The sequence below is a fragment of the Loxodonta africana genome, chromosome 2 (genome assembly GCF_030014295.1).
Source record: "Loxodonta africana isolate mLoxAfr1 chromosome 2, mLoxAfr1.hap2, whole genome shotgun sequence".
Classification (NCBI taxonomy): domain Eukaryota; kingdom Metazoa; phylum Chordata; class Mammalia; order Proboscidea; family Elephantidae; genus Loxodonta; species Loxodonta africana.
In genome coordinates, this window is record NC_087343.1 from 37,110,309 (window position 1) to 37,254,487 (window position 144,179).

The 144,179-nt window shown below is 40.2% G+C and overlaps 2 protein-coding genes and 1 pseudogene across 3 annotated transcripts; 2 read left to right on the forward strand and 1 right to left on the reverse strand.

Moving 5' to 3' along the window:
* Window positions 1-2,773: 2,773 nt before the first annotated feature.
* On the forward strand, window positions 2,774-16,563 carry LOC111749951 (PDZ domain-containing protein 2-like). Its single transcript, XM_064271022.1, has 6 exons — window positions 2,774-2,850; window positions 3,853-3,970; window positions 9,893-9,994; window positions 10,707-10,977; window positions 12,242-12,376; window positions 15,941-16,563. Exons 3-6 carry the CDS (start codon window positions 9,992-9,994, stop codon window positions 16,105-16,107), a joined length of 576 nt encoding a protein of 191 aa, XP_064127092.1. The 5' UTR covers window positions 2,774-2,850; window positions 3,853-3,970; window positions 9,893-9,991; the 3' UTR covers window positions 16,108-16,563.
* A 20,476-nt stretch (window positions 16,564-37,039) lies between these two features.
* Window positions 37,040-114,249, reverse strand: GOLPH3 (golgi phosphoprotein 3). Of its 2 annotated transcripts, none has more exons than XM_003407908.3 (4): window positions 113,768-114,249; window positions 52,502-52,633; window positions 46,656-46,770; window positions 37,040-38,993 (listed from the first exon to the last, which is right to left on the reverse strand). In XM_003407908.3, the coding sequence occupies exons 1-4, from the start codon at window positions 113,990-113,992 to the stop codon at window positions 38,569-38,571; spliced, it is 897 nt and encodes a 298-aa protein (XP_003407956.1). In that variant the 5' UTR covers window positions 113,993-114,249; the 3' UTR covers window positions 37,040-38,568. The 2 variants fall into 2 exon arrangements, with proteins under 2 accessions (XP_003407956.1, XP_064127069.1); XM_064270999.1 differs by lacking the exon at window positions 113,768-114,249 and adding an exon at window positions 51,654-51,879 and having other exon boundaries at window positions 52,502-52,615.
* Window positions 114,250-116,146: 1,897 nt separating this feature from the next.
* LOC111749991 (protein lin-52 homolog) lies at window positions 116,147-119,316 on the forward strand (annotated as a pseudogene).
* Window positions 119,317-144,179: the final 24,863 nt, after the last annotated feature.

Sequence of the window (144,179 nt, forward strand, 5' to 3'; positions counted from 1 at the left end):
TGCTCTGAGTGAATTGGTAGAAAATCCACGTGAGAGAGCTTCCTTCGTGCCCGGAGTATCACGCATTTCAGTACTAAAACCTTCCCACTCATTTTCAGTCTCAGATATAAGCTCTCAGGAGCATGAAACTCATGGGGATATGAGCACATCTCAGGGCCACAGGCCCTCGCGTACAGAAGAGACTGTAGAAGTCACCGGCGTTGGCTCAGCCGTGGAAAGCAGCCAGTCTTCTAAAGTTGTCAGTCATTTTCAGGACCCCCCAGTCACTCTCTGCTTTCCTAGCATGGTGAATGGCTTAGCCTATGACTTGTTAGATGATGAGACCCCAAATAAAGAACAAACAAATATTAATGCAGTGGAAGACCCGTCCTCCTTCAGTGCAGAAGTCCCCAATAATGGAGACTCTGTCTTGGCAGACCTACACATCTCCGAAAGCCAGGATCTGGGTGACCTGCTACAGAAACCAAAAGTGACCTCCAGGAGGCCTATCATGGCCTGGTTTAAAGAAATAAATAAAAATAACCAAGGTGCCCATTTGCAGAGCAAAACTGAAAAAGAACCATCGACGGTGCTAACCAGAAGTCCCGACTCCAAAATTCAAACAATGAGCTCGAGCCACAAGAAAGGAGTTTCTGTACCTAATAGCCCTCCTCAGCTAAAACTCAATTTTGAAAACAAAGACCTACCGAAAAAAGGTTCAGTAGAAACACTTTTAAGTAACTGTCAGAAACCCAAATCTGGTCCGAAGCTGAAGAGGCTGAGCATCAAAAGTAAAAGCAGAGTCAGTGCTGAGGCCCCTGCTGCTAACACAGCCAAGGCTGGTGGGATAGACCACCGGAAGTCCTTGACTTCCCCCCAGACCTCCCAGAAAACGCTTTCTAAGGTAGCTGCACAGCGGTTGCATGCAGGTGTCCGTGAAGAACCTGACAAGAATGGTGCAGCCACCCCCAAGTCTCCCAAATGTATGCTGGAGAGCAAGCCACCCCTCGCTACTCCTGGGTCACTAAACTCCTCGGCGTCAGACACAGGCGTCAGAACATTCATCTCGCCCCTCAGCTCCCCCAAAGCTCTTCCGGAGCCAGGTGCCTGCAGTAGGCTCTACACGGCCATTCACTCAGAACCAGACAGAAGTTGCCCAGCCACCCCCAAATCCCCCAGGTGTGGAGCAGAGAGTACGGTGACCCCTGTAAGCTCTGGGCCAGCAAGTCCTATAGCATCAAACGGGAACGTCTCCACCTCAGGGAACAAGCATGAGATTCAACCTCCCGGACAGAAAGAGCCGCGCACGTCCAGTCAAACAGATTCAGCATCAGAAGCAGCCCAGCCCAGGGTGGCTGGCGAAAAGGGAAGCAGAATAATTGCTAGTGGTGCCCTGGAAAGAACCAAGCAGCTGAAAATTGTTGAAATTTCTCCTGAGAGAATGCCTAAGGGCGCATGTGATGACAAGCCAGCTGAAAGTGACAGGCGGGGAGGTATCTCAGTCCAGAGCAACTGTCAAGAGAAGGGCAGGGCCAGACTCTGTCCCCAGTCAGTGGAATCCTTCCCCAGTTACCCATCCTTGCCCACATCTCAGGCCTCCCAGGTTGAGCAGGAAATGCCACGCTCTTTCAGTATGGCCAGGCTGGCTTCCTCCTCCTCCCCTCAGCTGCCTGCTAAAAAGACAGATTCCTCCCAGGGAAAAACAAGCCAAATGGTGGAACCCCAAGGCGTGTCCAAGAACGTCATACCAATGGGTACTGCAGTGAATGACCATCCCTACTTCATGCCACGGCCAGCCACCAGGACCTACTCCATGCCAGCCCAGTTCTCCAGCCACTTTGGACGGGAGGGTCCTTCCCTCCACAGTCCAGGTCGCTCTCATCTGGACAGCCAGAACCCTGTGACAGGTGGTGGTTTCCTGGAGGCAAAGCCATCCAAAGGCAATGTCCTCAGTCTTGTTAATGGGCAGAGTGTCTATAGTGTCAAGCCCCTGCTGGAGACATCGAGGAACCTTCCAACAACCGACGAAGGAGATACCCTTCCCATCCAGGAGACGAGCTGCCTCGTCACAGACAAGATCAGAGTCACCAGGAGGCATTACTACTACGAGCAGAACTGGCCCCACGAATCTACCTCATTTTTCTCTGTGAAGCAGAGGATCAAGTCTTTCGAGAACCTGGCCAATTCTGACCGGCCTGCCGCCAAGTCCGGTGCTTTCCCTTTGTCTGTGAGCTCTAAGCCCCCCATTGGGAGACGCTCATCTGGCAGCATCCCTTTGGGGAGCGTCAGCCATGCTGGGGAGGCCGCGAGGTCACTGAGGCGGAGCCTGAGTTCCTGCAGTGAAAGCCAAAGTGAAGCCAGCACCCTCATCCCCCCGATGACCAAGTCCCCCTCCAGCATGATGCTGACGGTCTCCCGGCAGATCCCAGTGGAGACCAGTAGCAAGGGCCCCGACTCAGACGAAAAGAAATCACCGGGTTCTTCCGGAATCCCCACCCCAACAGTGACCCCGGCCTCTCCCATCAAGAGGCCCAAGCCCTCGGTGCGCCACGCCCAGCCCTGCTCGCCCTTGTCCCGCTCGAAGCTGCAGGAGCTGCGAGCCCTGAGCATGCCTGACCTGGACAAGCTCTGCAGCGAGGACTACCTGGCAGAACCCACGGCTGTGCTCTTCAAAACGGAGCTAGAGATCATCCCCCGGAGGTCGCTCGGCACCCCTGGTGGAAGCCTTCCTGGCCTCAACGGATCAGCTGGGAACGGGGCCTGTCCAGGGGGAAGCAGCCCTAAAGCCAGTGAACCAGGGACACCAGATTCAGCCAAGGATGCAGGCAAAACAACTCAGGATTTGCCCTCCAGAAAAAGCTGGTCAATTAAGTAAGTGTCTGCCCCCTCCCCTTTTTGTTTAAGTAAACTTAATTTGGGAGTACGTTTAGATTTATAGAAAAGTTGCACAGATAGTACAAAGAGGTCTCAGATGCCCCTCACCCAGCTTCCCCTAGTGTTAACATCTTACATCACTGCCGCCTATTTGTCAAAAGTAAGAAAGGAACATTGGGACAGTACTATTAGCTAAACTGCAGTCGTGTTCAGATTTTACGCGTTTTCCCACTAATGCCCTTTCTCTGTTTCAGGAACCAGTTCAGGATCCCACATTGCATTTAGCCTGCTTTGTTTTAAGATCATTGCTGAAAAAATTAAAGACCTACAGGGAAGCATGTACTCCAGAATGCTGCTGGGAGAGAGAGGCTTATACAGGATATGGCACTTAAGCCAAAGCAAGACGCAAGGGAGCTGGGAGGAAAGGGAGGCCGCACCTCAGGCAGACCCTGGGCCTTTGAAGGGGACTGTAGTCCAACAGGAAATTCCTGATGTAAAGTATTTCACTTGAGTCTATACTATATGGTGACTATTTTTAAATACATCAGGAACGTTCTGTTTAGCTCCCTAACATCTTGGCTCCCTAGCATCTTGGAGTAATCCCTGAATCCACGGCAATTCCCATTGCTGTTGGCAGTGAATTAAATTCCTGTTTTGTGTGCAGTGTCCTTCAAGTCACTTGGAGTGGGAGTTTGGACCAAAATAAAGCATGAAAATCAGAAAATACTGGCAATATAGTAGAAAGGAGAGAATTTTAAATGCATCTTTATAAACAGAGAAATTGTTTTTTCCTTGAACGTTCTTCAAATTTTTCCATCACGGGGCTCCAGTGGTGTGGTGGGTAAGAGCTCGGCTGCTAACCAAAAAGTCGGCAGCTCAAATCCATCAGCCACTCCTTGGAAACCTTTAGGACAGTTCTCCTCTGTCCTGTAAGGTGGCTTTGAGTCAGAATCGGGTCAACGGTAACAGGTTTGTTTTTTTTGTTCATTTGTTTTTTAGTTTGAATCAACTTCTCATCTCAGTGGGGGACCAGCAAAGATTACAGTCCATTTTGTCATCGGTGGGGTCAACATCTACCATCCTCACTCTCATTCAGGAAGCGAAGACACAATCAGAGGTAAGCGAAATACCAGAAACATGGGCACATCCAACATCTTAAGACAGGCCTGCTGCTCGGGGGGCTGGGGCATGACGCTTATTCCCTTACATACAAAGACTTGTTTCTTCTTACTCCAACCATTCTGAGAGAAGCTATTCCTAAAAGGCATCCCATATTTCCTTCACTTGCATCCACCAGCGGGATGTGGCCTGTTCTTGATGATTCAGGAAGGCCTTAAAGAACATCAGTGGTTGCCTTGAGCTGGGACCCAGGGCGATTCTTAGGGCCTGTCCCAAGCAACCCCCAGCTGCTGGCTAGCTGGGTCATTGGTCAGTTGGTAAGTAGATGCGTGGACTTGAGAACTTGTCTACTTCAAGTATTACTTAAGTATTTGGCATGTATCAGGGTAGCAAGTCCACAGTTTATTGAGACTGTGTCTAGAATAAAGTATAACTGAGGTCCTGAGGGATTTTTCCTTTGAGTAAAGTCTGGCCTTTCCTTCCTCCCTCCCTCCCTCTCTCAGCCCTTCTTTAACAAGTTGTAAGATCCACAGATGAGATCTATTTTGAGAATCTAAGGTAACCAAGGTGGTCAAAGATGGATCAGAGAAAAGGGAGACTTGATTTTTAAAACAGCAGCAGCTATTGCAGTTGTCTGTATAAGATTAAAGAGAGTTGAGTTGAGTGGACTCAGAGACAATGAAGGACGGGGCCCAGTTTAGAGACAGTTTGTAGACATGACAGAGATGCTAACGACTGGACACAGAGGTGAAGAAACGCGCCCCATGGTGACTGCAGTGTGTCCACCCCGAGCCACCGGCTCATTCGAGGCACCAGGACCCAGGTCAGGGAGTGCAGGGAAGAAACCTGTTTACAGGGAAAGCAGGGAGCGGGGCTCCAGACCTGCTGAGATTGAGTTGGAAACGGGGGATGAATCCAAAGAGCTGAGAAGTGAAGAAATGAATCCTTTGTGGCCTGGGTCAGAACAGCGATATTTAGGAGAACTGTGGTGGCGTAGTGGTTAAGTGCTACAACTGCTAACCAAAGGGTCGGCAGTTCGAATCTACCAGGGGCTCCTTGGAAACTCTATGGGGCAGTTCTAGTCTGTCCCATAGGGCCGCTATGAGTCAGAATCAACTCAACGGCAACAGGTGAGCATATTCGTTTAGTTTTATCCCAAAAGAAATTTGCAGCCATTTACAAAAATAACATTCTATGAAATTTAAAAAATTAAAAATGAAAGTGTTAAAAAGTTAAGATGTCACTTTGAGGACTAAGGTGCACCTGGCCCAAGCCATGGCATTTTTAGTCACTTCCTGTGCATGTGAAAACTGGACAATGAATAAGGAGGACCAAAGAATTGATGCCTTTGAATTATGATGTTGGTGAAGAATATTGAATATACCAAGGACTGCCAGAAGAACCAACAAATCTGCCTTGGAAAAAGTACAGCCAGGATGTTCCTTAGAAACGAGGATGATGAGACTTTGTCTCACTTACTTTGGACTTGTTATCAGGAGGGACCAGTCCCTGGAGAAGGACATCACGCTTGGTAAAGTAGAGGGTCAGTGAAAGAGAGGAAGACCCTCAGTGAGATGGACTGACACAGTGGCCACAACAATGGGCTGAGACATAGCAACGATTGTGAGGTGGCACAGGACCGGGCCGTGTTTCGTTCTGTTGTGCGTAGGGTCACTGTGAATCGATACTGACTCCACAGCCCTAACAGCAGAGTTCTAATTGATATCGCTAAGTTATATACCTGAAAATAATTGAATTGGCAAAGGCGTTATTTATATTTTTACAGCAATTAAAAAAGAAAGGTAAAAAAAAAGTTCAAAATAAGGAAAATTCTAGAGACAGCAACAAAGCCGGGGAAAAGCTGTCCCATGGAAACGCGTGCCAGCACACCAGGCTCTGCTCCTGAAATGGTGTTGCTGGCTTGGCTCTGATTTCCCTCGCAGCTGTGGAAAGAGAAACATGTCCTAGGACAGTGGTTCTCAACCAGGGACGCTGCTAAACATCCAGCAACGCACAGGACAGTCCTTCACAACACGAGTTATCCAGCTCAAGATGTTAAAAGAGCCAAGGTGGAGAAACTCTGGTCTAGGAGAATGGTGATTGAAGGAAAAAGGAAGTAACTTGCTGGGTAATGAGTGGCGTGGATTCATGGGCTTCCAGTGAAACGATGCCTTCCTTTCTGTGGGTTTCCCATTTTGAAGATGAAACTGTGTGACACCCAGGCACGGGCATTAGCACAGAGAGCCACTGAGAGCCTGTGCCCGAGTCCTGGAGGACTGCGTGGTGCTGTGCATTCTGTTTAAGTGCCCGATTGGTTTAGCTGCTGTCTTAATTCTGCAGAAGCATTTAGTTACCACCTCCCATGCCTGCATTTGGAGTTTATCTGCAGAAGGTCCTCAGAGCAGAACTAGGAATGTCGGGAGATGATCCCTGTTGGCTTAAGTATGAACATAAATTATGTGGTCAAGGGAGCCACCTGCTGGTGAAATAAGAAAGTTACATCTGCGACTCCCTATTCTTGCCCTGAAGTATTTAATTAGTAATTAGTAGCTAATTAGTAACTTCAAATAAAGTCTTTAAATAGGTTGGCTGTGACAATAAAAATAACCAAAGAAACCATCTGTTCATATCTAGGAACCTTTTCTGAACAATGTTTATTTCTCAGGACTATCCATAGAGATTTGAATGCAAACAAATACGTATTTTCTGTTTAGAGAAAAAAGCAAATTTGAACAATTTTTCTTTAGCAGTAACGTGTCTGGGTCACTAAAGTATTCCGAGAACACTATTCCACAAATACCAGTGTTTCCCTGAGGGACTGTGACATCTCTCTGCTAAGGAGCAGCCATGGCATGTAATGAGGAGGAGTTGGTCAGGAAGGAGAGAGGGGGCGGGATGGGGGAGACCCTACTCCCTTCTGATTCCCAGCCCACTGCTGTGGGTCTGTGCAGTGGAGAAGCACACCCTGAGACGTCGAGCATTTTTCACGTTCAGCAAAAGGAAACGTTTCTTCATCTCCGCCCCTTCAACTGCTGTTGTCACGATAAGCAAACATTTCATGCATGGAAGACGTACTGCAGGATTTTCAGTCAAGGCAGCATGGTGGGATCACACGCTGATGGGCCCCCTTTGCTCCAAACTCTTAATAATGTTAGAGAAAACATGGAAAGAGAAAACTAAAAAGTCTCCACCAACTTCAGAAGCCAGATGAACACCCCAGGGACCATACAGAAAGCATAAGCATTTTTCCAGGACAGCATCTTCCCAGGGCCTCGCACACCCTCCCTTACCCCTATTTGGTGTTCAGCACACCAGGCGAGCCTTGGGGTTTGGTCTGTTTTTCACTGGAACATTGCTATCTTCTCCCGTTTTTTATTTCACTATTGTCTCCAGTTGATCTCACAGGGAGCAGTGAGCAGAGATGTTACTGTTCTCCCAGAAGTTCCCTGCCGTGCTCTGTCCAGAGTATGAATTGTAGGTGCTGAAAATGGAACTGCACAAAAACGTATTTCCCAGAAGTTCCCTGCCGTGCTCTGTCCAGAGTATGAATTGTAGGTGCTGAAAATGGAACTGCACAAAAACGTATTTCCTGAGGCCTCTAGGAAAACCCTGGTGGCACAATGGTTAAGCACTACAGCTGCTAACCTAGAGGTCAGCAGTTTGAATCCACCAGGCGCTCCTTGGAAACTCTACAAGGCAGTTCTAGTCTATTCTGTAGGGTTACTGTGAGTCGGAACCGACTCGACAGTGACAGGTTTTGTTTGGTTGGTCTAGGCGTCCTTAAAGGGGGAGATCAGGGAGAGGCAGAAAACAAGCCCTGCTGGTCTGACTTCAGCACGCCCAGACCTGGTACAGGACTCCTTGAAGAAGAACTGATAGCCCATCTGGTTTCCCTAATGCTGTTAAGCTTCCCAGAGCAGCAAAATTTAGCCCAACAGTCAGCTTGTATGGTACTTACATTCACAAACACAACCGGAGAAAAAAGATTTTTTTGAATACAGTTTTAGTGATAACGTATCCAGGGAGCCAGGAGAGTCCTGTTTTCAAACATTCTGTCTTTGCTCCAAGATAGCCAAGTTTCCGTGTATTCATGTTTTAGCTTCAGATGTATCACAAAGCTACACAAAGAGCATTTATCAAACATGTTCCCATTTTCGTCTAGGAAGCCTAGCCCTCTCTCTTCTCTCCATTGAGAAGTGTCTATGAAATCTGATTAAAGTTGCCTATGAAGAAACGATTCCCACCTCAAAAAGATTGCTAGGGCCTTCTAACATAAGCAAAATGGACTCCATCAGCATGTAGAGGCTTTGATTTGAATAAACTTCTTTAAAGAGGTAAAACTGCTGTTATGGATTGAATTGTGTCCCCCAAAAAGGCATACTTGAAGTTCTAACCCCTGATGTATGTGACCTGTTTGGAAATAGGGTCTTTGAAGATGTTATAAGTCCAGTCAACATGAGGTCATACAGGAGCAGGTGGGTCCTAACCCAGTCTGAGTGCTGTTCTTGTAAAAGAGAAGGAGACAGAGAGGAAAGACTTGAGGGAGTTACATTGCAGCTACCAGCCAGCATAACCTGGGGCTTCCAAAAGCAGAGAGAAACTACAAAGGATCTTCCCCTAAACCTTTGGAGAGCACCTGGCTCCACTAACACACTGAATTTTCACTAGTAGCCTCCAGAGCTGTGGACAATAAAGTTCTGTTCTTATAAGCCACCCAAAACCAAGCAAACCCATTGCTGTCAAGCCGATTCCAACTCATAGCGACCCTATAGGACAGAGTACAACTGCTTCATAGGGTTTCCAAGGAGCAGCTGGTGAATTTCAACTGCCAACCTTTTGGTTAGCAGCTGAGCTCTTAACCACTATATCATCAGGGCTCCTGTGAGCCACCCAGTCTGTGGTGTTTTGTTGTGGCGGTCCTGGGAAGCTGAGACCATTGCTTCGATTTACCTCCTGCCTTTTTTACTGATAGGACTGAACACTTACTTTCAAATGCTTGAGTGCCCTCCTCAGCACACAGATGGGATGTTCAGCTTCCATTACAGAGCTGGTTCTCTCAACATCTTTACTTTCTCTCATCAAATCAATCTTTAAGGGCTATTATTAGATTCTTTTTCTATTTCCGTGTCTGAGAACATATCCAACTGACGGATTATAAATCACTTCAGATGAAACCTAGCAATTCTGGTCTTTAAAATATTGCTGAATCGCCTCTAGTGTGTGGGTGGAGGGCAGCAAAATCCAGAATAATGAACACCGCTAATGGCTAATGTTTTATTTTAAAATAATTTATTCCAAGGTATCTTTTGATTAACGCTTGAAACATAGAACAGTCTTTTGTTATGTAATCCTCTGACACTACTAAGAATGTTTTAGTCTCATTATGAGTTGAGAACTATTAGTTTTAATATCTGTGTGCTTTATATTTTACAATTACCAGTTCATTAATTGCACCTGAAATCCAGTGAGCTAAACAACTGGCTTCCAGGTGCTCTCATCTTGTCTCTTAGCTCTTACCTCTTTGCTGCTGTTGAAACTAGCTTTGCTAAATTGTAGAATTAAAGGATAACCCCCTTCATGGTCTTCTGCGCTATGACCAGATTCGCAAAGACATAATCTGGTACCTGGAATGGCTTGAAGATTTGGGAATTCCAAATTGTCCCCTGACCCTAGTCCCAGTTCATGTCTGCTTGCTCTCATAGATACAGGACGGACCCTCCAAATCTGTCATTTAAACAGCACCCAGAAGGGACATGAGATGGTTGGGACGGGGCTCCTCCAACGTCCCTGTGAAAGCTTATGAGGAAACATGGAGGCGAGTGGTGAAAAGCACCACAGCACAACAGGAGGGCTTACTTCAGAATTGCCTTACTCTTGGCACAAGGAATATAATTTTTTTTTTTCTGTTTCTTTTCACTAGAGTAAAGAAGACATTTGCTTTATAGTTTTGAATAAAAAAGAAGGCTCAGGTCTGGGATTCAGTGTGGCAGGAGGGACTGATGTGGAGCCAAAAGCAATCATGGTAAGTGACGATGTCACAACGCTCACAGGAAAGTGACTCCTTCAGCAGCCTCAGGATTTGATCAGGACAGCGATAGTCACAACATGCCTTTCAAAGACTACTAGTTTTTGTTCCCTACTACCAAAATAAAAATGAGACGTGGGAAGAGTAGTATGTAATATTTTCATTGATAAAGATAAGCATCTTGAACACACAGCTGACATGATCTGTAGGCTCAGTGCCCTAGATGGCAATACGTACAAATACAATTGTCTACATCTTTTTGCCTATATATTTTATTCGTTCAAGCACTGCCAAAAACCTTAGAGTTGACCAAGCTTGTGTTTGCTCATAAAATTGTCTCAAGAACAATAACTGAAAATTTTACATCACTCAAAGGCCTTTGAAATCATTTGGGAGGCCACCTTCATGGGACTCCAGAGATCAGGTCCTGTTCACCTTCAGATTCCTATTGCCTCAGGGAGTACCAGGCATGTATTAGACACTAGCAATAAGTTGTTGAGTAAAAAACGTCCATATGCTGGCAGTGACATTTGTAATTCCATTCCCCACTGTTGAGTATATATGCTTTTCATAAACCAAGTGTTTGTATGATTTGGGAATTTTAACATTAGAAAGTTCTTCTTTAATACAAATTTGCAGGTACTCTCTTGCTTTTAGTGGAGGACATAAATGGATTTGGCTCTTGTTCCCTTTCTTCTCTTTGTCCCAGGTGCACAGGGTGTTATCTCAGGGGGCGGCTTCTCAGGAAGGGACCATGAACCGAGGGGATTTCCTTCTGGCAGTCAATGGCACCTCATTGGCTGGCCTTGCCCACAGGGATATCGTGAAGGTTCTCCATCAGGCACAGTTGCACAAAGATGCCCTCGTGGTTATCAAGAAGGGGAATGATCAACCCAGAACCTCTACGAGGCTGGAGCCTCCTATAGCTAACAGGAAGGGTACGCTGTCCAGAAAGAACATCTCCCTGGAGCCTGGAATTGGTAAGATATTAGTTCCACACCAACAGGATGTGAGCAGCTGACAGATAAAAGTAGATTCAGGTGGAACATGAAGGGAAATAACTGCTAATTTCTGGGTCAGAGAAAGTAAATGTAGTGAATGCTACTGCTTGTGGATGCTTCTTGCAAAGGCAGTGTTACAAGTTATAAACATCTACCAGTGGTTAAAGCCACACGATTGAAGTTTTAAAATGGCTGCTGTTACCTTCTCAAAACATCTTAAGAAGGAAGCGCCTTTTATACTTTACATTGCCTTGTTAGGAGATAAGTGGCTGGTGAATAAAGCAAGAAACTCTTGTGATGGGGGGAATCAGTGTTGAAGGAGAAATTCCATAACAGAGATTTATCCTTGGAAAACATCAAGGTTGGTACTCTTTCCTGTTTTAGAAAGATATAAAGAAACGAGAGGCAAAAGTGTTTCTGTGTTTAAAAACCAAGGCTGCAGCCTTGACCAACTTCACCAAGAAGAGCTTACAAGAAGAGGTTTGAAACATAACCTATACGCCCTCCAGACTCAGAGCCCCAAAGCTAAGCACTGCTTCTATTTCTAAAGCACAGGCTGATCGCTGCTTTCAGATAAGTACTTCAGACTTGCATGGTGTCCGCTCTACTCAGTGCAATAGTGTCCTCTCTCTCTAGTCCAGAGAGTGGGGTACACAAAAGCTGAGGGTGGGAGAGCCTGTGGGCTCTTCTTAGCATCTCTCCCTGATAAAGTGGAGAGTAAAAGAAACCCCTTCTGCTCCACGTGGCTTCCTTGTGGCCTGAGCTCTTTAATGGCTTCAGTGAAAATGGCACCGAATCCATTGAACAAATGGGAAACACTTTTTGTCTAGTGCCTTCGCATTGTCGAGGTGTCCGCGGTCGCCCTTCTGCTCTGTTGTCACTCTTCTGGACAGCTGAAGCACTTCCCACTATTGGGAAACACCTTAGTGGTCAGGCATTGTCATGCTCGCCTTTGCCCCGGCACCATCTGAACTGGTTGGTCATAAAGTCATTGTCCACGCTAGCAGAGAGTACGTGGAAGAGAAACAGATGTGTGTACAGCAGGAACACAGCTGGGGACCAGTACTGTTGGGAGACCAACAGTAATGCTGATCTCAAATACTCTTACAAGCATTTCAAGGTAGATGGGACTTGACGGAGCCAGGGAGCACAAAGTACATGAGATAATACATTTAGGGGAAATTGGGCAGGCGTCTGATGAGGAAACTGGTCATTTTCACCTTTAAAAATGCCATTGCTGCAGGCAGAAGCGTAGCTGCCCATGAGGCGCTGTGTGTGGAAGTGCTGAAGACCTCTGCTGGGTTGGGATTAAGTCTGGATGGAGGAAAATCTTCTGTGTCTGGAGATGGGCCTCTGTTCATTAAAAGAGTATACAAAGGTAATGTTCTAGAACATTCAATCAGTTTTCTGTCACCTGTTTTCTTTCCATGTATGCCTCAATGAAATATCAGTGCCTTACATTTGGAAACCAAATTTGTTTTAAAAAACGTTTAAAAATTTTTTTAGTGCTTTGTGATATATTGAGTTTACCGTGTCAGCCCTGTTCGGAGTGTTTTACGGGTGTTAACTTACGTTGTCCACATGACAACTCTATCAGGTAGGTACTATCATTATCCCTATTATACAAAAGGAGAAACTGCGTCACAGAGAAGTTAAATAAGCATGTAAAGAAACACAGCTATTAGTGGCAGAGCCCATTGCCGTGAGAGATAGCCGCAGACCCAATAAACAGGAGAACCAGCTAGAAAATAAAGGCAGGAGTGTTACCTGTGAAATAAGACCAAGAGAGCATTCAAAAGGAGCAGATTTTTTCAAATTAAAAGGCGAATTAAAAAACAGACTAAACCCATATGAAAAGAGAATTTTTAAAAATTGAGATGGGAAGGAACTATGCAAATTCCAGTACAGAGATACAAAGAGAATACAAGGATGCATTGAGGAGCTCCAGAAAGAAAAACCAAAATGAGAGAAAGGAAATGTTTGGAGACATCATGACTAAAAAGTTTCCTGAAATGAAAAAAGATAGGAGTACTCAGATTGAAAAAATGCATCAGACGGCAAAACAGGATGAAATTTATAAACCTTAATGTAGCATAATAAAATTTCAGAATATAAATAAGAAAATCTGACAAGCTAACAGAAAATTCATGTTGCTCACAAAGGCACTGACAATCAAATTAGAAGCAGCAATCCTCATCCACCATGAATGCCAGAAAATAACACCTTCAGAAGATGGAGGAAAAATACTTGTCAGCCTAAAATACTGTACCCAGCTCAACTGTCATTCAGGAGTAACAGTAAAATGGAGTTACTATAAGACACAGTGAAAAGAGATGGCCTTCACCTTGGCTAGTGACAGGGCATCCAGCAGCCTCTGCAGGCCAAGAAACACACAGCCAAAGGTGTCCTGAGCCTGCAAGTGAATGGATCAGAAGCTGAAGCTGGCTAAAGCAGTGGCCAGATTGGCTGAGAGAGTCGGCTTGCGGATCCCACCGTAGTTGCAGCACTAAGGTGGAAAGGGAGCCTCAGGAGAGATGAGCGTCCTCCATATCTACCTGGAGCAGAGCAGGGATGGTGTCCTGGATACTACTCGGCCTCTATCTGTGGCATCTGGCCAGAAATCTATGAAAACTACTGTATAAATTTAGATAGAAGGAGAAAGAAGTATCTATGCCATGGACTAGCATTTTAGATGCTCTTGTGTGCGAACCCGCAGTTTTAATTTTTATGAAAAGGAATTCAAGAATTTCTGGATTTAAGAGTATGCCCTTCCCTTCACTCTTTTTAGAGACTAATGAATCTAGTTGCTTTGCACAGGATTTCATGTTCTTATCTCATACCGATTTCATGGGTAAAAGTCACGTTTATCATGTTTTCCTGTGCCTTTTAGCTTAAGCAGCAGAGAGAAATATAGCAATACTGATGTCTTGCACAGGTTTAAAACAAAAAAAAATTTTTTTCTTTGAATAATATCATAACTTTCTTAAGCTTTCTTGAAGGTCAAAGGTTTTATCTATAAAAAAAAGTAGTAAATACTTATTTGTAACCTCCTGTGTGAAGCAGCAGCCACCCAGCTAAGAATTTGAACACTTCAATAATACAGTAATCTGTTAAAAGTTTCACTACTATCATTTTACTAAAACAAACCAAAAAATATATATATAATAAGCTAAGAAAAAGATAAGCATAAAATTAGAAATCTAGGGACAAAATTATTCATTATTGGCAGATTATCTGTTTTTCCTGATTGAAAAATAATCCAAGAGACCCAAACCTCAAGCCTATATAAATAGTTCACCAAGGTTGTTGGATTTATAATCAACATACAGAAATCAATAGCATTTCCCATATATCAGCAATAACCACTATTAAAAAAATACAATAAGCAGTTTTCTTAGTACACAAAAAGCATATATTACAAAAGAAAAAAAGTGTTCAACTTCTGTATGGCAAAAAATTCAAAAGTAAAGATAAACATAAGTGCCTGACTAGAAGATATATGCAATGTATTTAGTCAACAAAGGGATAATTCCAAAATATATTTAAAAAAAAAAAAAACTGTAATTAAGTAGGAAATACATAAAGAGAAAAACTGGATAAAGGAAATGAATAGACTGTTGACAAAAGTTGAAATCACTTCAGCCAAGAAACACAGGAAAAAATACTTACGTTTATATTAGTTATTTCCCCCCAATAACATATCAGTTAGAGGTGAAAATTATGGTAACTTTTCGACTTTTTGAGATCTAACTAAGATTTCTGAATTTCTCTTCAAAACTATCATCTACACAAAGTTATAATGTAGAAATATATCAAGTTTTTTGTGTGTAAATAATCAGTTACATAATATCCACAATCATCGATAACCATGTAATAACTGCTTATCAGAACTTGGCGGATCAGCAAATATCTGTTAACAGTAAAAGTTGAGCCTGTTTTTCTGCATTTATTGGCCATTGGTATTTTAGCTATTGACTTCCTTTGCCCAGTTTTCTCTTTATTTTGTACTATTCTCATTGATATGTACAGGTAGTCCCCGACTTAAGACGGGGTTCCGTTCCAACAACTCTGTCGTAAGTCAGTTCTGACGTTAAGTGCAATACCTTTTTTTCTATTATCAACATCTTTATAAATCTGATCTTTGTCTTTAGGGTTGTCTTTAGGGGTTGGAAACGTTACATATAAACTTACAGATATATTTTAAGACATACATACATATTACTAACGATAAGATATACCACCCAAAAAAGACAGACAGTGGTAAATCGCGGACTACCTGTAGTTCCTTATCCAATCTGGGTATTAATCCTGTGTTGATTAAATATATTAAAAACCTCTTTCCCTAGTTGGTTGCTTATTTTATCTTGCTTACATTACTTGGGGGCCGGGTGCTACAGAGTTTTGTTTCTTTAATGTTGTTCAATTTATTTTTATTGATGTATGTTTTTTGTATCTTGTTTAGGAAATATTCCATATCTTGAGAATATAGAGTTCAGAGATTTTTCTCTAAGTTTTTAATTTACTTGAAATCTATTTGAAACACCATGTAAGTGAGTACACTCATGTTTGTTAGTTGCTGTCGAGTCAGCTCCCCCTCGTGGCGACTTACATATAACAAAACAAAAGTTGCCTAGTCCTGCATCATCTTCATGGTCCTTGGTATGCTTGAGTCCATTGTTGTGGCTGTTGTGACAATCCATCTCACTGAGGGTTTCCCTAGTTTTCTCTACTTTACCAAACATGATGTCCTTTTCTAGTGAGTGGTCTTTCCTGACGATGTGTCCAAAATAAGCAAGCTAAAGTCTTACCATCGTTGCTTCTAAGAAGCATTCTGGTTGTATTTCTTCTAAGACTGATTGATTCATTCCCTGGCAGTCCACGGTATATTCAATAGTCTCCACCAATTCCATTAATTCTACTTACAATGAATTTATTCTTACAGGTGGTGCAGCTGAACAAGCTGGAATAATAGAAGCTGGAGATGAAATTCTTGCCATTAACGGAAAACCCCTGGTTGGCCTCATGCACTTTGACGCCTGGAATATTATGAAGTCTGTCCCAGAGGGGCCTGTGCAGTTAGTCATTAGAAAGCACAGAAATGCTTCGTGAAACAAGCGTGTACCACTAGTGCTTGTTACATTTTTTTTTAAGAATCTTCTTTTCTCAGTTTCTTTCTTACTTTAGCAAATTAATCTCTTTAAACAATGAGATCCTGAAATAACAAAGAGAAACATTTGTGTCAGCAAGGACTGTAAAAATCTCCAAGTTTTGACTTGTACGTGAAGCCTGCCACGTTGTGTGTACTGCAGCAATGAAGTTGAACTCTGGAAGCTTCCACCTGGATAGCTAGGCCTGGAAGGTTCATTTTCGTTTCTGTTCCAGTGCCTGCCCCCAGCCTTTTTGTTTGCTGATGCGGGTGCAAGACGTGACTTGCCCTTCTTCATCTGAAACATTTAACTAGACTTTTGCGCCCTCTCCCTAAATACCCAATCCTGACGATTAGGGAGCACCTGAAATCTGAGGGCAGGCACCACAAATGTCACAGCTGAAAGGACTATAGTTTCATATAATTTATAAGTAAATAGTGCTTTTAGGCACATTTAATGCAAGGAGAAGGTATAGATTTGTATACATTACCCTGAAAAGTAAATGAGACTTAAGAAAATGAATTATGACCTAATCGTGGGGAATTTGGGGATTATCTGAAGAAAAAAAAAAAAGCCAAATAGAGAAAGTGATATTTTTTAGGGAGCATAATGTGCAATGTATAGGTACAGAGTTCAGCTCAGTGGGGTCACTGGTCCCCCTGACATGTCGACTATTTTCTGTCTCTAGAAGTATAAGCCGGGAGGCTGTCTTTCAGGGTAGCAGCTCCACTGCTGTGCACTAAGCAGCCATGAATGTTCCTGCTCAGAAAGAGCAGAGTCCCAGATCTGAAAGCACCTTGCCTCTCATTTGCCAACTTGTCCTCAGTAAGTGCCGGTCAACACAGGAGTTGGCAGAAACATCAGTCATTGGGTTTCCATTTCTATACTTTATGCACTAATCACTACAAATTTTAGAAGTAACCTTTTAGTAACCTTGGATTTATGAACATAGGCATTATATTAGTAATCTAAACAAAAGACCTTAAAATAATCCTGTTAGAGGACTTTTTTTTCTTTGGTTGAGTTTTCCCCTCTTTCCTAACATACTTAAGAAATGGATCTCTTTCCCTGCCCTGGGTATGACACAGCTCTGCAGTGACTGACATTTTTGCTGTTTTTATTTGCTTACCTGTTTTCTCAAATTTCTCCTTTTGCCAAAAAATGTTCCCCTGCAGAAGACATTGTGACTCATGCTGCTTGTGACTCGTCCTGGCTGTGCCTCCTTTCAAAGCACAAGCTTCATGATAGCCGTTCCTATTTGATGTGCCAGTCACTGTCACAAATTTTCTTCCCTGGTACTGCTTTCATTGACCAAAATGTAATACCACGAAGGAGGAAAATGGAGAAACAGGGTCAGTCATCCTTTCAAGGTAAAGGAGCAGAACTATATACTTACACCCCCAGTCCTTGGTGGCACAGGCTAACTGGGGACATGGGCGGAGGGTGCATTCATTGTACCTACACACATGATGACACTAAGTTTTACGCTGGTGATTTCTTTAAATAACCTACAGCTTACAGAACTCAGAGGTCATGACACCCCCGGTCATGGAGGTGCTTGAGCCGTCACCTTTTGTACACCATTTTTCTGAATGACCAATCCAGAGGATTGACTCCGAAGGTCTGTGGAGTCGGCCCCAAGAGGTTCTTCAGATGGAAGCGAAATAATCTGGCTTCTTTAAGCCAGATTTCACTTTTTTATTACAGGTTATACAAAGGAGAATGCACTACAGGCCTTAGCTAGGAAGACCTGATTAATGTAGCTAGCTTCTACTTTTCACTAAAATTACAGATAGGATTCTATAGGAAGTCAATGCAAGGTGCATGCTAGAGTTTTCTTTTTAAGTCTCTGGGGTCAGTTTCTTGGTTTCTGCTTTCTTGCCTAAAGGACAAGAGACTATTTGAAGTCAACACTGAAAACTATTCTTCACCTCCATGCTTACACAGCTGTGCCTACTATTAAGAAATGCACGCTCAGGCGAACAGACAGAAACTTCTAGAGCGCTGTGGAGCAACGGCATGGTCTCTAAAAGTCCCTAGTTCTCACTTCTGCAAAGTACAAGGGTAGATAGACCTCTTGCTTCCTGAACTTAAAACTATCAGCCATTCCTACTAGATCTTGCCAGGAGACCCTGGCTAACAATTGGAATTTAAGGGAAGAAGCAAAAGCTTTAACTGTCTTTGACCCTAAAATAGAAAGCTGGTTTTTTTTTTTTTTTGGTCTTCAGTGTTCAAGGCATGACTAGTATACTTATCAGTCTAATAAACTCCCACATGAAGTGAACACTAATGGTATTGTCCCACTAAAACGTTTGTTGTTCTGGTTTTTTAACTGGTCATTCACAATAAGCTATGAGGGTAAATATGTGTTATAACATGTAAACCGTAGTTGCAAGAATACACCGTGAAGGTTGAAATAGGTTGGGTTTCATTTCCATCCTCCCATCCACATCTCATTTAATTTTATGGTCGACTTAATTGGCACCACAATTGTTGTATATTATACATTATCCTTTATTTATGTAAAATGAAATGCTTTATATCTTATTAAAGAGTAAGTGCAATAATATGAAATAGCCTGTACATTTTTTAAATGTTGTCGCCAAGTTATGTAAATCCACATCTCTGTAAACAGCCTTTTTTAAGTAATTTTAAAGAAAATAAACACTCTGCTTAGTACTTGCTTTTTGTTTCATTGTGTTTACATCTCTAGAGTAACCTTTTAAAATATCACTATAACGTTATTACCTATGTATTACTTAAACTATTGCCTAAAATAAGGAGTACAAAGGAAGTAGAAGTCAAGTCAGTTACTGTTGTTTGATGGCCATGCTCAGGATCTGGACACCATCCAAAACCTTAAAATCAAACATCCCATTCTTTGACCACAACTTCCTGACCTCCTAAATCTTACTGTGATCTTGAAGGTTGTGTGTCAGCTTGGCTGGGTCATGATTCTCAGTGGTTTGGCAGTTACGATGTAGTCTGGCAGTCATATGATGATGGGATCTGCTGTGAGTAGCTGATCAGCTGAAAGGGAGTTTTCTTGAGGATGTGGCCTGCATCAAGTATAAGTGGACAACAGCAGGACTATAGCCCCTTTCTGGGACCTCCCTGAAAGACAGTGAAGGGAAATCTCAACGGGCAGAACTTCGAGCACTGCACCTGCTTGTTCACTTGGAAGGAGAAATGGCCAGATGTGCAACTGCGTACTGATTCATGGCCTGTGGCCAATGGTTTGGCCGGATGGTCAGGGACTTGGAAGGAACATGATTGGAAAATTGGAGACAAGGAGGTATGGAAAGTATGTGGATACGCCTCTCTGAATAGGCCAAGGAAGTGAAGGTATTTGTGTCCCGTGTGAATACTCACCAAAAGGTGACTTCAGCAGAGAAGAAAAAGCAGTTTGTAGAGAATATCTTGCATAAAAGTTCTGTGGATGGAAAGAAAATGGTTGTAGTGGAGGGCTAGGGATAATGCCTATAGGGCTCTGGTTATGGCCACAGAAGAGATTTAAACAGGCAAATAACATGATTAGAATTGCATTTTGAGAAGATCACTTTGGTTACACTGTGGAGACAGATGGAATAAGGGGACCTCATACCACCAAGAAACAAGAGCCAGGAGAATAGTGCATCCCTTGGGCCCAGGGTCCCTGCAATGAGAAGCTCCTTCACCAGGGGAAGATTGATGACAAGGACCTTCCCTCAGAGCCAGCAGAGAAAGAAAGTCTTCCCCTGGAGCTGGCATTCTGAATTTGGATTTCTAGCCTCCCAAACTGTGAGAATAAATTTCTCTTTGTTAAAGCCATCCACTTACAGTATTTCTGTTACAGCAGCAGTGGATAACTAAGACACACCCCTTCCTCCACCTCCCTTGTCTTAGCAGCCAATCCTTCCAACCAGCCATCTTCTTGATTCCTCTACCTGTATTCCTAGAGAAAATCCCACAACCACAGCCTGAAACTACTTAAAGATTAAAGATGACCTAAATAAATGGAAAGATACTCCATGTTAATGAATTGGAAGACAATATTATTAAGATGCCAATACTACCCTAAGAGATCTATAGATTCAACACAATCCCAGTCAAAATTCCAACAGCCTTCATGGCAGAAATGGAAAAAGCAATCTTCAATTTTGTACGGAATGCAAAGAAGCCCCAAACAGCCAAAGCAATTCTGGGGGGAAAAAAAAGGTGTCACACTTCCTGATTTCAAAACATAGTATACAGCTACAGTAATCCAAATAGTCTTAGTCTTGTACTAGTATAATAATAGACACATAGTCCAATGAAATTGGGAGTCTAGAAATCATATACATCTATGCTTAACTCATTTTCAATAAGGGTGCTCTTCAATAAATAGTGCTAGAAACGTTGGATTTCAACATGCAGAATAATAAATTAGGATCTATGCCTCACACCATACACAAATTCAAAATGGATCAAGAACCTAAATGTGAAAACTAAAACCATAAAATGCTTAGCAGAAAATGTAGGGGCATAGCTGCAGGGCCTCACTTTTAACAATGGATTACCACATATGATAAAAGCACAAGAAGCAAAGGGCAAAATAGAGCCTTATAAAAAAATACTTTTGTTCATCAAAGGATTTTATCAAAAAAGTGAAAAGATAACCTGCAGATTAGGAGAAAAATTTTTAGGAACCATATATCCAATAAAGGTCTAATATCCAAAATATATATAAAACTTCTATAACTTAACAAGAAAAAAATAATCCAATCAAAAATGGCAAAGGGGAATGGACATTTCACCAAAGAGACTATTCTTATGGCCAACAAGCACATGAAAAGTTGGCCATCAGAGAGATGCAAATCAGAACTACTTCACTCTCACTAGGATGGCTAGCATTTTTTTTTTAAACTGGAAAATGACAAATGTTGGCCAGGATGTGGAGAAACTGGAACCCTTATACACTGCAAATACAAAATGGTACAGCCACTGTGGGAAACAGTTCAGTGGTAACTCAAAAAGTTATACTACCGTTGTTGTTAGGTGCTGTCGAGTCAATAGCAACCCCATGTAAAATAGAATGAAACACTGCCTGGTCCTGCGCCACCCTCACAATCTTTGTTGGCGGCCCTTTGTTGGCAGCCACCGTGTCAGTCTATCTTGTTGAGGGTCTTCCTCTTTTTTGATGACTCTCTACACCAAGCATGACGTCCTTTCCCAGAGACCGGTCCCTCCTGATAACACATCCAAAGTATGTGAAACAAAGCTTCGCCATCCTCACATCTAAGGAGCATTCTGGCTGTACTTCCTCCAAGACAGACCTGTTCGTTCTTCTAAAAGTCTGCAGTATATTCAGTATTCTTTGCCAACACTATAAATCAAAGGCATCAATTCTTCGGTCTTCCTCATTCACTGCCCAGCTTTCAGATGCACAGGAGGCGACTGAAAATACCGTGGCTTGGAACAGGCACACTTTTAGTCCTCAAGGTGACATCTTCGCTTTTTAACATTTTTAAGAGATCTTTTGCAGCAGATTTGCCCAGTGCAATGTGCTGTTTGATTTCTTGACAGCTGTTTCTATGGGCATTGATTGTGGACCCAAGTAAAATGAAAACCTTGACAACTTCAATCTTTCCTCCATTTATCATGATGTTGCTGATTGGTCCACTTGTGAGGATTTTTGTTTTCTTGATGTTGAGGTGCAATCCATACCGAAGGCTGTGGTCTTTGATCTTCATTAGTAAGTGCTTCAAGTCCTCTTCACTTTCAGCAAGCAAGGTTATGTCATCTGCATATCTCAGGTTGTTAATGAGTCTTCCTCCAATCCTGATGCCAAGTTCTTCTTTATACACTCCAGCTTCTCAGATTATTTGCTCAGCATACAGATTAAGTATGGTGAAAGGATACAACCCTGACACACATCTCTGCTGATTTTAAACCACACAGTATCCCCTTATTCTGTTTGAATGACTGTCTCTTGGTCTAAGTACAGGTTCCTCATGAGTACAATTAAGTGTTCTGGAATTCCCATTCTTTGCAATGTTATCCACAATTTGTTACGATTCACACAGCCAAATGCCTTCGCATAGTCAATAAAACACAGGTAAACATCTTTCTGATATTCTCTGCTTTCAGCCAAGAGCCATCTGACAGAAACAATGATATCACTTGTTCCACATCCTATACTACAATGAAAAAAAAAAAAAAGAACCTGTTGCCGTCAAGTAGATTTTGACTCATAGTGACCCCATAGGACAGAGTAGAACTGCCTCATACAGTTTTCAAGGAGCAGCTAGTAGATTCGAACTGCTAACCTTTTAGTTACCAGCCAAGCTCTTAACCACTGCACCACCAGGGCTTCATACTACCTTTATGACCCAGCAATTCCACTCCTAGGTATATCTTCAGGAGACCTGAAAAAGGCAATGTAAACAGATACATGTACGCCAGTGTTCACTGCAGCATTAATCACTAGACAGAAAGTGGAAACAATCCACATGTCCATCAACAGATGAATAGATATACAAAATATACATATATACAATGGAATACTACTCAGCCATAAAGAGAAATAAAGTTCTGATACATGGTACAGCACGGATGAACCTTTAAAACATGGTAAGTGAAATAAGTCAGTCACAAAAGGACAATATTGTATGATCTCACTTATCTGAAATGAGAATAAGCAAATGTATAGAAACCAGTGTTTGTTAGTGGTTACCAGGGGCAGGAGCGGGGGGAAAGGGAGAGTCATTTTTTAGAAAGCAGTGAGTTTCTGTTCATGGTGATAGAAAATTTGCAAAAGATTATGGGTGATGGTTGCATAACATGATTAATGTAATTGTGGCAAATATTACATATATTTTCACAATAAAAAGGAAGTTAAAAAAAAGAACGTTTCCCAACCTGGACCCTTGATGCTGCTTGGCAATTGTTTCCCTTCTTCATAGTGACCGCATTCTTTATTTTCCTCAAAACCCCTACCTGAACATTCCCTTTGAACTTGGATGATCTGGGTTCCTGTTTCACAGAATGAAATAAAAACATCTACTTGACTTAGGCTGTTTTGGTTTGAGGAGGCAGACACTAGCCTAGGGTAGCCTAAGTAGGAAGCCAAGTTGGAATCTCACAGATTGGAATCCAGCATATGACCAGGCCATGAACTCTGAGATTTATGATTTTCACCTACTGTACCTCCACTGGAAACCCTGGTGGTAGTGGTTAAGTGCTACGGCTGTGAACCAAAGGGTTGGCAGTTCGAATCTGCCAGGCGCTCCTTGGAAACTCTACGGGGCAGTTCTAATCTGTCCTTTAGGGTCACTATGAGTCAGAATCGACTCGACGGCACGGGGTTTGGTTTTTGGTTTTGGTACCTCCACTGATAAGTCTCCCTACTGTCTGTGGGTCTGTCTCCTGGCACTCTTCACCTTTTCTTTACCTAGAAATTTCTGCCTCCTAAGGATGCTGCTTTGTCATAATTTTGGCCCCACTCTACATCACAGAATTTGTTGCCTGCCTGATTTTCCATATACAGCCCCATAGTACAATTCTGATGAGCTCAACCCACTCCTATTTGAGTAGTGCTTTTTCCTGAGTGCTTGTTTACATAACTCTCTCCCCAAAGCCCATTAAAATAAACAAATAGAAAGAGAAAAAAACTATTTTTAATATGGAAAAAGCCACAAACCCATTGTATGACGACTTTTGAAGACTACTTACCATGTACAATAAAACTGAGCCCAAACTGAAGGAGAACACTGAGATTGGATACAATTCTCTCTGAATAGGAGGTAAAGCACAGGTAGTATAAAATGTGAGGTCACCAAACCCTGAACTTGCAGAAGGGACTGCAGGAGACGGTGTGTCCCAGAAAAAAACAGGAAGCACCCAGAGGGAAAGTGAGGTTGGACAAGGGGCTTATTTTCATTTTCTCAGGTGCCTGGTGGTTAGGCTAGGCAGACCAGAGAGAAATTGGCAAGGAATGGTCTGATCTGAGGAGAACCCCGTAAAGGCTCAAAGGATTCAGTGGGACACCTACCCAACTCAACTCCCCAAAACCCCCATAAAGGCCACAACAACTGGCGCAAGAGGTTAAACACTAGACTACTCCCCAAAAGTTGGTGGTTCCAAACGACCCAGAGGCACCTTGGAAGACAGGCCTGGCAATCTACTTTCCAAAGGTCAGAGCCTTGAAAATTCTATGGAGAAGTTCTACTCAGCACACATGGGGTTGCCATGAGTCAGAATTGATTTGACGGCAACTAACGACCACCACTCCACAGACCACCATTGCTATCCAAGTCCCCCAAAGCGGAGTATCTGAATAGAGATTAAAATTAGCTAGTATACAACCTGCCCTGTCTACTAAGGGAGGAACTGAACAATGCTTAACAGAGAGCTATTAAGGATTTTTAAAAAAACCATTGCTAGTGAGTCAATTCCAACTCATAGCGACCCTATAGGACAGAGTAGAACTGTCCCATAGAGTTTCCAAGGAGCGCCTGGTGGATTCAAACTGCTGACCCTTTGGTTAGCAGCTGTAGGACTTAACCACTTCGCAACCAGGGTTTCCTATAAAGGATAATGCATCCATTATTGACTAATCTTAAACAAATGGCAGGTCACTGGTAAACAACCTCCTACTTCCCCCCATTAAATGGATTCAATAAGGATCCTACTCAGGAATGCAGAACTGGGAAAGGGAGGGGAGGAGACTAGGGAGAAGGGGAGAAGAAACATATAAAAGACAGATAAAAAATATAATTTGGAAGACTACCATGGGAATCAAAACAATTTTAAACACAAATGTTTTGTATTCTCAATGTATTAAAGAGAATGTGGCTTCTAAGAAGCACAGGAGCAAAGAAAAGAAAACCAAATGAGATTAATATGGATCTGGCAGAAGAAAAGAAACTGAAGAGAGACCAACTTTACCAGCATCAAGTTAAATTGTAGAAATCCAAGTCAGTCACATGAAGGTGAACTTGGAAAATGATTAGACTACAATGAAAATGGGCTAAACAAATTTTATAAATAAGAAACTTAAAATTCTAATTAAATGTTTGCCAACAGAATCCAGCAGTACACTGAAGAAAACGTATGATAAACTGATGCTAACTCCAGGAATGCATGGATAGTTTGAAATTAATAAATCTATAAATGTAGTTCATTAATAAGACAAAAAAGAAAAAGATTATTATTGTGAAAGACATCAACAGACACTTTCTAACCCTGCATTAGCATTGTAACTCTAATACAGGAACTCTGGAAACGCCCAGAGTAAAGTCAGGAATACAAACAACACATACAAAAAAATGTTCACTATTATGTTTTTAAATAACTATGTTCTAGAAATACAAGCCAATGCAATTACACACATAAAAAAAGAGATATTAATAGTAGAAACAAAAGTACCATGATTTCTACAGCAAAGAGTTGAGTACAGGTAAACACAAAAGAATTAATTTAAAACTATTAAAATATTAGAATTCAGTAAGGTAGCTATCAAAAGTTAACATTCTCTGAAACAAGAGCTTCCTTATAATATAAATAATAACTAGTTAAATATATTGTAAGAGGGAACATCATATTCACAATACAAAAACAAAAAAAAACAAACCCAGTGCCGTTGAGTCAATTTTCCGACTCATAGCGACCCTATACGGCAGAGCAGAACTGCCCCACAGAGTTTCCAAGGAGCTCCTGGTAGATTCCAACTGCCGACCCTTTGGTTAGCAGCTGTAGCACTTAACCACTATGCCACCAGGGTTTCCGTATTCACAATAGCAACTGAAAATATAAATTTAACCTTAGCAAAGGCTGGCAACACCTAAAAAAATTATAAAACTCTATAAACAACATAAAAGATAATTCCAATAAATGGGGAGATATATTCTTGGACAGGATGATTCAAATGTTATAAAGATCTAAATTATCCCCAAACTACACTTTAAGTGTAATGTAAATCCAATAACAATGGCAAAAGAATTTTTTTAACCTAAGAAAATGATTCCAAAGTCTATCTGGTAAGATAAACATGTAAAAACAACAGAAGAATTCTGAAAAAGAAGTATAATAAGACAGGAACTGGTCCTATTAAAATATTACAAAACTACTACAATTAAAATAGTGACTCCTCTGCCATAGAATTAACACAGATAAGCCACTAGAATAAAGACTAACTGTTCTTGTTAGGTGCCGTTGAGTTGGTTCAACTCATAGCAACCCTATGTACAACAGAACGAAGAACTGCCTGGACCTGCGCCATCCTCCAAATCCTTACTATGCTTGAGCTCCTCATTGCAGCCACTGTCTCAGTCCATCTCATTGAGGGTCTTCCTCTTTCTCACTGACACTCTACCAAGTATGATGTCCTCCAGGGACCGGTTGCTCCTGATAATATGTCCAAAGTATGTGAGGTGAAGTTTCACCATTCTTGCCTCTAAGAAGCAATCTGGATGCACCTCCTCCAAGACAAACCTGTTCGTTCTTCTAAAGTCTGCAGTATATTCACTATTCTTTGCCAACACTATAAGTCAAAGGCATCAATTCTTCGGTCTTCCTCATTCACTGCCCAGCTTTCACATGCACAGGAGGTGACTGAAAATACCGTGGCTTGGAACAGGCACACTTTTAGTCCTCAAAGTGACATCTTTGCTTTTTAACACATTAAAGAGGTCTTTTGCAGATTTGCCCAAGGTGATGCCTCATTTGATTTCTTGACTGCTGCTTCCATGGGCGTTGGTTGTGGATCCATGTAAGATGAAATCCATGACAATATTTTCTCCATTTATCATTATTTTGCTTATTGGTCCGGTTGTGAGGATTTTTCTTTATGTTGAGGTGTAACCCATATTTAAGGCTGTGGTCTTTGATCTTCATCAGCAAGTGCTTGAGGTCCTCTTCACTTCCAGCAAGCAAGGTTGTGTCATCTGTACATTGCAAGTTGTTAATGAGTCTTCCTCCAATCCTGATGCTGAGTTCTTCATATGCTCCAGCTTCTCGGATTATTTGCTCAACATGCAGATTGAGTAAGTACGGTGACAGGATACAACCCTGAGGCACACCTTTCCTGATTTTAATCATGCAGTATCCCCTTCCTCTGTTTGAATGACTGCCTCTTGGTCTATGTACAGGTTTTTCATGAGCACAATTAACTCTTCTGGAATTCCCATTTCTTCGCAATGGTATCCATAACTTGTTATGATCCACACAGTCACATGCCTTTGCATAGTCAATAAACACGGGTAAACATCTTTCTGGTATACTCTGCTTTCAGCCAAGACTCATCTGACATCAGCAGTGATATCCCTTGTTCCATGTCCTCTTAATCTGTCTGGAATTTCTAGCAGTTCCCTGCCAATGTGCTGCAGCAACCACTTTTTAATTATTTTCAGCAAAATTTTACTTGCATGGTGATACTAATATTGTTTGATAATTTTCAGATTCTGATGGATCACCCTTCTTTGTAAATGGGGACAAATATGGATCTCTTTAGCTGGTTGGCCAACTCTTCCAAATTTCTTGGCATAGGTGAGTGACCACTTTCAGCATTGCATTTATTTGTTGAAACATCTCAATTGGTATTCCATCAATTCCTGGAGTCTTCTTTTGGGATTTTCATTTGCTGATGTGGCTTGACTCAAAATGAGAAGAAAACCTGCAAACAACTATTAATAATCAGACCGTGGAATGTACAAAGTATGACTGTAGGAAAATTGGAAGTCATCACAGATTAAATGGAACACATAAAGATCAATATCCTAGGCATTAGTGAGCTGAAATGGACTGGTATTGGCCATTTTGAATCAGATAATCATATGGTCTACAATGCAGGGGAGGATAAATTGAAGAGGAATGGCATCACATTCATCATCAAAAAGAACATTTCAACATCCATCCGAAGTACAGCACTGTCAGTGACAGGATAACATCCATATGCCTATAAGTAAGAGCACTTAATGCAACTATTACTCAAATTTACATGCCAACTACTAATGCCAAAGACAAATTGAAGATTTTTACCAACTTCTGTAGTCTGAAATGGATCAAACATGCAATCAAAATGTATTGAAAATTCCTGGTGATTGAAATGCAAAAGTTGGAAACAGAAGGAACGGTAGTTGGAAACAAAGAAGAAACAGTCGTTGGAAAATATGGCCTTTGTGATAGAAATGACACTGGAGATTACATAACAGAATTTTGCAAGACCAACAGCTTCATTGCAAATAGCTTTTTTCAACAACATAAATGGCGACTACCCATATGGACCTCACCAGATGGAACACACAGGAATCAAATCAACTACATCTATGGAAGGAGACAATGGAGAAGCTTAATATCATCAGTCAGAACAAGGCCAGGGGCCAACTACGAAACAGACCATCAATTACTCAATACAAGTTCAAGTTGAAGCTGAAGAAAACTAGAAGTCCACGAAAACCAAAATACAACCTTGAGGATATCTGACCTCAACTTAGAGACCGTCTCAAGAACAGATTTGACTCGCTGAACACTAATGATAAAAGACCATATGAGTTATGGAATGACAGAAAGAACGTCATACATGAAGAAAGCAAACAGTCATTAAAAAGACAGGAGAGAAACAAAAGACAAAATGGATGTCAGAAGACTCTGAAACTTGCTCTTGAACATACAGCAGCTAAAGCGAATGGGAGAAATGATGAAGCAAAAGAGCTGAACAGAAGATTCCAAAGGGAGGCTCGAGAAGACAATATAAGGCATTATAATGAAATGTGTAAAGATTTGGAGTTAGAAAGCCTAAAGGGAAGAATACACTCAGGATTTCTCAAACTGAAAGAACTAAAGAAAAAAACTCAAGCCTCAAGTTGCAATATTGAAGGATTCTATAGGCAAAATATTGAACAATGCAGGAAGCATCAGAAGAAGATGGAAGGAATACAGAGTCACTGGACCACAAAGAATTGGTCAACGTTCAACCATTTCAGGAGGCAGCATACGATCAAGAACCGATGGTACTGAAAGAAGTCCCAGCTGCACTGAAGATACTGACGAAAAACAAGGCTCCAGGAATGGATGGAATACCAATTGAAATAAAGACTAAATACATAATAATTCTGAACTCAAAGCATCAATTAATAAATGGTGTTGAAAAAATTGGCTAGGTATTTTGGAAAAAAAGGAGCTGGATCCCTTCCAACAAAGTCTCTGACAACAAAATAAAATTCTAGAGGGGTCAAAGATTTAAAAGCAAGAAAAAAAAAGTAAAATTAAAAAAAAAAAAGCTAAACATTTTTTTAATCATAAAATGAATAAGCATGACCCTCGATGGCAATCGGTCTTACTGGGATAAAAGTGGCACTAAATTAAAAAGCTATAAAGCAGTAAAGTCACCATTCAACCATACTATAATTAAAAAACTATTGAGGCTCTCCCAGGGGAATCAGGCAATATGGAAGGACCAGTGGCAGGGTTTTTTAATATCTTCATATCCTGCTTTCCTGATGAAACACTACATGCACAGAGCAACTAGTATAGAAAAACCATGGTAAACATCTACAATTAACCTAGGTAACAAGATATCCCCACAAACCCCAAAATATACAAGTGGGTAGGAACAAACCGTAACAGGAATAAGACCAATTAGGTAGCGGCATCTGTGTATGGGAAGCAGAAAGAAGCCGCAGGGCATCTGATGGTCCTGATACCCCAGTAGGATAAACAAACTGAACAGGAAAGCTCGGGGGGCCAACCGGATAGCAGGAGCCGAGAACTAGCAGAGTTTTTTCACCTCACCTAGTAGTCAAGTGTGTGAGTCCATGATGAAGGCTGAAAGGGCTGATGTATGCTATGAGCTCTCAAAAATGACCGGCTAGCCAATAACCTGTACTGAGGAGAAACTACTGGGAATAGAATCAAAATTGAGCAACATCAGAACAATGGAGATCAAGTCCAGATAAAAGCTGGGGAGGCGAGCAGAGCCAGGAGATCTCAGGAAGTAAACTTCCATATTTCTTAACACATCACCAAAATAGAAGAGGGAGGTCTAGAGAATGAAGTGAGGAAACCTACCTGACCACATCTCCCGTCTAAAAGAACAGGAAAATTAATGTCATATAAAAATAAGCAACAGAAGATAATCTAGGAGAAACTGCATACACTGTTACTGTAAGAAGAAAGAACATTTGGAGCAAATACAACTCCTACAGACAACAAAAGCACACCAAAAAGGCATGCCCAGAAAACACTTGACAACTGTGACTTAAAAACTCAAAGTGAGCTAAAATAAAGAATACGAAATAGAGAATCAATAATATAAACTATATAATAAAAAAAAAATTTTTTTTTTAATATAAGATAAACAGGAATCAGATTCACTACATCTGTGGAAAATGATGATGGAGAAATTCGGTATCATCAGTCACAACAAGGCCAGGGGCCAATTATAGAACAGACTATCAACTGCTTCAAAGGCCAGCATAGCAGGGGTGGGGGTTTGGGGACCATGGTTTCAGGGGACATCTAAGTCAATTGGCATAATAAAATCTATTAAGAAAACACTCTGCATCCCACTTCGGAGAGTGGCATCTGGGGTCTTAAACGCTAGCAAGCAGCCATCTAAGATGCATCAATTGGTCTCAACCCACCTGGAGCAAAGGAGAATGAAGAATACCAAAGACACAAGGTAATTATGAGCCCAAGAGGCAGAAAGGGCCACATAAAGCAGAGACTACATTAGCCTGAGACCAGAAGAACTAGATGGTGCCTGGCTACAACCGATGACTGTCCTGACAGGGAACACAACAGAGAACCCTTGAGGGAGCAGGAGAGCAGTGGGACACAGACCACAAATTCTCGTAAAAAGATCAGACTTAATGGTCTCAGACTAGAAGGACCCCAGAGGTCATGGTCCCCAGATCTTCTGTTAGCCCAAGACAGGAACCATTTCCAGAGCCAACTCTTCAGACAGGGATTGGACTGGACTATGGGACAGACAATGATACTGGTGAAGAATGAGTTTTGGATCAAGTAGACGCATGAGACTATGGTGGCATCTCCTGTCTGAAGGGGAGATGAGAGGGTAGAGGGGGTCAGAAGCTGGCCGAATGGACACGAAAAAGAAGAAAGTGGAGGGAAGGAGTATGCTGTCTCCATTAGGGGGAGAGCAATTACAAATATATAGCAAGGTGTTCATAAATTTTTGTATGAGAGTCCGACTTGATTTGTAAACTTTCACTTAGAGCACAATAAAATTAAAAAAAAAAAAAACCTAATGAGTCACCTTGGCAGAAGCTAAGGAACTCCTTTTTGAAAAACTGGTAAATAAACTGTAAGAACTTGTCCTATCTTTTCTCTACAGACTGTACTAAAAGGTAACATGGATAAGATGAAGTTTTTCTTTATAAACATATTCTAGCAAATAAATGAGGACAAAATGGTAAGAAAGTATCACCAAAAATCACAGAATCTAATGAACAGCCAGGCTCCTAACATCGTAACAGGAGAGACAACCAGACATCACATGCTGCCTGACAGAAAAACACACCACCACCTATGAAGTGGTGGTACCTACACAAACCTGAATCCAAGCAGACCTCTAGATCCAATCACTAGTTATGGAAACTAGAGGTCAGAGAAACACTTTAAATATGCCATGTGGATTTAAGCACCAAAATCCAAACGGTGGAAAACTCGTAAGACAAATGATTCCATTTCATCAACAAATATTTTACAAGAGAAAAACAAGAAACTACAGATTAAAAGAAAAAAGTTATCATGTCAAAAAGAAACAAAACAGAACAAAATGATTAGAGATGTACACTCGGACAGGACAGTGATTATTCTCAGAGGAGGAGGCTGTAATTGGGAGGATTCCCTGAGCAGCTTTTAGGTGGCTGGCAAGGTTCTATCTCCGGCCCTGGTGGTGGTTAAAATGATTAACCAAGGCATTTTATAGGTGATTCTCCATTTGTATTTTAATCATAAATTTTTTTTAATGTTTATATATATATTCAGAAGTTACACACTTGTTTGTAAGTTTTCCATTTTTTGTATTTATCATACAAAAAAACTTTTTAGTAAAATGTATATGCATATCACAAATCTAATCACCAGGCACAGCTCTTTCATAGGGCAATTAAGGTCTCTAAGGACTCCATGCTTTTCCAATTTTTAAGTACAACAAAAAAAAAACAACTTACCCTATACCAACTCCAAAGACTGGGAAAACCTGCTGCATCACAGATATGGGGTTAATATCCATAATACATGTAAAGTTCTGACTACTCAATTAAAAAAAAGAGATATACGGCCATTAGAAAAAGGAGAAAGGACATAAACAGGCAATTCACAGGAAAATACAAATTACCAATGAAGATAGTAAATGATAACTCATAATAATTTGGTAATTCACCCCATTAGCTTGGCAAAGACCAGAGGGACTGATGATACCCTCTACACTACTGGCTGGGGTATAGGGAAACCAGCACTCATACATTCTGGGTGGACGTCTTAGTCAACAGAAATCTTAGAAATCAATTTGCCTTTATCTTTTACATTTTCAAAGGATACTCTTCTAATACTTCTTAATTCCTCCTAGAGAAATAACAAATGTATAAAGATATACGTACAGAAATTACCATTACAATACTGTTTCTGATAATGAACATGAGAACAATCTAAACATCCATTAATGGGAGATTTAACCAAGCTATTTTTATACAATGAAGCTGAAACCCTGGTGGTGTAGTGGTTAAGTGCTACAGCTGTTAATCAAGAGGTCGGCAGTTCGAATCCACCAGGTGCTCCATGGAAACTCTACGAGGCAGTCCTACTCTGTCCTACAGGGTTGCTATGAGTCAGAATCGACTCGACGGCAGTGGGTTTTGGTTTTGGTATACAATGAAGCCATTAAAAAGAATGATATATGCTTATTCTGAAAGCTGTCCACAGTATTTTAAATGCAAAAGGTAAATTTCACAGGAGTATATTGTGATCCTAGTAGGTGTCATATTAGACCACTTTTCAATCAGGTGTAAATGCCTATTAAATTCTAATGTTGGGCAGAAAAAGTGTGATTATCAATTTAATTCAACTAAGCTACCACCTGTACTCTTTGAAGGATAGCCTGCAAGCACCACCTTACTGGTGCTACTAAAGAATATATGACATTTGTGTCAGAATTTACAAGAGCCAAGGATATCATCCTTGGACCCAATTGTCTGAGATGGAACTGGAAGCTCCCTGTTTGTCAATCATCTTTATCTGGATAAAAGTGAAACAAAGCAATATTATCTGACAATATACAATAAGTTAACACAAGATGGAGAGGCCAGAGAGTTGGAAATCAAACTTCATACTCAAATAAACACAGGACTGGTGGTGTCCAAGCTGCTGGGGCAGGAATAGCCATGCCTGGCAGTCCTGGGCCCGTGTTATCATCAGGCTAGGTATCATTACTCACCGGTCCTGTGCTTTCACTGAGTCAGGCACTAACCCCCTTTCACTCTGCTTTGAGTGATGACCAAATGCAAGGTTTGCTGTGCTTTAAAGAGTATTATACCCACCTGTTCACAAACACTGGGAAGAAACGAGTTGTGAAATGTGTCAGAGACCACAGGTCCATCTTGCCTTAGCAGGCCGGGGTCTTTGGGGTTCATGTGACATTTGACAATGCTTCTTCTGAGAACATATAGGATTGGTCAACTTTTTCATCCCCAAAAGATAATACATGTAAGTAAGAGATATTTTAATCTATTTTGCACCAACATTAAAATTTTGTTTATGTCTGGTATTCTGATCTGTCCCTGTTAAAGAAAAGAACTCCCCTCCTAGTCACCCAAATAAGAATGGGAAAATTGTACTTGAATGTCATTGCTACTGCTCAGTCGCTCAAAGAAGAGTCAGTTAACAGCACTTGTCTGAGGCAGGGAAGTCGAACATCTGCTCAGATATTGGAGACAGTTTAGCACTTTGAAGACATCAGTATGAGTAGTGCCTATTTTATTTCTTAATGAAATCTTGAGTAGAAAATGAAGGTTTTAGGTTTTTAAATTTGTACTGCTATCTAGTTTTGAATCTTTCACTCACTATTTGGGGAATCTCTCCAAACCTTTAGCAAAAATTGCCCTAGAATGCTCTCCAAGATACAGTGGATGAAAAGAGAAAACTGTGTTTAATAGTATGATTCTAAATTACAGGAATTCTGCACTACCTGAACTCTCGCTATACCAACTCAAGGGGGGGGCGGGGATGAATTCCTTAGTATCCAAACTCACTGTTCAAACTCAAAAAGTTAATAGGTTTATACAGAGAGGGATACCTTACAAACACATAAATCTCTATACATATGAATATATATGTACATGCAAGAATATGTCAATCACCAATTAGATAAGCAGAGAAAGAAGAAAGATCACAGGGTACTTTCACTTCCTGAGATATATTTTTATCTGAATGTATGAAACTATATTACTTCTGTAAGCAGATAAAGCTGCTCTTTTAAACATCTGCATCAAGGGAAACCCCGGTCCAACAGTAACATTTCTGTATTTTAGTTTCTGAAGGAGGACAATCTCTCCTTCATGCCCTAGACTCACATCAAAAGAAAGGTTCTGCTTTCGTTGAAAAAAGGATCTGATCTTATTGCCAGAGGTTAAAGAAGAAAATCAAAGTCTGCATAACTGCATAACTGATTTGGGACAAAAAACAGAAAATAAATTTTAAATGTTTGCATCTTATCAAGGTATTGCTTATGCCTGGACCTCATAAAACTAAGTAAAGAATAGATACAAAGTCAAGGGTAACAGCAAGGTCTAGGACTAACCTTAGAAACAGGTTGTATTTGAACAGCTTCTCAAAACTGTATTCACTGAGATACTGGAATTCAGACCCGAGTGACTTCCAGCTCAAACACTAGATGTGATATTGGGCAAGTCGTCATCTCTAAGCCTGTTTCTTCATTAAATGAAGATAATAATTAGGGTTTTAGGAGACCAAAATAAGGCATAAAATAACTAAGTAGCACAGAGTAGAGGAGCCCTGGTGGTGTAATGGTTAAATGCTTAGATGCTAAACAAACACTGGTGGTTCAAACCCTCCCAGTGGCTCCACGGGAGAAAGACCTGGCAATCTGAGCCCATGAAGATGACAGCCTAGAAAATCCTATGGGGCAGTTCTACTCTGTCACATGGGGTTGCTGTGAGTTAAAAATCAACTGGACAGCACCCACCAGCAAAGTATGCATTTAGTAAATTTCCTTTCTCCTTTCTGTTAAGAGAATTATTTTAAGGAACATTCATCAATTAAACATCATAAAAAGAAACCACTTCTAATTCTCTGCATAACAGGTTTTTAGGTAGTTATTATAATACTAAAATTCACTGCCTGATTCTCAGATCTGAAAGATTTTAACCGAGGTGACATAAACCAGTAGAAATACTGCTCCTACCACAGAGAATAATTTCCATGGAGTTATACCATTCCTGCTTTTAAGAGGACTGTACGCAGCAGCATTTTATAGGAGAGAGTTCTAGATAACACCCCTTCACACGCAGGATTTTACTACTTTCCTCTCCTCCGGATATAGAAACATATTGAAATTGGGGCCACACACAGGTAGGGCTGAGTGTACTCTCTGAAGGTCAGACAAGGTCCTTCCAGTCCTTTGCTTGGGAATATAGATGCTGTGAGAAAGTGAAAACTTAGAAACATCCATTACATCATTTCTAAAATCTTTTCCAAGGGAAAACAGTAAATCTTCACCTGGTAAGAAATTCCAGGACACTAGTGTCAATTTCCAGTATCTGTTTTAAGGAAAGAAACTTCAAATTAATACACTTCATTCCACCAGTAGCATCACTGTTGGAGACAAAGGTTTATCTCAAAAGATAGGAAATCTTTTCCTTCCATTAGAACAGGGGTTGGCAACCTATGGCCCATAGCCAGCTGTCTATGTAAATAAAGGTTTACAGGCACACAGCCATACCCATTAATTGGTATCATCCATGGCAACTTGAGTAGTCTGCAACATTGACAGTATCTGTTCTTTAAACCAAAAATATTTACTATTTGACCCTTTACGAAAAAGTTTGCCAGCCCCTGAATTAAAAGATCATGATGCCATAATAAAATCTATTAAGAAAACATTCTGCATCCCACTTTGAAGAGTGGCGTCTGGGGTCTTAAACGCTAGCAAGCAGCCATCTAACATGCATCAATTGGTCTCAACCCACCTGGATCAAAGGAGAATGAAGAACACCGAGGACACAAGGCGATTACGAGCCCAAGAGACAGAAAGGGCCACATGAACCAGCAACTATATCAACCTGAGACCAGAAGAACTAGATGGTGCCTGGCTACAACCGATGACTGTCCTGACAGGGAACACAACAGAGAACCCCTGAGGGAGCAGGAGAGCAGTGGGATGCAGACCCTGAATTCTCATAAGACCAGACTTAATGGTCTGAGACTAGAAGGACCCCAGTGGTCATGGCCCCCAGACCTTCTGTTGCCCCAGGGCAGGAACCATTTCCAAAGCTAACTCTTCAGACAGGGATTGGACTGGACAATGGGTTGGAGAGGGATGCTGGTGAGGACTGAGCTTCTTGGATCAGGTGGATACTTGAGACTATGCTGGCATCTCCTGCCTGGAGGGGAAGTGAGAGGGTGGAGGGGGTTAAAAGCTAGCAAAATGGACACAAAAAGATAGAGTGGAGAGCGAGAACGGGCTGTCTCATTAGGGGGAGAGTAATTGGGACTGTGTAGCAAGGTGTATATGGGTTTTTGTGTGAAAGACTGACTTGATTTGTAAACTTTCACTTAAAGCACAATAAAAATTATTTTAAAAAAATCAAAAGATCATGATGCCATCCATACTAAATCTAAGTAAAACTGCATTTGAAAAGAAACTAAGAACACAAAAACACAAATGACATGCTTGCTCTGATTCAGGCACTTTCAAGATCATAGTTTATTTATTACTTCAGATAAAAAGATAGTATACATATTAGGGAATCCCTTAAAAGTCAACTCTAGAGTTATACACCATCTAGTACTTCTGCATTGAGGGTTAACCAAAAAATCTCTAAACACCTGAAAGTCCCACTATTAACATCAACTATGGTCATAAAAAATCTGACATTTCATTTGTTCAATGTATAGTATTTACATTATGAAAGCAATGGTGGTATGATAAACAGTGATAAAGAAACAGTAAAAATAAACTTTAAAAAGCAAAGGCTTATATTCTTACAATGTGCTAATTATCATAATTGTATATAAAAATTAAAACATAGCAGAGCTTTCTGTTACAAAAATCTTAATCATCTGAGTTGTAGTCATTACTTGCTAACAATGTACATGCAACATCTTCTAGGACTGACATTTGATTTTTTTTTTTTCTCCAAGAATGTGTGAGTAGATAAATGACACTGAACAGCAAACATTAATTTACCTGTGGACAGAAAAAGAAAAAACTGTACTCAAGATTAGTACTGGTCACAAGCCTCTTCCCTACAGAAATGATTTTTTTTTTTTTTTTTAAGTATGAAAAACAAAACAAAAAAATCAAAAAAGGAGACACATAGGCAAAGAGTACCAGGAATGGCACGGCTCAAGAAGTCCAGGACCAAGCACACACACACCTTTCCTCTCTCCTTCGATAATGAGAGGTCCATTTTGCTATCAGATGACAATGGAACAAGTGAGGGGCACCAGGTGTACAACTAATTGAACCTTGCAAAATACTAAGATGGGGGCAGGAGTGGCCAGAAGAAGGGGCAATTTATATATAATTCCAACTATATACAGCATAACTGGAATGCAGCCCATCCCAAACTGGCTTTCTGAAACAATTGGACCTTTATGATTTAATAGTTAAAATTATAACAAGTGTAATAATAATACAATAGATTTACATGGAAAGCAGAATCCAAGGGGCATTTTATATTAAGTATTTTCTGTGCTGTTCAATTTAAAAATAATTTTGCTAAGTATACATCTCAACTGAGGTCTATGTATAAAATGTCCTAATAGATACAGATATTTACCTTTGGTGAGTTAAAGGCCTTTTTGTGACTTCTGTCTGAATTGTACGCAGAATGCTAGACATACACGCACATGTGGGAAAACTCAAGCTGAGGTAATCCAAAGACGTGCATGTGCGGAGGCTGGAGGTACTTTGTAAGTCAAAGCATACCAGAAAGCCAAAGCAGGTGAACAGTGAGAATGTCAAGAGGGAATGGAATGCCAATATGGCAGGAATTTTTTTTTTTTTTTTAACTGAAATAGAAGGCCTCTCGTACCAGCAGAATCCTGCATACATACAAAAAAGAAAAAACCACCCACCATTTTCATAAAACAAAAGCCAATTATAGTGTGAGAACGTACAAACTGCAGAAAACCAGAAGTCGATAGAAGAAAAACAACTGGTTTACATGAGAGACAGGAGAAGGCTTTCTTCCTAGCAGAGTTACTTGGTGAACGCTGCCACCACCGCCCACAGAACCTCGTTGGTGTTGGCCTTCAGACATTCTACTTCAGGGTCTAAATCGAGAAGCTGCCGCACTCTCTTGGTGGCTAAATCATACTGCTCGTCCAGAAGAGGAGCAAAAGCGTTCTCCAGGACATCCGAGGCATGGGCTAGGTAAATGAGGGCCAGCAAGCGCTTGTCCATGCGGTGAGGGTCATTGACCCATTTGTCAAGAACGGCTTCTTGTACCTTCTTGATGAGGCGCTGCTTGATGTTGTTGTTGGTGAGGGGATGTGTTGTCATGTCAAAAAGTAGGAAGTTCTGTTTCTCTGTTGTCAATACACCCTTTTCCACCAGGTTTTTAGCTAATCGTTCCCGCACATTTCTTAACTGATAATGCAATTTTAATGGATTCCATGTCTCACCTAAACAAAAGATTTCAAAAGTTAGAAAAGAATGATAGGTATTGTCTACCAACTTTGTAAAATTTTTGTACTATTAAAATGAATGGTAAAATTTGGTTGCTCCCCCCCTCAAAAGAAGAAGAAAATCTAACTGTTTTTCTCCTTGGCTAGACCATGCACCCTTTTAAACCCACTAAACTGAAAGCAGTCTTCAAACCACCATCAACCTTAGTCTAATGTGGAAATAAGCCAAATATTCAATTACGTTTGGCCTCTTTCCAACTGCTGTCAAAAAGCAGCCAACTGCAAAATAACAAGTTTCTTTTCTGTTAAACACCAATCTGCAATAAATAGACAGAAGGAGGGGGAAAAAAAGTTTCCATACGAATATGCTATTCCTGAAACTGCTACATACACATGGCCTCTAAAGCTAGGAGAGGCACTGGTGGTGGGTTCAGTGGCTAAATTCTCACCTTCTACACAGGAGAGCGGCCAGTGCACCCCATACACAGCCACCACCCATCAGTCAATGGAGGCTTGTGTGTTGCTAGGATGCTGAACAGGTTTCAGAGAACTTCCGAGCTAAGACAGCCTAGGGAAGAATGGCTTGGTGATGTACTTCTGAAAATGAGCCAATGAAAACCATATGGATTACAATGGTCTGATCTACAACCAATCATGGGGATGGTGCAAGACCAGGAGGCATTTGGCTCCATTGTGCACGAGGCCACCAGTGAGCTGGAAATGAATTCAACAGCAACTAACAACAATAAAGCTAAGAAAGCCTGTTTAGGCAATGCCATTCTTTGATGACAAATATAAAGTTAGTTCTAGAAGAGCAAAAAATGTTTCACCATCTTAATCTTCTATCTATACACATTTCCTTTTTTAAAATGAACATTTCCTTTTGAGACAGACTATTTAAAAAACCAAATGATTTTTACTAAAATATTTTTTGATAGAGGACTAGAAGGAAATAGATTAAAATATTTAAGGATTATCTTTGGGATTATGCATGACAATTTTTTTTTTTACTTTCTATATTTTCCAAATGATCTATAATATACATGTACTGTTGCTTTTAATTTGAAGGAAAAAAAAATACTATACTAATTTACTAAATTAGAACATGTTAGAGATCAACCACAGGCACTTTTATTAAATGCCAAAGTTATAAGGCTGAAATTTTATATTCTGTGCTATACACTGCAGGAGCCATTAACCACATGGGGCTATTAAATTTAAATTAATAAGAAATTTATTTCCTCAGTTTCACTAACCACATTTCAAGTGCTCAATGTGGCTAGTGGTTACTGATTGGACAGCACAAGAACAGAATATTTCTATCATAGAAAGTTCTAGTGGATGGTGCTGCCTTAAAATATATTACTATTCAACTGACTATAGATAAAATTATTTTACCATATGACTTAATACTAAAGCATACAGGGGTATGATGGAGGTATCAGTGCTGTACTTGCCTTCTCGCCATAAGTAACTGGAAATCTAGATAAAATCTATGAAACAACTATTTTCAGGTGCTGATCAATAGGCAGCTCAGAACTGTGACCCTTGAAAAAGAGAAATAAACTAAGTGAGACCCAGGACTGCCCAACCTTACTGCACATTCCAGGCAGCGGAGCAGGAGGGAAGACCCCAAGGAGAGCACCACAGTCATATTCCGTGTGCAAAAGCAGAGATCAACATTCAGAGAGACTAATGCAGCTGGAATGAGCAAAGCCGAGTATGGACTAGAGAAAACTATGCAGAGAAAGAGGTCTAGAATCTGCATGGTATCCCCTTGAGCCTTTGGCTAAAAACTAAGGCACATGTGTTACAGTGAGAAACTCTATGAGGCTAGCGAAAGAACTACCACCAGGAAGTTGTAAACTGAACAATTCCAAGAGTTCACATGGGGCTGGGAAACATATGCATGCCAACTATACTGTATGGAAAGGACTCACTGAATACTCAAGGGCATTCAGAAGGGGCCCCAGAAGGATCATGCCTAAATACTAACTTGCACTAGCCCTAGAGTAAAGGCTACTCTAGATCGACCCTAACAAATTTTAAGATCAAGCTATTCGCAAATATTGTAACAGCTTTCTAAAACAAAATTCAACACTCTTTAAAGACAGACAACAAATTCAGCACTCAACAGCACCATATTCACAACATCCACCAACCAATAAAAACAGACAAGACTTGTGAAGAAGCAGGAAAATGTGACCCAGAACCCCAGAAAAAACATCAATAGAGACAGTCAAAACACACCCAAAAATGGTAGAGATGATGGAATTAGCAGGCAAGGACTTTAAAAAAGTTATTATATCTAAATGATTTAAAGAAAAACATGAACACAATAAAAAACAGAAGCTATTTTTTAAAATAGAATGAACTGGAATGTCACTTTGAATTTCCTGATTCATTCTCTAAAACTAGGGACTTGAAAAAATCGGTAATAGTTAAACAATTAAGGGTTGAGGATTTGTATTATCCGATATCATGAATTATTAATAATTCAAGTCACTTCCTGCATTTAAGGAAAACAAATTTTCAAAAAAAAAGGCCTGGCAAACCAACTTACACAAAAGAAAAAATCATCACATTCAATTTTTTGTATAACTTCAAAAAAGAAAACTGTTAAAATATATTTGGGGTCATATACATTGAGGGTCTAAAATATATTAGATTTAAAAACCTAATAGTATGAAAGAAAAACATAATTGAATAATAAATATAATTCTGCTTATTTCATTTAATAGACAAGCCCACACCTACATTTTAATGTTAAGAAATCAGTACAAGTTACTCGCTGAGGAGTAGAGAAATACAAACAGGCTCTGGAGGCACACTGTGTAGGTTTCAATCCCAACGTGCTATTCCCTAGCCATGCAACTTATGTAAGGTTCCTTAACCTCTCTACTCTTCTATGTTCTTGTCTGTAAAATGAGGATAATAACTGTATCAAGCTCATACGGCTATGAGAAGGATTAAGATATATCAAGATCTTAGAGCTGGTACATGGAGGGTGCTCAATAAATGTCAGCTCTTATTATTTATCCATGTGCAGAAGTATCACTTTGGCAGGAAGAATTTATAGTATTTACAATGCTCAAGGAATCATATTAAGCACCAAGAATAAAAACAGAAGATATAAAAGATATGTTTCTAACTCTGTAGGAACTTAAGATCAAGTGAAGGTAACATACTCATGTAACATAACTATACTGAAAGAATAAAATAATAATAGGGCCCTAAGAAAAATATGAATCAAGTGTCCAGAGGGATAAAAATTACTTGGGTCTGATGTAAAGGAATATTTCTAGGGAAGTTACAGAAGAAGGAACTTTCAAGTTAAATCTTGAAACCCAGCAGGATTGAACACCCTGTGAAAAGACAAGCAGCTACATTTCCAGGCAGAACAAACAAGAACGTGCACAGGCGCTGATTATATGCAGAATAAAATGAGCTCGAGGATGGAGGTACACCTCTTCTTTCAAAGCTGTAGAGCTTCTCTTTCTTCAGTATCATGCAAAGCCACAGTTTCCCTAATAAATGCCTGCTTGCTGTACCTTTCTCCAGGAAGTTTATATTTTTTTTCCTTTCTAATGTTATCGGCAGGTATTAGGCAGCCTAAGACACTAGGCTAGAATTGGGCAGACAGTGTTTTCTGATATTCTTTATTGACTTTGGAAATTTAAAATAACACAACATAAAATACTGCATAGCCAAATTTATTTAAAAGCCTCTAAAAAAAACTACGGTTCAACTCTAAAATAAATTAACTAACTATACATATAATAATTAATTACATAAAACTATGCATTTTGGACCATGGGACTAAAGAACATTTATATTATCAGTTACTTTAGATAAACATATATTAAACATAATACATAGTTGGTAAGTTTTAACGGTAAGCCATAAAACACAGTAATCGTTGGTAAGCCAGTGATGAAGTCACCTAAATAAGGGGACAATCATCTTATGTCTAAGAATCAGGGGTTTAGGAAAGAGAATCAAGGGAATCAAAACTAGAAATACGATAATATTAATTGTTTTAGTGACCAAAAAATGTTCTTCTCATAAAAATGTTAAATAGTTGAGCATCTAAATGCATCATGACCATTCAATCCTGAAAAACCTGTTAACTCAAGAGTTGTGTATACTGGAAAAGGGCAATAAAGGACAAACCTGACCTGGGGTGGAAGAAATTATGGGAATCCTCCAACAATGTTGTGGTTATGGTTTACAATACTCAAGTCAGTCAAAGACTGGTTGTATGCAGTCAGCCCTTCATAAAGTTTTCACTGGCCAATTTTTTTTTAGACGTAGATCACCTGGTCCTTCCTCCTAGTCTGTCTTAGTCTGAAACCTGTCTACCATGGGTGATCCTGCTGATAAATACCAGTGGCACAGCTTCCAGCATCACAGTAACACGTAAGCCACCAGAGCACAACAAACTGACAACGAATAGTGATCCAACAGGATGTGGAAATTATCAAACGATACCATTAATACCACACACAAGTAAAATTTTGCTGAAGATATCAAAAACAGTTGCAGCAAAACATCAAGAGGGAACTGCCAAAAATTCAAGCTGGATTCAGAAAATGACTGCTGATGTCAAACGGATCTTGGCTGAATACAGCAAATACCAGAAAGAGGTTTACCTGTGTTTTACTGACTACGCAGAGTCACTCGACTATGTGAATCGTAACAGATTATGGATAACACTACCAAGAATGGGAATTCCAGAACACTTCATCATGCTCATGCAGAACCCGTGCACAGACCAACAGGCAGTTGTTCAAACAGAACAAGGGCATATTGAGTGGTTTAAAATCAGAAAAGGTGTGTGTCAGGGCTGGATCCTTTCACCATACTTATGCAATCTACGTGTTGAGCAAATAATCTGAGAAGCTGGACTATATGAAGAATGTGGCATCAGGATTGGAGGAAGACTCATTAACAACCTGCAATATGACACAACCTTGCTTGCTCAAAGTGAAGAGGACTTGAAGCACTTACTGATGAAGATCAAAGACTACTACAGCCTTTAGTATGGATCACACCTCACGTTTAAAAAAAGAAAAAAAAAACCCTCACAACTGGACCAGTAAGCAACATAATAAACAGATAAAGAGAAAATACTGAGATTGTCAAGGATCTCATTTCACTTGGATTCACCATCAACACCCATGGGAGCAGCAGTCAGGAAATCAAAGAACATGCTGCATTGGGCAAATCTGCTGCAAAAGGCCTCTTTAGAGGGTTAAAAAGCAAAGATGTCACTTTGAGGCCTAAGGTGCGCCTGACGCAAACCATGGTATTTTCAATTGCCTCATGGCATGTAAAAAGCTGGATAATGAATAAGGAAGACCAAAGAAGAATTGATGCCTTTGAAGTATGGTTTGGCAAAGAATACTGAATATGCCATGGACTAGTAGAAAAACAAACAAATCTGTCTTGAAAGAAGTACAGCCAGAATTCCTTAGAAGCAAGGATGGCGAAACTTTGTCTCATGTACTTTGGGCATGTTATCAGGAGTGGCCAGTCCGTAGAGAATGACATCATGCTTGGTAAAGTAGAGGGTCAGTGACAAACAGGAAGACCCTCAGTAAGGTAAACTGAGACAGTGGCTGCAACAATGGGCTCAAGCATAATGACTGTTAGGATGGCACAGGACCTGGCAGCACTTCATTCTGTTGCACGTAGGGTTGCTATGGATTGGAACCAACTCAACAGACCTAACAACAGTAAGTCAGTGCTGTCAATGAAGCATTTCAGATTCTGCTCCCTAAGGTTGCACTTTCCAATCTCCTTAAAGCTTGGGGAGCCCATGTGAATAGATCTGACAAATGAAATGTGAACCACATGACATTCCTGAGCAAAAACTTTTAAGAGTCTGAGTGATTTGCTATGCTCTTCTTCCTGTTAAGACAGTGACAGGCAAGACTCGAGACAGTGACAGCTCCATCTGCCTGGCAGTCACAGTGAGGATGACATGACTTATGACTGACTTTAACATGACTGAGAAATAAACCATTGTCTTTAACCACTCAGGTTTGGGAGTTGTTTGCTACCACAGCTTAATCTACGCTACCCTGACTGACAAAATAAGGTAGGATATAAGGTCATTTTGATGGGAGAATGATGGGAACCTTAAGGAAGAATATTACATCTTATTCAGTATATACTCAGTCTTGTTAAAGGAAATGATTTTTTAATTATTTTATTGTGGTAAAATATATATAACAAAAATTTGTCACTTCAACCATTTTTAAGTGACATTAATTATACCTGCAATGTTGTACAACTGTTCTCTATGTCTCTATAATATTCTCAAATCCCATATGTCACTGTTATGCTTTCAAAGTATGTATATATAATCACTCATAACATGAATTTAGGAAGAGAAATATGTCTACCTTTGTGAGACTCTCAAACATTAACTGTAAATCATTAGAAAACTGTAAGTCATACGAAAGCTATTCTAAAAATTTCCAAACTTAGACACAGAAACATAAAAGCATGTGAAGTATGTAAAGAACATAACCTTTAAGTTCGCTTTGACCTGGCATGCTATGACACAAGAAATCATCATATAAATCTAAACAACCTCCCTAATCTCTAACCTTGAAGAGAAGATGTGTCACTCAGCTACTCTCCAACCCTGCAGAAAAGCCATAGCATAATTAGTCTTTGAAGTCACATTGATCCTTGTTGTGCGGAACCGAGGTAACAAATTCACATATAAACCCTAAATTTCTGCTCACTCGCTGAAGAGATGGAACTGAGATTCTGTCCACCGCCACTGACTTTGGACCCTTATCTGTTAGAGATCTCTGCAGAGTTTGAGCCATGGTTAAGCCTTCCTCCTAAGACCTCTCGTTAAAGGTAGAAGCCTGAAGTCTAAAGATCTGGACTCTGACCACTGAACTAACATTGTAATTGTTAATTCTGATTCTCTAGTTCTAAATGAATGGTATGAGATCTTATTTGTGTGCCTTACCGTGACTACCTTGCAATAAACTAAACAAATTCATGCATGTCAAACCTGAGTTTCTTTCTACTCATTTTCTACGATAAAATCCTACACACCAGCAACCATTACTATTACCTATTTCAAAACGTTTTCATCATCCCAAACAGAAACTCAGTACTTATTAAGCAATAACTCTGTTCTCCCCTTCCCCCAGCCCCTGTAATTACTAATCTACTTTTGTCTCTGCACATTTGCCAATTCTAGATATTTCATATACATGGGATCATACAGTATTTATTATTTTGTGTCTGACTTATTTCAGTTGGCATAATGTTTTCAAGGTTCATCCATGTCATAGCACATATGAGAACTTCATTTCTCTTTATGAATGAATAACTGTCTATTGTATGTATATCCCACATTTTGTTTATCTACTCATCTGCTGATGGCCAATCAGGTTAATTCTACCCTTCAGCTATTGTGAATAATGCCACAAAGAACACTGCTGTAAAGAGGGAATGAAATGTTAAAAAACCATTATTTTCCCCACTCAGTGATTGGTAACTTTAAAGTCTGCAAAAATAACCAAACAAGCTTCTGGCTATTTTGTATAGGCTCCTTCCAAAAGGATTTTAAGGTTTTATAAAACTTTTGAATAGAATTCAGTTTTTGGTTGCTACATAGAAGCTCACCACTAAGTAATTCAATCCAGTTCTGAACCGTTTCTGGAGGCTGGGTCTCTTTAACATGCTTCAGAGCTTCGTCGAGAAGAACATCCCCTGTGGGAGCATCTGACTTACAGATCACCTAGAATGTAAGCAGTGAAAATGAAATCGTTCACTCACATTTAGTTTTCTGTCTTGATCTCACTAAATTTAAAAAGCAAAACAATTTTGCAAATTATTCATTAGACTTAAAGCTCCAAGCATTAATGCAGTATCAAAGTTCACATTCAAAATGAATTCAATGTAGAGGAAATCAACATTTAACCTAATGTGATTAACTATAATTATGAATAAAAAATAAAGTTACTATGCAATAATTAGTAAAGTAAAATGCTGAGACAGCTCATACCACTGTGATTCTTATCACTGCTAAACCTTGAGGAACCTGATGCATAAATTCATGTTTTAAATAGTATTTATTATATCCAGAAACTCAACTATATGTAAGAATTCAGTATGTGATAAAGGTGGCATTTCACATCGGTGGGGAAACACTTTTTTTTTTTTTTTTCATTAAAACAATTAGCTAATAAATTGGGAGTAAAAATAAAGGAAGACTTGGTTCCTCTTGGATCGTACCACAATAAAAGGTAAAGACTTAAATATGAAATATAATTTTGAGGGCGAGAAAGACTTCTTTAAAACTGCCACCACTAGCAGAAACCTTAAGAAAATACTAATGGATTTGACTTCATAAAACTTTAAAATACCAAGAATTTTTTAAAAAAAAAAACTATTATCGGGATATAGAACACATCTTAAGAATGGAAAATCAAGAGGTGAAAATGGAAGAGGCAACTACAATACTGCACTTTAGCCGAGTATTAGAACTCTACAGCCTTCATTAGGACTGTGGGCTAAGTAACAAATTTCTACTTGAAATTCTATAATACCAAATTTGAATCTGTTATATTACCTTATAATATCAGCTACTAAAATGTTATTAAATTTAACAGTATCTTTCTAAAAAGCAACAGTCCTTCAAAAGTAGCCAAGAGGTCCACATCTAACTTTCAGAGTACTAGAAAATGGAGGCCAGAAGATACAGGAAATATAAGAAAAATTTCCAGACCCAAAAGACAGAATTTTCCAATTGAAAGAGCCCATGCATAACAAATTGAAAATAACCCATATCAAAGCATATCATAAAATTTCAGAAGGCCAGGGATAAACAGATGATCCCAAAAGCTTCCAGAGAGGAAAAAGCAGATCTTATACAGAAAATGAAAATCAAAAGGTAACGAGACTTTAACAGCAACTATGCATACTAGAAAACAATGAAGTGCCTTCAAAATTCTGTAGGAAATAATTCTAAATCTAACGTTTTACTCCCAAAGTATCAACTAAAAGTGAAGGACAAGAAAGGCATTTTTAGGCATGCAAAGTATCAATATATTCTCCTCCCACAGGGTGGAAAAAAGATGAGATATAGGAAATACAGACTTGAAAGCAATAAAAATGTTAACAGGAAGTCTTTGTATGACTAGAGCACAACTAGTCCAGATTGGATCATAAAGGAAATTTTAATGGAGTTATCTGGTATCTTTAAACATTTAAAAATAATAATTTTTCTCTGATGGAACAGTTAAAAAACTAACGTATAAAGCTTTAAAAAAAGGAAAATAACTCCAGAAAAAAATATATACAAGAAATTAAAGTACCATAGGATATAACTCCACACAAAACAATAGCAACATAGTTGTAAAATTGTAACTGTTACTTTTTGCCAAAAATTATGACATAATTCTATTAGGAAAATGGGAGTTGTATGTAAAGAAGGCTAAATACTAATCTATTCTAATAGAAAACTGTGTCTCAAACTGATATATCAAGAGATAGCAGTACGAACTTATTTAGAAATGTTGTTAGGTGCCTTCAAGTTTCAACTCATAGATACTCCACTTACTATAGAACGAAACACTGCCTGCCCTGCGCCATCCTCACCATCATTACTATGTTTAAACCCACTGTTTCAGCCACTACGTCAATTCACCTCGTCTAGGGTCTTCCTCTTTTTCACTGACCCTCTACTTTACCAAGTATGATATCCTTCTCCAGGGACTAGTCCCTCCTGATAACATGTCCAAAGTATGTGAGACAAAGTCTCACCATCCTTGCTTCTAAGGAACACTCTGGCTGTATTTCTTCCAAGACAGGCTTGTTCATTCTTCTGGCAGTCCATGGTATATTCAACATTCTTCACCAAGACCATAATTCAAAGGCATCAATTCTTCTCTGGTCTTCCTTATTCACTGACCAGCTTTCGCATGCCCATGAGGCAACTGAAAATACCATGGCTTGGGTCAGGCGCACCTTAGTCTTCAAAGTGACACCTTTGCTTTTTAACACTTTATTTAAAGAGGTCTTCTGCAGCAGATTTGCCCAATACAATGTAAGTCATTTGATTTCCTGACTACTGCTTCCATGGATGGTGACTGTGGATCCAAGTAAAATGAAATCCTCGACAACATCAATATTTTCTCCATTTATCATGATGCTGCTTATTGGTCCAGTTGTGAGGATTTCTGTTTTCTTTATGTTAAGATGTATCTATACTAAAGGCTGTAGTCTCTGATCTTCATCAGTAAACGCTTCAAGTCCTCTTCACTTTTGGCAAGCAAGGTTGTGTCATCTGCATATCACAGGTTGTTAATAAGTCTTCCACTAATCCTGACCACACTCTTCTTCATATAGTCCAGCTTCTCAGATTCTGCTCAGCATACAGACTGAATCAGTATGGTAAAAGGATACAACCCTGACACACATCTTTCTTGATTTTAAACTATGCCGTATCCCCTTGCTCTGTTCAAAAGGACTGCCTCTTGATCTATGTACGGGTTCCGCATGAGCACAATTAAGTGTCCTGGGATTTCCACCCTTTGCAGTGTTATCCATGATTTGTTACGATCCACATGGCTGAATGCCTTTGCATAGTCAATAAAACACAGGTAAACATCCTTCTGGTATTTTCTACTTTCAGTCAAGATCTACCTGACATCAGCAATGAAATCCCTCATTCCACGTCCTCTTTTGAATTCAGCTTGAATTTCTGGCAGTTCCCTGTTGATGTACTGCTGCAATGGCTTTTGAATGATCCTCAGCAAAACTTTACTTGTGTATGACATTAATGATATTGTTCGATAATTTCCACAGTCTGTTGGATCATCTTTGGAATGGGCACCAAATATGGATCTCTTCCAGCTGGTTGGCCAGGTAGCTGTCTTCCAAATTTCTTGGCACAGATGAGTGAGCACCTCCAGTACTGCATCCATTTATTGAAACATCTTAACTGTTATTCCATCAATTCCTGGAGCCTTGTTTTTCTCCAGTGCCTTCAGTGCAGCCTGGACTTCTTCATATTACAAACATGGAGGTAAATGCCAAAGAAATTAACTGAGAACTGTAGTGAGCTGAACAAGTAGCCCCCAAAAAAGATATGTTCACATCTTATCCCTGCAACGTGTAAATATAACCTTATTTAAGTAAAAAGGTCTTTGTAGATGTAATTAAGGATCTTGATATGAGATCATCTTGGATTAACTCAGTGGGCTCTAAATCCTATTAAGTGTCTTTATGAAAGACACACAGATTTGAAGGCTACGTAAAGAAGGAGCAGGGAGAGATGCAGCCACAACCCAAGAAAACCAAGACCACCTGGAACCACTAGAAGTTGGAAGAGGCAAGAACAGATCCTTCAGAGGGAGTACAGCCCTGCTAACACCTTAATTTTGGATTTCTGGCTTCCAGAACTGTGAGAGAACAGGTTTCTGTCATTTTAAACCACCAAGTTCATGGTAATTTGTACGGCAGCCCAAGGAAACTGATACAAAAACTGAAAACGATTGCCTCCCAGGAACAGGGCTAAGGAGTGAGGAACGGTGGGTAAGACGCGGTTTTTTTTTTTTTTTTAATGGTTACAAATCTTTTAGTATGACTTGATTTTATAACTACTATATGTGCTACTTAATAAAATCAACACTTATTTTTTAAATAAGTAAATTAAATCATGTTGGAATATTTTTCCAGAAGACATATGTTAAGTTCACACAAACTCAGACTAAAATAATATGCCTATACAGGCAGGGAACATGTCTCTTTTGGCCACCAGGGCCTAGCACAGTACATGGTATATGTGAGCAGCAAATAAATATGAATGAATAAATGAACAAAAGAATGAACAATTCACTGGTTGATATTGTGGATAAGCGAAACAAAATTGGTTTTTATAAGTTCCCACAAAAAGAACCAGTAGAATCAGTATGAAAACCTTTTCATTTTAGGTCTGGGCTTCATAACATTAATACAAATTACCTCCTGTAGTTGGTAAAAATCTATGTACATATTTCATTAATAACTATAATGGCAGCTTCTTGAGGTTTTTCTACCCATAAATCATTATTGTTACTCAGTAAAATGAAATAAACATTATACTTTGCTTTATAACATAGTTATCTAAAACATTTTTTAACCAATCTCATGCCAGTTTGTGGTTTTATTTTTAAATAATGAAACCAGGTTTAATTTTTAAATCCCATGCAGAATACCTTCTAATATGCCATGTTTACTTTGCATATAACTTTCAAGAATACATTAATGGCTCTCTTTCCTACAAAACTATTAATTTCTATAACGTATCCATCAAGAATGTTCAGTTCTGACATTCATTTTTTTTTTTTTTACTTTCCCGAGTAATTAAAGTGCCTTTGTTATCTAGACCTCTAGACTATACCTGGAGGTTTATGCTAATGGTGGGGGCTGGCCTGATATAAGCTGATCTCAGAGGAGGGAGGAAAGCTGATCAATGGACTTCCTGTTGGCAGGGCATCCACAGAGACATGGAAGCTCTAAGCTGAGAACCCTCCCAGACCTCGCCCTATGTGTCTCTTCTTTGTATCCTTTTGTACTATAATCATAAGTATAGCGCTTTTTTTAAGTTTTGTGAGTCATTCCAGCGAATCAGCGAACCTGAATTAGTAGTGGGAGCCAGTAGGTCAGAAGTGAGGGAGCCCAGGGAACGCTCCCCAGCTTGTGGCTGGCATCTTGAAGGGGGAGAGGGAAGTTCCGAATTTGCAGCCAGCAGGTCAGAAGTGAAGGTGTTGTGTAGACTCCCAAATTTGTGGCTGTCGTCTGTCTGTCTGGGAGTCTGAAGGACTGCCCTTTCATTTGTGAGATCTGATCCAGCTCTGGGTGGCTAGGGTCAGAGAAAAAAGTGGTGTGGGCAGCTGGTGTCAGAACTGAACAAGAAGTAAAAAGTGGTGATTTGTTATAGCCTTTTTTTTTCATAGCTGAGGGCAGAGTAGTGAGGTTCTGAGATTTCCACACAACACCATGCTGTATTAAGGAAAAATTCATTTTAAAACACCATGCCCCCAAAAGCCACAAGGATAGACTGCAAGAAAAACAGTCCTGAATTTTTATGACTGTACCACAGTAATAGTATCTACACAAACCTTCACAGTGCAGAAGGCAGAGATCTGAGAAGTACTTATATTCTGCTAAAAAGAAATAGCTTATGGGTAGTTAATTTCCACAAAAACATTTCTGACTTTTAAAATAAGTATGTCATTTATTTCAAAATGACCGCTTTCAGAAGCAGCGAGTGAAGTTTGGAATCTCTTTAAATACACACTCGCCAGTAATCCTAACAATGAATTACACTATTCATTATCTGTACAAAGAACCAGGAAACCAAGAATGCAAAATGGATGTGCAAACACAATTCAATAAAGTCTAAATTTTAAAATTAACTTCTATTTTGTGAAAGAAAACCTTTTTTTCATTTTTAGGAATATGTTACTCTGCACTTCTCTTACCTTTCTTGTTAATAGACTTTTACGCCTCATTCCACAAGCCTCTAGTTGTAACCTTCCTCTCAAGGCTAATTCAATTAACATACAGCCACGTAATCCAGATGATATACAGTCATTCCAAAATGATGTGTAACCCTATTTAAAAAAGAAAACAAAAGAGCTAATTTACGTTGAATTCAAAGTCAAAAATAGAAATACTTTTAGCCAAATTTTTTTGGCCTCTTTGGCCTTTCATTTCTTTCCAGAATTATAATTTTAAATAGAATACTGAAAAAATACAATTTATATAAATTATTAATCCAACATTTTCACTGGCTCATTGTCTTCTCACACACAGATAGATAAATAACTTTGGGGGTCAGGCACTTAGAATTATACAAGCATTCACTCTTTATGAAGCTGTTTATCAGGCTCTTCCGGGTTACAAGGACCAGAGAACACTCAGTTAACCACAGTTACAGTGGTTTATTATTAGAAGTCAGGAAAAACAACCTCACCCAATTTGGCCTCATGGAGAATTAGACCATCATTCATTCACCGCTGTTTAAGATACAAACACATGGTTAATTCTTGAGGCATATATTAGAAAAAAAGGTAGTCCAGACATGTGGGGAGCACTAGTAAGGCATATAGTAGAAAACAAAAACCCCCACAATTGGATCAGTAAGCAACATCATGATAAACAAAGACTGAAGTTGTCGAGGATTTCATTTTACTTGGATCCACAATCAACGCTCATGGAAGCAGCAGTCAAGAAATCAAATGACATATTGCATTGGGCAAATCTGCAGCAAATGACCTCTTTAAAGTGCTAAAAAGCAAAGATGTCACTTTGAGGCTAAGCTGCACCCAACCCAAGCGAAGGTATTTTCAAACGCCTCATATGCCTGAGAAAGCTGGACAATGAAAAAGGAAGTCAGAAGGAGAGCTGGCAAAGAATACTGAATAGATCATTGGCTGCCAGAAGAACAAACAAATCCGACTTGAAGGAATAGCCAAAATGCTCCTTAGAAGCGAGGATGGGCAAAACTTCATCCAGCTTACTTTGGGAAGTACATCACGAAGGTCCGAACTCTGCAGAAGGGCATCACGCTTGGTAAAGTAGAAGGTCAGCAAAAAAAGAGGAGACCCTCAATGAAACAGACTGGCAGAGTGGCTGCAACAATGGACTCAAACATAGCAAGGATTGTGAGGGTGGTGCAAGACCAGGCAGCGTTTCTTTCTGTTAGACATACACCTGCTATGAGTTGCAAGTGACTCCACCACACCTAACAACAACAGGTAAGACCCACGGCTTGTGTATCCAAGACAATTAAAGTCTGGGTTTTGGAAAGAAGCCTAGGAAGGGATTCCACATGAAATTAAAGACACAGATGTTTGGCTTTGGCTCCCTTTAACATATTGACGGAGTTCCTAGGTGAACCTTTACAAACTATGAACAACACAGTATATTTCATGAAGCAGTAAGTAACAAAGGTGGACAGGACCATGCCCTATCTCTGTAGCCTGGAAGGTCCTAGCTGTGCAGTACTTGAGAGCTTACATATGCTAGCAGAGGACTAAATATGCCCCAACCTCAACTGTTTCCACAGTAACAGAACATCCAGAGATGTTAGCAATCAAACCCCTAAATATGTTAGAAATCTTTAATAACAGACTTGAAGAATCTACATTTAGTGAACGGCTTCTGATCCTTACCACTAAAAGACACATGCCTGTATAGAACTGAATTCATGTAGTAAAAAGTAGGTAAATGGGCACAGACCACTCTGTACCAAAGATTCTGGGGACTCACCAGCAATCTTCCAAAGATACGTGAAGGAAGCCATCAAAAGCATACCAAACGATAGCCTGGTATGTTGATGGTCTCCTGCTAAAATCCACATCAGAGAAGCATCATCAGAAACTGGTCAGGTATATAAGTGGGGCAAAGAAGTCCGGGCTATGCAATGGTTAAGTGCTCAGCTGCTAACTGAAAAGTATGCTGCTCAAACTCAGAAGCGGATCCCTCCCGTAGAAGAAAAGACAAGGCGATCTGCTCTCATAAAGATTACAGCCTAGGAAACCTGATGGGGCAGTTCTACTCTGTCCTATAGAGTCATGGAGTTAGAATTGACACAAGGGCACAGAGCAACAACAACAGGGGAGGGGAGGGAGGGCAAAGAAGGCATTAAAAAGACAGGGTTGAATAAAAATGGAAAAAAAAAAAAAAAAGGCACAACTGGATATGAGATGGCAATGTCCTACCTGGGAATTAAATATCTTAGAGGGAAAGCAGTAGGTTGGGAGAGAGCCACATGAATTTGGTATGGCCTAGGCCAACAAGGCTCTGCAGTGAATCCATGCCACAATACAGTGAGAAAGGCCACCAGCTGGCAGAGGAACAACTGAGAGACAGAAAGTGGAGCACCACTTTTGGTGTTGCCAAGTATTGAAGAGCCCATGAATCTTTTAATCTCTACCTAGTACTAACCTTAATACTGGAATTCACCAATTCCAAACAATTTTTAAAGTTAAATATCTCTGAGAATCTTTAATATCTCTGGATATCAAGAAGAGCAACCCAGCCACATTAAATAAAAAATAGTTAAAATATATGGGGAACACTAGTAAGTACGTGGCAATACCAAGCAACTTAGGATTTAGTTTAAAAAGTGCAACTAGCTGTATTTCCAACTATATATAGTGAAAGGGTAAAAGAGAATCAATGATGATTATTATAACCAATTCTGAGTACATATTCAGTGGCACTATACAGCACTTGCACCTGAAAGCCAATAAAACGATCATTCCACATCCCAAATAGGTTTGAAATTCTGCCACCAGCAATGGGGAAAACATCTTCATGCCTAGAAGACAGGAACTAGTGCTGAAAATTCAGAATCACGGTAAGAAAGTAGAACCTAACCAATCAACTTGCTGATGAAGAAACAACAGCTGTACTAAGAATACTAGTAGCCACAGGACCTTGAGGATGTCCCCTACTTATTATAGAAGAAACACCTAGATCCTCATGGAATTAGAAGACCAAAGAGTACCACTTTGGGCCCCATGAGATCAAGACTGTGATAAAAACTCAGTTCCTATGTTCTAAAATACAAGGACGGAAGAGGGCAGAGACATCCCAAGTAGACATGGGTCATATACTATCACATAGGATGCAGGGAAACATGACTTCATTAGGTTCATGGGTCTAAAACAGAGAGGAACATATTAGACAGACATGACAGAGGACACTATTAAGACACTAAAACAGAGAGGTGGGGCCAAGACGGCAGAATAGACAGACGCTTCCGCAAGCCCTCTTACAACAAAGACCTGAAAAAACAAGTGAAACGAGTATATTTACCCTAAACATCAAAGGCACGGTTAGAAAACAAACTGAGCGGGAAGGGGAGGAAGAGAAGGTTCAGAAGCAGAGAGGAGTTACAGGACCTGAATCTCAGGGATCCCTCAGGCACCATTCCCAGGAACGGCTGCAGCTGGCTGGTACCAGCACTCAGCCGCAGCTTCCTTAGGGAGAAGCAGCCAGCCACACAGCCTACTCACACCTCCGGAACCTGAGAAGAACTGCACTCTCAGCAAAAGCTAAGTACTTGTGTCTATTTTACCGAGGCCCCCGCCCCCAAGCCGGCTTCAGCAGCTGTTATTTCCATGGGATTGAGATAGGCCCTGGACATCCTCCAGGCCCTGGACAAGGAATAAATTTGCCAATTGGGAGAAAATATAATTTGCCAGCTCCACTAACTAGGGGAGCTCAGGACAGAAGTGGCTCCTGTCCAGACAGAAACGGTCCATGGACTTTGAGTACCTTTCCTCTCTGCATGGACCTGTGTGGGCCTGTTTCAGGGGGATAGGCCCTTACTGGCAGACGACAACTGTTTTCAGCTGTGCAGTGGAAAGGTGGGTATCTGATGTTTGACATTGCTTTGCCTATTAAACAGGGTTCTCACCGACCCGTATCAGGGGCCTAAGGACTGGTAGCTCCACTCAGGTCACCCAGCCACCCGCAACAGGGGTCCAAGGATAACTGGTACCTACCTCCCAGTCCTTACGATCAAAAACATTGGGTGCCCGTGGTCCATCAGCAGAACCCATCCACCTGCATGCTCTAGGTAACAGGGACACAGTTTCCTCAGAAACACTTGGGGGACAATTCTCAGCCCCCTGCCTTGTTCAGAGCATGACCCCTGCTGCAACCAGATACTGGTACATACATCAATCACCCCTGCCCCTCTAAGACTGTAGGACAGAGCCTGTACCACACACTTGATGATCAGCTATCTGGACACCTGAGCTGAATTCATACAAGAAAAGTGAATGGACTCCTAGAGTGATATACCTGGTAACAGCTCTAGCCATCTGGGGACAGGATGTCAGAGCTCCAAAGGTGAAAATAATCAAGCTAGCTCACTCAAGCAACCCATTTCTACATATCAAAACAAAACAAAGCAAGGAGCTATGATACCGTAAGCAAACACATAAAATAAACTAATACAATATCTTATAGATGGCTCAGAGACAACAGTCAATATCAAGTCACATAAAGAAACAGATCAAGATCGCCTCAACAAGCTCTCAAAGAATCAAGGGATCTTCTAGATGAAAGTGCCTTCCTGGAATTACCAGAGGCAGAATACAAAAGATTAATATACAGAACCCTTCAAGACATCAGGACAGAAATCAGGCAATACGGAGAACAAGCCAAGGAATACACAGATAAAGCAGTTGAAGAAATTAAAAAGGTTATTCAGGAACATAATGAAAAATTTAATAAGCTAGAAAAATCCATAAACAACAATCAGAAATTCAGAAGATTAACAATAAAATGACAGAAGTAGATAACTGAATAGAAAGTCAAAGGAGCAGAACTGAGCGACTGGAAGGTGGAATTTCCGAACTTGAAGCTAAAGCACTTGGCACCAAAATATTTGAAGAAAAATCAGATAAAAGAATTTTAAAAAATGAAGAAATCTTAAAAATCATGTGGGACTCTATCAAGAAAAATAACGTATGAGTGATTGGAGTACCAGAACAGGGAGGGATAACAGAAAACAGAGAGAGAATCACTACAGATTTGTTGGCAGAAAACTTCCCTGATATCGTGAAAGATGAGAACATATCTACTCAAGATGTTCATCAAACTCCACATAAGGTAGATTTTAAAAGAAAGTCACCAAGACATATTATAATCGAACTTGCCAAAACCAAAGATAAAGAGAGAATTTTAAGAACAGCTAGGGATGAACGAAAAGTTACCTACAAAGGAGAGTCAATAAGAATAAGCTCAGACTACTCGGCAGAAACCATGCAGGCGAGAAGGCAACGGGATGACATATAAAAAACTGAAGGGAAAAAATTGCCAGCCAAGAATCATATATCCAGCAAACCTGTCTCTCAAATATGAAGGTGAAATTAGGTCATTTCCAGATAAACAGAAGTTTAGGGAATCTGTAAAAACCAAATCAAAACTACAAGAAAATACTAAATGGAGTTCTTTGGTTAGAAAATCAATAATATCAGGTATCAACCCAAGACTAGAACACTGGTCAGGGCAATCAGAAGTCAACCCAGACAGGGGGAAAAAAAAAAAAAAAAAAACCAAAGCAAGACTTAAAAAAAAAAAAAGCTCAAAACAGTGTAATAGCGATGTTATTATATAAAAGAAGACAACATTAAAACAATAAAGAGGAACTAAGAAATGTAGTCACAGATCTTTCATATGGAGAGGAAGGCAAGATGATACAAAGACACTAAAACAGTTATATGGTAAACTGGAATACTAAGAAAATCTAAAAAAGGCACAAAGCTTATACCATGTGAAGCTCACAGGCCTCCAATAAAACTAAGAACAGGATACAAGAGAAAGGAAATCGGAGGGGCCTGGAAAAGAATCCAAAGCAACCCTACTTGCCTTTTGCCAACTATCCATAATAATAAACCCCGTTGCCATCGAGTCTATCCCGACTCATAGCAACCCTATAGGACAGAGTAGAAGTGCCCCATAGAGTTTCCAATGAGCACCTGGTGGATTCGAACTGCTGACCTCTTGGTTAGCAGCTGCAGCACCTAACCACTACGCCACCAGGGTTTCCATAATAATAATAATAATAACCCACTGCCGCGTCGATTCCAACTCATAGCGACCCTATAGGACAGAGTAGAACTGCCCCGTTGAGTTTCCATGGAGCGCCTGGCGGATTTGAACTGATGACCTTTTGGTTAGCAGCCATAGCACTTAACCACTATGCCACCAGGATTTCCAATAATAATGGTATTAGTAATTACCAAATAGGAAGAGGCTCTCTTAACAGAACACCACTAAATTCACTACAGAGTCCTGCTTCAATCAATCTTTTGTTGTGGGAAGCCCCCAGGGTCAGAGACTCAGTCATGTAATCTAAACTGGGATAAACTACCTTCTTCATATACTATGCCATCCAGAGGCAAGAAGTAGAAATGAATGACACAATAACAAGCAAGGCAGTGATGCAGGGGATGTGCTCTGCAGACACAATCTTTCCTTTAGGGGAGGTTCCAAGGTCTAAATTCAGGGGACAGGGACTATTATTGCACATCTAAGCCAAAACCTCCAACCCTGCTTTGTCTCAGGGACAAGACTGATATTTGGACCTCCATTTGCCTGGTTTCCTTTTATTCTTTCAACTGGCTCAACTTTAGTGAAGAAAAGGATACATTTATAGGCTCTCCTAAAAGCTGCAAACATTAAGAGTTCTCATCATTCCAGTTAAGAGTCACTGGTCTGCTTCAGAATTACTTTACCAGAAGCTTTTTGTTGTTTAAGAAGAAGTCAAAATGCTGGCTACCCACAATGAAACAGAATAAAAATATACTATATAAATATCATAAGAGGAATACAACCAGAAACGTTTTAAGATTTTTCTTCATGTTTTATAAAAACATCTATAAATGTGGGAAAATCTATTTTATGGACCATTAGCTAAGAAATAAGGTACACAAGGATAAATGTACATATATACTGATATCATAATTAAAAAAATGGAAATAATCTAAAAGTCTTCAAAACAGTAAAATTCAGCATTTCCCAAACTTACTGGACCTTGGAACACTCACTTACAGGACACCTTTAACAACCTGGGGCCCTGGTGACACAGCGGTTAAGAGCTTGGCTGCTAATCAAAAGGTTGGCAGTTCGAATCCACCAGGCACTCCTTGGAAACCCTGTGGAGCATTCTACCCTGTCCTATAGGGCCACTATGAGTCGGAATCAACTCAACAGCAACCGGTTTGGTTTTTTGTTGTTATTGTTTTTTAACAACCTACAGAATATTTTAATTCTCGGAAGTCAGTTTTAAAAACCCTGGTGCAGAAGTTTATTTCAAAACATGAGAAACATTACAAACCAAATGTGTATGTGTATGTGTGTGTATATTACTCATGTATATATAAAATGGTTCTCTTTTTAAAGTAGATTAGCAGGAACATGTTAGCAGTAGTAATGTTTGGCAATTGTGGAAGTTTTTCTTTTCTTTACACGTATGTATGAGAGAAAACTGGAGGGACAGAGATGAGTTAAGAAAAGACTACAGTTCTTCAAGCTAATATGGCTATAATTAAGACAGGGGCAGCAATATGATAAAGAAAGGCAAAATACTACCAAAAAAAACACCTCAAACCCTCTGCCGGCGAGTTGATTCCAACTCATAGCAACCCTGTAAGACAAAGAAGAACTGTCCCACAGGGTTCCCAAGGCTGTAAATCTTTACAGAAGCAGACTGCCACATCTTCTCCCAAGGAGTGGCTGCTAGGTTTGAACTGCCAACCTTTGCATGAGTAGCCGAGAACGTAACCGCTGTACCACCAGAGCTCCTTAGAAGCATTAAAAAGCTTCACTAAAAAATAACTAAGGAGCACAAAATAAAACGGAATTGGAAGGCAGTACAGAACAGCCAACAGCAGCCCAGGATTTGAACCCACAACAGTGAGCAATTCAAATCAACCCAAGCTCTGCCATTTACTACGTAATTAATTTTCTGAGTCCCGGTTTCTTCACATATAATGGTGACAACATACACGCCCACTCCTCACTTATCAACATGGATAGGTTCCAAAGGTCGGTACATGAAAATCAGTGTTGTACAAAAATGGGTTTTTTTTCCCTGTTTTCAGACTGTCTGATTTATTTAGAAAGTATGATCATAGAAATAATAACAGCTAAACCTTACTGATGTGCTCATCACTGTGATGAGGCCAGTTACCGATTACTCACTCCTCTGCGGAAAAGGAGGCTTGGAGGAGACAAAGCTGGATAAAGCCGGGCTGTGAGACTGAGGGGCCCACGGTTGAATCGCTTCACCTTCCTCCTACGCTGGGTCAGAGCTCCCCTCGAGGAGCTGCCTTCACACCCCTGTAAGCCCTGGGTCACAATTTAGGAGCCTGCTCTGCGCTCCGGGCCTGGAGAGTCCTCCAGGCCTAGTGAATCACCTAGGCTCGGGACTTCCTGCTTCCTGCGAGGGCAGCACTGGGAACCTGGCTGAACACCCAGCCCCACCCAAGTGGAGGCTTCAGGCCCAGTTCGGCTCACTTTGGGATGTCATTAAACTCAAATGTATTTCTTCCAAACACCCTCTCCAATGTCTCTCCTTCCTACCTTCCCACCCCACCGCAATTTTGACTTGCAGGGCCTCAGGCCACATAGGCGCTGGGAACCCAGAACGAGCACCCGCTGGCTCCGTGCTGCCTAAGCGTCTGCCAGAGGCTATGGCCACTGAGGAGGCCAGCCCCACAAGGCAGCTGGACAAGGCAGGGGGGAGTGGACGGCACCAGGTGCAAGGCCCAGCTTCCAACAGAACCTTCTGGAGGGAGAGGTCACTCCGCAGCCATTGCCACCATGCCTACTGCCTCATTAATGCACAAAATAGATAATAGATTTTTTTACTATTGTTATAAATGCAAGATGTTGGATAACAAGACAGTTGGTAAGTGAGGAACTGGTGCATCTCTCATGATGGTGAAGATTAAATCACGTTTATAAAGTACAACTCCTGGCAAACAGTAACTGCTCAATAATGGCAAATAATGCACAACCAGAATAGAGTGCCGCAAACGCAAGTATTTAGAAGGTACAAGCAGAGACCATGACTGAGTAAAGAGACCCAGATAGACTGTAGCACACTCCTCACCAATGAGGGAAGGGCAGCTTAGCTCTAATCAACCGTTGCAATGTGAAAAATGCCAGGCTAGTGTTGCCACATATTCCAATTTTTCAAAAGACACTAAACCTGACAGACCTTATTTAAAATTTCTTCTTTTTCAAATAGTTACAACTACCTCAAGCTTTAAGACCACAAAGGCAAAACATACTGTATCTACAAACCAGTTTGCAACCTCTGAACTTTTACAAAAAGTGAATGTCTCTTTTACATTAGGTAAATTTTCAATTGCTAGTAGTCAATATACATGTAAGGTACACAGAATGGTTTTCATGTTTTACCATCCATATTTCTGTTTCAATATACAAAGTCTTTCAAAATAAAATCACTAAAACACAACATGGTGTTTTCGATACGTGACTAATGTTTTAGAAGTGGCTTTCTAAATAGACTTTCCCCAGCAAAAGAAAACATCAAGTTCACAATACATCTGGGATTTTTTACCAACCCCAATGCAAAAGCTGTACTCCTGATGCCACTCTTGCCTCAAGCCCCCTACCGGTAGTCCCCAACTTATAACATATTCGAATTACAACAAACTACACTTAAAACCATCCAGCCTTTTTTAGTACATCTTCCTGGGAAGAAGTTACAGGAAAATGCCTGCAGGGGATATGGAAAAATTGCCGAGTTACGTGAACACACTGCAAGCGTTTCATCAGGGTAATATAACAGAAGAGACTGGTGGAAAACTGTCCAAGTGGCAATAACGCTGAATTCAGAACTTGATACCGCCATTGAGGAACAGCTCATAGATCAGAAAGAAGGGGAATTAAAAGATCAGGACTTAATGGATTTTAAAGAGGGAAGAAATGCTGAATAAGGAAGAAATAATGTGGACAAGAGGGCTGTCAAAAAATTTTACAGTGAAAGCATCAGCTGGAGTTTTTTCTAAAGTGAACCAGGGGCTTCTTGAAAACAAGGACCCAAACACTGATCACTTTGCCAAAGTCAACAGGCAGATTCAGAAAGCAGTGATATGTTACCGCAAAATGCGTGAAGAAAAAAAAAGGACCATACAGACAACTCACACTAATTTTCTGACTAGAAATGCCTCCTCATTCCCAGGGATGATGTAGAAACATTCACAAGTGGAGTTATTACTGCAACTGACAAAATGCTAACGTTGTCCAACTCTTCTTCATCATGAGAGTAAATTTTTATGATTTGTGTGTTTTTTATGTATATGTATTAAAATATATCTGTAAGTTTATATGTACTATTTCCCACCCCCAAAGGCAAATAAAGAATGGATTTATTAAGACAGTGATAACAAAAGGCAATGATAATGAAAACTAAAAACAAAAAGAGGTATTCGACTTATGTCAGAACTGACTTACAATGGAGTCGTGAGACTGGAACCCCATCATAAGTCCAGGACTACCTGTATTTAGAGAATTTGACCCCACCCACAGATTCTACCAAAACAGAGATGATTCCATCACAACTAATTGCACCAGGGGTACATGCCTGACAGAATATGAGCAAATCAATCTGAATTTGGTATGTTGGGTCAGAATAGGCAGGGGCATGAGAGATGTAACTGGTTATGCGTATTCACAAGCTGCTGCCAATTTTAGCCCTGGTGGCATAGTGGTTAAGTGCTAGTGTTGATAACCAAAGGGTCGGCAGTTCGAATCTGCCAGGCGCTCCTTGGAAACTCTATGGGTCAGTCCTGCTCTGTCCCATAGGGTCGCTATGAGTCGGAATCGACTTAACTACACAGGGTTTAAGCAAAAAAGATAAACAGAAAGGAAAACGGAAAAGATACACAGAGCATAAACGAAAAGAGTGTGTGATGCAAGGCAGACCGAGACATACAGACACAACAGAGAAAAATGCTTCATGAAAACAATAGAACAGTAGCATTCCCATGCAGTTGGGCAGTACTCCTGAGTCTTACTTCCATAAGCTGTACCTGTACCCTTTTTTTACTTCGGCAAGTTTAAGGAGATTTATATTTCTGCAAATAAATAGCCTCTAAGGAGGTGAATGTGAACTTGCATATGAGTAACTGATGGTCTGATTCGCAGTCAGCCCCTAGCGTCACTCTGACTGATTGACAGTATTGAGCTTTTCCACTGTCTCTTTCCACCGATGCAGTCAACTTGATTCCTGTGTAAATGAAATCCTTGACAACCTCAATCTTTTCTCCGTTTATCATGAGACTGCTTATTGGTACAGTTGTACAGATTTTTGTTTTCTTTGTTGAGGTATAAGCCTACTGAAGGCTGTGGTCTTTGATCTTCATCAGGAAGTGCTTCAAATCCTCTTCACTTTCAGCAAGCAAGGTTGTGTCATCTGCATAACGCAGGTTGTTAAGAAGCCTTCCTCCAATCCTGATGCCCCATTCTCCTTCATATAGTCCAGCTTCTCCAATTATTTGCCCAGCATACAGACTGAATAGGTATGGTGAAAGGATGCAACCCTGACACACGCCGTTCCTGACTGTAAACCATGTAGTATCCCTTTGTTCTGTGAGAACGACTGCCTCTTGATCCATGTACAGATTCCTCAATAGCACAATCACAAGTGTCCCAGAATTCCCATTCTCTGCAATGTTATTCATAATTTGTTACGATCCACACAGCCGAATGCCTTAGCATAATCAATAGAACACAGATAAACACCTTTCTGGTATTCCCTGCTTTCAGCCAGGATCCATCTGACATCAGCAATGATATCCCTGGTTCCATGTCCTCTTCTAAATCCAGCTTTAATTTCTGGCAGTTCCCTGTCGATATACTGCTGCAGCCGCTTTTGAATGATCTTCAGCAAAATCTTATTTGAATCCACAATCAACACTCACGGAAGCAGCAGTCAAGAAATCAAAAAGACGCACTGCATTGGGCAAATCTGCTGCAAAAGACCTCTCTAAAGTGTTGAAAAGCAAAGATGTCACTCTAAGGACTAAGATATACCTGACCCAATCCATGGTGTTTTCAATCACCTCATATGCATGTGAAAACTGGACAATGAATAAGGAAGACCAAGGAAGAACTGAAGCATTTGAATTGTGGTGTTGGCAAAGAATATTGACTATACCACTGACTAACCTGCCTTGGAAGAAGTACAACCAGAATGCTCCTTAGAAGCAAGAATGGTGAGACCATGTCTCACATACTTTGGACATGTTATCAGGAGAGATCAGTCCCTGGAGATGGACATCATGCTTGGTAGAGGGTCAGCTAAAAAAGGCAGGCTCTCAACAAGAGGGACTGACACAGTGGCTGCAACAGTGGGCTCATGCACAGCAACAACTGTGAGGCTGGTGCAGGACTGAGCAGTATCTCGTTCTATCGTGCACGGGGTCCCTATGAGTTGGAACCAACTCGACGGCACCTAACAGCAACAACAAGGTAGAGAAGTCCTGGTGGCACAGTGGTTGAGAGTTTGGCTGTAACCAAAAAGGATGGCAGTTCAAATCCACCAGTCACTCCTTGGAAACCCTACGGGGCAGTTCTACTCTGTCCAACAGGGTCGCTATGAGTCAGAATCAAGTCAACAGCAATGGCTTTGGTTTTTATTTCTTGGAAGAAGGTAACGCCAAAAGAGATGTAATGAATTATTAAAATATTGAATCAGTACCATCTGAGAAAGGTCTTTTCTCTTTAATTCAAATACAGGAAGTATAACTAATAGACTCATCACAGACCAAGAAATGGCTAAAAAAAATCAAATTTGCAAGCACTTAACCTTTAGTTGCTATTCAAGAAATTGTAAGTGTGATTATGACAGTAAGGGCAGCTGCTTACTAGGAACCAAAAGCTGTTCAATCAGTATACACAACCACTTATCAGAGAGCAAATTAGGACTTGCCATTAATCAAACACCACTTAAATTTAAGCTGCACATTCCACTTAGTCTCATCTAATTAGAAGCAAATGACATTCTGACACCTATAACCTTACAAAGATAGAAAACATACACACTTTAAAACACACATTACAAAGCATTTATACATCACACAAATCCAAACTGAGGGACATTCTACCTAATAACTGGCCTGTACTCTTTCAAATTTGACAATTTATATATATATAAAACTTACCAGAGAATGATAATTAAATCACCTCTAGTTTTCATTTTTTGGGGTTTTTTAGTTTTCATTTATTAAATATATGCTTTAATAAAAGAGACACAATGGCCTAAAAACAGATAAAATTGGCCAAAAAAAATTGTGTGCGTGTGCATGTGCGTGTGTGTGTATATGAACGAACGGGACAAGTCTTTTTAAACGAAACAAAACCCAGAAGGCAAAAACTGGTATATGCGGCCACATAAAAGCAAATTTCTCCAAGGCAAAAATAGAGCATAAACAAAATAAAAACAATAAAACCATAGCCATTGCTGTTTGTCAATTCCTGCTCACAGTGACCCTACAGAGCAGGACGACGCTGCTCCACAGGGATTCCAAGGCTGCAATCTTTACAGAAACAGATGGTCACTTCCTTCTCCTGCAGAGCAGCTGGTAAGTTTGAACCACCCTTTCGTTTAGCAGCCAAGTGCTTAACCACGGCACAACCTGGGCTCCTGCAAAAAGCAATAATCTGGGAGAAATACTTCCAACTCTAGTAACAAAAGGATGCCTAGCGCTAATCTGTACTAAATGTAAAAAATGAGAACAGAAAAAAAGAGTGGACTAGTTTTAATTCAACAAGCTTTTACTGAGCATCTACTGACTCATATACCTGGTCCAAAACAAGTAAGGGCTCAAAACAGGTAAGACACAGCCATATATAGCCTCTTCCTTTAAGAAATTCACTCTGAAAATATACACAGACAACTATTTATAATACAATGGCATAAACAACACTGTTTAAGAACCTTAAAACCGTAACTCATTGCCATCAAGTCGAGTCCAACTCATAGCGACCCTACAGGACAGAGCAGAACTGTCCCATAGTTTCCAAGGAGCATCTGGTGGATTTGAACTGCCAACCTTTTGGTCAGCAGCCGTAGCACTATACCACCATGCCACCAGGTTTTCCTAAGAACTCTAAGGAAGACATAACTGAATTCCTGGGGAGAGTGGTTTGATAAGGGATGTTCTCAAGGCTTTTCAAAGATCTTACAAAATAACTTATGCACTGGCCCTTCAAGAATGAGAAACTCATAAAAGCAGAGAACCACCACTCGCTGGTTAGTTTGTTGTACTGTGGTAGCTTGAGTGTTGCTGTGATGCTGGAGGCTATTCCACCTGTATTACAAATACCAGCAGGGTCACTCATGGTGGACAGCTTTCAGCGGACAGCTTTCAGCGGACTTCCAGACTAAGACAGACTAGGGAGAAGGACCTGACGGTCTACTTCTAAAAACTGGCCAGTGAAAACTCTATGAAATAGCAGAACACTGTCTGATATAGTGCCAGAAGAGGAGCCCCTCACAGTGCAAGGCACTCAAAATACAACTGGGGAAGAGCTGCCTCCTCAAAGTAGAGACGACCAAAATGACGTGAATCAAGTAAAGCTTTCGGAACCTTCATGCTGATGTGGCACGACTCAAAATGAGAAGAAACAGCCGCAAACATATATTAATAATAGGAACATGTAATGTATGAAGTATAAATCTAGGAAAATTGGAAGTCGTCAAAAATTAGATGGAATGCATAAAGATCACTATCTTAGGCATTAGTGAGCTAAAACAGACTGGTACTGGCCGTTTGGAATCAGACAATTATACGGTCTACTGTGCCAGGATTGACAAATTGAAAAGAAACAGCATCACATTCATTGTCAAAAAGAACGTTTCAAGATCCATCCTGAAGCACAATGCTGTCAGTGACAGGACAATATTCACACGCCTACAAGGAAGATCAATTAATCCAACTATTATTCAAATTTACGTACCAACTACTAACGCAAAAGATGAAGAAATTAAAAGATTTTTACCAACTTCTGCAGTCTGAAATCAATCAAGATGCACTGATAATTGCTGGTGATTAGAATGCGAAAGATGGAAACGAAGGAACAGCAGCTGGAAAATACAGCCTTGGTGATAGAAACCACGGTGGAGAATGCATAACAGAATTTTGCAAGACCAATGACCTATAAATTGCAAATACCTCTTCTCAACAACATAAATGGCAACTATACATGTGGACCTCACCAGATGGGATAAACAGGAATCAAATCAACTCCATCTGTAGAGACACAATGGAGAAGGTTAATATCATCAGTGATAACAAGGCCAGGGCCCAACTGCAGAACAGACCATCAGCTGTTCATATGCAAGTTCAAGTTGAAGCTGAAGAAAATTAGAACAAGTCCACAAGAGCCAAAGTATGACCCTGAGTATATCTCACCTTAATTCAGAGACCACCTCAAGAACACATTTGACACACTAAACACTAACAACTTAAGACCAGATGAGCTGTGGGATGACAAGGACATCATACGTGAAGAAAGCAAAATATCATTAACAAGTCAAGAATGAAAGAAGAGACCAAAACGGATGTCAGAAAAGACCCCGAAACCTGTTCCTGAACATAGAGTAGCTAAAGCGAACGGAAGAAATGATGAAGTAAAAGAGCTGAACAGAAGATTTCAAAGGGTGGCTCTAAAGGACAAAGTATAACGAAATGTGCAAAGACCTGAAGTCAGAAAACCAAAAGAGAAGAACAGGCTCAACATTTCTCAAGCTGAAAGAACTGAAGAAAAAATTCATGCCTCAAGTTGAAACACTAAAGGATTCAACGGGCAAAATACTGATTGACACGTGAAGCATCAAAAGAAGATGGAAGGAATATACAGAGTCACTATACCAAAAAGAATTGGTCGATGTTCAACCATTTCAGGAGGCAGCATATGATCAAGAGCCAATGGTACCGTAAGGAAGAAGTCCAAGCTGCACTGAAGACATCAGCAGGAAGGAAAAAAAAAAAAAAAATTCTTGTCAATTCCAACTCAGAGCAACCCTACAGGACAGAATAAAACTGCTCCATAGAGTTTCCAAGGAGCACCTGGTGGATTCAAACTGCCGACCTTTTGGATTAGCAGCTGTAGCACTTAACCACTACACTGCCAGGGTTTCCAAGGTTCCAGGAGTTGATGGAATACCAATTGAGATGTTTCAATAAACGGGTGCTGTGCTGGAAGCGCTCACTCGTCTATGCCAAGAAATTTGGAAGACAGCTATCTGGCGAACCCACTGGAAGAGATCCATGTTTGTCCCCAGGAGTGCCAAAAATTTAAGCAGGATTAAGAGAACGTGGAACGAGGGATATCACTGCTGATGTCAGATGGATCCTGGCTGAAAGCAGAAAATAGCAAAAATATGTTTACTTGTGTTTTATTGACTGCGCAAAGGCATTTGACTGTGTGGATCATAATAAATTATGGATAACACTGCAAAGAATGAGAATCCCAGAACATTTAACTGTGCTCATGAAGCACCTGTACATAGACCAAGAGGCAGTCGTTCGAACAGAACAAGGGGATACTTCGTGGTTTAAAGTCAGGAAAGGTGTGCATCAGGGTTATATCCTTTTACCATACCTATTCAATCTGCATGCTGAGCAAATAATCCGAGAAACTGGACTAAATGGAGAACACAGCGTCAAGACTGGAGGAAGACTGGTAATGACCTGTGATATGCAGATGACACAACCTTGCTTGCTGAAAGTGAAGAGGACTTGAAGACCTTACTGATGACTATCAAAGACTTCAGCCTTCAGTATGGACTACACCTCAACACAAAAACAAAAATCCTCACAACTGGATCAATAAGCAACATCATGATAAATCGAAAAAAGACTGAAATTGTCACGGTTTTCATCTTACTTGGTCCATAATCAAGGCCCACTGATGCAGCAGTCAAGAAATCAAACGACACACTGCATTAGGCAAATCTGCTGCAAAAGACCTCTTTAAAGTGTTAAAAAGCAAAGATGTCACTCTGAGGACTAAGGTGCATCTGACCTAAACCATGGCATTTTCATTTGCCTCATATGCATGCAAAAGCTGGACAAGGATCGATGCATTTCAGTTATGATGTTAACAAAGAATACTGAATATGCCATGGACTGCCAGAAGAACAACAAATCTGTCTTGCAAGAAGCACAGAAAGAATGCTCCTTAGAAGCAAGGATGGCGAGACTTCATCTCACATACTTTGAACCTGTTAATTTAGGAGGGACCAGTCCCTGGGGAAGGACATCATGCTTGGTAGATTAGACAGCTAACAAAAAAAGAGGAAGACCCTCAACAAGATGGACTGACACAGTGGCTGAAACAATGGGCTCAAACACAGCAACAATTCTGAGGATGGTGCAAGACTGGGCAATGTTTCATTCTGCTGTTCACAGGGTCGCTGTGAGCTGGAGCCTACTCAATGGCACCTAACAATGACAACAAAGCAGAGAGGCGGGAAGGCATTCTTAACCTGAAGAACAACATGAGCGACAGCAAGTAGGCAGAAAATACATGGCACATTAGGAGAGAAGGTGCAGGGCAGCTATACCATTGGAAATAAACCTAGGAAGGCGAAAAGAGAAAATCAAAGCAAAGCAGGGGATTAAATGTATCAAATTTGTGTGGAACGTGCACTGCAGGGCAAAAGGAACAGGAAAAACAGGAAGCTTCAGTAGAAGACGAGGACCTCAAATAAGCCAGAAGAGTGCCAGTCGCAAGCTCGGGATACACAATTCCCCTTCACTTCAGACCAGCTGCCCCCTCTACTCCTTTGCTCACTGGAAGGACTCAGAGAGGTCATAGGAAACACTATACTTTCAATTACTGCTGTAATGTAACAGAAAAAAGGATACAAATGAAGAGATGCCTAGGGAAAGTTCCAGGAAGGTTTTCAGCACAGAGCTTCCATGTCCCAAGGGGACATGCTACCCTCCCAAGAGATGTTCACTCTTACCAACCAGGAATCTCCATCTGAGCCTCAAGGCTCAGGGCTTTTATTGGCCTCACCATGTGGCCATGATAGATTACCCCATGCCCCCTGAAGCTCTTCCAAAAAACAGAGGAGGAAACAACCTATTCTATGAGGCCGGTAGTACCCTGATATCAATACTAAACAAAAATATCACAAGAAAAAAAAAAAAAAAAACTACAGAATGATACCCCTCATGAATATAGAGGTAAAAATCCTCAACAAAATATTAGCAAACAAAACCCATCAATAAATACAAAGGATTATATACCACAACCAAGTCGGATTTACCCATTTGAAAATCAATTAATGCTATACTAATAAAGGACAAAAAACACATGCTCATCTCAATAGACGTACTGGTGGGGTTGAAACCGTGAGAGTAGATGCAAATGGAAAAGAACAATGGGAAAAGAGAGTCAAGGATAAAATCTGAGGAAATACAAAGGTAAGTGAAAGAAACAATGAAAGGGAACAGAAAGAGGGTCACTGAGGTATCAGAAGAAATCAGGGCTAACCTAGATCTTGGGGAACCTGTATACTCACCAAGCCACAAGGAGAACTTCTAAAGGATTTTTAAGAAGTCATTTAATATCCTCACTGGGTCTCCATTTTCTCAGGTACAAGATGAGAGCAACAGACTTCAAGCATTCTAGAAGTATGGTTCAATTAAGAGTTTCTTTAGCGATAAAATTTGTGGCTTAGGGTAAAACATACACATGATCTATTTTCATTTCAAAAAAAGATTTGCAAGGCAGTGATCAAGGGTATTTTGAAAACTGTTTTACAGCATATAAAGAACATGTCTGAAGAATAAAGTTAACATACCTCTGACTAAATAATCATTTATGATGGTGTACTTTGAAAATGGAGGCACTATTATACATAATCTAGAGAAGGACAAGCAAAATGCCAACTGTGCATGTCAAGTTGAGCTTTTCTTAAATGTCAAACTGATAAGAAAATGCAATTATATCTTATCACACTGTTAACAATTACAGAGGAATGGCAAGTACTGTATTTAGATTTTATAATTCCAAATTAGATTCTCAGGTTGATAAGTTCTGGGCTACACCAAAATCTGAAGGTCGCTATTTCCTAAAAACCATGCATCCCAATATGCTAACTAATAGGGCCTAAAGAATGAAGTTTGGCATCCAACAGAATATTGGATACAAAACCAAAAAATAAATGGTTACGGCTGCATAGCATAATTAATGTAACTAATATCACTGGAAATATTGAAATCGCAAATGTTTTGTTATATACATTTACCACAAAAATACACACAAGACAATGCTCACCTATAAGTTTGGCAAAAATACAAAAGTCTGACAGCCTATTCTGTTGGCAAAGATGAAGAAAACAAGCACTTTTCTATATTTTGAGGGAATACAAAAACAGTACCACCCCAATTTGGGAATCTAGAAAAATTACATACACATTTATCTCCTTTAACTCCTTGGGTGGTGCAAACAGTTAACACAGCTGGCTGTTGTGCCAGGGGTTGGAGGTTCGGATCCAACCAGAGGCACCTCCAAAGAAATAATGGGAACTACGGAGCACAATTCTACCCAGACACACGTGAGTCACCATGAATCAGAACTGAGTCAAAGGCAACTGGTCAGCTGGTTAGGAATCTACTCTGAAGAAACATCCCTGCAAATATGAAACAACATATGCATGTGGTTACTGATTATGACACTATATAGAAAAAGCATGGAAACAACCCATGAATCCATCAATAAGGGACTGGATGAATATCCAAAGAATGGAATACTGCGCAACCGTAAAAGATTTCTACAGTGACATGGAACAGTATACATATAGCACATTATCTTCTGTGTAAGGAAGAGAGGAGCAAGAATATATAATGGAGAGTTTTGCTAAGAAATACTGGAAAGGTAAACCCAATTTTTTTTTTTTTTAATTACCAATAAGGGAAGGCAGGAATGAGGCAGACAGGATAAAGATGAAGTAAGACTTCTGAATATACCTGGTAATACAGTCAGTCCCTAGACTACGAACAAGTTCTGTTCCTAGACTGTCTTTAAGTCGAATTTGTACTAAAGTTGGAACAGTTAGGTGTGGTTACCTAACGTCAGTTAGTCAAATGTTTGTCTTAGTATATAGTATATTGCGTACCTTTCTATGCATAAAAAACATTAAAGAAATACTTCCAGATACACTAAAACATCTTTAACATAATAACACAGAAATAATAATGTTTTGATGCATGTCGTAAAGGAGCACCTGTTTGTTATCACAAAAAATCTTCAATTTTTAATATAACACGCTTTACAGGGGTTGGTTCGTATCTACGAGTTGTACATAAGTTGGACGTTCATAACCCAGGAATTGCCTGTATAGTTACATATATTCAAAAACGAAGTTCCTAAAAATTGAAAACAAATTAACCTAACTGTATAGCAATTTAGTGACATGCCACAATAACTATTTCAATTTAGTTTAGAATATAGTATTTTGACTTTACATTCTCAGTAGAAGTCCTGCAAAGAAATTTCAGTGATAACTCAATTAGTAATTGCAGTGTACTGAATTACTTAATACAGCCCTTCTAGCCATGGTCTATTGTGACTGTCACACAATGATTGAGTGGGACTGTGCAAATAAGGTACATAGAACCTATGATGGTTGGGGTTATGCGTTAACTTGGCTAGGCCATGATTCCCACTATTGTGTGGTGGTCCTCTACTTTATGTGTTGTGGATCTTGACCTCTACATGCTGATGGGGCAGGACCGGTGTTAAGGTGTGTCTTGGGCCTCAGCCTTGCAGCAAGGCGTGACTCAAATCCCACCCTTACTGAACTTATGCCCTTCCCTGGGGTGTGGCCTGCATCTAAGATATATGTGTGTGTCCTGGCAAGACTCTATCTGCATCTGGATCACAGTCCGTTTAGTGATCAACTGACCTCCTCAAAGACCTGCTGTCTGACTTGCCGATTGTGGGATTTGTCGGTCTCCACAGCTCCTTGAGCCACTGGGCCCATCATGTGACCTGATTCACCAGCTTCCGCTGCCTTGTGAGCCAGCAGCAGTCTGTGGCCTGAACTGCCAGTTTGGGTTTGTCACAGTTTCTGCAGCCACGTAGGTCGGGAGAAGCCTATGCCTGGCCCACAGATTTGGGACTTGTCAGCCTCCACAATCACACGAGCCATTTCCTTTATACAGTTCATGAGTTCTGTGAGACACTACAGCGAATCAGGGAACCCAAAGATGGGAGGGTGAATACTGACTGGAGAGGGAGTAGCTGGTGTTAGAGATGAAGTGGTACACCAGCTTAGAAAAGTTAGACGTTTGGGGCATCTTTAACCTCTGCCTCATAGGGACCATATTTGTGCTGATTCTTATAAAAGAAATTATTTGTTTAGTAATAATATTGGTATTATTGCTTTGAAATGATTTTAATATATGTAGTAAACCAAGGCAAATAAGGTAATAATTTAGGAACTAAGATTTTCAATGTAAGAGAAAACGTGACACATTATAAAATCAAAGAACTTAAATAAAAATCCCTAATGTTAAATGTGAATTAAAAATAGTATAAACTGATTTTTTTTCCTCCAAAAGACATTTCAAACTTTGTCCCTTCAATAAAGTACGTTCTATCCCTGTGCACCAAAAAGACCTAGAAGCGACAATAGGCCGAAAACACTGAGTACACCCAGTACCCAGATTGTGGCCCATTCTCCACTAACAGAAACCAGAATTTCTTGAAAGAATGACTGATTCCAGGTCTGCAGGAGGAAATGTACAAGATGAGCCTGGGATGCTGTGCTGGCCAGAAAGTTAACAAAGGCTGACAGGCCATATCAAAAGTACACTGGAGCCAACATAAAGGAAATCCCATAGGCCAAAGATGGGACAATCTGAACATTAAAAATAATATAATAATAATGCAAGTGATTGAAACACAATGAACATATACAAAGCACAAGTTCATATCAATACAAAAAAAAGAAAAAACACACTTTACTGGACACCACTTGAAGTAACTAGCGACCAACTCCTTATTTTAAAACAAAGTCATTTATCATGGTTAGCTTGATTTTTACGTGCATAAAATAAAATGCATCAGGTTACAAAGGAAGCCAAATCATCAAAATTTATCAAAATATTTAAAATACATAATGATGAATCCATGAAACATCTCACAACATGAATGAAACTGGAGGACATTATGCTAAGTGAAATAAGCCAATCACAAAAGGACAAATATTATATGAGACCACTATTATAAAAAGACAAGAAGAGGTTTAAGCAAAGAAAAAAAATTCTTTGATGGTTAACAGGGAGGGGAGAGGGTAAGTTACTAAATAGAAAACACATGGTAATACTGGTGAAGAAAAGGCAATGTGGAGGAAATCAGCACAATATGACAAAGACAAAGGAAGACACTGAAAGAAACAAGAACAACGAGCAACTATGGCAATTACTATAATACAGACAATCCTGCAACAGTATTAATAAAACAATAATCTACGAAGGGATACATACTTAAAAATGTATGCTAAAGAGGTGTGGGAGGGTGTAGGGGAGCGCAGCCACCTGAAGATACAGGTTAGATTGAGCGTATCTCTAGATACATATTGTAGATGTTGCATGTATAATAATTTAGACAACAGAACACACAAGGGGCACAGTCATGGAAACTTCTTATGCACAACCAAACACCTCCTAGGATAAAGATACTAGGCTTGAGGGCTAAGGACCACAGACTTGGAGGACATTTATATCAACTGGCATAACATAGTGCATAAAAACAATGTTCCACATCCTACTTTGCTCAGTAGTGTCTGGAGTCTTAAAAGTTTGCAAGTGGCCATCTGTCATGGATTGAATTATGCCCCCCCAAAATGTGTGTATCAACTTGGTTAGGCCATGATTCCCAGTATTATGTGGCTGTCCTCCATTTTGTGATTGTAATTTTATGTTGAGTGGATTAGGGTGGGATTGTAACACTATCCTTACTCAGGTCACCTCCCTGATCCAAGGTAAAGGGAGTTTCCCTGGGGTGTGGCCTCCACCACCTTTTCTCTCGCAAGAGATAAAAGGAAAGGGAAGCAAGCAGAGAATTGGGGACCTCACACCAGCAAGAAAGCACTGCTGGGAGCAAAGTGTGTCCTTTGGACCTAAGGTTCCTGTGCTGAGATGCTCCTGGACCAACGGAAGACTGAGGATAAGGACCAACGGGAAGACTGAGGGTGAAGACCTTCCTCCAGAGCCAACAGAAAGAGAACGCCTTTCCCTGGAGCCGACGCCCTGAATTTGGACTTGTAACCTACTAGACTGTGAGAAAATAAATTTCTCTTTGTTAAAGCCACCCACTTGTATTTCTGTTATAGCAGCACTAGATGACTAAGACACCATCTAAGATGCAACTAGTGGTCTCTTCCTGTCCAGAGTAAAGGAAAGTGAAGAAAACCAAAGACTCAAGGTAACAATTAGTCCAAAGGACTAATGGACCACATGTATCACAGCCTACACAACCCCAAGACCAGGAGAACTAAATGGTGCCTGGCTACCACTACCAACTGCAATGATCAGGACCACAATAGAGGGTCCTGGACAGAGTGTGAAAAAATGTAGAAGAAAATATCAAATTCATCAAAAAAGACCAGATTTACTGGCCTGATAGAGACAAGAGGAACCCCCGAAAGGGTAGCCTAAGACACTCTCTCTGACTTGGAACTGCAGTCGTTCGCAGAAACCACCTTCCAGCCAAGCAACAGGCAGGCCTATAAAATAAAAAATAACACCTGAAAAGAATGTGCTTCATAAAACAAACAATTATACAAACCAAAAGTAACGATGAAAAGGCAGGAAAGGGTAGGAAAACCAGATGAAAGGACACGGGGAATCCACGACAGAAGTGGGGAGACTGCTGATACAGCATGGGGATTGAAAGCATTCTCACAGAATGCTGTGTGTACACTTTGTTAATGAGAAACTAATGTGCTCCATAAACTTCCCCTGAAACACAACATTTTTAAAAATATTTAAAATAAACAGATTTGTGATACAATAATGTATGTGCTTCTTTATTAACACATTAAACAACACATTCTAGTGGTAGGTCTAATAACTACTGTAATTCCAAGGTAGTAGTAGTAATGAGATACATAACATTGTGAGATACCTACATCCATGTAAGTTAATGGTAGTACCCAGGTGAAGACTGTTTCAAAAATTCTGTTTTGAACAGCTTGTAACTCAGAATATATTTTTCCAAAGAAGCAACAGGAGCCAGGCCTCTGATTACTAGGCCTCTGCTCTCACTGCGTCCAGTCAAAACCAGGGCTCTTACCTCTGTTTTCCTGGGAACTTGGACAACAGCAGCCTTGAACCAAGAACCTCTGTTAGAATCCAATCCAAGTAATAAATTTAACCCATGGGCAATTCTTCAACTCAAAAAAAAAAAAAAAAAAACAATGCTGTCGAGTCAATTCTGACTCATAGCAACCCTACAGGAGAGAGGAAAACTGCCCCATAGGGTTTCCAAGGAGCAGCCGGTAGATTCGATCTGCCAACCTTTTGGTTAGGAGCCATAGCTCTTAAAACCACTGCACCACCAGGGCTCCTCAACCACATGAAGACTTCAATTCCAAGCTTCCTTCCTGTCTTCCAGTGAGTCCCCTCCACTCTTCACTTTATCTCCAGCCAGTACAATAACTTACAGAGCACTCAACACATGCCAGGCACTGTTCTAAATACTCAACATGTAAGTAGTTCATTAAATCTTCACAACCTTCTGACGTAAGTACTACGATCATCATGTCCAACACAAACACAGACAAAATAAGCTCAAAGTCTACCACTTCAATTACAGTCCTGCCAATATCCTAAACACATTTTCTATCTTCTCTTCCACTGTACTGATGTAGCAAAACTCCAATTCCAGATCAATTCAGCCGTATGCTTTCTCCGTATGCTTCTACGCTTCTGCGAACCACTGGTGAAAACAAAATCGTGGAATCTCAAATCTCCAGTCTAATTAAATGTATTACCTCCAACTTAAACTAAGCCCTCACAGGATACCTGACAAATCCATCTATATTTCCCTAGTTGAAGCTCTTAGCACTCTCTATAGCAGCTATTCAAAACTCCAATCTCCTCAAATCTCTGAATTCGGCTCACTTCAAACAGATGACTTTACAGAAAATACGGAAATACCATCAGACGGGAGCAGCCTCAGCTTCCTGCAAGAGCCAAAGCAATAAACTCAACCTCATCCATACCCATTCATTAGAGTAGGAAAACTGCTTTTCTGCATAAGGCTAACCTTTCAACCCGTTCCCTCCCACATCAAGGCACTGCCATAGGTTTGCTCACAACTTCTTTCCTCCTCAAATATGTTAAACCTCCCTATATATACTAGTACCACCTTCCCATTGGCACTCAACCACGCTCAAGTTTCCCCATCATGAGAGACGTTTGCCACAAACTCCTTAAACACATAGACAACCAAGTACGTCTCCACCATTTCCCTTTCCCTTTCCAACCCACTGCAGCCTGATACCGTTCTCAACAAGGCTTCTCTTATTTAAACCCTCCACAGCATTTGATGCAACTGCCATTCCCTCCTTCTCCCCCTAGCTTCCATAGCATCGCTCCTGATTTTCCTATGGCACTCCTGCTCAGGCTGTTTTTATAAGACACTCTTTTTCTACCTACTCCTTAGGTGTAGTGCTCAGGGGCCTTTTTCTTTTTCTCATTTACATACTCTTCTTGTGTGACATCCCAGGCACTCTCACTTGTTTTAAAAACAAAAATTCTAAAAGTACAGGGGAGAAAATTAAAGTCCCTACATTCTCCCTCCCATTCCATCCCTCAACCAATTCCTTTTTAAAGGTAACCTCTATTAATGTTGAGAACATATCCTATCAAATGCTTTTTTATTTTTAATGTACACATAAATACAGTCATGGGCTACTTACTACACACTGAGTATCTACTACATGTTGCCACTGTGCTAACCATTTGATGTACATCATTTCTAACCCTTAGAAGAACTTATAAAATAGGCATTATTCTTCCAATTTCACAAGATAATGAAAATAAGACCCAAAGAAGTTAGGGACCTGTCACGGAGTGAGTGGCAGGGCTGGAACTGAAACTGGTCTACCTGGCTGCAAAGCCCTGGCTCTCATAGTCCGTCTTGTCTTTCAAGATCTATCAGTTTTAATGGGTAATCTGGGTGTGCTTCCTTTTAGTCCCATGAAATGATCCGGTTTACCAACCAGTGGAAGAGGGTATTCTTCATTTTTCCTGCACACTGCCACTGATTACACTGCAGAGAGAACAAAACAAAGTGTAGAAACAGACTTCCTCTCAAATTTTTTAAAGGATTTGTGGCAAAACACACACTCTTTGAACTAGTGAAGTTCAGCATCTATTAATAAGACCTAACTAAAAATCCCATATTCTTTATTCTCTAGGAAACATGAAGGTCTTATTTAATAAACATAATGTAATACCATTTTACAATTTGCAAAAGCAGTTTTCACATATATAAGTTATCATCTAAATCTCATAATAACCCAATAAAATATTATCACCATCTTACAGTTGAAGAATCTGAGTTTAAATAGGACCACATTCGCATTCCAGAATTGGCAGTCACACCTCAAGCCACAGCATGTTCGCCACCATATCGCACTGTATTTTAAGATGAAGAAATGTTTAAAGTTCTATAGAAATATAGAGAATAATGAAAGCTTAAGTTTTCTATCAAGTCACCGTAATATGATTTATTAAATGTTTGTCTCTGAATGCTTTTTAACAGTACAAAACAAATTTCATTTGTAAGCAGAGACACAAACTTACATTAAGTGAAGAGGGTATTACTCATAATTTTTTATATTTTTTGAGGTAAGAAAAAATAACTTTAATTCAATAAACATCTATTGAGTTCCAAGACTGCTAAGCAGAAGCAGTAAAATAACCAAGATATGAGACACAGAACGGAACACAAGAAAATTTAAAATAATAATCATAATTCAATGCAATAGCTGTAATACTGATGTAAATAAAATGGCATTCATTTGTTCCCTCACTCTAAAAACATGTATAAATACACACGCTAGGTTTGCGCTAGGTGCTGAAGATACAATAATAAGCAAAACAGTGAGAGCAGCCAACATCGCCTCTAGGAGGCTAGATGAAGGTGAAGTTTCAGTTGTGCTTTAGAAGATGAGTAGGAACTGGCTGTCCAGCAGAGAAAAGGACAATAAACGGAAGAGCCTACACTGCAGGATCTGCTAATACAAACATAAATCAAACAAACCAACGGTGTCGAGTTAGTTCTGACTTATAGGGGCCCTACAGGACAGAGTAGAACTGCCCCATAGGGTTTCCAAGGCTGTAAACTTTACAGAAACCGACGGCCACATCTTTCTCCTCCGGAGTGGCTGGTGGGTGCAACTGCCGACCTTTCAGTTAGTAGCCAAGCGCTTAACCACTGCGCAACCAGGGCTCCTAACACAAACAAAAAACCCTAAAAAAAGTAATAATATGATTTCCGGAACATCAGAGAGGAAAAAAACTCAAATGAAGGTTCACAGCATGACTGTGTTTATATTATATACCTATTTAAATAATTATGTTGTTGTTGTCAGGGTCCATCAAGTCAATTCCAACTCATAGCCACCCTATGCACAACAGAATGAAACACTGCCCAGTCCTGCACCATTCTCACAATCGTTACTATGCTGGAGCCCACTGTTGCAGCCACTGTGTAAACCCATCTTGTTGAGGGTCTTCCTCTTTTTTGCCCACCCTCTACTTTAACAAGCGTGATGTCCTTGTCCAGAAACTGATCCCTCCTGACAACATGTCCAAAGTATGTGAGACAGTCTCACCATCCTTGCTTCCAAGCAGCATTCTGGTTGCACTTCTTCCAAGAAATATTTGTTCGCTCTTTTGGCAGTGCATGGTATATTCAATATTCTTCGCCAACACCACAATTCAAAGGCGTCAATTCTTCTTCAGTCTTCCTTATTCATTGTCCAGCTTTCAAATGCATATAGGGCAACTGAAAACACCATGGCTTGAGTCAGGCACACCTTAGTCCTCAAGATGAGGTCTTTGCTTTTTAACACTTTAAAGATATCCTTTGCAGGAGATTTGCCCAATGCAATGCCGCTTTTGATTTCTTGACTGCTGCTTCCATAAATGTTGATTGTAGATCCAAGTAAAATAAAATCCTTGACAATCTCAATCTTTTCTCCATTTATCATGATGTTGCTTATTGGTCAAGTTGTGAGGATTTCTGTTTTCTTTACGTTGAGGTGTAATCCATACTGAAGGCTGTGGTCTTTGCTCTTCATCAATAAGTGCTTCAAAGTCCTCTTCACTCTCAGTAAGCAAGGTTGTGTCATCTTCATAATGCAGGTTGTTAATGTGTCTTCCTCCAATCCTGATGCCCCATTCTTCTTCCTACAGTCCATCTTCTCTGATTATTTCCTCAGCATACAGATTCAACAGGTATGGTGAAGGGATAAACCCTGAAGCATACCTTTCCTGGCTTTAAACCATGCAGTATCCCCTTGTTCTGTTCGAACGACTGCCTCTTGATCCATGTACAGATTCCTCATGAGCACGATTAGGTGTTCTGGAATTTTCATTCTTTGCAATGTAATCCATAATTTGTTATGATCCACAGAGTCAAATACTTTAGCATAGTCAATAAACACAGGGAAACATCTTTCTGGTATTCTCTGCTTTCAGCCCGGATCCATATGATATCCCTGGTTCCACGTCCTCTTCTAAATCCGGCTTGAATTTCTCACAGTTCCCTCCTGATATACTGCTGCAGCCACTCTTGAATGATCTTCAGCAAAATTTTGCTTGCACGGGATAGTCATATCATTTGATAATGTCCACATTCGGTTGGCTCACCTTTCTTGGGAATAGGCATAAATTTATTATGGGTCTCTTCCAGTAGGCTGGACAGGTAGCTGTCTTCCAAATTATATGGCACAGACAAGTGAGCACTTCCAGCACTGCATCCATTTGCTGAAACATCTCAACTGGTATTCCGTCAATTCCCGGAGCCTTGTTTTTCACCAATGCCTTCAGTGTAGCTTGGACTTCTCCCTTCAGTACCATCAGTTCCTAATCATATATTACCTCCTGAAGTGGATTAATGTCCACCAATTCTTTTGGTGTTGTGACTGTATTCCTTTCATCTTCTTTTGATGCTTCCTGCATCATTTAATATATTTATGTTAAGTATATTTAATATATTTAAAAATACACACATATTTATATTTAAATAATTATAGTACATCAAATAATATGTTCTATAATGTAGTCCCTACAAATTATGGGACCTTTCACCCTTTTTTTTTTTTTTTTCCTATTGTACCATTTGAATTTTTTTCCATGAGCACATACTATGGAAATCTGTATTTACTGACACTGGAAGAAAGTCACTATATCCCATTAAGAGATAAAGGGTTACAGAACGGTATTTATAAACCTCATTTTTATTTAAAAAAATATATATATATTTTTTAACTGAGCAAACTCATCACTCCCCAAAATCCTTAATCTGACTTGTAATGTCCTGTGTGCTCTGGCCTTCTCCAACATCATCATCATCAGATCTTCCTCCCCCTCCCTCCACTCCTGCCACTCGGACCATCTTTCAGCTTCTTAAACCAAGCCCAAACTCTTTCTTACCTCAGGGCCTTTGAGCATCTAGTCCACAGCACTTAACTCCTACCCATTCTTTGGATCTCAGCCTAAATACCATTTCCTTAGAAAGGACTTCCCTGCACTCCCATCCCCCTCCCATCTCACATAGCATTCTGTAATTTTTCTTCATAGTAACTATCAGAATCTGTAATTATACATATATTATATATATATATACATATATATATATTTGTTTATATATTTATCACCCCTAGCACTATATCCAGCATACAGCAGGCACTCAATCTTTGTCAAATGAATAAAAAGAATTACGGGTTGTTGGAGTTTTGTTCTTGTTTTTTGTAATCTTTGTTTTCTAAATTTTTTCTACAATTAGCACAGACTATTCCCATAAGAAATAATTAAGACAGTATTTTTATCCTACTAGTTCCTTAAACTCAAACCAATCATCTTCTCTCCTAACCTTCAAAAAATATTAAATCCTAAACACTGCTGAAAGAGATGAAAGATGACTTAAATAAATGGAAAGATGTTTCATGTTCATGCATTGGAAGACTTAGTATTGTTAAGATAGCAATACTACCGAAAGCAATCTACAGATTCAATGCAATCGTGATCAAAATTCCAACAGCCTTCTTTACAAAAATAGAAAAACAAACCCTCAACTTTATATGGAATGGCAAGAGGCCCCAACAGCTAAAACAATGTTGAAAGAGAGAAAGTAGGAGGGCTCACACTTCTTGATTTTAAAACACTATACAGCTACATTAATCAAAACAGCCTGATGCTGATATAAAAACAGACACATAGACCAATGGAATAGAATTGAGAGTCCAGAAATAAACCCAGTATCTCTGGCCAACTCATTTTTGACAAGGATGCTAAGTCCATTCAATGGGGAAAGAAGAGTTTCTTTAATAAATAGCCGTCAAGTTGATTCCAACTCATAGCGACCCTATAGGACAGAGAAGAACTGCCCCATAGGGTTTTCAAAGAGTGGCTGGTGGATTCGAACAGCAGACCTTCTGGTCAGTAGTCGAGTTCTTAATAAATGGTGCTGAGAAAATTGGATTTCAACATGCAGACAAATGAAACAGGATTCATGCCTCACACCATACGCAAAAAACAAATTCAAATGGATTAAGGACCTATACGTGCAAAGTAAAAGCATAAAATCCTTAAAAGAACAAGCAGAGCCCCGTTGTCAGGCCTAGCTTTCAAAAGCGGATTATCTAATATAAAAACAAAAGCACAAATAGCAAAAGACGAAACTTTTTAAAAATGGGACCTCTTAAAAGTCAAAAAATTTCTGTTGCTGTTCTTCTCATTCGAAAAATTTATACACAAATTGTTCATTGCCATTGGGTGCAATCCAGCAATGTGTCAGCATTCTCGCCCTTTCCATGTCCACTTCCAGTTCTCCATGTCCATTCATACAATTTTCCTATCCCTTCCTGCCTTCTCATCTTTGCTTTTGGGCAGGTGTTGCCCATTTTGCTTCTCATACTTGACTGAACCAAGAAGCACATTCCTCATGCATGTTACTGCTTGTTTTATAGGCCTGTCTAATCACTGGCTGAAAGGTGGACTTCAGGAATAGCTTCAGTTCTGAGTTAGAGGGTGTCCGGCGTCATGATCTTGGGGGTTCCTCCAGTCTCGGTCAAACCAGTAAGTTTGAACTTTTTGTGGATTAGAATTTTGTTCTAGTTGCTTCTCCTGCTCTGTCTGGGACCCTCTATCATGATCCCTGTCAGAGCTGCTGCTGGTGGTAGCTGGGCACCATCTAGTTCTTCTGGGCCCAGGCTGGTAGAGGCTGTGGTTCACGAGGTTCATTAGTCCTTTGGACTAATAATCTTTTCCTTGTGTCTTTGGTTTTCTTCCTTCTCCTTTGCTCTGGATGGAATGGGACCAACAGATGTATCTTAGATGGCTGCTCTCAGGCTTTTAAGACTCCAGACACTGCTCACCAAAGTAGAATGTAGAACATTTTCTCTATGAACTATGTTATGCCAACTGATCTAGCTGTCCCCCAGAAACATGGTCCCCACTCTCAGCCCAGGTAACTTGGTCCCTCAAGGTGTTTGGATATCTCCAGGAAGCTTCTATGACTTTGCATTGGTCAAGTTATGCTGACTTCCCCTATATTGTACGTTGTCTTTCCCTTTACCAAAGTTAACACTTGTTTATTATCTAGTCAGAGTCCTGGTGGCGCAGTGGTTAAGACATATGGCTGCTCACAACTGGACTAAACCAAAAGCAAAAAAGTTTCCTGAATAAACTGAATGCTTCGAAGGCCAGTGTAGCAGGGGCAGGGGTTTGGGGACCATGATTTCAGGGGACACCTAAGTCAACTGGCATAATAAAATCTATTAAGAAAACATTCTGCATCCCACTTTGAAAAGTGGCGTCTGGGGTCTTAAACACTAGCAAGAAGCCATCTATGATGCATCAATTGGTCTCAACCCGCCTGGATCAAAGGAGAATGAAGAACACCAAGGACACAAGGTAGTTACAAGCCCGAGAGACAGAAAGGGCCATATGAACCAGCGGCTACATCATCCTGAGACCAGAAGAACTAGATGGTGCCTGGCTACAACCGATGACTGCCCTGACAGGGAACACAACAGAGAACCCGAGGGAGCAGGAGAGCAGTGGGATGCAGACCCCAAAACCTCATAAAAAGACCAGACTTAATGGTCTGACTGAGACTGGAAGGACCCCAGTGGTCATGGCCCCCAGACCTTCTGTTGGCCCAGGACAGGAACCATTCCCAAAGCCAACTCTTCAGACAGGGATTAGACTGGACAATGGGTTGGAGAGGGATGCTGGTGAGGAGTGAGCTTCTTGGATCAGGTGGACACTTGAGACTATGTTGCCATCTCCTGCCCAGAGGGGAGATGAGAGGATAGGGGGGTTAAAAGCTGGCAAAATGGACACAAAAAGAGAGAGTGGAGGGAGAGAGCGGGCTGTCTCATTAGCGGGAGAGTAATTGGGAGTATGTAGCAAGGTGTATATAAGTTTTATATGAGAGACTGACTTGATTTGTAAACTTTCACTTAAAGCACAATAAAAACTATTTAAAAAAAAAAAAGAGAGAGAGATGGCTGCTCACCAAAAGGTTGGCAGTTCAAATCCACCAGCTGCTCCTTGGAAACCACATGGGGCAGTTCTACTCTGTCCTGTAGGGTCGCTATGAATCGGAATCAACTCGATGGCAACAGCTTTTGGTTTTATTATCTAGTTAGTGATTTCCCCTCCCCAGCCTTCCCCTCTCTTGTAACCATCAAAGATTTGTTTTCTTCTGCGTAAACTTTTTCTTAGGTTTTTATAATAGCGGTCTCATACTGTAGTTGTCCTTTTGTGTGTCCTCCATATTCATCCACGCTGTGAGATGTTTCGTGGATTCATCATTGTTCATCATTGGGTAGTATTCCATTGTGTGTATGTACCATTATTTGTTTATCCATTCATCTGTGGATGGGCACTTGGGTTGTTTCCATCTTTTTGCTATCGTGAATAGTGCTGCAATGAACATGGGTGTGCATGTCTATTCATGTGAAAGCTCATTTCTCTAGGATATATTCCTAGGAGTAGGATTTCTAGGTTGTATGGTATTTTTATGTCTAGCTTTTTAAGGAGGCACCGTATCAATTTCCATAGTGGCTGTATCATTGTACATTCTCACCAGCAGTGCATAAGAGTTCCAATCTCCCAGTAATCTCTCCAACATTTGCTATTTTCTGTTTTTTTGATTAGTGCCAGTAATGTTGGGGTGAGATGGTATCTCAATGTAGTTTTGATCTGCATTTCCCTAATGGCTAATAATTGAGATTTCCTCATGTGTCTGTCAGCCGCCTGAACATCTTCGTTAGTGAAGAAAATTAAAAACCTTTATTCTTCAAAAGACGTTACCAAAGAAGTGAAATGACAAGTTACTGACTGGGAGAATATCTTCAGAAACCATATATCCACCAAGCATCTAACAACCAAAATATACATAAAACTTTTACAACTTAACAACAAAAAGACAACCCAATTATAAAACAGGCGAAGGACCTGAAAAGATATTTCACCAAAGAGGACATTCAAATGGCCACCAAACACATGGAAAGATGCTCAGCATCAGCAGCCATTAGAGAGATGCAAATCAAAACCACCATGAGATACCATTTCACTCTGACTAGAATGGCTAAGATAAAAAAAAAAAGAAAATAACAAACATTAGCGAGGATGTGGGGAAACTGGAACCTTTACCCATTGCTGGTAGGAATGCAAATGGTACAGCCCTTGTGGAAGACAGCGTGGCAGTTCCTCAAAAAACTAATAATAGAACTACCATATGACCCAGCAATTCCACTCATGGATATATACCCAAAAGACTTGAAAGCAGAGACACAGAGAGAGACTTGTACACAAATGTTCACTGCGGCACTATTCACAATAGCCAAAAGGTGGAAAAAACCTAAATGCCCATCAACGGATGAATGCATAAACAAAATGTGGTACATACCTACAAAGGAATACTACTCAGCCTGTAGGAGAAATGAAGTCTTGATACACCCTATAATATGGATGGAGCTGTAAGATATCAATGCTGAACGAAATAAGCTGATCACAAAAGGACAACTATTATAGGACCTCGCTTACATAAATAGACAAGAAAAGGCAAATGTATAGAGACCAAAGTTTATTAGATATCACCAGGGACGCAAGGGAGAGGGGGGGCGGGGGAGGGTAACGGTGATGGAAAAATTGCATTGATTCAGGGTAGGGTTGCATGGCTGATTATTGTAATCGCTGTCAATAAGTTGTCCACCTGTCAAAAGTTGAATTGGCAAAAGCTGTGTGATAGACATATTTGTAACAACAACAAAAAAAGAATAGCTGCCTAGGCTGCTTGTGTACAACCAAACGCCTCATGGGATCTGGTTCCTTGGCTTGGAGGTTTAGGGTCATGCTTTCATGGGACATCTCAGTTAGCTGGCCCTAATAACGTGCTTAGGGCTGTTTTACCTTCTAATTTGTTGCACAGTGTCTGGGGTCCTAAAAGCTTGCAAGTGGCCATCCAAGGCACAACACTTGGTCTCTATTCAGCTGAAGCAAGACAGGAAGAAAGAGAGTCAGGAATAGGAGGAGGATATGGAGTGTGTGGCTAACTGCCTTCTTTGCCATACACCAGAAAAACTGGATGGTGCCTGGCTACCTTTACTGAACATTTTGATCAAAGATTCTACAGAAGAATTCTGATCAAAAGGAGGAAAACATGGACCAGAATTTCAAATTCTCACGGACTCCAGACTTTCTGGAGCCATGGAGGATGGATGAATCCCTGAAACTACTGCCCTGAAATAACATTTAACCCTTAAACCAAAAATAACCCCTGAAGTCATCTTAAAACCAAACAATAACTTAACCAGTAAAAAAAAGTCTGCCTAGAGCTTTATGCTCTGTTAAGAACTATTTATATGGGATCAAACTGACAAGAGCAACTCAAGAGATTAGAAAGGAACTTTAGGGGGCAATAAGTTTACGTTAATGGAGGAGAAACAACTCAGAAAAGGAAGGTGAAAATGGTTGTACAACTCGAGGAATGTAATCAATGTGACTAAACTGTATATGCAGAAACCCTTGAATTGGTATATGTTTTGCCGTGTATATTCTCAACAACGCAACACATAAAATTAAGGAAAAATTATTAAATCCTAATTAATTCTCCTATAAAAATTATCTTTCTGATTACTTCTGGTTCCTCTTTATCTAAGACCCAGGCACCAAATTTTACAAGTTCTGGCAACCTCGAGTCTATTACTAATTTTCTTGTCTCCAGCTTCTCCATCTAATCCTTTCTGCAAAGAATAGTCTTTTTAAAATTCAAGTTTATAGTATTATTGATATCTTTAAAACCTACAACCATCTCTAATATCGTTTCCAACTTACATATTCTAAGATCCTCTGCTAATACTTTTCATACTCCCTATTCCATACAGAACCCCCTTATAACTCAGTTCTTATTACTAGATTTTCTTCTTTAGTTGTGTAAAATGACTTATCATTTTCAGGATAATAACTTTCTCTTCCATCTAGATCTTCATTTTCATTACATTCTGTCTAGAACATTAGTTTCCTATCTGTTAAGTCACATGCCACATCTCATTCAAAATTCTGCTCAAAACTCATCTCCCTAAAGTGTTTCCTACCCATTTCCAGGGTTCCTGTTTGGCCACACCCCCGGCTGCTGGTCTTCCTCTTAACTCCACTCCTCACAGACTCAGCAAGCCTCACCACCTACTCTCCCACTGATAATGAAGAGTCACTTTGTCCTTCCTCATGAAATCTGAATAGCCCACAAAAAGGAGGTTCTTTGCTTCAGAGGAATTTTCTTCCATTACCAGCTTTTAAGATGACAAAAAACTTCTCCTGTGTTGCACAGAAATAGAAGCCACTGCCATTGTTTCAGCTGTCACTGCTAAGCAGACCATTCTAGAAGAGGTAAAAGAACCAGCTCAAATGTGATCTAAATCTGGAGGTAAGGGAAAAGTCATTTCCTGCACCTAACATTGAAAGAGTTTATATAAAAAGTACAAACTCTAGGCCTTCTATACCAATTTTATTGAAGATAAAGTTTCTAATAACAAAGTTTATAATCAGAACAGATCCACAAAGGTATAAGGAAAAGTATAAACCATGATGACAAAGTCTCAAAGGACAGCATGCACTTTACTGAAGGAGGGGGATGAATGGAGGAAAAGGAGACACAAGAGTTGAGGCAGCAAGATTCCCAGAGGCAGATAAGATGTACTGGGGGGGTGGGGGGAGATGACAACTCTACTATAGACTCAGAATGTGAAAGGAATAAATCAAGAGAACCTGGTCCTATACCTCATGTAAGAAAATTAATTCAAAATGAATCAAAGACCTAAAAGAAAGAACTGAAATCGTAAAACTCTCAGAAGAAAACACAGGAGTAATTCTTCAGGACCTAGTTTTTGAAAATGAAAATGAATTCTCAGATACACCAGGGAAGCATAAGCAACAAAAGAAAAAATAGATGAATGGGATCTCATTGAAATTAAAAACTTTTGTTCAGGAAAGGATTTTATCAAAAAAAGAGAAGCAATCTACAAATGGGGAGAAAAATATCGGAAACCATGTATCAGATAAGGTTTTAACATCCAAAATATATTTTTAAAAAATTCTTACTTGACAAAAAGACAAAAAATGGGGAAAGGTCTTGAACAGGCTTTCTTCCAAAGAAGAAATACAAATGGCAAACAAGCACATGAAACGATGGCAACTGACATTAGTTATTACCAAAACCAAACCAAACCCACTGCCTTTAGTCGATTTGGATTCATATAGGACACAAGAGAACTGCTCCATAGGATTCCCAAGGTTATAAGTCGGAAGCAGGCTGCCACGTCTTTCTCCCACAGAGTGGGTGGTGGGTTCAAATCGCCAACCTTTTGGTTAGCAGCCAAGCGCTTAACCACTGTGCTGCCAGGGTTCCTTCATTAGTCATTAAAAAAAAAAAAAAAACCCATTGCCAATGAGTCTATCATGACTCAGTGATACATTAGTCATTAGGGAAATGCAAATAAATACCATAATGAGGTATCACTTCACACCCACTTAGATGGCTATGATTTAAAAGCAAAACAACATGTGTTGGCAGGGATGTGAAGAATTGGAACCTTCGTCCATTGCTGGTAGGATGTAAAGCATACAGTCTTTGTGGAAAAGAGTTTGGCAATTCCTCAAAAAGTTAAACATAGAATTACTATAAAACCAAAAAAAAAAAAACACCAAAGCCAGCGCGGTAGAGTCGATTCCAACTCATAGCGACCCTGTAGGACAGAGTAGAACTGCCCCATATGGTTTCCAAGGAGTGCCTGGCGGATTCGAACTGCCGACTCTTTGGTTAGCAGTGGTAGCACTTAACCACTACACCACCAGGGTTTCCTTAGAATTACTATACAGCCCAGCAATTCCATGCCTAGGTACATACTCAAAAGCCATGAAGGCAGAAACACAGATACTTGTACATCAATATTCAATGTAGCGCTATTCACAATAGCCAGAAGGTGGAAACAGCCTAAATGTCCATCAAAAGATGAATAGATAAACAAAATGTGGTATATACACACAATGGAGTATTACTCAGCCATAAGCAGAAATGAAGGCCTGATACATGCTACAACATCCATAATCAATAAAGCCTTGAAAACGTAAAAAAAAAAAAATGCTTCCATCAAGTCAATGTGTGTCAGAGTAGAACTGTGCCCCCTAGAGTTTTCAACGGCTGGCTTTTCTAGCACCCTGTGTCAGAGCAGAACTGTGTTCCATAGGGTTTTCACTGGCTCATTTTTCCAAAGTGGATGTCCAAGGCTTTACATCCAAGGAGCTTCTGGATGGCCTCGACCCTCCCACCTTTCGGTTAGCAGCTGAGCACCATTAACCGTTTACACCCCCAGGGACTCTTCATAACATTATGCTGAAAAAATAAGTCAGTCACAAAAGAACAAATATTGTAGAAACCAAAAGCCAAACCTGTTACCACTGAGACAATTCTGACTCATAGCGACCCAAAAGGACAGAGTACACCTGCCCCATAGGGTTTCCAAGGAATGGCTGGTGGATCTGAACTGTTAACCTTTTGGTTAGCAGCCTAAGCTCTTAACTGCTGCACCACCAGGGCTCCAAATATTTTATGACCCCACTTACATGAAATATTTAGAATAGGCAAGTGTACAGAGATCAAAGTTTATTAGTGGTTACCAGGGATAGGTCGGAGGGAGTGGGGGAAAGAGGACTCAAGGTTCAGGGGACACTAAGATTCTGTTAAGGGTAAGGGGAAAATTTGATAATGGGTAAGGGTGATGGCTGAAAAACATGACGGCTAATAACATTAATGTCACTGAACTATACATGTGAAGATTACTGAAATATCAAACGTTCTGTTACATATATATTTACTCCAGTATTTTCTTTGTTTTAATGGAGAGGACAAATTCAAAGAATTAATTTAGAGAACCTACAGATTTAGTTACTTCCTGGATGTGGATGGTAAGAAAGAGAGAAGAATGTAGAGTCTGGCCCTAGCAACCGTGCAGCTAGTGGGGAATGGAGTCAGACAAGGAGTATAGGAGTGATTTTACAGGAAAGATGTGGTTCCCAAATTGGCATTTCCAGTCCTGACATCTTCCCTGAGCACCAAACACAAATTTGCAGCTGCCTGCCCAAGCATGGAAAATCTCTTGTTTTACAACATTAGGTATAAATAAACTGGTTACTGGATCTCTCCATCTGAATTTCTTAAAAGAACCTACAATCCAGGACAACCAAAGTGAACCCTAGCAGCACACAGGTGGCTTCCAGACACTGCACAGAGCACATTTTAGGGAACTATTTGAATGAGACCTCTTTTCAAGGGCAGACGGACATTTTTTTTTATATCCAATTTCATTTTCTAAGAACTTAGAGGTTTCCTTTTACTGTCTTTAGACCTATCACAATTAAGACTGTGGAGACAGTGAAAGGGTAGCATACTTTTAAAAAATGTTTATAATCCAGCACTCAGGATACTGCCCAGGTCATCAAAGATCCTCAACTATTTGTGGACAAAGTGGGGGTTGGAAAGGAGAGAAACGGACAATGGATGGATAGTGCATTAGGGGTTCAAAACTTATTTCTAAATATTATCAGGAGTATTTTGTGCTAATCGCCAAAGTGTATGTTGAAACAATTTTATAATCTTAATTTAAAATTCCACAGAAACCATCTTAAAAGACTATTTGTGACAATTAAAGGGAAATTAGTCCCCAAACCAATTTCCAGTCAGCTTCAATACAGCCTGCAGTTACAATTCCCTGACAGGTTCAGTTTCAAGTCCTGACTCCACCGACTCCACCCAGAATAAACTGTCTTCACTTACGTAAATAGCTCAGTGCCCACCTCAACTCCTCTCTGTTCCTTACACTTTCCGGGATAGCCACCAGTAGCTGCAGACTCAACTCCAACTCATGGTGCCCCCGTATGTCAGAGTAGAACTGTGTTCCAAAGTGTTTTTAATGGCTGATTTTTCAATACTTGATCACCAAGCCTTTCTTCCAAGGCACCTCTGGATAGACTCAAACCTCCAACCTTTTTGGTTAGCAGCTAAGCACGTTAACAGTTTGCACCCCCCCACCCATACCCCAGACTCCTTCCAGGAAAACCTGGGCCTAATTCCTTACTTTCTAACTATCTCTACAATGTGGGTGGTACTACCTCTACCACCCACATGGCACTTATACTTTAAATTGTTATTTTAATTTTCACGTTTTGTCTTCCCTCTACTGGACTATATAAACTTATATACAAAAATAACAAAAAATCCTTGCACATATTTCATAATTTGGTACAATTTTGTTAACTGTTGTTCCCACATCTTTCCCCACCCTCAACTTCCTAAGGAAAGGGGCTTAGTAGTCCAAGGACCTACGGGGAAGAATTAGGAGAAAAAAAATTTCAAAGAAATAAGATAAACAGAAATAAAAGAGTTGTGGACCAATGCCTTCTCCAGGGGTCCCAGCCCTAACACCTTCAGCCCTACCACCTTCTGATCTTGGTCTTGAAGCCAGGCAGGAAGTGTCCCCTCCTCCCAAAAAAGGCCATCAAAAAGGGGGGGTGGGAACATGGAATGGTGAGAAAACGTGGTGATTACAGGATGCAAGAGGTCAGGGACCTTTCAAGGTTTTCTGATTTGAGCTTCAAGGCATTATGAAACTTAATACTTATTGTGCATCAACTGCGCAAGGCACTTTGCACGTTATTTTATTTAGTTGTCATTTATTAGAGTCATTTATTATTTTGGAGGTTTGGTGGCTCCTGATACTATCTCTGGAGAGTTAGCATTACCTAGAAAAAAATTAATCATGGTAATGACCACAAAGGAATTGTTCCAAGGAAGACTCTGGGCTTGGCCTAGAATAAGGTGGTACTTTAGGTTTTCAAATTTCCCAACCCAGCTGGCCGGGGATTACAAACACAGCAATGAAGGAATAGGTCAGAGGTTCCAGACAAAGGCATAGCTAAGCAATTGCATTTGAATGGAATATTCACTAAGCTCAGCCCAGCAGATAAAGTGCGAGAGGGTCCTGGCTCCTGGTCCAAAGCATCCTCCCTAATGTACTTAACGTGTACTTCTATTAAATCAGTATTTTATTGAAATCACTGGCAAATCTGTTTCCTGTACAGATTGGATGCTCCTTGAGGGTAAGAATATTTTTCTTTGTAACCTTAACACCTAGCATAGAACCTGGTGCATACAAAGTGTCCAACAGTTGGATTAAACTGAACATATGAATACTGAACACCCTCTAAATCCATCTTGTATAATACCCAACAACCCAGTGCCGTCGAGTAGATTCCGACCCATAGCGACCCTATAGGACAGAGTAGAACTACCCCATAGAGTTTCCAAGGAGCGCCTGGTGGATTCGAACTGCTGACCTTTTGGTTAGCAGCCATAGCACTTAACCACTACGCCACCAGGGTTTCCTTTGTATAATAGAGTATACCAAAAAATCTAGTCCCGTCAAGTCGATGACTCACAGCAACCCTACATGGTACAGACACAAAAGTTAAATGACAATTTTAATTCCGTGAATGAACTGAAATTCATGTTAAGTTCTTAAATATTATTTCTGAGTTTATTAATATGGTATAAAACTGGGAAACAATTGCATTTAAAAAACTCGAACTAGAAAATAAAACCAGAGTAAAAATAACCATTAGCAATTTATATACAGTTCTTTAATTTCCAGTCCCTTCAACAGGTTTTTTCAACAGGGTAGTGGGCAGGGAACACAAAAGTTAGCCTACACATTATCAATCAAAATAAATAAATAAATAACTTTTACCTTAAAACTTAACGAACAATTTCCCATTGCTGCTAAGCTAAAACGGTCCCTATTACTGAACTACAAGCCAAATTCTATTACAATAATAATTCCTTTCACTGAAAAAGATTTCTAAACCTCAGCAAAGAGCAAACTTATTGCCAATATTGATTGATTTCAGTGTTTCAACTTTTAGACCTTTTCCCCCTAGTCGCCCCCATCAAACTTTTAACATCACAGCTACACTGTACATTTGCTATATGTTTATGTATGTTGTATGTAGATCTATGTTTATACATTAAGAGTAAGATTTTTAAACACACTTCCAGGAACCAATTTTCACTCCCTTGGGGGCAATACTGTCCCCATTAAGAATGCATGATTTATTTAACAGATATTTACTGAGTGGTAGCTATATACCAGGCCCTGAGATATTCAACATTAAAAAAGAAAAAAACACAAGTAGCAACCTAATTTAGTTTTATAGTTACTACAAAAGTTTTGACCCAGAGAAAATGAAATGGACTTGGAAGATAGAGACCTGCTTCCTCATGTTTACACCTAGTCAAAGGCCTGGCACACAGAATGTGCTCAAGGAACACTGATGAATGCATGGAGATCGCTGGAATCCCAATTTTCAGAGGTAAAAAGATGCATAGCAAACCAAAACAGAAAACAGAAACTTAAACTAAAACCAAGGAACAGTTCCTATTCAGTAATTCTTAACCTTTTCTAGTTCATTAAATGCTTTATCTGATGAAAGCTATGACTCCTTTCCAGGAAAATCCACATATACACACACACACAATTTCACAGTTTCTAAACTCCATCTAGTGACTTCAGTTTAAGAACTTTGTAATACGTAAGCCAAACACATTTCAAGTTTAAAAATATGAGTTTATTTTTAAACTTAAAATATAAGTTTTTAAGCTTAAAAATTTATTTACCAGACACATTCTTTTTGGTAATACATGGTATCTTAATATTATTTGCATTCTTGCAGATCAGAGATTTACCAGTGAACAAGAGCTACGGTCTATTTTCTAAGTATTACCTGTACTACCTATATTTACTAGATTATCATACTGTACTATTCTATCAAAACAGGTTGCACTCTTTCAAGCTTTGTTTCAAGCTTAAAGCCACATTCATTTCAAAATGAAGTCAGGCGTCCTTTCCACCTCTGGCACTCATCACTACACTTCTTGTTAAACAGAAAAAACAGGGGCAAGCACAAAATCTCTGTGATGCTTCAAAAGGAGACTCGCAACATAAAAATCAAATCCCTAAGCAAATATCAAAGGAGCTTTGGTGGCGTGACAACTAAGTGCTCAGCTGCTAATCAAAAGGCTGGTGACTCAAACTTACCCAGCAGCTCTGTGGGGGAAAGACCTGGCAATTCTGTAAAAATTACAGCCAAGAAAACCCTATGGGACAGTTCTACTCTGTCACGTAGGGTACAACTCTGAGTTGGAACTGATTCTACGGCACCCAACAACAATATAAGCAAACACTGATTAACAGCAACTGAAAAATTACGCTGGTAGAAAGTGGGGAGAGTGTGCACGGATAAAGTAGTGTTGAACGAACAGTTTAACAGGACAAGCATGATGCATGAGTAAGGTGATTCTTACTATAATCGTTTATTTCTTTAAATATCAGAAAAAGTCCCAGAATATTCCAAAATCACATCAAAATAATTTCCAAGTATAATTCTGAAAGATAAGTTCAATGAGCCACACTAAGACTCTCAGTATAAAATTAATAAATATCAAATGTTAGTATTACTTATGAGTTCAATCAGTGAATACTACAGCCACATTGTGAAAAAACCCTGAGGCACTGGAAAGTAATTTCAATACTATAAAATCTACTTTAAAAAGTATCAAATAGTTCAACGAATTCCAAAAACTAATTTCTGAGATACGATGTATCTCATATTTGTGTTCCTTTTTTACCCCTAGAAACCCCTGAAAAAAATGAATCAAAACTCTAAATTGTGAACAATATGAAGAAAATACTACCTGTATTAGAAAAAGAAACACAAAATTCTTTCAAAACTCAGAAGTCTTTATTTTCAATGATTAAAATCTTAGTGTATCTTGACATTCTGAATATTTGCTGAATGAATTTCTTGTTTACAGATGTGACATGCAGAGCATATGTATCACCGCATGTGTAGACAGAAGAATTTCTCTTAAAACAAAGTTATATATCCCGATAAGTATTGTAGTATTTCAAAGTAGTGACCTTGGGAAACTTATTCTAAAATGAAATACATCTTAGTGAATGATTTTTGGAGCCACTTTAAAAGCCACACAAAAGTCAGCTCCATCATTTTGGTTAAATTTAAGTATTTCACCCTAAGTGGGTATCAGGAGCCCTGGTGGCAATAGTTAAGCTCTCTACTGCTAACCCAAAGGTCAGCAGTTCAAACCCACCAGCTGCTCCACAAGAGAAAAACGTGGCAGTCTGCTTCCCTAAAGATTGCAGCCTAAGCAACAGTATGGGGCAATTCTATTCTATTCTACAGGGTCACTAAGAGTCAGAAGCAACCTAATGGCAATGGGTTTTGTTTGGTTTGTTTTTTTAAGTAGGTATTATCTCGCTCAAGCATTTTCTACTCATTTTTTAAGATACAGAGTTATTAGGGTTCTTGACTACAAGTATTAGAAACAAGAGAAATTGACTCTGGTCATCTTAAAAAAGAACTTTACTAGAAGGTTCTTAAGAGCGCTGGTAAATACAATGGAAAAGGACCAGCCTCAATCAGCCAGGGAGAAGCAGCACAAAGAACCACCTCAGAGAACAGTCAGGTCCACATACCGAAGCTACTCTGAATAGGTAGGTCCCAAAAAAGTCCCCCAGGCTGTTCAGGCTGTTACTCTCTCAAGATTCAAAGCCCCAGAAGAAAAGATCTGATTGGACAAGTCTAAGTCTGGCTGCACCACAAAAGGAAGGGGAAGATGCTTCCACAGGGTATCTGAAGCTACACAAAACAGAACGGAAGACAGTGGTGGAGAGTAAAACAACAAATGTCTGCAACAATACAATCAGAACCACCATTGGGGACGACTGCTTCTCTCATTTTACATGAGAATTGAGACTCTGAAAGCTTAAATAATTTGTAAAACAAAGGCTACACCTCCGAACAGGACTACAAAGCCTCTTTCCACTTCAGCTATCCCACAGGTATACTCTTGTAAAAGGCAAAGTTTCAAACTGGAGGTACTTGTCTCAGATGTAAGAACGACAAGGCCAACATGCATTCCCAGGAATCAAAAGGTCAGGATGTAAACCCTCTGTTCGTGAGAAGAATGTGTCAAGATGTAAACAATGGCGGGGGGGGGGGGGAGTGTTCATAACTGCAATCATGTAAAGGAAACCATCTGATGCCACTTGCCTAGGCGGTAACTCACTCTCTACTAGCCAAGCGACAGGCTTTTACATTTCAAACGACTTCAATCTGAAACTAATCTGTAATCAATAATTAACCCTCTACTTTTCCTCTGTTCTCTACGTTTATAGACTCCTCTCACCCACTTGCTGAAGGGAGGGGTGGTTTGTATTTTTACTTGGCGCTTCCCAGCTGAAGCTATAGTATTCCTCAATATAAACTCTTTCTTTCATTCCTAACAGAATGTGGGTTTTCTTCTTTGACATTTCTGGTGTCAGAAGCAGGGCCTTGAAGGTGCATTATCTTTGATAATCCTCGGGACAGCTAGTCACGGGCGCTTTGGGCTCTTCGCTCCAGTGAATTCTCGGGTGTCATTTAAGGTTTTAAAAAAAAAAAAAACCTCTAAAATCCAAGCTCCACTCCCTTGCATTGATAGCTCTTCAAGTTTTATTGTGGGTTTGTTTTGGTTCTTGCAAGTAAAAGTCTATTTTGTTGTTACTGTCATTATAAAACGAGGAATGCCATGTCTAAAGGAGATTTGGAGCGATCTTAGGGGACTCCTGCTCACTACATGAACAAGCATTACAGTCCCTTATCATGCATGTTCTTGTATGTCCACCATAACCTCACTCAAGGCAGTCTGGAACAGTGGTCACTTTTGGGTTCCTGTGATCTAAGTTAACCTTTCTACACAGTAAATTAGAGAATGAAGGCTCTTGGGTTAAAAAGTCCTCACTGGTATACTGCAGTCTCTAAGAAACACCAAGACAGTAAAGTTGCTTCACTGCAGGACGCTGTGTCTGAATTAACTAAGCAGAATAAAGAATTACAATGTCAAATTCCAGCCCCCATCCTTTCTGCTCCTCTGCCAGCTGCTACCTTTTTACACCCCTGTTTGCCTTCCTACTCCTGACAGCACTTTATCTGAACTCCTCTTTTTCTCTAAAAAAAAAACAGCAAATAAACCCTTACCTGAAACATCCTTTAAAATTGGCCCCAGCAGTGATGCTGAAGATTCCCCTCATGGACATACTCCACGGACACATTCAGAATTACACAGCATTGTGAAGATTTTCCTAAACTACATGAGGACTCCTAGAAATTTTCTGAAGAATTTAAAATCCTTGCTCCAGCCTACTCGCCACGGCTCTCCAACTTCTTCACATGATTACTGGCCCTGGGGAAGCCCAATTATGGCTAGAACAGGCAGAATGGAAAAGACTCCAAGGACAGTTTAGCCTTAAATATTGATAAAATGGCCACCGAGCTGTTGGAATACTCTCAAAAAAAAAAAAAAATACTCTCAGGCCATGAGTAAAAAACTGCTAGAGGCTATCCCTAAGTCCGTTCCTCCACTGATTGACTGCACTAAAATTCACTCTTGTAAACAAAGCAAAAGTGCAAGTTTTTATGATTATCAGACTTAGTTGCTCCAAAAGTTTTTCAAACACTCTGGTGTTACTCTGACTGTACCTGGTGCTTCTGGAGCTTTCAATGTTGTTTTCATATCCAATCTTAAACCTGAGATCTCAGCCTTAGTAAAGTGGCATCAATTAGACTGGAAGACAGCTCCTGTTGTTGCACTAACCAACTTAGCCTACATACTTTCCCAAACTCTTGAAGTCAAAAGAATATCTAGGGCTACGAAATTAATAACCCTTCAGCTGCAACAATTGCAATCTCCCAGTCAAACAAAAAATGCTAAGCCTTCCAATAGCACAAAAGCAAGGTATTTGTCACTACTGTATAAAAAAAAAAAAAAACTGGCCATTGGAAAAATGAATGCTGTAAGTTAAAAAATAAGAGACTAACATAGCCCTCCTTTCAAAAAAAAAAAAAAAACCCTACAATCTGATTCAGAATGACAAAATAGAGGCTTTTCCTGTGATGGCTCTTAATCTGCAAGGAGAAACTACTTATTAACAGAGAACCTTGACAATTTTTTAATTGACACTGGAACCACCCTGTCTGCCATTAACCCCACCTGCTTACAAACACCCCTGCCCAGAATACTAAAACCTCAAAAGTAATGGGGTCATCAATCAGGAACAAATGTTGATACATTATCAATCTGTTCCAATATCTTGTGGTCCTATTGAAGATTTACATTCTTTTTTGCTCGGTTCTGATACAACTGTCAATCTGTTTGGAAGAGATCTCTTATCCAAATGGAACTGCCATTTGCAATTTAATGAAAAGGGGGAAATACTGAATATGCCTGATAACCCTAAGTCAACAGAGACAGGCTCTGAATTAGACTATATTCAAGAAGAAGAAGCCATTTCCTTCATGCAAGTGCTTGTTATCTCCAAAATTCAACTGAGCCTAGTCCTCTTTCTTCTGACATCTTTTCCCTAGTTCCTGAAACCTTATGAGCTACCACATTCACAGATGTAGGCTGAGTTTTGTCAGCTGAGCCTATTAAAATTCAAATAGATTTTTCTAAACCTCGCCAAAAATTCCCCAGTATCCACTCAAAGGAGAGGCAAAAGGACTAGCTCCCATCATACAAGATTTCCTTTTTAAAGGTTTAATTGTTCCTTTTACCAGTCCTTACAGTACTCCTGTTCTTACAGTCAAAAATAATAATAGGGGATGGAGTTTTGTTCAAGATTTGCATGCAATCAATCGTATTGTCATTCCTAGATTCCCAGTGGCCCTAATCCTCATTTATCATTACTTTCCAATGTCCTTTCAGATGCAACTCATTTTACTGTTGTGGATCCTTGCAGCAACCTTTTCAGTATTCCTGTGCATTCTTAAAGTCAATTTTTTATTTGCTTTTACCTGGAAAAATCAACAGCTTACCTGGACTGTAATGCCTCAAGGATTTACTGAATCTCCCACCTACTTTTCTGAGATTTGACATAAAAATTTGCAGCCTTTATACTTTATAAATAAATCCACATTGCTGCAATACGTTGGTGATCTGCTAGTTTGCTCAACCTCCCAGCAAGCCAGCCTTGACAACAGTGTAGCTTTATTAAAACATATGACTGATGGTAGACATAAAGTTTCCAAAGAAAAACTGCAATTAGCTCAACCTTCTGTCAAATATTTGGGCCACCTATTTTCTGCAGAAGGCATCACTACTGATCCTGAACAGAAAAGAAGCTATTCTTGTCTTTCCTATGCCCCAAACAAAGAAACAGCTATGTGGATTTCTAGGACTCTGCAGCTATTGTTGGACCTGGATTACCAACTTTTTCTCTGTTGGCTCAACCTTTATACAAATGTTTAAAAGCCTCTAAACCAGGTTCCTTCCAAATTCCACCAGATCAAGAGGCTGTACATCAGTTAAAAGGGGCTTTAATGAACATGCCGGCTTCAGGTTTTCCTAATTATCACCTAGATTTTTCCTTATTTATACATGAAGTGTCCAGAAACACTTTAGGCATACTAACTCAAAAACATGGAGAACAACAAAGACCTATAGGTTATTATAACCTTCAGCTTGACCCTGCAGCCAGGGAATACCCTCCCTGCCTTAGGGCTGTGGCTGCTATTGCCAAACTAGTGGAAACCACAGCAGTTATGCTGCTAGGAGACTTTTTAGATGTCTATGTGCCCCATGTGGAAACCCTGCTGGCGTAGTGGTTAAGTGCTACGGCTGCTAACCAAAGGGTCAGCAGTTCAAATCCGCCAGGCGTTCCTTGGAACTCTGTGGGGCGGTTCTACTCTGTCCTATAGGGTCGCTATGAGTCGGAATCGACTCAAAGGCACTGGGTTTGGTTTTTGGTTTTGGTATGTGCCCCATGCTTTGTCTGCCTTACTTAATTCTTCCTTGATACAACATCTTTCCGCCAGCAGGCTCACCTCCTATGATGTTCTCCTCCTGACTGCATCTAACATTAGACTACATTCCATGGCCTGATTTAAATCCAGCTGCTCTTCTACCATAGCTAATGAAAACTATCCTACATGATTGCCTAGACTTAACTGAGCAATTTTTAATCCCTGGAAAAGAGTTAAGAGAGGCCCAGTTAACTAACCCTGATTTAGTTTTGTTTGTGAATTGTTCCTATTTAAAACCTAATCCTGCTATTCCTCACTATCAAGCGGAATATGCTGTTACAACTTCTACTGAAGTCCTTCAAAGTCAGGCTCTCTCTGAAGCCACTTCAGCTTAACAAGCTGAACTGCTCTCGCTAGAGCTTGTAAAAGCTGCTCCAGGAAAATCTGTTAATACCTTTGTGGATAGCAGGTGTTGTTTTGGAATTGTACATGATTTGGGGATGTTATGGAAACAAAGAAAATTTTTAACATCTTTCAAAAAATGCCATTAAAAAAGTGAAGCTTTAATAGCGGACCTTCTAAATGCTATATTACTCCCCTCTAAAATTGCTATGATAAAAATACAAGCTCAGTAACCAAAAGGAGTACCCCAAACTGAAGAAATTAGAGGAAATAATCTTGCTGATATGACAGCCAAATAAGCTGCCTCTCAAATTATCTCTGTACTTATGATAAAGTAAGGGACTTCCCAAATCTGACTATGGGTAACTCCAACCTTCATAAATTAACTTTAGAAAAACTTTTAAGACTTGAACAATTAGCCCAAATGAACGAAATTAAGGCACAGAAAAAGGCGGCTGTCACCAAGATCCTACAACTAAATTGAGGACTGAGCCAAATAAGAAAACTGTCTTATCCAATTTCCTGCATGTTCCTATGATGCAAGTCTCCCATAAAGGTTCCCAAATGGGACAAGATAAAATGATTCAGACCTGAAAAACATACTGGTAGGGAAAGTTCTTCCAGGCTAAACATGTTGCCACATTGTCCTATTTGCCCTTGCTACAATCCCAGAAAACACCATACATTCCTACCTGGACAACACCCTTTACCTTCTGGGCCTATGGTTGAATGGTAGCTAGATTTTACTTAGCTTCCACTCTCAAAAATGGTTATAAATACACCTTCTCCTCACTTACTATCTCTTTATCCGACATTTTGCATTTACAACAATAGTAATGTATCTATTTTGCACGTTAACATATGTCTGACAGTAGGTAACAAACACCAAGGTGCAAGGCGAGACAAACACTGGCTGCAATGGTGAAGGTTATGTGTCAACTTGGTTGGGCCATGATTCTCAGTGGTTTGGTAGGCATGTGATGATGCAGTCATCATCCATTTTTACGTAACGCCAATTTCACATAATGACCTGGTCTTTGTAGCCTAGCCATGTCCTAAGTGACAAGGGCATCCACTCTTCACTTATCAACACGGTTAGGTTCCAAAGACCAGGTTGTTATGTGAAAATAGGCATTATGCAAAAATGGAGGATTTTTTTTCTGTTTACAGACCATCCGTTTGCCTGATTTAATTTTTATTGTGTTTTAAGTGAAAGTTTACAAATCAAGTCAGTCTCTCACATAAAAACTTATATACACCTTGCTACATATTCCCAGTTGTTCTCCCTCTAATGAGACAGCCCGCACCCTCCCTCCACTCTCTCTTTTCGTGTCCATTCCACCAGCTTCTAACCCCCTCTATCCTCTCATCTCCCCTCCAGAGAGGAGATGCCAACAGTCTCAAGTGTCCACCAGATACAAGAAGCTCACTCCTCACCAGCATCCCTCTCCATCCCATTGCCCAGTCCAATCCCTGTCTCAAGAGTTGGCTTTGGGAATGGTTCCTGTCCTGGGCCAACAGAAGGTCTGGGGGCCATGACCACTGGGGTCCTTCTAGAATCAGTCAGACCATCAAGTCTGGTCTTTTTTGTCTGATTTTTTATTTAAAAACTTACAGAGTAACAGCTAAGAGTGTTATTATTTGTATAATATTTTCTAAATTAAAAAAAAAATCATCAGATGGTCTGAAAACAAAAAAAATCACAAAAATAATAACAGCAAAGATGTGTACTAAAAAAAAACTTTTAAATCAATCATAATGACTTTAGAGTCACCCCTAATAGGTAATCTGAAGCCAGACCATCTGCTTATTGGCAAGCTAAGCCATCTGTTTAGTAATGAGGGGGATATAAACCAGAGTACTCTATCTTGTAATTATGTGTTAAAAGTAATCTGTGGAGGCGGGGCCAAGATGGTGGACTAGGTAGACGCTACTGCGGATCCCTCTTGAAACAAAGACTCGGAAAAACAAGTGAATCAATCACATACATAACAATCTACGAACCCTGAACAACAAACACAGATTTAGAGACGGAGAACGAACAATTACGGGGAGGCAGCGATTGTTTTCAGAGCCTGGAGCCAGCGTACCAGTCAGCGGATTTTCTGGAAAAACTAGTTTCCCAGTGATGGCTCGGAGACAGCAGTCCATATCAAACCACATAAAGAAGCAGACCATGACAGCTTCTCCAACCCCCAAACAAAAGAATCAAAATCTTTCCCAAATTAAGATACAACCCTGGAATTATCAGATACAGAATATAAAAAACTAATTTACAGAATGCTTCAAGACATCAGAAACGAAATAAGGCAAACTGCAGAAAAAGCCAAGGAACACACTGATAAAACTGTTGAAGAACTCAAAAAGATTATTCAAGAACATAGTGGAAAAATTAATAAGTTGCAAGAATCCATAGAGAGACAGCATGTAGAAATCCAAAAGATTAACAATAAAATTACAGACTTAGACAACGCAACAGGAAGTCAGGGGAGCAGACTCGAGCAATTAGAATGCAGACTGGGACATCTGGAGGACCAGGGAATCAACACCAACATAGCTGAAAAAAAATCAGATAAAAGAATTTAAAAAATGAAGAAACCCTAAGAATCATGTGGGACTCTATCAAGAAGGATAACTTGCAGGTGACTGGAGTCCCAGAACAGGGAGGGGGGACAGAAAACACAGAGAAAATAGTTGAAGAACTCCTGACACAAAACTTCCCTGACATCATGAAAGACAAAAGGATATCTATCCAAGATGCTCATCGAACCCCGTTTAAGATTGATCCAAAAAGAAAAACACCAAGACATATTATCATCAAACTCGCCAAAACCAAAGATAAACAGAAAATTTTAAAAGCAGCCAGGGAGAAAAGAAAGGTTTCCTTCAAGGGAGAATTAATAAGTTCAGACTACTCAGCAGAAACCATGCAGGCAAGAAGGGAATGGGACGACACATACAGAACACTAAAGGAGAAAAACTGCCAGCCAAGGATCATATATCCAGCAAAACTCTCTCTGAAATATGAAGGCGAAATTAAGATATTTACAGATGAACACAAGTTTAGAGAATTTGCAAAAACCAAACCGAAGCTACAAGAAATACTAAAGGATATTGTTTGGTCAGAAAACCAATAATATCAGATACAGCACAATACAAGGTCACAAAACAGAATGTCCTGATATCAACTCAAATAGGGAAATCACAAAAACAAACAAATTAAGATTAATAAATAAATAAATAACAATACACATAACAGGGAATCATGGAAGTCAATAGGTAAAAGATCACAATAATCAAAAAGAGGGACTAAATACAGGAGGCATTGAACTGCCAGATGGAGAGTGATACAAGGCAATATAGAACGATACAAATTAGGTTTTTACTTAGAAAAATAGGGGTAAATAATAAGGTAACCACAAAAAGGTATAACAACTCCATAACTCAAGATAAAAGCCAAGAAAAACGTAACAACTCAACTAACATAAAGTCAAACACTATGAAAATGAGGATCTCACAATTTACTAAGAAAAACGTCTCAGCACAAAAAAGTATGTGGAAAAATGAAATTGTCAACAACACACATAAAAAGGCATCAAAACGACAACACTAAACACTTATTTATCTATAATTACGCTGAATGTAAATGGACTAAATGCACCAATAAAGAGACAGAGAGTCACAGACTGGATAAAGAAACACGATCCATCTATATGCTGCCTACAAGAGACACGCCTTAGACTTAGAGACACAAACAAACTAAAACTCAAAGGATGGAAAAAATATATCAAGCAAACAATAAGCAAAAAAGAAGAGGAGTAGCAATATTAATTTCTGACAAAATAGACTTTAGACTTAAATCCACCACAAAGGATAAAGAAGGACACTATATAATGATAAAAGGGACAATTGATCAGGAAGACATAACCACATTAAATATTTATGCACCCAATGACAGGGCTGCAAGATACATAAATCAAATTTTAACAGAACTGAAAAGTGAGATAGACACCTCCACAATTATAGTAGGAGACTTCAACACAACACTTTCGGAGAAGGACAGGACATCCAGTAAGAAGCTCAATAGAGACACGGAAGACCTACTTACAACAATCAACCAACCTGACCTCATTGACTTATACAGAACTCTCCACCCAACTGCTGCAAAGTATACTTTTTTTTCAAGCGCACATGGAACATTCTCTAGAATAGACCACATATTAGGTCATAAAACAAACCTTTGCAGAGTCCAAAACATCGAAATATTACAAAGCATCTTCTCAGACCACAAGGCAATAAAACTAGAAATCAATAACAGGAAAACTAGGGAAAAGAAATCAAATACTTGGAAACTGAACAATATCCTCCTGAAAAAAGACTGCGTTATAAAAGACATCAAGGAGGGAATAAGGAAATTCACAGAATGCAACGAGAATGAAAATACTTCCTATCAAAACCTCTGGGACACAGCAAAAGCAGTGCTCAGAGGCCAATTTATATCAATAAATGCACACATACAAAAAGAAGAAAGAGCCAAAAGCAGAGAACTGTCCCTACAACTTGAACAAACAGAAAGTGAGCAACAAAAGAACCCATCAGGCACCAGAAGAAAACAAATAATAAAAATTAGAGCTGAACTAAATGAATTAGAGAACAGAAAAACAATTGAAAGAATTAACAAAGCCAAAAGCTGGTTCTTTGAAAAAATTAACAAAATTGATAAACCATTGGCTAGACTGACTAAAGAAATACAGGAAAGGAAACAAATAACCCGAATAAGAAATGAGAAGGACCACATCACAACAGAACCAAATGAAATTAAAAGAATCATTTCAGATTACTACGAAAAATTGTACTCTACCAAATTTGAAAACCTAGAAGAAATGGATGAATTCTTGGAAAAACACTACCTACCTAAACTAACACATTCAGAAGTAGAACAACTAAATAGACCCATAACAAAAAAAGAGATTGAAACGGTAATCAAAAAACTTCCAACAAAAAAAAGCCCTGACCCGGACGGCTTCACTGCAGAGTTCTACCAACCTTTCAGAGAAGAGTTAACACCACTACTACTGAAGGTATTTCAAAGCATAGAAAAGGACGGAATACTACCCAACTCATTCTATGAAGCCACCATCTCCCTGATACCAAAACCAGGTAAAGACATTACAAAAAAAGAAAATTACAGACCTATATCCCTCATGAACATAGATGCAAAAATCCTCAACAAAATTCTAGCCAATAGAATCCAACAACACATCAAAAAAATAATTCACCATGATCAAGTGGGATTTATACCAGGTATGCAAGGCTGATTTAATACCAGAAAAACCATTAATGTAATCCATCACATAAATAAAACAAAAGATAAAAACCACATGATCTTATCAATTGATGCAGAAAAGGCATCTGACAAAGTCCAACATCCATTTATGATAAAAACTCTTACCAAAATAGAAATTAAAGGAAAATTCCTCAACATAATAAAGGGCATCTATGCAAAGCCAACAGCCAATATCACTCTAAATGGAGAGAACCTGAGAGCATTTCCCTTGAGAACAGGAACCAGACAAGGATGCCCTTTATCACCGCTCTTATTCAACATCGTACTTGAAGTCCTAGCCAGGGCAATTAGGCTAGACAAAGAAATAAAGGGTATCCGGATTGGCAAGGAGGAAGTAAAGTTATCACTATTTGCAGATGACATGATCTTATACACAGAAAACCCTAAGGAATCCTCCAGAAAACTACTGAAACTAATAGAAGAGTTTGGCAGAGTCTCAGGTTATAAAATAAACATACAAAAATCACTTGGATTCCTCTACATCAACAAAAAGAACACCGAAGAGGAAATAACCAAATCAATACCATTCACAGTAGCCCCCAAGAAGATAAAATACTTAGGAACAAATCCTACCAAGGATGTAAAAGACCTATACAAAGAAAACTACAAAGCTCTACTACAAGAAATTCAAAAGGACATACTTAAGTGGAAAAACATACCTTGCTCATGGATAGGAAGACTTAACATAGTAAAAATGTCTATTCTACCAAAAGCCATCTATACATATAACGCACTTCCGATCCAAATTCCAATGTCATATTTTAAGGGGATAGAGAAACAAATCACCAATTTCATATGGAAGGGAAAGAAGCCCCGGATAAGCAAAGCATTATTGAAAAAGAAGAAGAAAGTGGGAGGCCTCACTCTACCTGATTTCAGACCCTATTATACAGCCACAGTAGTCAAAACAGCCTGGTACTGGTACAACAACAGGCACATAGACCAATGGAACAGAATTGAGAACCCAGATATAAATCCATCCACGTATGAGCAGCTGATATTTTACAAAGGACCAGTGTCAGTAAATTGGGGAAAAGATAGTCTTTTTAACAAATGGTGCTGGCATACCTGGATATCCATTTGCAAAAGAATGAAACAGGACCCATACCTCACACCATGCACAAAAACTAACTCCAAGTGGATCAAAGACCTAAACATAAAGACTAAAACGATAAAGATCATGGAAGAAAAAATTGGGACAACCCTAGGAGCCCTAATACAAGGTATAAACAGAATACAAAACATTACCAAAAATGATGAAGAGAAACCCGATAACTGGGAGCTCCTAAAAATCCAACACCTATGCTCATCTAAAGACTTCACCAAAAGAGTAAAAAGACCACCTACAGATTGGGAAAGAATTTTCAGCTATGACATCTCCGACCAGCGCCTGATCTCTAAAATCTACATGATTCTGTCAAAACTCAACCACAAAAAGACAAACAACCCAATCAAGAAGTGGGCAAAGGATATGAACACACATTTCACTAAAGAAGATATTCAGGCAGCCAACAGATACATGAGAAAATGCTCTCGATCATTAGCCATTAGAGAAATGCAAATTAAAACTACGATGAGATTCCATCTCACACCAGCAAGGCTGGCATTAATCCAAAAAACACAAAATAATAAATGTTGGAGAGGCTGCGGAGAGATTGGAACTCTCATACACTGCTGGTGGGAATGTAAAATGGTACAACCACTTTGGAAATCTATCTGGTGTTATCTTAAACAGTTAGAAACAGAACTACCATACAACCCAGAAATCCCACTCCTAGGAATATACCCTAGAGACACAAGAACCTTCACACAAACAGATATATGCACACCCATGTTTACTGCAGCTCTGTTTACAATAGCAAAAAGCTGAAAGCAACCAAGATGTCCATCAACAGATGAATGGGTCAATAAATTGTGGTATATTCACACAATGGAATACTACGCATCGATAAAGAACAATGACGAATCTCTGAAACATTTCATAACATGGAGGAACCTGGAAGGCATTATGCTGAGCGAAATTAGTCAGAGGCAAAAGGACAAATATTGTATAAGACCACTATTATGAGATCTTGAGAAATGGTAAAAACTGAGAAGAACACATACTTTTGTGGTTACGAAGCGGGGAGGGGGAGGGAGGGAGGGAGGGAGGGAGGGAGGGAGAGGATTTTTTATTGATCAATCAGTAGATAAGAACTGCTTTGGGTGAAGGGAAAGACAACACTCAATACATGGAAGGTCAGCTCAATTGGACTGGACCAAAAGCAAACAAGTTTCCGAGATAAAATGAATGCTTCAAAGGTCAGCGGAGCAGGGGCGGGGGTCTGGGGAAAATGGTTTGAGGGGATTTGTATGTCAATTGGCAAAATAATTCTATTATGAAAACATTCTGCATCCCACTTTGAAATGTGGCGTCTGGGGTCTTAAATGCTAACAAGCGGCCATCTAAGATGCATCAATTGGTCTCAACCCACCTGGAGCAAAGGAAAATGAAGAACACCAAGGTCACACGACAACTAGGAGCCCAAGAGACAGAAAGGGCCACATGAACCAGAGACCTACATCATCCTGAGACCAGAAGAACTAGTTGATGCCCGGCCACAATCGATGACTGCCCTGACAGGGAGCACAACAGAGAACTCCTGAGGGAGCGGGAGATCAGTGGGATGCAGACCCCAAATTCTCATAAAAAGACCATACTTAACGGTCTGACTGAGACTAGAGGAATCCCGGCGGCCATGCTCCCCAGACCTTCTGTCGGCACAGGACAGGAACCATCCCCAAAGACAACTCATCAGACATGAAAGGGACTGGTCAGCGGGTGGGAGAGAGATGCTGATGAAGTGTGAGCTAATTATATCAGGTGGACACTTGAGAGTGTGTTGGCAGCTCTTGTCTGGAGGGGGGATGGGAGGATAGAGAGAGAGGGAAGCTGGCAAAATTGTCAGGAAAGGAAAGACTGAAAGGGCTGACTCAATAGGGGAAGAGCAGGTGGGAGTACGGAGTAAGATGTACGTAAACTTATATGTGACAGACTGATTGGATTTGTAAACGTTCACTTGAAGCTTAATAAAAGTTAATAAAAAAAAAAGTAATCTGTACTGTAGATTATAAATGTGTTAAAAGTTGATAAAGCCACTGAGAGTGAACAATCACCTTACAAAAAAAAGGCCAAACACAAAAGAAAGTACAAAACTGGGCAAAATACATCTGAGCTAAATTCTAAAGTCAGGCTTAGCAGTTACCCCTGAGGAATAAACAGTGACTGGAAAGGAATTAAGTGGGGCTCCTAGAGAGCTGGCCAGGTTGTTTCTTGCTCTAGGTGCTGGTTAAATGGGTGTATTCAGTTTGTGGAACTTCATCACACTTATGATATACAGGCAGTCCCCAGACTATGAAAGAGCTCTGTTTCTAAGTCTGTCTTTAAGTTGAATTTGTACTAATAGGAACGGTTCATATCTAACGTTAGTAAGTCAAATGTTTGTCTTGGTATATAGTGTACCTTTCTATGCATAAAAAACACGAAATACCTCCACATACAATAAAACATCTTTAAAATAATAATACAGTAATAGTAATGTTTTGTTTCGTGTCACAAAGTAACATCCATTTGTTATTACAAACCATTGTACATACCTCAAATTTGTAACATAATGGGCTTTACAAAGACTGGTCCGGAACTACGGGTTATAAATAAGGGTTGTAAGTAAGTCAGATGTTCAAAACCCGGGGACTGCCTGTATGTACTTTTCTGTAGGTTTATTAGTCTTCAATTAAAAAAAAATTTGTAATAAGCCATAAAACGTAAATTGATAGTCATAGTTTTTTAAGAAAGTCAAATTAAAATTAATTCTACCAATGAGCAATTCTTGTTTTTTGATGGTCTTGATTTCAGATGGTTAGCTTCCATACATATAAATTAAACCCAATATTAATAACCTACCTAATTTTAGAGTTTAGCTTTTAAATATCTTAAGAATATCCAGATATTGTAACGATGGATGCTAAGTTAAAAAAACAAAATTCAAAGAGTAAATTTATTAGGTTATATATTATGGCTAAAGTGTGGAACTTGTTTGTATCCAATTTCTGTGTCGACTTAACCACACAGAAAAGTCTCAAAAACTATTAATATGAATGAGAATAAATGCCTAGGCTCTAGCAATTCCTGCCCCCTAAAAAAAGTGATACAAGTTAAAGACATGGGGGGGGGGATACTTCCCAAAAAGAAAAATACATGAATAATTGTACTGAGAGGGCTAGATATTAGTATATAAAGATGTGATGACAGGAAAATATATACATAAGCTAACGTCTAAAACCACAAATCTAAAGCAATGCAAAATTCCAACCTCCTCCTCTTCCCTCTCAACTCCCTGGACTTGTCTGCCAAAAAAAAAAAAAAGTTCCCTATGTGGTTTCTGAAATCAGCAAGGGTAGCTCAGGATTAGCTAGTCTGGACCTTGGCCATAACATGCAAAGTATAGTGACTCCTGACACAAAATAAACACAACAGATGGTTTTCATTACCTGCACCAAAGAACTATGAATTGTCTCAATTTCATAAGTACCATTAAACTTCAACAAATTCTTTAGATCATCTTCACAAGAACCACAGAAAAACTGTATATTAATATGCTTTAGCATAAACATTCAGAGTAACATATACTTTAAAAAACAAAAAAAAGTAGTTTCTCACCATAACTTCTCATTTAGTGTGGCTCAGAGTGCCAGATGCTAGTTTTTGTTTTGGTTTTGGTTGTTTGTTTTTTATGTTTTCATTTTACACAAACACAGGACTTAACCACACAGAAAAGTCTCAAAAACTGTAAGCCAAAATGTTCACACAGGAATATGGGTGATTTCTTCATTTTCCCTTTTTGTATTTTGTAAAATGTCTGCAGTGATCTGTTACTCTTCTCCCAAAGGAAAAAAAAAAGACTTAAGCAAGTTTATTAGCAAGATTCCAAATTATGACGCCTAAAAAGGTAAGTTGAATGCTTTTTAAAATCACATTACTAGGAAACTGTAGATCTAGATGCTTTTTCATCCAAAACAGGATAAAGAAATTTCTCATATAGCCTACCTCTTCTCATCAAAACTCAGTAATTAAACAGGTACTGGGCCCCTTTCACAGCCAAGGGGACTGAAATAAAACAACTTTTTTCAAAGTGATTACTAAAGCCAGGGCAAATGGGAAACCGAGATATTGCAAAAGCTCTTCGCATTTCTATCAAGGTAAACTTTTTTCTCAAGTATCAGGAGTCCACAAACAGCCCACGTAATTAGAACTCATCTGTATCTGTCAGGTTTTGATGAATTCAGAAAAAAAAACTAAGTTATTTTACAATACTGAAACTTTTTTGCCCCCCTCCATGAATCTGTAATGCTCTTAGAAATAAAACTTGGGATTACTTTTGAGTTTGACTCTCAGTACCTGCTGTCTGCATTTTCCACGCTGAGATAAAACAAGCTTCTGGGACTACCTCACCATACTCTTCTCTGAGGGTATGCAGATCTGTCTTTAATGACAATCATTTTTGTACATGTAACAAACCAAACCGTTAACTGTTTCACGTATCATTCATTTTTCAACTTTTCCAAACCTATGCGCGAAAATCTTCATAAAATATTGGGGTGAAACTAATCTTTTTTATAGTAAGAACACAAAGAAATATCTTTCACAACTTTAACCTACCTAAAGGCTTTGGGGCAGCGGTTAAGAGCTTGGCTGCTAACCAAAAGGTCTGCAGTTCAAATCCACCAGCTGCTCCTTGGAAACCCTAGGAGGGAGTTCTACTCTGTCCTCTCTAGGCTTGATATCGGTCGGAACTGGCTCGATGGCAGTGGATTTGGTTTCTGGAAACCCTGGTGGCATAGTGGTTAAGTGCTACGGCTGCTAACCAAAGGGTCGGCAGTTCAAAACTGCCAGGCGCTCCTTGGAAACTCTACGGTGGCAGTTCTACTCTGTCCTATAGGGTCGCTATAAGTCGGAATCGACTCGACGGCACTGTGTTTGCTTTGGGGATTTTTCTTTAAAGGCTTTGAGGCCTCTCATCAAATTATAAACATAGCATTTCAAGCACGCTACATAAAAGGCCCTTCCTGAAAATGGCAAGACTTTGAGAATAGTCAACTGACAATTTAAAGGCGCCACTAAAAATAATCTCTCACCGAACGCCAAGTTCACTCAAAAAGTAACTTTCCAGGAGGGTCCACAAGGATTTTGTTTGACTTTTAACTTTACTCAGCAAAATAACTTTTGTCTCCACTACCACTTCACCAAAAATTTTCATAATTGCAACAGTGCGCCTTAATTGGGGGAAAAATTCCCCAGAAAGCAGATCCGTGTACTCCTCCCAGGTCCTCAACCCTGCAAAACCCGTGAGTTGGGGGCGCTGGAGGTTCCAGATGTTTTCACTCTAACCTACAGTCTCCAGGCTGGAGCTGCACCTGGGGTCTACACGGGTTAATCAAGCAGGAAAAAAATCAAGGAGGAAATGCAGACTGCCAGGGTGTCGAAATGAAAGTGTGCCCGTGGAGGGAGGAATGGAAAATCCAAGCAATCTGTACTGGGAGGATGTGGAGAGCACAGGGCCAGGAGGGGGGAAACTAACTCCAACACTCCTCGGGGCAAGTTGGCGCCCCGGCGCGGAACTCGGGAGCGAGACAAGCAGGCGTGCGGGGCCGCAGTGGGCGCCCACCTGGCCCGGGCCCCTGGGGCCGCCCCGCCCTCGCCGTCGCGCCCCTACCTCTCGGTCCTTGAGGCCCAGCAGGAGCACCTCCTCCATCAGGGTCAGCCGCGTTTCCTTGGAGTCGCCCTTGTCGTCGTCGTCCTGCTCGTCGCGGCGGCTCTGCGCGTCGTCCTCGCCGTTGCTACCGCCGCCGCCCGCCGCCCGCTCCTTGTCGGCGGCGTTGCGGGAGGCCTCGGTGCGCCGCTGCACCAGGCCCGAGCTGCGCTGGGTCAGCGAGGTCATGGCTCCGGCCGAGGCGCCGGGCCGAGAGGGACACGGGACCTACCGGGTCTTCCTCCTCTTCCTCCCGCGGCCCTGGACCGCGGCTTCCGTGTTAAACCCGGGCGCTGGAGCGACGTCCGTCGGCAGCGGGGCCGGGGGCAGTCATGGGGAGACGGGCCGGGGCGGGAGCCGGCGGGCCAGCCGTCGGCAAGATTGGTGAGGAGCTCCTTCCTCCCCGCGGTCGCGGCCCCCGAGGCGCCCAAGCTCCGAAGCGGAGGAGGCGGCGGCGCCTTTCCAATATGGCGGCGCTAGCTGACGTCACCGGAGGATGTGGCAGAGTCGGCGCGGGGCGGACCGGACGGAGCCGGAAGCAGCGGGCGGGGACGCGGCGGCGGGCACGGGCGGAGACTCGCCGTAGCTGATCCCCTTCGCGGGCCCTTGGCTCCGGCCCGCGCCTGCCCTTCCCGCCGCGTCCCTTCGCCACCCGACCTGCCATCCCCTACCTGTGACGTGTCCTTCCTGCGCCTGCGCCCGCTCCTCCTCCCCTCACCTCACGAGCTGCGGCTGGCAGACAAGAATGGGGGAGCAAGGGGTGGGCACTGCTCAGCCTCGAGCTGTGCTCTTAGAATCCTGGACACCACAGTCTTCGGTGTTGGGTCCTTGGCCCGGGTGGCAGGGAGCAGGCTTAGCGTCCCCGCGAGATGAACGAAGGGCTTTGCTCGCTGCTGGCGGGGCGAGGAGAGGGCCCACTCTTTGCCCAGACTCTCTGGACCTTCAAAAGGAACACCAGCATATAAAGGGTTTTAGAATGGGATTGTAGTGTGTTCTAGGTGTGTTAATACATGAAAACAGAGGTTAGAAGGAAATTTAATAGTTTTGTTCATATAACTTTTCCTTACCTCTCGACTTGCGCTATAAAGTGACCAGGGTGCAGTGAGTACAGTTAGTGTTGCACACGTTAGCCCACTCGACCTTAACGACCTTTTTATAGAAATCGTAAACCTGTTGGGTTGCATGCCACGTCTTTGTACATATTAAATCTTCCAATTTAATTACTAGGTTAAATTCTCTTGGCGTGCTTGACAGTTTGTGTTACAGGGCAGGGCTTCCCAGCTGGGGACTAAGCCCTGCTTAGGTTCTTACCTTCTTCTGACCGAGAATGACCAGGAGAGGCTCTGAGGTTCCACACGAACAAAGGTTTATTAGTGACAAAAAGAAAGTAAAAAGGCTCTCAAGGGAGAGATGGAGAGGGGTTTTCCACCTATGCTAGCCTCCAGTCTCTCCTGAACAAAGGATTTCCTAGGGTTTATAAAAGGTTTTCTTCCTTCATTAGATGGGTGGAGATTTCCAGGAGAAGAGGAGGGATTATGAAAATCAAATGCGTGCGCAGTTGGAATTCAAGATGGATTTCCTCCCAGAGGTTGTTGGAACTAAGATTGAGTCTGTCAGGAGGGCTGCTGGGCTGTCGAACGGGAGTTAATTCTGGGCTGTTAGGCATGCAGTGATGTCTCTGGCTCCAGGTTCCAGTCCGGCAAGGGATCCCTGCTTGTGATTATCTCATGTGGAAGGTCATTCATAGGTTGCCTTGATTTTTAATGCACATGCCATGCACCTGGTAGGGACTTGAAAAACAACTCAGGAGGGTTATCAGTAATTTATAGCTGGTCAAGCATGTAGGACTAGGAAATATGGCCTCTTATCTTGTCCAAGCACCTAGTTTGTTAATCACAACTAGTCCTCGAGTGCCAGCAGTAAAAGTTACATGGTGGTCTGCACATAGGTATTTTTAATTTATAACTATTCAAGCACACAGGGGCTTGGAATGTAGCCCCTTATCTTGTCTTAGCACCTAGTTTGTTAATCCCAAGTAGTTCTCAGGTGCTAGCAGTAACAGTTATATGGAGGTTTGCACTTAGGTTTAGATTCCAAGAATACTTGAGTCAGAGGCATTTAATTATAGCCGGCCCTACCTCTTCCCTGTCTCATTTGGGCAAATTATGTTAAGGATGGATGTCAAACCTGAGAGAGGGTGGAGCTTGTATCCAGTAATGCCATCCAATATTACTTAAACAGTGACCACAGGCTGTTACTAAATGGTTTAGATATGAGAACTGTATCCTTGTAAGAGGACTGAAGCTATAAAAGGTAGCCCGTGAATGAAAAAACGTCCACTATAACAAGTCAGTAGGCCACGCTGTCTGCAAGATGCTAACTGTTGCCCCCTATCCCTCAGCCACCACCCCCCCCACACACACACACAGAAACCTACTATCCAGAGCTCACCCTGGCTCCTCCACTACCCAAATCTTCCTAAATCTTCTCCTCCTGAGGTGTGCACAAAGTAAGTTGTTAGGTACCCTGGAGTCAATTTCAACTTATAGTGACCTTGTGTGACAGACTGGAACTACTCCATAGGGTTTTCTTGGCTGTGATCTAACAAAAAGGAGCTCTCATGGCACAACAGTTAAGCACTCAGCTGCTAACCAGAAGGGTGGCGGCTTTAGTCCATCCCCACCAGGAGAAAGATGTGGCAGTCTGCTTCTGTAAAGATTACAGGACATGGGTTGGAGGATGGCGTCTTCCACAGACAGGACAGATCTGGAAGCACCTTGGCCTAGTTTTGAAAAACGTGACCGTGGCTCACCAGACCTTTGGCCCGAACGAATACCAGGTGTTGCTGAATTTGCAGCTTCCTTCAAAAAGTCCTATTTCTAGCTCTCCACCTATTTCTGGCTGAAATAGAATGTGATGGTATTGACATGTTGAAAGAGCTGGGCATCTCACCACAGCTAATTTAATGGAGAAGGTATGAGGCCCTCAGAATCTGGCCTTCGAGCTGGGTCTGGATGAGTCCAGAGAAATGACAGGAGGGAAATTCCTCAACATTCTAGAGAAGCCCAAGGAGTAGCTGCCGCTTGTGGACAGAATGTCCTAGGAACTGTAACCATGCACCCTTCCCAGTGCAGCTCTGAGCATGCACATCTCACTGCTTCCTCAGGACAGGCAGGGGGCAGGGTTGTACCTCCAGGACTGACCCGTCCCTGCTTCTGGCGCTCTACACCTCTGAGGACTTTGGGCAGCAAGAGAAGAACCTGCAGTACCCAAGGATCATTGCAGTTATTCAAATCAGCTTCCAAACTTTGACTTACTTAGCCTTCGATGTGGCTAACACCAGATGGTGTATCATTCTTAAAGGTTAAATAAATCCTGCTTCCTCATTTCCAGAAGTGATTCAGGAGCTGCAAGATCTTATAGATGATTTGACTCAGTGATGGCAAAGCCGATTGTGATATGTTGATTGGATGGGTTCTTTTGAGTTGTACTTGATCTGTAAGGAAGTATTTATGATGCGAGGAAACCAGATACCAGCCAGATTCTGGACCGGACCATGCAGCCTGACCTGTGAACTCTCCAATATATACTGGGTTCCAAGAATCCCGAGTTGGAGAAACCAGAGTCTTCTTAAAATGTACAGCTGCTTTTTCAGTTCTACACTTCTCGTGATAACCCCATCCTCCAATGCATTCCTCACCTCCCAGCTCCTGCCACTGGTTCTGACTCCAAGGAAGGGGATCCCTGAGTAAGGAGTCTTTCCTGGGATTAGTCTGAGTAGTGAAAGCCTCATGCAAGTTTACGTTAGGTTCTAGACCTCAGGGTCAATACGAAGGTAGCAGAAAGAACTTTTGAGTTCTAGATAATCTGTTACACATTCAAGCCAGAAATCCGGCCTGAAACAAAAGGGGGTTGGCTGATTTGCAGGAACCTAAATAGATTCAATGGCAACAGGTTTGGTGTTTTGGTTTATTTGGCTAGAAACTAGAAAGCCTCATAGACCTTAAAGAAATGTGCTGTGGGATGGTGGCAATGTTTTGTCCCCCTTGTCCCCTCACACAGCACATTTCAGATACTTCATCTGTCTGACAGAAATACATACACACAAGAGAGAGAATTTCCTGACTTAAATACAACTCTTAAGAAGCTCTTCACCAGTTGTCTGCCCGCGTTAAAATCTGAAAATCTGGTCCATGGGCAAAATCAATTACACGTGTTTTCCCTATTTTGTCTTGTAAGCCAGCCCCCAGCCTCTGACATTTTAGAAGTACATGGGGTTTCCTACACTTTATGAAAAGAGCATCCATGTGGCAGTAGCCTACTAATATTTGGACACAAGTTTCCATCCTGAATGTCTGTCCTAGAGTGCAGCACTTTCCACTTCACCAGTGGGGCCATCAAGACTTGTGCCTTGTTTCCCACGCTAGAATTAATTTTGGGTTTTCATCTCGTTTGTGCCATTTGAATATCCATGCAATTTACCTACTGAAAAGGAAAAACAATTGAACATGAGACACAAAGGTTGAGGAAGGAGGAGTACATTCTGCCTGGTGCTACATAGTTTAGGTTGTGAAGGCTGTGGTTTTAAGTTAAGCTTATTGACTTTCCTTTATTTCACTAAATGTGGCTGAAGTGTGTCTCTGTGGCCAAAAAAAAAGTGCCATAATGTCAAATTCTTCCTTTGCTCTGTCTTTGAGAGTTGATGACATCAGGCACTTTTAAATGCATGGGGAATATTGGGATACCTCCCCCTGTCTTAGTTATCTAGTGCTGCTGTAACAGAAATACCGAGTGGATAGCTTTAACAAAGAGAAATTTATTCTCTCACAGTCTAGGAGGCTAGAAGTCCAAATTCAAGGTGCCAGCTCCAGGGGAAGGCTTTCTGTCTCTGTCGGCTCTGGGGGAGGGTCCTTGTCATCAATTATCCCCTAGTCCATGAGCTTTTCAGCCTAGGGACCCTGGGTCCTGAGGACGCGATATTCTCCCGGCTCTTGTTTCTTGGTGGTATGAAGTCCCCCTGTCTCTCTACTCACCTCTCTCTTTTATATCTCAAAAAAGATTGACTTAAAACACACCCTAATTTTGTAGATTGAGTCCTGCCTCATTAACATAACTGCCACTAATCCTACCTCATTAACATCATAGAGTAGGATTGTCAACAGATAAGAAAATCATATCTGATGAAAAAACAGTGGACAATCACACAATACTCGGAATCATGTCCTAGCCAAGTTGACATGCATTTTGGGGGGACACAATTCAATCCATAACACCCTGCAAACCAACTGAGGTCTGTAACCTGCCATTATGAGGTTGGTTTTCTGGTCCGCTTTGACCTCTTTCTTTTACTGTCATCTTATTCACCAGCACTTAATGTAAGAAGATGTTATAGAATTATGATATTTTTTGGTTCTATATTTGTCATCCTTAGAAAAGTTAATGACGTGTTTTTATATTGATAATATAATTTTATGTACAGTATGTATGTGTATGTATTTCAGGATGTTAGAGGATTGAACTTGGTATACAATGATTTCTGTGCCTTTGTTATGAATATATTCCTTTTATAGGAAAAAAAATTATACCCTTGGAAACCCTGTGAGGCAGTTCCACTCTGTCCTATAAAGTTAACATGAGTCAGAACCAACTAGGCGGCAACGGGTAACGGATAATCTTTACAGGGTCAGATTGCCAGGTCTTTCTCCCATGGACCCGATGGTTAGCATGAGCTCTGAGCTCTTAACCGTTGCACAACCAAGGTATACAAAATATGCCCTCACTTTTTCCTGTCTTTCTGTACAAAGATCGTTTTTGCCTCAGCCAATTTCTCCCATTCACATCCTCTGGAACTCTTTTTTTTTTCCTTCATCTTTCTTCTAATGCTTTCCCAAATAGCTGAAATTGTGTTCCTTCTTTTTTTAAGAAATGTAATTAATAGCTCATTTGACCAATTAATATATTTACATAGTTCAAAGAGTATAAAAATGTATATAGTGAAACCCTAAGGAATCCTCCAGAAAACTACTGAAACTAATAGAAGAGTTTAGCAGAGTATCGGGATACAAGATAAACATACAAAAATCAGCTGGATTCCTCTACACCAACAAAAAGAACATCGAAGAGGAAATCATCAAATCAATAGCATTTATAGTAAAAGAAGATACTTAGGAATAAATCTTACCAGAGATGTAAAAGACTTATACAAAGAAAACTACAGCGCACTTCTGCAAGAAACCAAAGAGACTTACATAAGTGGAAGAACATACTTTGCTCGTGGTTAGGAAGGCTTAACATTATAAAAATGTCTATTCTACCAAAAGCAATCTATACATTTAATGCAATTCCGATCCAAATCCCAAAGACATTCTTTAATGAGATGGAGAAACAAATCACCAATTTCATATGGAAGGGAAAGAGGCCCCAGATAAATAAGGCATTCCTGAAAAAGAAGAACAAAGTGGGAGGCCTTACTTTACCTGATTTTAGAACCTATTATTCCACCACAGTACTCAAAACAGCCTGGTATTAGTACAACAACAGATACGTGGGCCAATGGAACAGAATTGCGAATCCAGACATAAATCCATCCACATATGAGCAATTCATATTTGACAAAGGCCCCAAAACAGTTAAATGGGGAAAAGACAGTCTTTTTAACAAATGGTGCTGTCATAACCGGATATCCATAGGCAAAAAAGTGAAACAAGACCCATACCTCACTCCACGCACAAAAACGAACTCAAAATGGATCAAAGACCTAAATATAAAATCTGAAACGATAAAGATCATGGAAGAAAAAATAGGGACAATGTTAGGAGCCCTAATACATGGCATAAACAGTATACAGAACATTATAAGGAATGTAGAAGAAAAACTAGATAACTGGGAGCTCCTAAAAATCAAACACCTATGCTCATCCAAAGACTTCACCAAAAGAGAAAAAAGACTACCTACAGACTGGGAAAAAGTTTTCAGCTATGACATTTCTGATCAGCACCTGATCTCTAAAATCTACGTGATAGTGCAAAAACTCAACTGCAAAAAAGACAAATAACCCAATTAAAAAATGGACAACAGATATGAGTAGACACTTCACTGAAGAATCCATTCAGGTAGCTAACAGATATATGAGGAAATGTTCACGATCATTAGCCATTAGAGAAATGCAGATCAAAACTACACTCAGATTTCATCTCACTCCAACAAGGATGGCATTAATCCAAAAAAACACAAAGGAATAAATGTCGGAGAGGCTGTGGAGAGATTGGAACACTTCTACACTGCTGGTGGGAATGTCAAATGGTACAACTACTTTGGAAATTGATTTGGCACTTCCTTAAAAAGCTAGAAATAGAACTACCATACGATCCAGCAATCCCACTCCTTGGAATATATCCTAGAGAAATAAGAGCCTTTACACGAACAGATATATGCACAGCCATGTTCATTGCAGCACTGTTTACAATAGCAAAAAGATGGAAGCAACCAAGGTGCCCATCAACGGATGAATAGATAAATAAATTATGGTATATTCACACAATGGAATACTACACATCGATAAAAAACAGTGAGGAATCTGTGAAACATTACATAACATGGAGGAACCTGGAAGGCATTATGCTGAGTGAAATTAGTCAGCTGCAAAAGGACAAATATTGTATAAGACCACTATTATAAGAACTGGAGAAACAGTTTAAACTGAGAAGAAAACACTCTTTGTGGTTGAGAGAGAGGGGAGGGAGGGAGAGTGGGAAAGGGGTATTCTCTAATTAGATAGCAGATAAGAATTACTTTAGGTGAACGAAAAGACAGCACGCAATACAGGGGAGGTCAGCACAATTGGACTAAACCAAAAGCAAAGAAGTTTCCTGAATAAACTGAATGCTTCGAAGGCCAGTGTAGCAGGGGCAGGGGTCTGGGGACCATGGTTTCAGAGGACATCTAAGTCAATTGGCATAATAAAATCTATTAACAAAACATTCTGCATCCCACTTTGAAGAGTGGCGTCTGGGGTCTTAAATGCTAGCAAGCAGCCATCTAACATGCATTAATTGGTCTCAACCCACCTGGATCAAAGGAGAATAAAGAACACCAAGGACACAAGGTGATTACGAGCCCAAGAGACAGAAAGGGCCACATGAACCAGCGACTACATCATCCTGAGACCAGAAGAACTAGACGGTGCCCGGCTACAACCGATGACTGCCCTGACAGGGAACACAACAGAGAACCCCTGAGGGAGCAGGAGAGCAATGGGATGCAGACCCCAAATTCTCATAAGACCAGACTTAATGGTCTGACTGAGACTAGAAGGACCACGGTGGTCACGGCCCCCAGACCTTCTGTTGGCCCAGGACAGGAACCATTCCCAAAGCCAACTCTTCAGACAAGGATTGGACTGGACAATGGGTTGTAGATGGATGCTGGTGAGGGGTGAGCTTCTTGGATCAGGTGGACACTTGAGACTATGTAGGCATCTCCTGCCTGGAGGGGAGATGAGAGGGTAGAGGGGGTTAGAAGCTGGCGAAATGGACATGAAAAGAGAGAGTGGAGGGAGAGAGCAGAGTGTCTCATTAGAAGGAGAGTAATTGGGAGTGTGTAGCAAGGTATATATGGGTTTTTGTGTGAGAGACTGACTTGATTTGTAAACTTTCACTTAAAGCTCAATAAAAATTATATTAAAAAAATGTGTATGTTGAAAATCTTTCTTCCAACTACCCCTATTCACCCAGTTGTTCCCCTTTGTGGTAGATTTAAAATGTGTTAACAAATTCTTTGATATTCCTCCCCTCATAAAGTGGAGCCTAATTCCCCTCCCTTTGAGTGACTCTCTTCCAATAAATAGAATACGGCAGAGGTGGCTGTGTGTGACTTTCTAGAATAGGTCATAAAAATCCTTGCAGCATCTTTCTTTCTCTTGTGGGTCCTTCACTTTTGGGAAGCCATATCATAAAGACACTCAAGCAGCCTTATGGAGAGGTCCACATGGGGAGGAACTGAAGTCTCCTGCCAACAGCCATGTGAGGGAGCCATGTTGGAAGCAGATGCTTCATCCCCAGTCAGGCCTTCAGGTGAATCTCATGAAAGATTCTGAGCCAGAACCACACAGCTAAGCTGCTCCCTAATTACTAACTCAAAGAAACCGTGAGATTATATATGTGTGTTGTTTCAACTGCTAAATTTGGAGTAATTTGTTATGCAGTAATAGATACACAAACACAGATAACCATTGATATTAGTTTCTTGGATACCCTTCCAAAACTTTTTAATGTAGATTCAAGCAAATACGAAAATGCTTTTCCTCGTTGGAAAACTTTGCATATCAATACTGAAGAGCTTCTTCACGCTTTGTCTCAGCTACAGCATATTCTATAGTATGAACATACCATACTTTGTTTAGCCAGTCCCCTATTGATGGACATTTAGGTTGTTTCCAATCCTTTGCTATTACAAACAATGCTATTAAAAAAATGATAAATAGGCTTTTCCCCAAAAAATATACACTTGCGGTCTATTTATGCACCAGTAGCACACTCTTAAGGAGTTCCTGGCTGGCACAAATGGTTAAGCACTTGACTATAAGCCAAAAAGTTAGCAGTTCGAACCCACCCAGAGGCACCTAGGAAGGCAGGCCTGGCGATCTGCTTCCAAAAGGTTACAGCCTTGGAAACCCTGTGGAGCAGTTCTACTCCCTTGCTCGTGCTCCCTGCAGTTGTACGTCCAAATAAAATAGTGGCATAAAAGCCTTTGTCTTAGGCCTTGCTTTCTAGGAAACCCAGATTAAGGCACCCATTTTACCTGGAAACAGACTGAGGTTCAGAGAAGTTAACTAATCTTCTCAACATAGCACATCTGGCAAACTACAAAGCTTCAATTAAAACCCAGGCCCTAAGTTAAATCATTTAGGAAGTATTTGTTGAGTGCCTACTGTATGCCAGGCACCTTGCTAAGAAACGAGGATATGTTGCCATCGAGTCGATTCCAACTTAAGGTGACCCAATAAGACAGAGTAGAACTGCCCCCATAGGGTCTCCACAGCTGTAATCTTTACCAAGGAAACCCTGGTGGTGCAGTGGTTAAGAGTTCAGCCACTAAGCCAAAGATCAGCAGTTCATATCCACCAGGCATTCCTTGGAAACCCTATGGAGCAGTTCTACTCTGTCCTATAGGGTCGCTATGACTTGACGGCAACCTTTACCAAAGCAGACTGCCACGTCTTTCTCCCACAGAGCAGCTGATGGGTTCGAATCTCTGATTTTTTGGTTAACAGCTGAGCACTTACCACTGTATCACCAGGGCTCCTCAAAGATATAATAGCCAGCCAAAAGAGACAGAGTTACAGCTTTCATGAAGCTTACAGCTTAGTGGAGAACAACAGCTATTAAGCAAATCATCACACTAATCAGTGCATAAACAAACAGAAATGCTTTGAAGGGACAAATAAAGTACTATAGAGCACATATTGAAGAAATTTACTTTTATCTGGGACTCAAAGAGAGCTGCTCTGAGGAAATAGTAAGCCAAAGGATGAACAGAAGTTAAATAAACCAGATTAGGAATCAGGAAAGTAGCATGTACAAAAGCCCTGTGGCAAGGAGAGATCATGGGATGATGGAGAATCAAATAGAAGACTGTTTCGGCTGGGCTGAAGGGGAGAGTGTGGTCAAAAGCAATTGTGAAAGGCAAGAGTTAAATCACGCATTCCTGTGAAGGCCATTTTAAGATTTTGGTCTTTATCCATCAAACACAATAGGAAGCCAATGACGATAGTTCCAAATGCTGGGAGTGGGGAAAGGAGTGTGATAGTATCAGATTTGCATTTTGAAAAGATCACGGGATACACCAAAGGGGTGGTTACAATGGACACAGGGAGTCTAGTCAGTTTTTCCAATTGTCTCACAGGACCTGATGCTAACCCCGACTGTGATCTTGGAAGAATAGATGGTGAGAAGATACTTAGAGAGTAAGGTCAATAAGACTCAATGAAAGATTGACTCTGGGGTAGTAGGGTATAAGAGAGTGTTGTCCAGTATGACTCCTCGCCTCTGGCTTGCACAGGGAGAGCTATTCTCAGAGATAGGGACCACGGGACAGTGACCATGTTTGCAGGAAAGATCACGGGTCCATCTAGCTGAGTTTTTGGGAACCATAAGAAACTCCCAAGAATAGATTTATGTAGGCAATTGTATGTACATGGACTTTCTGTTTTAATTCAATAACAATTTCAAATTACCTAGTAAATGAAACTCTAAAAATACCAGAAGAAAACTCTGGGGTGTCTTCTTTTTGAAATTCGGAGAAGAGAAGCCTTGACTCAAAATCTAATAAAATGTTTGAAATAATTATAGATTCACAACTCAAAATAATGGCTTAAAACAACGACTGTTTTGTTTGCTGATTGTTCTGTGGTTCAGCAGTTTGGACTGGGTTTAGTTGAGTTGTTCTTCTGCTGGTCTCCCACGGGGTCACTGATAGGCCTGTAGTCAAACTGCAACTTGACCGAAGCTAGCTGGTTCAACATGGCCTCAGTCACATATGTGGGCATTGGTGCTGGGTGTAGGCTAGTCCACATGTCTTTAGCAGGCTAGCCCAAGCTTCTTCACATGGCATCTGAGTTCTAAGAAGGAAAGAAGTTGCAAGGCTCTGAAGTTATACAATATTACTTCTGCCACATTTAATTGGTCGAATTAAGTCCCAAGGCTTACTTTGGAGAAGTAGAAATAGACTTCACCTCTTGTTGGGAGGAACTGCAAACAATGTGATTCTGTTTTAATCTATAACATAGTTTCTTTCTAATTGTGCAAAGTTCAAATCTGAGAGCCCCTCAAGATTTACCTGATAACTATCACAAAAGTATCCCACTTCATATACAAGAGCATTTCTTAACTGGTTAAATATATAATGGCATTTAATCTTGATCATTTTTATTAAGATTATATACCGCAATCTATTATCTATAATGTCTTCACATTATTAGTCTTAAATATTGCTATATTTATTCATTTTTTCTAGACGTATTCTTAACAAGTGTTAAATCTTAAATATTGCTAGTTTTTCCCTCTTTCTTTCAACTTTATATTTTGACAAAAATTTCAAAACAATAAGTGAAACCGCAAAAGTACCAGAAGAAAACTACGGGAATATTTTTTACAAACTTGAATAAGAGAAGCCTTCCTTAACATGACTCAAAATTCCATAAAAGACTGACCAAATGACTTCATAAAAATAAAAAAAAAACTTCTGCATGAAGAAAACCCACAAAGTCAAAGCATGTGGCAAATGGAAGAAAATGGGCAAATAATATTAACTGACAATTCACAGAAAAATAGAGTGGCTCTCGCATATGAAAAAACACTTGACTTCAGTCATAACAAGAGAAAAGCACATTAAAACTACACTGACTATCCCCTTTTTCACCAATTAGACAAAAGTTTGATGATACAACATGTAGGCAAACGTATGGGGAAATTGAAATTGTTAGAGGCTGCTGGTGGAAATGCAAAATGAAGGGCAATTTGGTAATGTCTACCAAAATTATTACTGCATTTACTTTTTCATCTGGCAATCCCACTTTAGTAAATTTATCTTCCAGATTTATCTCTGCATATATGAAATCACGTAAGTCCATAACTGTTCATTGTAGCATTGTCCACAGAGGTGAAAGATTGGAAATAACCCAACGGTCCATCAATAGAAGACTGGTTAAAGAAGCTATAGAACATTCACCTAATGGAAGACCATGTACTGTAAAAGAAAAAAAAAAAAAGGAAACTGTGTAGTAATGTGGAAAGACCTCTAACATGTATTATATAGAGAAAAATACAAAGAAAAAAGATTATATATTCATATTTTCTTGTTATTGTTGTTGGTAGTTGCCATCAAGTTGGCTCTGACTCATGATGACCTTATGTATAACAGAAAAAAATGTTGCCCAGTCCTGTGCCATCTTCATATATTTTATTTGCTCATTATTCAGTGCTTCGGCAATTTGGACTTAGTTCAGCCAGACTGTTCCTCTTCTGGTCTCGCATTGGGTCACTGATGTGCCTATCAATAAACCACAGAAAAAATGTTTGAGTCCAACCTTGTGGCTATTGTGTCAATCTATCTCATTAAAAGTTTCCCTTGTTTTCGGTGACCCTCTACTTTATCAAACATGATGTCCTTTTCTAGTGATTTGTCTTTCCTGATGACATGTTCAAAGTAAGCAAGCTGAAGTATCACCATCATTGCTTCTAAGGTGCAATTCCAGTTGTATTTCTTCTAAGACTGGTTTGGTTAGATATGCATAAAGAAACACTGGGAAGGTTCAGAAGAAACTAACAAAACGGTTACATGATTTGGGAGGTAGAGTAGGGAGGCAATGTTGAACATGTAAATGATGTATTAATTTTTTCTATGCTGCATAACAAATGTTTTTTAACCTCACATATGTGTATTTTTATATTCTATTTTAGATTTACTTTCTGAGGTTATCAGCTTTATTGAGGTATAATTCACATCCATACCATTCATCTATTTAAATTCAGTGGTTTTTTATATGTCCACAGAGTTGTGCAACCATGACTGCAATCAATTTTTGAAGATTTTCATCATCCCCTCTTAAAAACTCTCTACCAATGAGCTGTAATTCCTCCTTTCCCCCAGCCTCCACTTCTAGACCTAGACAACCACCAATCTACTCAACATCTCTGTAGCTTTACTTGCTTGCCTAGTCTGTGGAGGTGTCGATTCTTCCTTTTTCTTCCCCACTTACAAATTCAATCCATTTGTTCATTTGCTGCCACCTCTGTTTACTTTGTCCCCTGTGCCCATCCAAACAATTCCTTCTCCAACCGTCACCATATTTTATTTATCTTCATTTCTGTAAATGCTCTGTGTCAGTAAGAAGTGACTTTCTGCCAAGTGCCTAGTACCACTGTCCCAGATGACATGGAATTTCCTAACTCCAGTTTCTGCCCTTTCACTTCCTGAGGTGGTGGAGAGCTCACATACTCTCAGTCTTGCTCTTTTTGTGTGTATAATTCAGTGACATTGATTTCATTCATGCTATGCAACCGCCACCACTATCTATTTCCAGATTATTCCGTCACCCTTAACAGAAGCTCAGTGCCACCTAAGCAATGACCCCTTTTCTATCCCTCCGTCTCACTCTTGGTAACTGCTAATAAGCTTTGGTTACTACACATTTGCCTATTCTAGATATCTCATAACACTGACTTATTTCACTCAGCATGTTTTCAAGGTTCATCCATGTTTTAGCAAGTATCAGGACTTCATTTCTCTTTACGGCTGAGTAATATTTTATAGTACATATGTACCAGTTTGTTTATCCATTCATCTATTGGTGGACATTTAGGTTGTTTCCACCTTTCGGGTATTGTGCATAGTGCTGCAATGGACATTGGTGTACAAGTATCTGTTTGTGCTCCTGGTTTCTATTATTTTGGGTATATACCTAGAATTGAGATAGCTGGGCCATTTGGTAGTTCTACGTTTGATTTTTTCAGGAACCACCAAACTGTTTTCCACAGCAGCTACACCATTTTACATTCCCCCCAGCAGTGGGTGAGGGTCCCTATTTCTCCACATCCTTGCCAGTACCTGTTATTTTTCATCAAGCAAAGAACTGACGATCATCCCTGTAATACTCCAGAAAGATCCCTTTTGTTCTTCCCCCGCCGCAGATAAGTTATTTCCTTGTATATCTCAATTAATTCTGTGTGTGTGTTTTAGATAAATTAGTTCATATAAAGCCATGACTATGACTGTTTGCATTTTTAAGTTTTTATTTTGAATAACTTCGAATTTAAAGAAAACTTACAAAAATAACACAGACCTCCTATACGGCCTTTTTCCAGATTCGCCATGATTTTACGTTCTGACACATTTTATTTGATTATTCTCTTTCTGTAATTATTATTTGGGAATAGTTGGTAATTTTTCATTTAGCAAAATGGCCAAAAAGTTTTGAACTGGCAAACCAACTGTTGGCAAAACGTGGAGCAACTTGAGCAGATCGTGGTTTTATTATAGGCCTGGTGGCACAGTGATTAATAGCTCGCCTGCTAACCGAAATGTCGGCAGTTCAAATTCTCCAGCTGCTCCTTGGTAGCCCTATAAGGCGGTTCTACTCTGTCCTATAGAGTCGCTAAGAGTCGGAATCGACTCAATGGCAGAGTATAACATTTCAGTATAACTACTTCAGTGTAATTCCTAAAAACAAGTATATTTCCTTCTGTAACCACAAAAATGTCTCACCAAGTCAAGAAATTTAACATTCATCCATACTTTTATCTACACTAAAATCTATATTTCCATTTTGTCATTTATACGAGTCAAGTTCTGTATAGCATTGTTTCCCCTCCAGTACAAGCTTCAATCAAAGACCACGTTTGCATTAAATTGTCCTACTTTAATCTTTTTTAATCCGGAACACTTCGTCAGCATTTCTTTGTCTTTTGTAACACTGATATGTTTAAAGAATACATGCCATTTATTTTATAAAATGTTCTTCAGCTTGAGTTTGCCTGATGTTTTCTCAATACTGAATTCAGGTTATGTGTCCCTTTGTCAGAATACTATTTTTTACTTCTTTTTGTTTCAAAATGGACTAGAAATACTTTTGTCATTTATTCCAAATATAAAAACCATATATGCTTATTGTGAAAAATTAGAAAAGGTAAAAAATCTAAGAGTATATTAAATATCACCTGTATTGCTTTTACCTAGAGTTAACCACCTTTTTATTTAACCACCTTGGGTAAAATTGCTGGGTCAAAATATATGCATATTTATAAGCAAAGAAAATGTGCTCAACACTATCAGTCATCGAAAACCCTGGCGGCGTAGTGGTTAAGAGCTACAATTGCTAACTAAAAGGTCAGCAGTTCGAATTCACCAGGCACTCCTTGGAAACCGTATGGGGCAGTTTTACTCTGTCCTATCAGGTTGTTATGAGTTGGAATCGACTCGACGGCAATGAGTTTATCAGTCATCAGGCAAATACAAATTAAAACCACAATGAGATACTACCTTACCAAAAAAAAAAAAACCAAACCCATTGCCGTCAAGTCGGTTCTGATTCATAGCGATCCTATAGAACAGAGTAGAACTGCCCCATAGACTTTCCAAAGAGCACCTGGTGGATTCGAACTGCTGACCTTTTGGTTAGCAGCCATAGCACTTAACCACTATGCCAGCAGGGTTTCTCATACTACCTTACAACCGCTAAAATGGTTAAAAAATTCTAAATTGACAATACCAAGTGTTGACAAGAACATGGAACAACTGGAACCCTCATTCACGGCTTTTAAAAGTGTAAATTGTGATTACCGATTTGGAAAACTGGCAGTGTCTACTAAAGCTGAACAACCTTTAACGTGTGCCTTTAGTGTCATGTTTAGAGAAGCCTCTCCCATTCCACAATTATAAAAACATTCACCGACATTTTCATATAGTCTTTCCATGGTTTCATTTCTTACATTTAATCCTTAATCTGGATGGAATTTAAGTATGAAGTAGAAATCTCAGCTTTCTCTTTTTCTTTTTGCAAATGATTAGCCAGTTGCTCCGACTGCATTTATTGAACAATCAATCATTTCTCACGGGAAATCGATCCACTGATTGGAAAGGCAACTTTATAATATTCTAAATTCTTGCATCTACTTGGATCCATTTCTAAAACTTTATTCTCTTTCATTTGTCTCTCTTTTGTTTTAATACTTTTAATAATTATAACTATGATTTACCTTATTATCTGATGGGATATTTCACTTCCTTATTCTTTTTCCTCTAAAGTTTCCTTAATATTTTCACACATTTCTTCTTCTAGATGAAATCTACAATCACTCAAAATTTGTTTAAGGTTGGGTTAAATTTTAAGATCAATTGAGGAAAACCAACACACCGTCATAATATTGGGTTGTCCTATCTAGGAGCATGTGGGTCTTTTCCATTCAAGTTCTTTTTTATGTCTGATGGAATTTATTTTGAGACTGAATAGACTGTAGGTTTCTTGAGGGAAGCGCCCATGTTTTACTCATTTTTGGATTTCCAGTAAAGCACAGCAGCTGACCATATTAGGTGTTCCTCAAATGTTGGCTAATTGGATGAATGAAGGTCTACTCTGAACCTTCAAATTACCTCCTCTTAAAAACAACTCATCTACTCCAACAGAGCCCCTCTGGTATAAGATTTTAAGATCTATGGGGATGTGGAAAGTTAAGGCAAAGATAAAAATTTTCTTTCATCAAAGTGTGTGAAATAATTCTCCTATGAGAAGTGAAAATACAAATAACCGGCATCCTAAGTAAAATTTAAAGAATTAATTTTCATTCACACAACTATTGATTTTGCCCTCAAAGGAGCAGCTATACTTATGATCAACACTTTTTTGTTTTACTTCGTGAATGCCAAAGTTGGTTCAAGAGCGATCACTGCAGATGAAATCAGCTACTGGGTGGGAATGTGTATTTAGAAATGCTGATGATACTTCAGGGAAATATCCACTGGCCTGGCCTTGAACTAAGTCCATGCATGACGCAAGTAGGAGTGGATTTGTGAAGAAGTGCTAATTGGAATTTTCTAACCTCTTACACAAGGCAGATGTCACAGTATAATTTCATGTTTTTTCAAGCCACATTTCAATTTGTATGACTAAGTAAAACTTGCCAGCTTATTACACAAACTACAAACTTAGGTTTGCAAAAACATAACCTCATTTATCTATGATTGAACTTAGTTTCTACCTAAAGCCTTCGTTCTGCCTTGTCTGAAGACTCAATCTCAGTCAGTTTGGGCTGAACCATCAATTCAGGATGTTCTCAGTGGATCTGGGGTTTTTCCAGTTCTCCCCAGAATTGTATTTATGCTCCAGGGGAAGACGAACTTGTAAATTGTGGCAATGGGACAGGGGGTGGCTCTATCCTGGCCTCAGCTGCTGATGCCCTTTTTCTTACAGAGGACTCCTTCAATCTCCTGACCCTCTTTCTTAGCTCCTCTCCACCATTCTCAAGTGTATGAGAAACACTTTGCTCTTCTCCTCTGCCACGACAAACTACCTCAGGCCTCTCTTCCATGCGGCCTATCCCACCATCAACTCCACCACCTCTCCCTGATTGGTTGAGGATATCTATGAAACATGCCTCTTCCCAGGGCTACATATGGAAAATGAGACATAGGTCCCCTTGACCTTCCTCGACTCTTATCCCAGGATCTTTAACTAGCGCTGAGTCCTTCAGGGCCCTGCTTTGAATACCGGCAGTGGCCTTTATGATAGGATAAGTGAATAAGGTCCCTGCGTACTACAGTTTGTGCTACACTGTAAACCTAAAGGGTGGCAGTTCGAGCCTACGCAGCATGCCACAGAAGAAAGGCTTGGCAACCTGCTTGTGTAAAGATTATAGCCAAGAATACCCTATGGAGCTCAGCTCTAGTCTGTAACACACGGGGTCGCCATGAGTCAGGATTATCTTGATGGCAACAAGTTTGTTTTTGTTTGGGCAAATGTAAGAATAAAATGAGGTAGAATAGCATTGGACAGGGGAAAAAAAGCAAATCTGTTGACTATTTAAAATACTACCCTACCACATTTTCCAGTACATTAAATCAGATGAAGCATGGTTTATACCCTATGTGAACTGTGGGGTTCTAGTCTGTCCAGCATTTGGAGGGGAGGTGTTTGCTACACTAACTTTCACATCAGGGTGCAGCGCTCCTGGGGCAGATACTGCAACTGCTTCACCCAAGACGCCCTGCAGCATCCTCCTAGCATGAAAATGCTTACATAACACTAACTATATGTTATACGTTCTTCTAATCCCTTTGCGAATATTAATTCTTGTCATCCTCATAAAACGCCTATGAGGTAGATCCTGCTGTTATCTCCATTTTTCAGATGGAGACATTGATGAAGGAACTTCCCAAAGTCACAGAGCTAGTAACTGATGGAGGCAGATTATTCTCAATTCTGAAACCAGACGCCTGGATTCAGAGTCTGTGCTCTTGATCACTACACTATGCTGCTATGGATCAAAAGCACTGTGTTAGCTGAAAATGGGGGAAATCCATTGTTCCAAAATATTCAGTGTGTAGACCTAAAAATATTTTACATAAAAATTTTGGTGACAAAAAGAAATCAGAATTTTCCATGCATATTTATGTCCTTAAAAATGGTCCTGTCCCCAAAAGCACCGTGAAAAAAAAAAGATACGTAGTTAAAAAAAAAATTTATTGTGCTTTAAGTGAAAGTTTACAAATCAAGTCAGTCTCTCACTCAAAAACATATATACACCTTGCTACATACTCCCAATTGCTCTCCCCCTAATGAAACAGCCCCCTTCCTCCTTCCACTCTGTCTTTTCATGTCCGTTTTGCCAGCTTCTAACCCCCTCTACCCCCTCATCTAGCCTCCAGGCAGGAGACGCCAACATAGTCTCAAGTGTCCACCCGATCCAAGAAGCTCACCCCTCACCAGCATCTGTCTCCAGCCCATTGTCCAGTTGAATCCCTGTCTGAAGGGCTGGTTTTGGGAATGGTTCCTCTTCTGGGCCAACAGAAGGTCTGGGGGCCGTGACCACCGGGGTCCTTCCAGTCTCAGTCAGACCATTAAGTCTGGTCTTTTTTATGAGAATTTGGGGTCTGCATCCCACTGTTCTCCTGCTCCCTCAGGGGTTTTCTATTCTATTCTCTGTCAGGGCAGCCATCAGATGTAGCCGGGCACCATCTAGCTCTTCTGGTCCCAGGCTGATGTAGTCTCTGGTTTATGTGGCCCTTTCTATCTCTTGGACTCATAATTACCTTGTGTCCTTGGTGTTCTTCATTCTCCTTTGATCCAGGTGGGTTAAGACCAATTGATGCATCTTAGATGGCCGCTTGCTAGCGTTTAAGACTCCAGACTCCTCTCCACAAGGTGGGGTGCAGAATGTTTTCTTAATAGATTTTATTATGCCAGTTAACTTAGATGTCCCCTGAAACCATGGTCCCCAAAGCCCCGCCCCTGTTATGCTGGCCTTTGAGGCATTCAGTTTATTCCAGAAACTTTTTGCTTTTGGTTAAGTCCATTTGTGCTGACCTCGCCTGTATTGTGTGTTGTCTTTCTTGTCACCTAAAGTAGTTCTTATCTACTATCTAGTTAGTGAATACTCCTCTCCCACCCTCCCTCCCTCCCCCCTCTCGTAACCATCAAAGAATATTTTCTTCTCTGTTTAAATTATTTCTAGAGTTCTTATAATAGTGGTCTTATACAATATTTGTCCTTTTGCAACTGATATTTCACTCAGCATAATGCCTTCCAGATTCCTCCATGTTATGAAATGCTTCACAGATTCATCACTGTTCTTTATCAATGGGTAGCAGTGGTTTTAGTATTCCATTGTGTGAATATACCATAATTTATTTATCCATTCAACCGTTGATGGGCACCTTGGTTGCTTCCATCTTTTTGCTATTATAAACAGTGCTGCAATGAACATGGGTGTGCCTCTATCTGTTTTTGTCAACTCTCTTATTTCTCTAGGATATATTCCAAGGAGTGGGATTGGTGGGTTGTATGGTAGTTCTATTTCTAGCTTTTTAAGGAAGTGCCAAATCAACTTCCAAAGTGGTTGTACCATTTTATACTCCCATCAGCAGTGTAAAAGTGTTCCAATCTCTCCACAGCCTCTCCAACATTTATTCTTTTGAGCTTTTTGGATTAAAAAAGCCTTGTTGGAGTGAGATGAAATCTCATTGTAGTTTTTATCTGCATTTCTCTAATGGCTAATGATCGTGAACAGTTCCTCAAGTATCTGTTACCTACCTGAATGTCTTCTTTAGTGAAGTGTCTATTCATATCTTTTGCCCATTTTTTAATTGGGTTATTTGTCTTTTTGCAGTTGAGTTTTTGCAGTATCATGTAGATTTCAGAGATCAGGTGCTGATCAGAAATGTCATAGCTAAAAACTTTTTCCCAGTCTGTAGGTAGTCTTTTTTCTCTTTTGGTGAAGTCTTTGGATGAGCATAGGTGTTTGATTTTTAGGAGCTCCCAGTTATCTAGTTTTTCTTCTACATTCCTTATAATGTTCTGTATACTGTTTATGCCGTGTATTAGGGCTCCTAACATTGTCCCTACTTTTTCTTCCATGATCTTTGTTGTTTTAGATTTTATATTTAGGTCTTTGATCCATTTTGAGTTAGTTTTTGTGCATGGAGTGAGGTATGGATCTTGTTTCATTTTTTTGCAGAAGGATATCCAGTTATGCCAACACCATTTGTTAAAAAGACTTTCTTTTCCCCATTTAATTGTTTTGGGGCCTTTGTCAAATATGAACTGCTCATATGTGGATGGATTTATGTCTGGATTCTCATCTGTTCCATTGGTCCACGTATCTGTTGTTGTACCAGTACCAGGCTGTTTTGACTACTGTGGCAGTATAATAGGTTCTAAGATCAGGTAAAGTAAGGCCTCCCACTTTGTTCTTCTTTTTCAGGAATGCCTTATTTATCCGGGGCCTCTTTCCCTTGCATATGAAACTGGTGATTTGTTTCTCCATCTCATTAAAGAATGTCCTTGGAATTTAGATCAGAATTGCATTAAATGTATAGATTGCTTTTGGTAGAATGGACATTTTTACAATGTTAAGTCTTTCTATCCATGAGCAAGGTATGTTTTTCCACTTATATAGGTCTCTTTTGGTTTCTTGCAGAAGTGTATTGTAGTTTTCTTTGTATAAGTCTTTTATATCTCTGATAAGATTTATTCCTAAGTATTTTATCTTCTTGGGGGCTACTGTAAATGGTACTGTTTTGGCAATTTCCTCTTCGATGTTCTTTTTGTTGGTGTAGAGAAATCCAACTGATTTTTCTGTTTATCTTGTATCCCGATATCCTGCTGAACTTTTCTGTTAGTTTCAGTAGTTTTCTGGAGGATTCCTTAGGGTTTTCTATGTATAAGATCATGCCATCTGCAAATAGAGATAAATTTACTTCTTCCTTGCCAATCTAGATGCCCTTTATTTCTTTATCTTGCCTAATTGCTCTGGCTAGGACCTCCAGTACAATGTTGAATAAGAGCGGTAATAAAGGGCATCCTTGTGTGGTTGCCGGTCTCAAGAGAAAGGCTTTCAGGCTCTCTCCATTTAGGATGATGTTGGCTATTGGCTTTGTATAAACGCCCTTTATTATGTTGAGGAATTTTCCTTTTATTCCTATTTTGCTGAGATTTTTTTATCATGAATGTGTGTTGAACTTTGTCAAATGCCTTTTCTGTATCTATTGATAAAATCATGTGATTCTTGTCTTTTGTTTTATTTATATGATGGATTACATTAATTGTTTTTCTAATGTTGAACCATCCCTGCATACCTGGTATGAATCCCACTTGGACATGGTGAATTATTTTTTTGATATGTTGTTGAATTCTATTGGCTAGAATTTTGTTGAGGATTTTTGCATCTAAGTTCATGAGGGATATAGGTCTGTAATTTTCTTCTCTTGTGGTGTCTTTACTTGGTTTTGGTATCAGGGATATGCTGGCTTTATAGAATGAGTTTGGTAGTATTCCGCCCTTTTCTATGTTCTGAAGTACCTTTAGTAGTAGTGGTGTTAACTTTTCTTTGAAAGTTTGGTAGAACTCTGCAGTGAAGCTGTCTGGGCCAGGGCTTTTTTTTGTTGGGAGTTTTTTGATTACCTTTTCAATCTCTTCTTTTGTCATGAGTCTGTTTAGTTGTACTACTTCTGTTTGTGTTAGTTTAGGTAGGTAGTGAGTTTCTAGGAATTCATCCATTTCTTCTAGGTTTTCAAATTTGTTAGAGTACAATTTTTCATAGTAATCTGATACGATTCTTTTTATTTCAGTTGGGTGTGTTGTAATATCTCCCATCTCATTTCTTATTCAGGTTATTTGCTTCCTCTCCTGTTTTTCTTTTGTCAGATAGGCCAATGGTTTATCAATTTTGTTGATTTTTTCAAAGAACAAGCTTTTGGTCTTGTTAATTCTTTTAATTGTTTTTCTGCTTTCTATTTCATTTAGTTCTGCTCTAATTTTTATTGTTTTCTTCTGGTGCCTAAGGGTTTCTCTTGTTGCTCTCTATTTGTTCAAGTTGTAGGGATAACTCTTTGATTTTGGCACTTTCTTCTTTTTGTATATGTGCATTTATTGATATAATATGACCTCTGAGCACTGCTTTCACTGTGTCACAAAGGTTCTGATAGGAAGTGTTTCCATTCTCGTTGGATTCTACAAATTTCTTTATTCCATCCTTAATGCCTACTATAATCCAGTCTTTTTTGTGCAGGGTATTGTTCACTTTCCAAGTGTTTGATTTCTTTTCCTGCTTTTTCTGTTATTGATTTCCACTTTTATGGCCCTATGGTCAGAGAAGATGCTTTGTAATATTTCAATGTTTTGGATTCTGCTAAGGCTTGCTTTATGACCTAATATGTGGTCTATTCTAGAGAATGTTCCATGTGCACTAGAAAAGAAAGTATACTTGGCTGCTGTTGGGTGGAGTGTTCTCTATATGTCTACGAGGTCAAGTTGGTTGATTGTGGCATTTAGATCTCCTGTGTCTTTATTGAGCTTCTTTCTGTATGCCCTGTCCTTCACCGGAAGTGGCGTGTTGAAGTCTCCTACTATTATTGTGGAGTTTTCTATCTCACTTTTCAATGCTGATAGAGTTTGTTTTATGTATCTTGCAGCCCTGTCATTGTGTGCATGAATATTTAATATGGTTATATCTTCTTGGTATGTTGTCCCCTTAATCATTATATAGTGTCCTTCCTTATCCTTTATGGTAGATTCAACTTGAAAGTCTATTTTGTCAGAAATTAATATTGCCACTCCTGCTCTTTTTTGATTGTTTGCTTGATATATTTTTTTCCATCCTTTGAGTTTTAGTTTCTTTATCTCTCTAAGTCTAAAGTGTGTCTCTTGTAGGCAGCATATAGATGGATGGTGTTTTTTTTTGAAAAATAATTTTTATTGTGCTTTAAGTGAAAGTTTACAAATCAAGTCAGTCTCTCACACAAAAACCCATACACAACCTGCTACACACTCCCAATTAATTCCTGCCCCCATGAGACAGCCCGCTCCCTCCTTCCACTTTCTCTTTTCGTGACCATTTTGCCAGCTTCTAAGCCCCTCTACCCTCACATCTCCTCTCCAGGCAGGAGATGCCAGTATTATCTCAAGTGTCCACCCGAACCAAGTAGCTCATGCCTCACCAGCATCCCTCCCCAACCCATTGTCCAGTCCAATCCATGTCTGACGAGCTGGCTTCAGGAATGGTTCCTGTAGTGGGCCAACAGAAGGTCTGAGGGCCATGATCACCGGGGTCCTTCCAGCCTCAGTCAGAACATTAAGTCGTCTTTTTATGAGAATTTGTGGTCTGCATCCCACTGTTCTCTTGCTCCCTCAGGGGCTCTCTGTTGTGTTCCCTGTCAGGGCAGTCATCAGTTGTGGCCAGGCACCATCTAGTTCTTCTGGTCTCAGGATGATGTAGTCTCTGGTTCATGTAGCCCTTTCTGTCTCTTGGGCTCGTTATTACCTTGTGTTCTTGGTGTTCATCATTCTCCTTTGCGGATCGTGTTTTTTAATCCATTCCGCCACTCTCTGTCTCTTTATTGGTGCATTTAGTCCATTTACATTCAGCATAATTATGGATAGGTATGAATTTAGTGGTATCATTTTCATGTCTTTTTTTGTGTGTTGTTGACAGTTTCTTTCTCCCACTTAATTTGATGTGCTGAGTAGATTATCTTTATATATTGTTATATATTATCTTTCCTCATATTCGTTTTTGTTGATTTTTTTTCTGCTGAGTCTCTATTTTTTTCTTGTATTTTATTTTGGTGAGTAGGATGGTTTGCCTCCTTTGTGGTTACCTTATTATTTACCCCTATTTTCTAAATTTAAACCTAACTTTTATTTTTTTGTATCGCTGTATCTTCCTCTCCACATGGAAGATCTATGATTACATTTCTTAGTCCTTCTTTATTGTTTTAATGTTGTCTTCTTTTATGTAATAATATCACTATTATCCTGTTTTGAGTTTTTTTTTTAAAAATCTTGCTTTGTTTTTTTGATTTCCGTGTCTGGGTTGGCTTCTGATTGCTCTGCCCAGTGTTCTAGTCTTGGGTTGATACCTGATATTATTGATTTTCAAACCAAAGAACTCCATTTACTATTTCTTGTAGTTTTGGTTTGGTTTTTATGAATTCCCTAAACTTCTGTTTCTCTGGAAATGACTTAATTTCACCTTCATACTTAAGAGATAGTTTTGCTGGATATATGATTCTTGGCTGGCAATTTTTTTCCTTCAGTTTTTTTAAATAAGTCATCCCACTGCTTTCTTGCCTGCGTGGTTTCTGTTGAGTAGTCCGAGCTTATTCTTATTGACGCCCCTTTGTAGGTAACTTTTCATTTATCCCTAGCTGCTCTTAAAATTCTCTCTTTATCTTTGGTTTTGGCAAGTTTGATTATAATATGTCTTGGTGGCTTTCTTTTAACATCTACCGTATGTGGAGTTCAATGAATATCTTGGATAGATATCTTCTCGTCTTTCACGATATCAGGGAAGTTTTCTACCAATAAATCTTCAACAATTCTCTCTGTATTTTCTGTTATCCCTCCCTGTTTTGGTACTCCAATCATTCATAGGTTATTTTTCTTGATAGAGTCCCACATGATTCTTAAGATTTCTTCATTTTTTTACATTCTTTTATCTGATTTTTCTTCAAATATAATGGTGCCAAGTGCTGTAGCTTCAAGTTCAGAAATTCTGCCTTCTACTTGCTCAGTTCTGCTCCTCTGACGTTCTGTTGAGTTATCTACTTCTGTCATTTTATTGTTAATCTTCTGAATTTCTGATTGCTGTCTGTCTATGGATTTTTCCAGCTTATTAAATTTTTCATGATGTTCCTGAATAATCTTTTTAATTTCTTCAATTGCTTTATCTGTGTGTTCCTTGGCTTGTTCTGTGTATTGCCTCATTTCCTTCCTAATGTCTTAAAGGATTCTGTATATTAATCTTTTGCATGCTGCCTCTGGTAATTCCAGGAAGGCACTTTCATCTAGAAGATCCCTCGATTCTTTGTTTTGAGAGCTTATTGAGGCAATCATGATCTGTTTCTTTATGTGACTTGATATTGACTGTTGTCTCTGAGCCATCTATAAGTTATTGTATTAGTTTATGCTTGCTTACTGTGTTGTAGCTTCTTGCTTTGTTTTGCTTTGATATGCCGAAATGTGTTGCTTGAGTGAGCTAGCTTGATTATTTTCGCCTTTGGAGCTCTGACATCCTGTCCCCAGGTGACTAGAGCTGTTACCCGGTATATCACTCTAGGAGTCCATTCACTTTTCTTGTATGAATTCAGCTCAGGTGTCCAGATAGCTGATCATCAAGTGTGTGGTACAGGCTCTGTCCTACAGTCTTAGAGGGGCAGGGGTGATTGGTGTATGTACTGGTATCTGATTGCAGCAGGTGGTCATGCTCTGAACAAGGCAGGGGGCTGAGAACCAACGCCCAAGTGTCTCTGAGGAAAGTGCGACCCTGTTCTCTAGAGCATGCAGGTGGGTGGTTTCTGCAGACAGACCATGGGCACCCAATGTTTTTGGTTGTAAGGACTGGGAGGTACCAGTCATCCTTGGACCCCCGTTGCGGGTGGCTGGGTGACCTGAGTGGAGCTACCAGTCCTTAGGCCCCTGATGTGGGTAGGTCAGGGCCCTGTTTAATAGGCAAAGCAATGTCAAACGTCAAACACCCACCTCTCCTCTGCACAGCTGAAACAGTTGGAGTCTGCCAACAAGGGCCTATTCTTCTGAAATAGGCACACACAGGTCCATGCAGAGGGGAAAAGTGCTCAAAGTCCATGGACCGTTTATGCCTGGACAGGAGCCGCTTCTGTCCTGAGCTCCCTCGGTTAGTGGAGCTGGCAAATTATCTTCTCCCCCAGTTGCAAATTTTTTCCTTCTCCAGGGAAGGGAGGATGGCTCCAGGAGCTCAACAGGGCCTACCTCAGGCCCAGGGAATTCAGCCACCAAAGCCGGCCTGGAGGTGGGGGGGCGTGGTAAAATATATGCAAGTACTTAACTTTTGCCGAGAGCACCGTTATTCTCAGGTTCCGGAGGTGTGAGTAGGCTGTGTTGCTGGCTGCTGCTCCCTGAGGAAACTGTGGCCAAACACTAGTACCAGCCTGCCGCTGCCACTCCGGGAATGGTGCCTGAGGGCTCTCCGCGATTCAGGTCTGGTAACTCCTCTCAGCTTCTGAACCGCTCTTCCTCTCCCTGCCCCTCTGTTTATTTTCTATGCTTGCCTTTGGTGCTCAGGGCTCCTAGCTTGTCATAAATATACTCGTTTCACTTGTTTTTTCGGTCTTTGTTGTAAAGAGGGCTCTCTGGAAGCTTCTGTCTATTCCGCCATCTTGGCTCCACCTATCTGTAATTTTTTTGATATGTAATATTTTATTGTGTTTTTGGTGAAAGTTTATATGGCAAATCAGGTTCTCATTTAACAAATTCTATACATATTGTTCAGTGACATTGATTACATTTTTTACAATGAGTCAACATTCTCGTTACTTCCATTCTGGTTGTTCAGTCTCCATTAATCTAGCTTCCCTGTCCCCCTTACCTTCTCATCTTTACTTTAGAGTAAACTTTGACCATTTGGTTTCTTATAGGTGATTCTTTGAAAGAGCTCAGTACTCACTGGTGATACGGTTTATTTTATGAGCCAATCTGTTATTTGGCTGAAAGGTGACTTCCAGGAGCGATTTCAGTTCTAAGTTTAAAAGGTAGCTCAGGGTGACAATCTCAGGAGTTCCTCTAGTCTCTACCAGTCCAGTAAGTCTGGCCTTTTTTGGGAGTTTGAGCTTCGTTCTACATTTCTCTCCCATTCTATCCAGGAGCATCTATCGTGTCTCTGGCAGAATGGTTGGTAGTGGTAGTCAGGCACCATCTAGTTCTTCTGGTCTCAGAATAGATGAGGACCTGGTTCATGTACGCTATACTAGTCCTGCACAGTAGTTTCTTTTTTGAGACAATGGTATGCAACTATTGTTATAGACCAATAGTTGTATCTTAGATGGCCACTCACAAAATTTTAAAACCCCAGACTCTAATCACCAAACTAGGATATGGAACATAAACTTTATGAACTATGTTATGCCAGTTGACTGAGTTGTCCCACATGCATCTTTGACTTTTGCAAAGCAAGTCCATGTTCCGGCCCATGGTGTAAGATGAGTACTTTTAAGTTTCCTATTATTCTCACCTGTGTTGAGGCCACCATGGAGACCCCTCCCTGGTCTGCTGAGATGAGGAAGGGTGTACCTGACTCTCTGTACTCTAAGAGTCCATGGACCTGCAGGCCCAACCAGAGAAAATCTAAAGTCCAAATCACCCAGAAATGCCATTCTCTTTGTCTAGTTGCTATTGTAGCAGAGTTGGCATCTGACTTGTGGCCTTTTGGAACCATTTGCAGTGACTTTGGGAACATAAGCTTCCTTGGAAGAGGTCAGTGGACTTGATTTGTGTACCAGACAGGACTCATCAGGCCATCCCAGCAGAGACTCAAGCCCAGGACTGTGCCCTGTCAACAGTCACAGCCACTGGGTGGCTGCAGTTATCACACTTCTCCAAATCACATAGTTTTCCAGCCCTCATTCTGCTCTGCTATTTATGGGGCTAGAGAGCAGACATAGGAGGATAAGGTAATACGATACTTGAGAAGTTTTATTGTTGAAAATAAAACCAGTTGCTCTCAAGTTAACCCTGACTCATGATGACCTCATGTGTGTCAGAGTAGAACTGTACTCCATAGGATTTTCAATGGCTGATTTTTCAGAAATAGATCTCCAGGCCTTTATTCCAAGGCACCTCTGGTGGAGTCGAACCTCTAACCTTTCAGTTAGCAGCCAAGCATATTAACTGTTTGCACCATGGGATCCATGATTGAGAATAGGGTGCCTGATGGATCTTTAAGCATTATTATTAAATTCTTAGATGTTTTGGCATTGGAAAACTAGAACTCCCTGTTCTGTTACTTTCTAACTTTTTGGCCTTAAGTTGTTAGATCCCCCGTAGGGTTGATGAGAGATATAAGTAAACTGTAACGGGCTGTTCACATTATGTATTTTTTTTTAATCATTTTTATTGTGCTTTAAGTGAAAGTTTACAAATCAAGTCAGTCTCTCACACAAAAACCCGTATACACCTTGCTACACACTCCCAATTACTCTCCCTCTAATGAGACAGCCCGCTCTCTCCCTCCACTCTCTCTTTTCATATCCATTTCGCCAGCTTCTAACCCCCTCCACCCTCTCATCTCCCCTCCAGGCAGGAGATGCCTACATAGTCTCAAGTGTCCACCTGATCCAAGAAGCTCACTCCTCACCAGCATCCCTCTACAACCCATTGTCCAGTCCAATCCTTGTCTGAAGAGTTGGCTTTGGGAATGGTTCCTGTCCTGGGCCAACAGAAGGTCTGGGGGCCATGACCACCGGGGTACGTGTAGTCTCAGTCAGACCATTAAGTCTGGTCTTATGAGAATTTGGGGTCTGCATCCCATTGCTCTCCTGCTCCCTCAGGGGTTCTCTGTTGTGTTCCCTATCAGGGCAGTCATCGGTTGTAGCCGGGCACCATCTAGTTCTTCTGGTCTCAGAATGATGTAGTTGATGGTTCATGTGGCCCTTTCTGTCTCTTGGGCTCATAATCGCCTTGTGTCCTCGGTGTTCTTCATTCTCCTTTGATCCAGGTGGGCTGAGACCAATTGATGCATGTTAGATGGCTGCTTGCTAGCATTTAAGACCCCAGACGCCACTCTTCAAAGTGGGATGCAGAATGTTTTGTTAATAGATTTTATTATGCTAAGTGATTTAAATGTCCCCTTAAACCATGGTCCCCAGACTCCTGCCCCTGCTACGCTGGCCTTTGAAGCATTCAGTTTATTCAAGAAACTTCTTTGCTTTTGGTTTAGTCCAATTGTGCCGACCTCCCCTGTATTGTGTGCTGTCTTTTTGTTCACCTAAAGTAGTTCTTATCTACTATCGAATTAGTGAATCCCCCTCTCTCACCCTCCCTCCCTCCCCTCTCTCATAACCACAAAAGAATGTTTTCTTCTCAGTTTAAACTGTTTCTCCAGTTCTTATAATAGTGGTCTTATACAATATTTGTCCTTTTGCAGCTGACTAATTTCACTCAGCATAATGCCTTCCAGGTTCCTCCATGTTATGTAATGTTTCACAGATTCCTCACTGTTCTTTATTGATGTATAGTATTCCATTATGTGAATATACCATAATTTATCCATTCATCCGTTGATGGGCACTTTGGTCGCTTCCATCTTTTTGCTATTGTAAACAGTGCTGCAATAAACATGGGTGTGCATATATCTGT

Excerpts from the sequence above, each read along its gene's own strand:
- LOC111749951 (XM_064271022.1), top strand. Across the intron at positions 10,978-12,241 it reads CTCCCTGGAGCCTGGAATTG|GCAGAAGCGTAGCTGCCCAT; the intron begins GTAAGATATTAG and ends CCATTGCTGCAG. Across the intron at positions 12,377-15,940 it reads CATTAAAAGAGTATACAAAG|GTGGTGCAGCTGAACAAGCT; the intron begins GTAATGTTCTAG and ends TTATTCTTACAG.
- GOLPH3 (XM_003407908.3), bottom strand. The coding sequence starts at position 113,992 with ATGACCTCGCTGACCCAGCGCAGCTCGGGCCTGGTGCAGCGGCGCACC. Across the intron at positions 52,634-113,767 it reads TGGGCCTCAAGGACCGAGAG|GGTTACACATCATTTTGGAA; the intron begins GTAGGGGCGCGA and ends TTTTTTAAATAG. Across the intron at positions 38,994-46,655 it reads CTGGATTGAATTACTTAGTG|GTGAGACATGGAATCCATTA; the intron begins GTGAGCTTCTAT and ends TCTTTTGTTTAG.